This window comes from Mixophyes fleayi, chromosome 12, assembly GCF_038048845.1.
Source record: "Mixophyes fleayi isolate aMixFle1 chromosome 12, aMixFle1.hap1, whole genome shotgun sequence".
NCBI lineage: Eukaryota > Metazoa > Chordata > Amphibia > Anura > Limnodynastidae > Mixophyes > Mixophyes fleayi.
The window spans coordinates 59,058,969-59,203,147 of record NC_134413.1 but is presented as its reverse complement, the minus strand read 5'-3'; the positions used below and the strand labels follow the sequence as shown (position 1 = coordinate 59,203,147).

The window sequence follows — 144,179 nt, the reverse complement described above, 5'->3', positions numbered from 1 at the left end:
CAAAAGCAGACATTGCCACTTATGGTGCAACATTTTTCTAAAAGCCATACATATTGAGACATTTTGTCTTCAGTGTGTACATTTCATGTCCTACAATGTGATAGACAAAGACATTGTGCAATTAAAGTTTGACATCAGACACACCCTGAGAGTTGACACATTTGCACAGACAGACACAAACATTAACAGACATTAAATAAGGAAACTCATCATGTACCTAGTGGAGCGTCCTCTCCTATTTGGGGTGGGCTATAGCCAGTGTCTATGTCACCCACCCCAATGATCTCCACCAGAGCAATTGCTGCCCTTGCACGCTCCTCTAGGGGTGTTAACGCTATATCCATGGGAGGACCCCAACCAGTCCCTTGGGCATGTTTGTGGGCCTGCACTAGCTTTGCCTTCAGGTGCCCTTTATATTCTGCCCATCTGTGAAAAAGACAAAGATTATGCCGTGAAATAGCAGCTTACAAAAAAAAAAAAAAAACATTCACTGTGTACTTTTGCTATTCACATCAAATTTAAAAACAAATACACTGTAAAATGTGTGGCCCTTTTCCAGCGTGGATAATGTGGAAAACTGAACATGGTAATGTGACCAAGGCCCATGCTGATTTTCAATTTCAACTAAGGCCCTGATAAAGAAATGCTTTATAGACACAAGGTGGTTGAAGCTCACAGTTGTCTAACTACTACTATGTCACAGTCTACATATATATATATATATATATAAATATATATAAAATCCATAGACAAAAAACCTTACGGTTTAACATGTCCGATTACACCATCTAAAACATAAAAAAAACTATTGAAACTCTTTCACTCAAACTCCAAAAAGTAATGAAATTACGACGATTAAGGCAGAAGCCTTAATGGACGTGTTCCTTGAGCAATACAGACATGGTATGTCATCACATCCTGCGGTTAGCTGCAGATTCAGCACTATCATGTAGTGAGCTTGCTGTCACTCACAAAATGGTGGATCTGCTAATTCACAGATTTGTGTGTTCACTGGAAAACACACATACAGTACTATTACATTTTCTTAGTTTAGCTTTATCGTAGTTTAGGGCCTGGGTGTCTTAGAAAGAGACATTAAAGCAACTTCATAAAAAATTAGAACTACAAAATCCCTACAGAGCATTTCTCCCTCCAAGACTGTGCCTGCTTATTAGAGATACCTACAGAACATAGTTCATCACCAAACAGTATCTGCTCCCGAAAGATCCCTGCAGAGCATTCCTCCACCCAAAACACTTCCTGCAGCTGACAGACCCCTGCAGAACATCCTTACACTCAACATACTACCCCCTCCTGACAGATCCCTACAGAGCATTCCTCCCACCAACATTGTACCTTCTCCAAGCAGATGCCTACAGAATATCCCTCCTCCTGAAACACAATACTTGCTCCTGACACACCTCTGCAGAGCATTTCTCCCTCCAAGACTGTGCCTGCTCCGAAAAGATATCTGCAGAACATAGCTCATCACTAAACATTATCTGCTCCCGAAAGATCCTGCAGAGCATTCCTCCACCCAAAACACTTCCCGTAGCTGACAGACCCCTGCAGAACATCCTTACACTCAACATACTACCCCCTCCTGACAGATCCCTGCAGAGCATTCCTCCCACCAACACTGTACCTGCTCCCAGCAGATCTCTACAGAATATCCCTCCTCCTGAAACACAATACTTGCTCCTGACATATAGGGATGAGCGGGCTCGGATTGTAGAAATCAGAACACCCCCGAACAGTGCAGATCCGAGCCCGATCCGAGCACTGTTCGGGTATTCCCGCCGATCGCAAAACTCAAAATGAGGCAAAACCTCATAATCCCGCCGTCGGATCTCGCGAGACCTGGATTCATATTAGTCCCCGCTTGCCGCCGCCATCTTCACTCGGGCATTGATCAGGGAAGAGGGAGGGTGTGTTAGTGGTGTCCTATGTCCTGCTCATTCCAGTGGTTCTGTCCTGGTCAGCCCAGTGGTGGTGTCCTGTGCTCTGTCCTGCTGAGTCCAGTGGTGCTGTCCTGTGCTCTGTCCTGCTCAGTCCAGTGGTGGTGTCCTGTGCTCTGTCCTGCTCAGTCCAGTGGTGGTGTCCTGTGCTCTGTCCTGCTCAGTCCAGTGGTGGTGTCCTGTGCTCTGTCCTGCTCAGTCCAGTGGTGCTGTCCTGTGCTCTGTCCTGCTCAGTCCAGTGGTGGTGCTGCCATAATTCCAGTGGTGCTGTCCTGTGTCCAGTCCAGTGGTACTGCTTTATAAGTTCACTGATCCTGGAGTATAAGTCCAGTGGTACTGCTATATAACAAAGTTCACTGATCCTGCAGTATAAGTCCAGTGGTACTGCTATATAACAAAGTTCACTGATCCTGCAGTATAAGTCCAGTGGTACTGCTATATAACAAAGTTCACTGATCCTGCAGTATAAGTCCATTGGTACTGCTATATAACAAAGTTCACTGATCCTGCAGTATAAGTCCAGTGGTACAGCTATATTACTCTAGTCCAGTGGTACTGTCCTGTGCCGTTTATAATTTTTAAAGCCTTTGCCGGGTGTGTGTGGTTTAGGGGTACGCTCTCTTGTGCTGCATATAATGGAGTACAAAAATTTGGAGGATAAAGTAGGGAAAGATCAAGAACCACTTCCTCCTAATGCTGAAGCTGCTGCCACTAGTCATGACATACACAATGAAATGCCATTAACGTCGTCTGCCAAGGCCGATGCCCAATGTCATAGTAGAGGGCATCTAAAATCCAAAAAGCCAAAGGTCACTAAAATGATCAAAAAAAATAAATTAAAATCATCTGAGGAGAAACGTAAACTTGCCAATATACCATTTACGACACGGAGTGGCAAGGAACGGCTTAGGCCCTGGTCCGTGTTCATGACTAGTGGTTCAGCTTCACCCAACGATCTAAGCCCTCCTCTTCCCCCCTCTAAAAAATTTAAGAGAGTCAAGCTGTCATCAAAAAAACAGCAAACAACTCTGCCTTCTAAAGAGATAGCATCACAAATCCCCAAGGCGAGTCCAAGGGTGTTGGTGGTTGCGAAGCCTGACCTTCCCATCACTGTACGGGAAGAGGTGGCTCATTCCACCATTTGCAGCACGCCCTCTGCATATGCTGGAAGGATCACCCACAGTGCAGTTACAGATTTGGATAATAAAGGTGTCAATGTTGTACACCAGGAGGAGGATATTGATGTAGCTGGCGCTGAGAAGGAACTTGACAAGGAGGATGCTGATGTAGTTTTCTTAAATGAGGCACCAGGGGGGGAAACAGTTGTTGTCCATGGGATGAAAAAGCCCATCGTCATGCCTGGCCAGAAGACCAATAAATCCACCTCTTCGGTCTGGAATTATTTCTATCCCAATCCGGACAACAAATGTATTGCCATATGTACCTTATGTAAAGCTGCAATAAGCAGGGGTAAGGATCTTGGCCACCTAGGGACATCCTCCCTTATACGTCACCTGAAGAACCTTCATAATTCAGTGTTTAGTTCAGGAACTGTGGCTAGGACCGTCAGCAGTCCAGGGACACCTAAATCCCTTTGTGCCATTGTATCCACACCAGCAACATCCTCCTCGTCAATTTCCTCCTCGATCTGGATGGGAGATGGTCCTGCAGGCCATGTCACCGGCATGACTGAGTCCTCTTCAATCCGGGATTCTTCCGGAAGATCCTGCAGCGGTACGCCTACTACTGACGCTGCTGCTGTTGCTGCTTGGAGTTGGTCATCTTCACAGAGGGGAAGTCGTAAGACCGCTACGTCTTTCACTAAGCAATTGACCGTACAACATTCGTTTGCCATGACCACGAAGTACGACAGCAGTCATTCTATAGCAAAGCGGATAACTGCAGCCTTGACAGCTATGTTGGTGTTAGACGTGCGTCCGGTGTCCGCCATCAGTGGAGTGGGATTTAGAAGGTTGATGGAGGTATTGTGTCCCCGGTACCAAATCCCGTCTAGATTCCACTTCACTAGGCAGGCGATACCCGGGATGTACAGAGAAGTACGAAAAAGTGTCCTCAGTGCTCTGAAAAATGCGGTTGTACCCACTGTCCACTTAACCACGGACATGTGGACAAGTGGTTCAGGGCAAACTAAGGACTATATGACTGTGACAGCCCCCTGGGTAGATACATCGCCTTCCGCAGCAGCATCTCCGAAACGCCTGCTCGTTCCAAGGCAGGCAACGTTGTGTATCATCGGTTTCAGTAAGAGGCACAACGCAGACAACCTCTTAGAGAAACTGAGGGAAATCATCTCGCAGTGGCTTACCCCACTTACACTCTCCTGGGGATTTGTGGTGTCGGACAACGCCAGTAACATTGTGCGGGCATTACATATGGGCAATTTCTAGCACGTGTCATGTTTTGCCCACACAATAAATTAGGGGGTGCAGCATTATCTTAAAAGTGACAGGGGTGTGCAGGATATGCTTGCGGTGGCCCGCAAAATTGCTGGACACTTTCGCCATTCTGCCACTGTCTACCGAAGACTGGAGGACCATCAAAAAAGCCTGAACCTGCCCTGCCATCACCTCAAACAAGAGGTTGTGACGCGCTGGAACGCCACCCTCTATATGCTGCAGAGAATGGAGGAGCAGCAAAAGTCCATTCAAGCCTACACAGCCACCTACGACATAGGCAAAGGAGTGGGGATGCGCCTGAGTCAAGCGCAGTGGAGACTGATTTCCGTGTTGTGCAAGGTTCTCCAGCTGTTTGAACTTGCCACACGAGAAGTCAGTTCCGACACTGCCAGCTTGAGTCAGGTGATTCCCCTGATCAGTCTGTTGCAGAAGCAGCTGGAGAAAGTGAGGGAGGAGCTGGTAAAGCATTGCGATTCCACAAAAGCATGTAGCTCTTGTGGATGAAGCCCTTCATACGCTTTGCCAGGATCCAAGGGTGGTCACTCTTTTAAAGTCAGAGAAATATATTCTGGCCACCGTGCTCGATCCTCGGTTTAAAGCGTATGTTGTGTCTCTGTTTCCGGCGGACACAAGTCTACAGCGGTGCAAAGACCTGCTGATCAGGAGATTGTCATCTGAAGAGGACCGTGACATGGCAACAGCTCCTCCTTCAATTTCTTCCACATCTGTGGCTGCGAGGAAACAGCTGAGATTTCTTAAACGACCCGCTGGCGGGGATGCAGAGAACATCTGGTCCGGACTGAAGGACCTGCCAACGATTGCTGACATGTCTACTGTCGCTGCATTGGATGCTGTCACCATTGAAAAAATGGTGGAGGATTACTTTGCTGACACCATCCAAGTAGACATGTCAGACAGTCCTTACTTGTACTGGCAGGAAAAAAAGGCAGTTTGGAAGCCCCTGTACAAACTGACTCTATTTTACCTGAGTTGTCTCCCCTCCAGTGTGTACTCCGAAAGAGTTTTTGGTGCAGCGGGGAACCTGGTCAGTGAGTGGCGAAGGAGGTTGGTTCCGCAAAATGTAGAGAAGATGATGTTCATCAAAATGAATTATCAATTCTTCAATCAAGACCAGCAATGGCCTCCAGAGACTACAGAGGGACCTGTGATTGTGGAGTCCAGCGGGGACGAATTGATAATGTGTGAGGTTGAGGAAGTACACAATGAAGGGGGCGAGGAATCACAGGATGAGGATGAGGATGACATCTTGCCTCAGTAGAGCCAGTTTACTTTGTACAGGGAGAGATGAATTGCTTTTTTTGTGTGGGGGCCCAAACAAACCAATCATTTCAGCCACAGTAGTTTGGTAGGCCCTGTCGCTGAAATGATTGGTTTGTTAAAGTGTGCATGTCCTTTTTCCGCAACATAAGGGTGGGTGAGAGGGCCCAAGGACAATTCCATCTTGCACCTCTTTTTTTTCTTTGCCAGCTCGTTTTGTGGGGGTCCAAACGAACCAATCATTTCAGCCACAGTTTTGTAGGCCCTGTCACTTAAAATGTTTGATTTGTTAAAGTGCGCATGTCCTATTTCACCAACATAAGGGTAGGTGGGAGGGCCCAAGGACAATTCCATCTTGCACCTCTTTTTTGGGCATTATGTGCTCTTTGGGGCCTAGTTTTTCAACCTGCCATCCTGTCTGCCACTGCAGTGCCACTCCTAGATGGGCCACGTGTTTGTGCCGCTCACTTGTGTCGCTTATCTTTGTCATCCAGCTACCTCGGTGCAACCTTTTGGCCTAAAAACAATATTGTGAAGTGTGAGGTGTTCAGAATAGACTGGAAATGAGTGAAAATGAATGTTATTGAGGTTAATAATAGCGTAGGAGTGAAGAGTTGTAAAGAAAATGAGGGCCGCAATCTTCAGCCGCTGGGAGTTCAGAGCGCTGACCGAGGGCATGGATAACGTGTCCTCGGGCCGCTATATCTCGAACGAGGTCATACCAGAGGATCCGCAGACACCTCCACCTGCGATATCTTAAATCCTGCAGCATCATCAAGCTCCAGCGGCGCTGGAGCGATCGCCGCAGGCGTCAGCCCCAGTTGCTGCATGAACTGCGTCAGGAGATTATAAGAAGTGAGTTCTCTATTAATCTGCAAAAACACGTGTACACATATATCTTTGCTATATGTTTGAAAATATGTTCACCCTAATCACCTGACATGGCCTACCAGTACATATCAATGTGCCAGCACACTATAAAGGTCATTCCTCTTCCAATGCACCCAACCTGCTTTGGCTCCTGTCTCCTACATTTGTCTGCTGACCATTTACTTCCCTAAATGTTTTTGGGATACACTTCTGAACATTAAGGGAGGTTTTTAGAATCAGCCTTTCAAATTCTCTTGACCCCAGTGCTGTAAGTTGCTGAACTAACCTTCAAAACAGATTGGAGTGGCAGATGTTTTGTTATTAATGTCCAAACATTTAAATGGCATGTTTTAAAACCCAAACTCCTTAGCGTTTATTGGAAATATTTGTAGGTCCCATAAGGTGCAAACAGATTACCTACTGTACTATATATAGCTAATCAAACCTTAATTAACTGGCTATTTACAATGTGAGTTAATCCCAACAAAGGCTGATGTCAAAAATATACTCATCAGCCAAAGTATTTGATATCCCTCCACTAATTCAGTGGACCTGTAAAGAGAGAACTAATTCACATCATTACCAGCCCCATGGCAGTTTGCTGACTAAAATTCCCTAACATTTCAACACAGACTACTGGTAATTTGTTTACAATCCAAATTAGCCACCTATTAGTATGTTTGGGTAGTGTGGTAGTCAACACATGCAGAGCCGGATTTACACCTCATGAGGCCTCATGTGTCATGTGATGCGGCCGCCTTCCGGGGAGCGGGCGCCCCTAACAGCCGTGATTCTGAGCGGCCCGGGGAGGCGATGCCCCCCGGCCCCCCGGCCCAGCCCGCCCCTGCACTGCGGCCCTTCATTACTGTCCCTCTCATCACACTGTGCCCTCCTTTATCATTACACTGCATCACACTGCGACCCCTCATTACTGTCCCTCTCATCACACTGTGCCCTCCTTTATCATTACACTGCATCACACTGCGGCCCCTCATTACTGTCCCTCTCATCACACTGTGCCCTACTTTATCATTACACTGCATCACACTGCGGCCCTTCATTACTGTTCCTCTCATCACACTGTGCCCTCCTTTATCATTACACTGCATCACACTATGGTCCCAGCAGTTAAAGAATAATGTCTATGGACCCCATATTTTGTCAAAGGATCTAGCAGAATTTTGAATTATACTGGTCATATACTCCATACGATGAATATTAAGCTGAGTGCTCTAAGTGGAAGTTTAGAAGTGGCGGTATGAAAAATGTAATGGGAATGTAAACAAGTGAATGGAAATTTATTATTTTACAATGAAAACAGTATAAGAAGTAGCGGTATGGCCTACTACCATGTACACCCCACTTTCACCACTGCTTACCTTTCAATTCACACAAATTGTACTTTATCTTTAACTAAACTTAGGTATTAATCATAATTAAACATGTCAAGAAACTGCAGTTCATGGTTAGCAAGCCCAGTAATAAAAAAACAGCAGTCTCCTCTCACTACCACGTCACAGACCGTCCACCACTACAGTTACTGACTGCAGCCCTCTACCTACAGAAACATGAAAAAGTGCTGGAATGCAATAATCATGTTAATATATCAGTCTTCTGCATGAATCCCATAGTGCAACATTTAAAGCAGTCAGACCTCCTCATAATATAAATCCCACCAGATTCAGGATAGTTGGCAGACTTCCCTGCTCTCTCCTACCTGTTCTCATCACTTTCATGGCTTGTGGCTGCTGGTGTCTTTAGATCAGCTGCTGCTTGTCTGGATCCTGGAATGTTGGAGGCCCTATTTGGAAAAAAAATATGGGTACACGAAATATTGTAAACTCCAACTAGCCCAAGTGTTAAATCAATATAGCACCCACACTTTATAAGTACACCTCCCTCCAACCAAAACATTAAATTAATAGCATACACATTTAATAAATAGACCTATTTCCCTCCAACCAGCTCGAACATTAAATTAATAGTGTTACCATTTAAAAAATAAACCTATTTCCCTGCCACAAACAGCACCTCATACACACACATAATATAAATACACTGGCCCCTCACACACACATAATATACATACACTGGCCCCTCACACACACATATTATATTAATATAAAGGGTGCCTCTTTTCATTTTGAGGTAAGAGAGGTGTCAGGATTGAGGCAATGGGTAATGTGAGGGAATAGATAATGAGCACGTGTCATGGAGAATATCAAAGAAAAGCTGGTGAGTGTTGGTAGGGTATTGTTGGCTGAGGAGGGGCCATGTGGGGAACAGACTTCTAACTCACAGGCCCCCCCTCTGCCCAGCACCTTCACACATGCCCCCTCTCTTTCCAGCACCTTTAGCCACACATGCCCCCCTTGTACCCTGCAGCTTCCATCACACATGCCCCCCCTGTGCCAGAGCAGCTTCCATCACACATGCCCCCCCTGTGCCAGAGCAGCTTCCATCACACATGCCCCCCCTGTGCCAGAGCAGCTTTCATCACACATGCCCCCCCTGTGTCCTGCAGCTTCCATCACACATGCCACCCCTATGCCCTGCAGCTTCCATCACACATGCCCCCCGTGCCAGAGCAGCTTCCATCGCACATGCCCCCCCTGTGCCCTGCAGCTTCCATCACACATGCCCCCCCTGTGCCAGAGCAGCTTCCATCACACATGCCCCCCCTGTGCCAGAGCAGCTTCCATCACACATGCCCCCCCTGTGCCAGAGCAGCTTTCATCACACATGCCCCCCCTGTGTCCTGCAGCTTCCATCACACATGCCCCCCTGTGCCCTGCAGCTTCCATCACACAAGCCCCCCCTGTGCCCTGCAGCTTCCATCACACATGCCCCCCCTGTGCCAGAGCAGCTTCCATCAAACATGCCCCCCGTGCCAGAGCAGCTTCCATCACACATGCCCCCCCTGTGCCAGAGCAACTTCCATCATACATGCCTCCCCTGTGCCAGAGAAACTTCCATCATACATGCCCCCCCCCTGTGCCCTAAAGCTTCCAACACACACACACACACACACACACACACAATCTCCCCTTCTTGTTCTTACCTTTTTTTACAGGAACCGAAAGAAATGATGGAAGTTCCTGCAGGACTGCCATAGACTTCCAGCAGCCCGCCTAACACAGTGTACCATGTGACCGCTGCAATCACATGACCCTGTGATGTCATATTGACATGCCAAGGTACCTAGGCTGAAGGGGATTTAGCCACTACAGCCTCTACCCCTAGCTCTAACACCAGCCCCTCCCCCGATTGCCGGCACCACCCCCCTACCTTGTCCTTCCTTGTCCCCCCCATCTGGGCCCCCAGAGAGCCGTTAGGCCCTAGGCAGGTGCCTAGGTTGCCTAGCGGTAAAACCGGCCCTGAACACATGCAATAAACTACAGACTGCTGATTCCCTCAGCATTACACTATACCTTAACAACGTTAATCTTATCACTATACATTCTTATCTACAAATAAAGACACCGACAACTTTGTAGTGGCAAATAACGTAAACTTTTTATTTATTTATTGTTTTATTTATTTGTTTACTACTATTAACCTATGAAAGGGTGGCGGCGAGAGCAATACAATCAGCTAACAACTAATAGCGAAACCGAACAGTGTATGGCCCACAGGCACTAACCACTGGTCCCAGGCACCACAGTCCTTTACGATCGGCCGGTGCTAAATCAGGCGTCATCGTGACCACTCCCCTCTGGGCTCCCCAAGACGTACGCGCACAGTGCAGGTCAAGGGGTCCTCGCACAGAGGTACCAAGAGCCAGGGTGCTTCGAAAGGAGCAGTGACGTGCGGCCCATTAGCGATAGCACCGTATGAATTAGTCGCTGATTGTAAAAGCTCTCCTGCCACGCTGGAGTCCTTTAATGGACGCCCAGCCCGCCACCCAAAACCCTCACTAACTTGCCTACTCTCCAAAAGAGCTGCTCTACAAAAAGCCAATTACCCTCTTCAGACAGGTGAACCCCATCGTTCCTATATAGGTGTCTATGTTAAGATCTTATCAATGGGTGATCGACCACTATTCCCCCAATTTCCAATATTATTTTCCTAGTTGCTCTGTTTAACTCGGAAACAATGGCTTTTATTTTATTGAAAGCTATCTCTGGACGCCAGTTAATTCGGGGTATTATATTGGACCAGCATACTGATATTGAAGGTCATCTATTTTTAATACTTCTGAGATCCTCTCGGATGGCAATAATTAAGTCCAAAGACTTTCCTATGCCCACATAATTTCCCCCCAAATGTATTACCAACACATCTGGTGGGCCTGCTTTAGCAATCTCACCAGTCAAAAGTGGCATCAAACCTTGCCATCTCAAACCTCTTACACCAATCCACCGAATATCCACAGGCCTACCAAAGGCTTCTTTATTGTTGGTATATTTAAGTCTGGACGCCCAGAACACGAATGAATGCCCAACAAACCATATTTTTAGACTCCGAGTTGAACCACCTGTAACACAGATAATAGGAGTCATCACCAACAGGTTGCTCACATACACCTCCTCCGATACACCTTGCTCCATTCTTGATATGCATATCACAGCTCCATGAATCGTAGAACAGTTAGATAATTTCTAAGTGACTTCAGGTGACTTTAATTAATTTTACTTTACTTTACAAATATTAAACAAGGGGGTAGTGTTAACCCAGATGAAGGTAAAAACCATAACCCCGGAGAAACACCACTAATCAGGCCTTAGTCGGAGGAAAAAATGGCAAAATCCCTTCATGCCCCCGTATAAAAACAACGGCGAGCAGCAAGACCCAAGGTTAACATGGGAGGGGAATGACCTACTGCGTACTGACTATTTGTTCGGTCTAATATACGTTTTGTACGCATCTGATCTCCAACAACCCAAAGCTTTAATGGCGCTAACTGAAGAGCCCTCCTCAGCAGCAACTCCAATTCTGAAGGAGTGAGTACCAAAGCGCGACGGGTCTAAACCAGCGTGCACTAACGCACGTTTAAATATGGCTGTGAACTGAAACTTCGACAGTGGAGATTTGTCGGCATGAACCAACCTGGGCTCAGCCCCACGTGGTCTAATTTCTCTCGAACTTATTGCACCAGGACACAGGACAGATCTCACTATCCTCCTGAGCAGAGATGGAAATCCACTGACCACGAGCCGATTGATCCGTTTTGGATCTAAGGATTTGACAAGAAAGCATGTTAACATCCAAAAACATATGCCTGGCCGACAAAGCATTCCCCAAGTCATGCTTAGATTGCGCCACTAACTCACTCACCCTGAATGCGCCAAAGTGTCAGACGCCGTCCCTGCGCCTCCTCCTCGAGCAGGGATGGACGTCTGTCTTTGGAGCGCCCCATTGCCAGGCAATGGGAACGCGTCTTCTGGCGACGTGGTGCGCAGGCGCGCCCGTCGCCATAGCAACGGGACGCGTTTTCAAGTTCCTGTCGGCGGTCAGAACAGCTGACCGCCGATCCTCTGCCCACCAATGAGGAATCATCACTTCCTATTTAAAGTCTGCTCTGACACCATTAGGGTGCCAGAGCAACAGGTTTATCTAGTCTCCAGCGTTCCAGTATAGTGTTATCTTGTCTCCCGTGTTTGACCCGGCTTCCTGACCTCTCTTTCGGATTCTCCCTTTGTTCCATCCTGATATTCTGGTTTGACCTCGGCCTGCTGACCCTTCTCTGTCTCCTGATTCGGTACCTCATCTGCCCTGTTGGTTCCTGACTCTGCCTGTTTGACTACGTTTTCTCTATATCTCGCAAGTAGCTACCTGGGAGGGGCGCGACCTGCACGTCGTTGCCGCTAAGTCCAAACTTCCTTGCGGGGGTCCCTGGTGAACACTAGCGGCGTGTTAGACTCCGTGCCTCCTGGTGTAGTAGTGCCAATACTTGCAGGTACTAAGGTCATGTCTGTGACACAAAGAAAGCCAGCGAGAAAGCTGAACTAAACAGCAGCACTTCATAAGCATTATCGGCTATGTATGCCAGCGCAGACATAATTTTTCTTAGAATACTCTTATCAACAGGCCTCCTCACATCCTCCTTCCCTGGTTGAAGCTTTGACCACCCTTTCAGAGCTTTGGATATTAAAAACCCCTTTGTAAAATCCGTCCACCCATGAAGTTTAGCCATAAATGAAATGCCCGCCAGCATGGCTGCCATTAAATTTTTAGTAATTCCTTCCTGATATTTATCCCAATTGAAATCCAGCATGTCAGCGCTCTGACCTGAGTCGCACCGACCGCGCGACTGTATAAACCGCCGCCACTGCAGCCACGCAGCCCGATATACCCTCCTGGTGGAAGGAGCCAGCGACGTTTCTGCCAGCCTTAAATGCCTGTTCGACCACCTGCCAAACCAAAGAGGGACATGGCGTACCCTTAATGTCAGCCTGTGGAGCCAATTCTCTAAAGCGTCCCCACTGCCCTCGAGATAAAGCATCAGCAACCTCGTTCTCAGCACCAGGGACATGTCTCGCCTTGAATGTAATGTCATGTTCCAAACAGCGCAGAACTAAGTGTCTTAACAATTCTATGGCCGGAATAGAAGACGTGCTCTGTTTGTTAATGCACTGTACTACACCAAGGTTGTCACACCAGAATATTACCTGCTGCCCCTTTAACACCGACGCCCATAGTTCTACCGCCACTACTATGGGGAACAATTCCAGCACCAGCAGGTTGCTTAGCAACCCTTTAGAGCGCCATGACTCCGGCCATCGATCCGCGCACCACCTACCCTTAAAATAGGCTCCAAAACCCACGGACCCCGAAGCGTCCGTTACTAGTTCAAGCTGGTTATTGGCAACTGGTGGAGCTGGCCAAATACGAATGCCATTAAAGTTCTCTAAGAACTTCAACCACATACGCAAATCTCCCTTCACCTCCTTAGACAGGGCAATCCGTGCGTGTGGCCGCAACATTCCTGCTGTAGCTAACTGCATCTTTCTACAGAACACTTTTCCCATTGGAATAATTCTGCACGAAAAATTAAAGGAGCCTAACAATGACTGGGCCTGGCGCAGCGAAATAGACCTAGAAGCTAAGGTAAGTCCAATAGCTCTCACCAGCTTCGTAACCTTTTCCTGGGGCAATCTACAACACCCTTCCACCGTGTCAATCTCGATTCCCAAGAATGACAAACAATGGAAGGAACCTTCTGTCTTGTCATGTGCCACAGGCACTCCCAAGACAGAAAATAAGCCTGAGCCGAAAACAGAATGTCTGCACATTCTGATGAATCAGCCTTTCCTATGATCAGGAAGTCGTCCAAATAGTGAGCTATCCCCACGTGACCCTTCCTGCCTGTATACACCAGTGCAGGAAGGAACTGAACGCTTCAAAATAGGCACAGGACACTGTGCAACCCATCGGCAGACACTTGTCTACGTAGTAACCGTCTGGCAGACGAAAACTCATGAACCTAAATGACTCCGGATGCAAGGGAAGCAAGAGAAAAGCAGATTCAATATCCAGCTTTGCCAACAATGCCCCTGTCCCGAAGGTCCTAACTAGGTCTAAGGCTTCCTCAAATGACTGGTAACTCACGGAGCTGTCCTCTATGGCTATGGCATCGTTAACCGATCGCCGTGGGGATGTGACAGGTGCTGTATAAGCCTAAACTTCCCCGCTGCTTTTTTGGGTACTACTCCCACTGGGGATATCACCAAATCTTGCATTGGCGGGGATCGAAAAGGGCCTGCCATGCGACCCAAATCCACTTCTTTCCTAACTTTCTCGGCTAAAATCTCAGAATAAACATAGGCTGACTGCAAATTCTTTTTTGCTACAGCCCTGACCGTACCAAATATGGGAAGGGGAAAACCGTAAGTAAAACCTGAACCCAAAAACTCCGCGAGTTTCCTGTCCGTAAACCAGCGAAGCCACCTGCCCAGCTGCTGCGTCTGGACCGGCGAAACTGCCTTATTGATTGGGCAGTGGCTCCACCCTGCCTCTACCTGCCCCTGGCACGGTTCTCATGCAATCTCTGGCTGGATGAGGTCCCCTACATTTGGCACATGAGTGCCGGTACCTACATGCATTCCCTCGGGCGCATGTGCCACTGTTAAAGGCGGGCACTGTTTCTATTTTGCGCTGGGGGAGAGCTACGTCTCCCCTGCATCCGAAGCCTCTGTGACCTGACCTCCTGCCCCTCACTTTCTTTAGGTCGCATCATCTCCATCTACGTCCTTGCAGTCAAAAGGGATTATGTAATTCCCTTTGACCTTCTCCCGGAAGCTCTCATCATACCTACGCCAGATGGACCCCCCATCTTTTTTATAAATTCCCGTAATTAAATGTAGGTATCGCCACACGTCCACCGATGCCTCCGGCCTAGTTTCCAGGGGATACCGAGGCAAAGACACTAAACGCTGTTACCCAATTTGGGAATGACTTATATGCCTCTTCACCTATCCCCCCTTTTTCCCTTACCTTTGCCAAATCCTTCTTTCCTACCTTCGTAATGCTAAAAACATCCACATACGCGCCTCTCCTAATCCTCTCCCTCGAGCTCTTCCTAATTCCTGCCGTCAGCGCTGTGTAAGAACAATGTACAACTGGCCCTCTGCCTGCATTATCACTGTCAGCTGCACTCGCTATCTTTCTGCGGCTCTTTGACCCACTAAAATGATCGTTCAATATTTTCAGTAACTTACGAGAACCGCTTTCACGGTCTGTTGAAGAACCACTGCTAGCATATGAGGACACTGCACTACTTGAACATGTATCAGACAAACTTTGGTGACCCTCACCTTGCGATCGTCCTCCCGGACTTGCCGCTCCTTCCCTGCTAGACGCCTCATGACCCGATGGTGCCATCCTCGTATCCGATAGACCACGTCTCTGTGATGTCCTCGGGGCTTTAGACAAAACACCAACCTCCTCTCCTCTGGTCCTCTGTTGTACTGGGAGACAAGGAACATTAGTATGCGCTTCACCCCTCCTGAGTCCCGCATCCGCGTGCTCAGGTGAACCAGTTCTAGAAGCCTGTCCCACATTGTCCCTTTGCCCCTCATTGCCTGTGTGAGCATGCCTGTGTTGATGACCATAGTTCCTCGAATGGGGATACCCCTGTGGTACCGACTCACCTGCCGGCCTATACTGATGTGCCCACCCTACATCTTGCGGGTAACCTGAGCCTTCATGAAGGCAACACGTATGCATTGCACCTTGACCACCCCACCTGCTCTGCTGGTGGCTCCTTTTCCATCCACCTCTTTCCCTGCTCTGCCCTCCGAAATCCTCCGGAGGGAAAGGGAAGGCTACATCCGCATACGCTGCATGCCCTGATTGTGGATGAAATGCTGGCCATCCCCTGCCCCGTCCTTGCTCTAATACCGGGGGATGGTAAGCTCGCTGATAACCCCCTGCTGTGCCCAGAGCGTGTACATCACTCTCTTCATAAGCACAAAACCCACTTCTATTCCGTTCATAGCCAGCTTACCTATTCAAGAAATCACAAAACTGCTGGCTATCATCCACAAGATGGCGCTCCTCACCTCCCAGATACTCACTGTCCTGACTATCTGAGTCATGGCAAGCATCCATGCCGTACTCCTGCCTTGCCTCCTCCTGATACCCAAAGTCTCTCCCCTGCGGGCTGGGGGTGGAATGCAGACCCCTCACACCACGCTTGTCCTTCCCGTAGCCTGCGCGATCCCGAAATTGTGGGACATATGGGTCCCCCCCTCCACCCCTAATGCTCCCCGTCCTGGCCCTAACTTGCTGCCCCGCGGACCCAGGAGACTCAGACCTGGCCCCCACTAGGCTATCGCCGCCTGCTGGGATGACCAACCTAGAAGGGGAAGGAGTCTCTCTCCTAGGCCGAGCGCACCTGACTTTGCCCCTAGAGCTTTTTACCGCATGCTTCTGTCCCATGGATCTGCTTGGTACCCGCCCGCGCAAGCGCACAGCCCGCCCGGGCGGGATAGATGACCCCACTGCTGCCTCCGGCTGTCCCCGCTTAACAGCCTCCTGCTTACTAACTGGGCCCTCTACTCCCACGGTTTCACGCTCACTAGCGGGGCCCTGCTCCAAAGACCCCTCCGCTTGGTTGGCGGCCGCCATTACCCGGGGGCTGAGGGGAACATAACTTTCAGCGGGGAGTTCAGCAAGGTCGCTGAAACGTACCGGGGGACCCGCACTACGCCTAGGGCGAGACATATTCCCAGCAAAGATGGAGATTAAAGCACACACAGAGGTAAATTAAAGTACAATTCACACCCTAATACTAAGCAATACAGTCAGAGAGTAAAACTATCTGAAAGATAATCAACTGTTGCAGACTAATGAAAGCACACAGATATAAAAATTAAGCTAACAAACTTCAGATAAACCAAATATGTTTCACTCAGCCTGACAGTGATCCGATCAGCAGAAATCCAGATGAAAGAGGAAGTAGCTCTGCCTAGCCAGTGGTATATAACAAAAGTCTCCTCCTACCTTCCCCCTAACATCCGGGAACCAAACACCTCCCACATTTAACCCTGTAATGTCTGTGCCTGCTTCGTGACAAGCAGCTGTGTTTATCTGCATTCAGCTTAAGGGCTTCATTTTTAATTATGGAGCAAACATGCAAACTCCACACAGAAGAAAGCTAGAATCAGGGCCCTGATTCATTAAGGATCTTAAATGAAGAGGTATCTTATTTCAGTCTCCTGGACAAAACCATGATACAATGCAAGGAGTGCAAACTAGTTTTCTGTTTTGCACATAAGTTAAATGCTGACTGTTTTTTCATGTAGCACACAAATACTTGATAGCTTATTTGTACACTGAAACTTAAAGTTGATATTTGTGTGCTGCATGAAAAAACAGTCAGCATTTAACTTATGTGCAAAACAGAAAACTAGTTTGCTAGACTCAAACTCCTGACCCCAGTGCTATGAGAGGAAAGTGCTCACCACTAGGCCACTGAGAAATACCACATCCCTATACCAATAATAAACATTTGTGACAGGTCATGTGAAATGCTTTGTGTTCATCGTGTTTAGCTCCTTGCTTTGGTAGTAGCTAATATTTCATACTTGCCGACTTTCTTCAGCTCCCTTCCGGGAGCCAGCCAGTGGAGGGGGGTGGGACGGCCAAAATCGCGTCATTTTCATCGGGAAACGCAGCGTTTGGGATCTAATTCTGCCCACTTCACTAGGAAGTGGGGCACTGCCTAGTGAAGTGGGCAGAATTCGGGAGATTGCCACACTCGCCTGGGAGTCCGGGAGACTCTCGCAAAATGCGGGAGTCTCCCTGACATTCCGGGAGAGTTGGCAAGTATGTAATATTTATGTCTGCTGGCAATGCTAAGTTTATTAAACATGTATGATCAGCTGATTGTCATAATACTATTGGTTTATTAAGCTGGTGACTGTGTTAACAATAGCCTTTTTTTTTTGTCTTGTTTCCAACAGTCTGGGCACGTTGGGAACGGCGGCGTCGGTCGGTGAGGGAGGCAGAGGAGGATGCGGAGGAGGATGCGGAGGAGGACCAGCTGGAGCAAGTGGCAGTCCAGGCGGAGGACGAGGCCGAAGCCTCCCCAGAGATGGAGGGGGAGGAGCAGGGGGAAGGCCAGGATGAAGCGGAGGAGGACTCCCAGCCTGCCGCCCAATCCTCCCCCTCCGCCTCTGGGGCGGCTGAGTGGTCTTCTGAGGAGCAGAAGCCAGACCCAGAGGTCCACCAGGACCAGGAGGGGGAAAGGCAGCTGCTGATGTCTCAAGCGGTTGAGGCATTAGGAGATAGTAAGTCTTTTCAAGACAAGGTTTTTGGATTTTGATACCACTGCAATGTGTAGAAATTTTGTGACTAATCCCTGCTGGAACACATGTTGATTAAAAGGTGACATTTATCACACAGGTTGCAATGATAATGGACATCCAAATGTGAGTTTGTGTAAACAAGAAAAGAACAGCCACAGCCATCTTAACACATGGTCACACAGGGCAGGGGCAACACGTACAGACGGTCCCGTTTGACTTGTCAACTTCTCAGTATATAGTGTTATAGATTTTCCACGAAATTATCAAACAAGTCTCTTGCAATAAAGCGAGTTAACGTTTGGATTGAACACTTGATTATTCCTTAAATTTTTCGAAATTATTTAGTACTGTACCACCTCTGTCTTTATGATTAAACAAATGATTTTGCATTTAGATTTGAACATATTTGCTTAGCAAAATAAAGGGACATGTTAGATTTGCCAAACGTTTATAGATTAATGTCTGCTCTTCAGCAAACGTTTTATTTGGCAAACACTGAATTTGTGGGAGTTTGCAATAAGTATGAGCTAAATTTTCGGACATAGTAACATAGTTGATGAGGTTGAAAAAAGACACCAGTCCATTAAGTTCAACCTATTTTGGATCTCCTGCGATCCTGCACTTATATTTGAAATTAATCCAGAGTAAGCAACCGCCAATCTGTTTCAATTGTGAAAATCCCCCCAGACTCAATATTGCAGTCCTATTTTTACCCTATGTCCAATACTATCCTTCATTTTAAATTAACAGTCGTATCCCTGGATACACCTTTCTGCTAAAAATTTGTCTAACCCTTTCTTAAACATATCTATTGAATCTGCCATCAAAACCTTCCCTGGCAATGAATTCCATATCCTGACTGCCCTTACTGTAAAGAACCCCTTCCTTTGCTGGTTGTGAAATTTCCTCTCCTCTAACCTTAGGGGATGACCACGTGTCCTGTGTATGGTCCTTGGGGTAAAAAGTTCCCATGAAAGCTCTCTGTATTGACCCCTAATGTATTTGTACATAGTAATCATATCTCCCCTTAGACACCTCTTTTCTAAAGTAAACATGCCTAAACTGGCTAACCTTTCCTCATAACTTAATGACTCCATAATGACTCCATACCCATTATCAATTTTGTCGCCCTTCTCTGAACCCTTTCTAGTTCCAAATTATCTTTTTTATAGAGTGGTGCCCAGAACTGTACTGCATATTCAAGATGAGGTCTTATCAACGATTTATACAGTGGCAAAATTACACTGTCTTCCCTTGCATCTATGCCCCTTTTTATGCATGCCAATACTTTGTTTGCCCTTGCAGCTGCTGCTTGACATTGAGCACTATTGCTAAGTCTACTGTCTACGAGCACTCCCAAATCCTTTTCCATTATAGATTCTCCTAAATTAATTCCATTTAATTTATAGATTGCGTTCTTGTTTTTGAACCATGAATGCAAAACCTTACATTTATCTGTGTTAAACCTCATATTCCATTTGGCCGCCCAATCCTCTAGTTTATTTAAGTCCCTCTGTAGAGAAGCTACATCTTGCTCTGATTTTATTACCTTACAGAGTTTAGTGTCATCTGCAAAAATAGAAACTTTACTCTCTAAACCATCACCAAGGTCATTAATAAATATATTAAAAAGAAGTGGTCCCAGCACGGAACCTTGAGGTACTCCACTTAAGACTTTTGACCAATTAGAAAATGTTCCATTTATCACAACTCTCTGTTCCCTATTCTCCAACCAGTTTTCGATCCAAGTACAAATTTTGATTCCTAACATTTTCAACAATTTGCTGTGAGTTATTGTGTAGGTAGGGCCTCAGTGTAGTGTTTTTACCTGGGCACTAAAATGCTGTTAAGACCACGCTGTCCACGGCCCACTCCCAGGGGCACACCAGAATATAGTACATCTCTAAAAATGCGACACCAAAGCTTTATCAACGTCTAATGTGCATCCAAATGGTTTTTTAGCCAGAGGCCAAACATTTTAAAGTAATGTAACAGTACACATCTCTAGTAATTCCTGTTTGTTTGGCAAAATAGGTTTACATGTATTTAATTTTTTTTTCCTGGTTTCTTTTAGCACACATGGAGAATGCTGACAGTTGGCCTCCTCTCCCCCCCCCCACCAACATTGTCGGAAATGAGAGCAGAAATATCAGCATTTATTAAAAAAATTAAGGACCTGCAAAAAGAGCAGGATCAATGTATTGCAGAGTCTGTAGCAAAAATGGACTACTGGGGGTAAATGTATCAAAGTGCGAGTTTGCCAGCATGTTTAAATCGCGGCAAATCGCAGGGGTTTACCCGAGAGTTTTAAAAAAAAAAACTGGAAATGTATCAAGCTGCGATTTTGACACTCATGTTCAAAATCGCTGGTCATCTCTGGCGATTTTGAGCGATGTAAACACTCCCGAGTTTAGCTAACGCTCCTGTGTTTGGCAAACTCTCCTGTGCTGTAACAGTGAGTTGTAAACACATCACTGTTACACTGGCCCTGTCATACAGCTGCCGGAGCTCCGGCAGCTGTTAAAATGTTAAAGAACAGATAAAAGTTGAAAAAAAAAAAAAGCGTGAGGTCCCCCCACTATTCATGCTTAACCCTAGTGCTGCCTGACTAGTGCTGGTCCCGTGAAAATGGGGGAAAAATTTTGCGTGGGGTCCCCCTGATTTTCACTTTACCAGCACTAAGCAAACCAGCCAGGGTTGGCGGCACTATAGCAGGGGGACGCGCGGCAGGGGTCCCCCTGCCATAATGACTAACCAACCCTAGACTGTTCAGCGCTGGTCTGGATTCCCTAGGGAGTGGGGTCCGCTGAAAAAAACGAGCTGGCCCCCCCCCTAGAAAGAACCAGCCCAGTGCTGATAGCACTAGGGCTCTTCCTACTACCCCTGGGCTGTGGGTTGTAGGGTAATACGGCGATGAAGTATAAAAAAAACAAAAGGACACCATTTTTTTTTGTGGAACTACAAGTCCCAGTCAGCCAGGTTGCCCTAAAAACTGTGGCCATGCTGTTGCTTGTATAACTACAGGATCCGCCCCTGGATCCGCCACTGGTATGCTTGGTATTTGAACTCATGGCTGCTGAGTCCAAAGTGCTAACCACTGAGCTACCTGTGAGATTGGTATTTTGTCAGTAATTTGTGTGAATAATGAAGAGTACTTTTAAGTGTCAGTTGCCTGTGTAACACGCATGCTGTATTGTTGATGTTCTTTGTGTGTTTTCAAATCTCAGGTTGGGCTAGTGGGTAGCAGTCCCACTTTCCCTAAAGTCATTCATAAGTTCTAATCCATACAGAAACCCTTTATCTGTGTGGAAGTTGTATACACTTGTGTGTGTGTGTGTGTGTGTGTGTGTGTCCTTTATGGAAGAGTATGCTATGCATTTTCCTGAAAACCCAGATGTATTAATAGTACAACATACATTTTTATCGACTCATTATGTATGTGCTTTTAATGTAGCCATATCCATGCATTTTGCGTACTATACGGCGATTTGAAATCCAAAACACAGAAAGGCCATGTGTGTTTTAGTTAAAAGTGTGTATTACACTAATTAATAGCAAACGATAAACCTCGTTCAGAGTGTACCACATCATTGTTATTTGCCACTGATTAATCAATACAGAGCTATCCCGTTAACATAAGCCACATGCATTGTTTTGTTACGTGTAAACACTATTCGGCCCTCCCACATTGGCCGTATACATTGCTTAGCTTCCCGTCAATCGCTTAAGATCCGTCGCTTGTGATTGTACCATGTTTAAAGATCCGCAGGTGGGTGTGTTTTATAGCGTTTGCGGTGCTTATTTCCGTCACTTAAGTGTAGAGGACCACAGGAGGGTGTGTTTTTGCAGTTTAAGGTACTTATTTCACTAGCGTAAGTGTGTGCGTCACTCAAAGTATGCACCGCATTTACGGTTGCGTTTCCGTACCTTGATGAATCGGGCCCAATATGTAGTATTCTAAAACCGAATCTGTTTATTGTAACTTAGCCATATTATTATTAAGATATAAGGAGCAATATATAGAAAAAATAAAGGCTTTGGAAAGCTTCACCACACCTTCACCACAAGCAGAATTGAGGTAACTCAGCGAAAGTGAAATAAACTGTCTTGATTTAACTTTTGCAAGCAATGTGCAGACCTGCCTTTGTCAGATATTGTTATGGTACTAGAAAGATCGCATATAATAAGGCAAGAAAATTGATTTCACTATAGCTATGTCACCCTAGCTTGGATTCCTGTTGATGGCCCAGTGTTAGAGCACCCAAGAATACAAGGATCCACCACCTACTACATCCTGGGTTGTCTCACCTTTCGTACAGCACTAGTTACGGCCCTGTATTATGATGCCGCCAAGGCCTTTGATTCTGTGGAATGGGCATATCTGTGGGAAGGTATTAAGACTTTAGTGTTGGGTCCAAATTCATTCAGTGGTAAAGTTGTTATTCTCTGGTCCTTCTAGATATGTGTAAATAGATATGCCCCTCTAGACCCTTTAACCTGGGTATGGCACTCAACAGGGGTGCCCACTGTCCCTTGCTTTGTAAACCTATGCACCCAAATATATGAGGGCTTTCGGCAGGTGAAAAATGGATATTATTTCCGTTTATACTGATGACAAACTGCTCTTTTTTTAGTTAATTTACTACAAGTTGTTGATGGTCTTGGAACTTTTTATGATCTCAAAACAAACCGTTGTAATATACAGTCATGGCCAAAAGTTTTGAGAATGACACATATATTATTTTTCACAAAGTCTGCTGCCTCAGTTTTTATGATGGTAATTTGCATATACTCCAGAATGTCATGTGAAGAGTGACTAGATGAATTGCAATTAAATTCAAAGTCCCTCTTTGCGATGACAATGAACTTTATCCTAAAAGCAACATTTTCACTGCACTTCAGCCATGCCACAAAAGGACCAGCCGACATCAGGTCAGTGATTTTCTCGTTAACACAGATGAGAGTGTTGACGAGGACAAGGCTCGAGATCACTTTGTCATGCTGATTGAGTTAGAATAACAGACATTAAGCTTTAAAAAAAGGGTGGTGCTTGAAATCATTGTTCTTCCTCTGTCAACCATGGTTACCTGCAAGGAAACATTTGTAGTCGTCATTGCTTTGCACAAAAAAGGGCTCCACAGTCAAGGATATTGCTGCTAGTAATATTGCATATAAATCAACCATTTATCGGATCATCAAGAACTTCAAGGAGAGAGATTTAATAGTTGTGAAGAAGGCTTCAAGGCGCCCAAGAACGTCCAGCAAGCGCCAGGACCGTCTTCTAAAGTTGATTCAGCTGCGGGATCGGGGCACCACCAGTAAAGAGCTTGCTCAGCAATGGTAGCAGGCTGGTGTGAGTGCATCTGCACGCACAGTGAGGCAAAGACTTTTGGACAATAGCCTGGTGTCAAGAAGGCCAGCACAGAAGCCACTTCACTCCAGGAAAAACATCAGAGACAGACTGATATTTTGCAAAATGTACAGGGATTGGACCGCTGAGGACTGGGGTAAAGTCATTTTCTCTGATGAATGCCCTTTCAGATTGTATGGGGCATCTGGAAAAACGCTTGCCGGAGAAGGAAAGGTGAGCGCTACCATCAGTGCTGTGTCATGCCAACAGTAAAGCATCCTAAGACCATTCATGTGTGGAGTTGCTTCTCTGCCAAGGGAGTTGGCTCACTCACAATTTTGCCTAAGAACACAGCCATGAATAAAGAATGGTATCAAAACATTCTCCAAGAGCAACTTCTACCAACCATCCAAGAACAGTTTGGTGACGAACAATGCCTTTTCCAGCATGATGGAACACCTTGCCATAAGGAAAATGTGATAACTAAGTGGCTTGGGGATCAAAATATCAAAATTTTGGGTCCATGGCCAGGAAACTCCCCAGACCTTAATCCCATTGAAAACTTGTGGTCAATCCTCAAGAGGCCTGTGAACAAACAAAAACCCAAAAATTCTGACAAACTCTAAGCATTGATTAGGCAAGAATGGGCAGTCGTCAGTCAGTATGTGGCCCAGAAATTTATTGACAGCATGCCAGGGCGAATTGCAGAGGTCTTCAAAAAGAAGGGTGAACATTGCAAATATTGACTCTTTGCATAAACTTAATGTAATTGTCAATAAAAGCAATGGACACCTATGGAATACTTGCAATTTTACTTCAGTATACCATAGGAACATCTAACAAAAGGTCTAAAAACACTGAAGCAGCAAACATTTTTGCAGATGACACTAAACTCTGTAAGGTAATAAAATCAGAGCAAGATATAGCTTCTCTACAGAGAGACTTAAATAAACTGGAGGATTGGGCGGCCAAATGGAATATGAGGTTTAACATAGATAAATGTAACATTATGCATTTAGGGATCAAAAACAAGAGCGCAATCTATAAATTAAATGGAATTAATTTAGGAGAATCTATAATGGAAAAGGATTTGGGAGTGCTCGTAGACAGTAGACTTAGAAATAGTGCTCAATGTCAAGCAGCAGCTGCAAGGGCAAATAAAGTATTGGCATGCATAAAAAGGGGCATACATGCAAGGGAAGACAGTGTCATTTTGCCACTGTATAAATCGTTGGTAAGACCTCATCTTGAATATGCAGTACAGTTATGGGCGCCACTCTATAAAAAAGATAATTTGGAACTAGAAAGGGTTCAGAGAAGGGCAACAAAATTGATAAAAGGTATGAAGTAGAGATGGGCGGGCTCATTTCCCCGAGATTCAAACCCACCCGAACTTCGCCTAATTGAGTCCTGCCCGTTCGGAATCGAAATCGAGGCAAAACGTCATCATGAAGTAGTCGGATCTCGGAGCTCGGTTCTCGCGATATTTGAAAAGCATAAATACCAGCCTACACAGCAATCCTTAGCCATTTGACAGAGGGAGAGAGCAGGGTTAGGTCACAGGCTGTATTAGAGCAGGGACAGAGAAATAATTGTACACCTTATTCTTTGTATTATTATTTCAATTCTAATCTATTCAAATGTTGTCTGGGTTTGGATAAAAATATTTCCAAACAGAAAAGGTGCTTTTTTTTATCTTATGCCCTGGAATGATAATGCGCTTATCATGGGCATTAGCTGGTTGTAACACTGGTGGCTGCCTTAGTTCAACACAATAATCATCCTCCTCCTAATGCACTACCATGTTGGGCATTCTGTTTTGTAATGGCCATTTTAGTACGTATATCAGTACCAGCAGTTGCGGGACCTCTACTAGCAAAAACTGGGCATAGTCTGAGCCTTGTCTTGCCACTGCGGGTGGTGTATGGAATGTTAGCTATTTTTCTATTTTTGGACAAATCACATTCTTCAGAAACTTTTCTCTTACTCCTACTCCTTACATCAAGAATTGATGTTTTATTTTAAATTGAATTTGACAAATAGTATTTGGATTTTGAGGATGCTTTCGTCAACTTTCTTACCGCATTAACTTTTTTACTAGTAGAGTTCGCAACAGTAAAAGTACTACTACTGCCAGTACTGGTACTGGGATGTTCAACCAACTCCTCGCAATGGTACTTGTGATTTAACCCAAGAAATATAATTCTTATATTCCCTTACATCCACAGGACCAATATTCGTATCAAAAAAGACTACACACAAAATATAGTTTCATTTAAAGTGTGTTGTATTATGTTATAAAACAGTAAGCAGTGTAACAATATTTTATAAAAATTATAGATTTTGGTGCCATATATTACACTAATTGCTTGTAATATAAATATATACATAATTGTGTGTGTGTGTGTGTGTAAGTGTATGTGTGTGAATGTTGTCAGACGCCGTCCCCGCGCCTCCACGCTAAGCAGGGACGGACGTCTGACTCCCTCTGAGCGTCCCGTTGCTAGGCAACGGAGACGCGTCTTTCGGCAGCGTGGTGCGCATGCGCGCCCGTCGCCATGACAACGGGACGCGCTGCTGAAGCTTCCTGTCGGCGGCCAGGTGTCTGACCGCCGAATCACTGCCCACCAATTAGAGAGAAGGACTTCCTATATATATCCTGCTCTGACATCACTAGGATGCCAGAGCAACTAGTTATCTAGCCTCCAGCGTTCCAGCTATACCTTATTATATCCTATCTATTGATTCCTGTTACTGACCCGGCTTCCTGACCTCGCCTTTGGATTTTCCCTGTGTTCTGTTTTGTTACTTCGGTTTGACCTTGGCCTGCTGACTATCCTCTGCCTCCTGATTTGGTACCTTATCTGCCCGCTTGGTTCTGACTCGGCCTGTACGTCTACGGATTTGCCCTTACCTCGCAAGTAGCTATCTGGGAGGACCGCGACCTGCACGTCGCTCGCTGCGAAGTCCAAACTCCCTTGCGGGGGTCCCTGGTGAATACCGGCGGCGTGTTAGACTCCGCGCCTCCTTGTGTAGCTGAGCCAATACTTGCAGGTACTAAAGTCACCTCCGTGACAGTTTGCTCTGGCCATGTCGACCGAGTTGTCTAATGAACCTTTAGCACGTGACCTACTACACCATTTGGCTCATAGAGTTGAGAAACAAGAGGCTGAGCAAGCACAGTTGCTTCATTGCATTCAAGGAGTCGCCTCACGTCTCGAGACCCTCCAGACCTCTATGACCGCAGCTCAGAATGTTCCCATGACTACCTCAGCGGCTGCAGCGACCTCCTCCTCTCCTGCCGTGGCATCCACTGCTGTTTTGAGACTTTCCCCGCCGGAGAAGTTTGACGGAGAGCCTAAGAGATGCAGGGGATTCCTGAATCAGTGTCTTATACACTTCGAGTGTAATCCAGCATCGTTCCCCTCAGAACGCATCAAAGTGGCTTTCATCATTTCTCTATTATCCGAACAGGCACTCGCCTGGGCTTCTCCCTTGTGGGAGCGAAATGACGCACTGCTTTCTAACGCCTCTACCTTTATTGAGACCTTCCGTAAGGTCTTCGATGAGCCAGGTCGCATATCCTCAGCTGCCTCCAGTCTCCTTAACCTCCACCAAGGATCCATGACAGTCGGTCAGTACGCCATACAGTTCCGCACCTTGTCCTCTGAACTCAGTTGGAACAACGAAGCCTTAGTAGCGGCATTCTGGCAAGGGCTGTCAGATCGAGTTAAGGACGAGTTAACATCTCGGGAGCTTCCTACTGATCTGGATTCATTAATCACCCTATGCAACCGCATTGATCTACGCTTTTGAGAACGTACACAGGAACGTTCCGCCTCCAGACGGACCACTACTCGCCTAGCTCCCATGTTCCAAAATCCGATACTTCAGGAGGAACCGATGCAAATTGGCCGATCTCGGCTTTCCGCTGAGGAATGTCAGCGACATTTCAAACAGAATCTGTGCTTATATTGCGGGGATCCTGGTCATACCATATCCTCTTGTACTAAAAGACCGGGAAACGCCCCCTCCTAGTCGGTGGCAGGGAGGCCGACTTAGGAGTTGGAGTTACTACTCCCTACACTACTGCTAGCACAGATTGCCTCATGCCCATCTCCTTGGATTCAGCTGTCGGCCCCTTTGAGACCCTAGCCTTTGTGGATTCCGGCTCTGCCGGAAATTTTATATCTGCCACTCTGGCCTCGCAACTCCAATTAAATACACTAAAATTGCCTCAGCCATTATTTCTCACCGCAGTGGATGGGAATCGGATCTCCAACGGGTCAGTTTCCCACATCTGTTCTCCTATTCGGCTGACGGTAGGGGTGCTACATTCTGAACTCATCAAGTTTTTGGTTCTTCCTCGTTCTGTCAACACTGTCATTCTAGGATTACCTTGGCTCAAGCTTCACTCACCCCAATTTGATTGGAATCGTGCTATGGTTACCTCTTGGGGCCCACAATGTTTCAAGTCCTGCATGTCTGGTCTAAAACCTGGCCACTCCACTCTTCCTTGTCGACGGACATCTCCTCAGACTGAATTACCATCTTCATATAACTCCTACCGAGATGTGTTCTGCAAAACTGCGGCCGAGGCCCTACCTCCTCATCGGGCCTGGGATTGCTCCATTGAACTTTTTCCTGATAAACCGCTTCCCAAGGGCAGAATATATCCATTATCTCTTCCAGAGAATGCTGCTATGTCTACCTATATATCTGAAAATCTCCAGCGTGGATTTATCAGGAAGTCTACCTCTCCCACAGGCCCGGGATTCTTATTTGTTAAAAAGAAAGACGGGACTTTACGGCCTTGCATCGATTACCGGCGATTGAATGCCATCACTGTTAAAAACAGATACCCGTTGCCACTCATCTCGCAACTGTTTGATAGGATCTCTGGATCTAAGATCTTTACTAAACTAGATCTGAGAGGAGCATATAACCTCATTCGTATACGCTCTGGTGACGAGTGGAAGACTGCCTTTTGCACTAAAGAGGGTCACTTTGAATATCTTGTGATGCCCTTTGGATTGTGCAACGCCCCTGCTGTGTTTCAGTCTTTTATTAATGAGATTTTTCAAGACTTTCTCTACGTCTCTGTAGTAGCCTATCTAGACGACATTTTAATCTGCTCTCCAGATTTGGCCAACCATCGTGCTCATGTAGGAGAGGTTCTATCCCGGTTAAGAACAAATAAGTTATACTGCAAACTCGAGAAGTGTGTTTTTGAGGTATCAAAAATCCCTTTCCTGGGTTACATTGTATCTGGAGTCGGTCTGCAGATGGATCCTGTGAAATTATCTGCTATCCTCGAATGGCCCAGACCGTTGGGACTAAAGGCAATTCAGAGATTCGTTGGATTCGCCAACTACTATCGACAGTTCATACCTCACTTTTCTTCCATCATTGCACCCATTACCCATCTGACCAGAAAAACAGCGAATCCTCAAGTTTGGTCTCCAGAAGCTATTACCGCCTTTGAACTCCTCAAGAAAGCTTTCTCTTCTGCTTTAGTGCTTGCTCAACCTGATCAGAACAAACCATTTCAAGTCGAAGTTGATGCTTCCTCGGTTGGTGTCGGGGCAGTCTTGTCGCAAGAATCTATTTCTGGGAAACTAATACCCTGCGGGTTCTTCTCTAGGAGATTTTCCCCTTCTGAGTCTAATTACGGCATCGGAGATAAAGAGTTATTAGCCGTAAAGTCTGCACTCGAAGAATGGCGTCATCTCCTGGAGGGCGCTCTCTACCCGGTCACTGTACTTACCAATCACAAGAATCTCATCTACCTTCGGGAGGCTTGGTGCCTGAATCCCCGTCAAGCCAGATGGTCCTCATTCTTTGCCCGGTTTAATCTCAGACTCACTTACCGTGCTGGTTCACTAAATTCCAAGGCTGATGATCTGTCCCGTTCCTTCGATACCTCTGATACTCCTCACTCGGTAGAACCCCCACCGGTCTTAGAACCTTCTTGCATTGTGGCAATCACTCGGACACCGCCTGTCGGTTGCTCCTTTCTGGAACCACACCTACGCCTGAAGGCGCTCCGTTGGGCACATACCTCTAAGTTTGCTGGACATGCCGGATCAGAGAAAACTCTTTCATTACTCTCTCGACAATACTGGTGGCCCACCATCCGTACTGACGTCCGGGAGTTCGTAGCCTCATGCACTACTTGTGCTCAGAATAAAGTACCTAGACAACCTCCCGCTGGATTGTTACAACCTCTTCCAATTCCTGATCTCAATGGATTTCATCACCGATTTACCACCCAGCAATGGCTACAACACCATCTGGGTCACTGTGGACAGTTTTTCTAAAATGGCCCATTTCATTCCACTAAAGGGCCTTCCAACTGCAACTAAACTAGCACAAATCTTTATTAAAGAGATCTTCCGCCTCCACGGTTGTCCTCTGGAAATAATCTCTGACCGTGGCGTCCAGTTTATTTCTCGCTTCTGGAGAGCCTTAGGTATCAGTCTTAAATTCTCCTCTGGGTACCACCCACAGACCAACGGTCAGACGGAGCGAGTAAATCAAGATTTAGAATTGTTTCTTCGTTGCTTTTCTTCACACAACCAATCCAATTGGAGTCTTCTGCTGCCTTGGGCCGAATTTGCCCACAACAACCATAATCATTCTTTTTCTGGATATTCTCCATTCTTCACTGTATATGGAACCCATCCCATTCTTCCCTTGTTTTCTTTCCCACCTCCCACGGTCCCTGCCGCCCACGCTATGACTCAAGATATGGCTAAACTATGGGTTTCCACCAAGCAGAACCTTCTCAAATCTGGGCGTCATTATAAATCTTCCGCTGATAATCATAGAAGAGTCGTACCAGTCCTCCAGGTTGGGGACAAAGTCTGGTTGTCCACTAGGAATCTGAGACTATGGGTTCACTCCATGAAACTGACACCTCGCTTCATTGGACCCTTCTCAGTTACTCAAATCATTAATCCAGTTACGGTTAGACTCCAACTTCCTCTGGCGCTGAAGATCCATAACACCTTCCATATTTCCCTCCTTAAACCTCTGGTACTCAACAAGTTTTCCCACGTCACCCCTGTTCCTCATGCTATTCCAACCACTATGGGGGACGAATATGAGGTTAGTCAAATCCTGGAGGAACGTAAATTTCGAGGACGTTTACAGTACCTAGTACATTGGAAAGGCTTTGGTCCAGAGGAGAGGTCTTGGGTTTTTAAAGAAGATTTGCATGCCCCAGGATTATTATCCGCCTTTCTTAAACGGCGCTCTTTACCAGATGTGTCTTCCAATTGTGAGGAGGGGGGTACTGTCAGACGCCGTCCCCGCGCCTCCACGCTAAGCAGGAACGGACGTCTGACTCCCTCTGAGCGTCCCGTTGCTAGGCAACGGAGACGCGTCTTCCGGCGGCGTGGTGCGCATGCGCGCCCATTGCCATGACAACGGGACGCGCTGCTGAAGCTTCCTGTCGGCGGCCAGCTGTCTGACCGCCGAATCACTGCCCACCAATGAGAGAGAAGGACTTCCTATATATATCCTGCTCTGACATCACTAGGATGCCAGAGCAACTAGTTATCTAGCCTCCAGCGTTCCAGCTATACCTTATTATATCCTATCTATTGATTCCTGTTACTGACCCGGCTTCCTGACCTCGCCTTTGGATTTTCCCTGTGTCCTGTTTTGTTACTTCGGTTTGACCTTGGCCTGCTGACTATCCTCTGCCTCCTGATTTGGTACCTTATCTGCCCGCTTGGTTCTGGCTCGGCCTGTACGTCTACGGATTTGCCCTTACCTTGCAAGTAGCTATCTGGGAGGGCCGCGACCTGCACGTCGCTCGCTGCGAAGTCCAAACTCCCTTGCGGGGGTCCCTGGTGAATACCGGCGGCGTGTTAGACTCCGCGCCTCCTTGTGTAGCTGAGCCAATACTTGCAGGTACTAAAGTCACCTCCGTGACAAATGTTTTGTGTGTGTTGCAGGGGGAGGAGGGGGAAGACCCATCTGACCTGGGGGGAGGGAAACCAAACACACACACTCCATTCATCTATTATTCAAAGTTCAACAGCCATTTTAACAGATGGTATTTCAACCACATACTAGATCCATCTCCTCTACTTTCCCTTTAAACCAACAGTCTAACAAAATTTTATATTTAACAATCTGACCACTTCCTGTATAATCCAATCACTTTCTATGCATCTATATCCTCAGCAGCATAGAAGACTTTCCAATACCATCTACACGGTTTCTTCAGTTTCCCATGAAACAAAAACTATGCACAACCATTTGCATACAATTACAATAACTATTTCCAAACAAAACTCCATTACAGCATTAAACCAACACAGAACCACAGAACTATGTATAACACCAATGCTCCCATGACCAAAACCTAACCAACACAAGCTACAAAACACTTCCAATCACATTTACCATTTGTATAAATGATCATTCATTCTCATATACTCTACACATATTCGACCATCTTCCATTCAACAACACATTACAACATTTATGTTTCCAGTCTCACACTCACCTTTCATTTATTCCATTCAAACTCCATCATTCCTACTAGTCAGGGCCTTTGTAGGCCATGAGGTTATTCACTTCCCTGTATGTTCATGTTCATGTCACTGAATGACCCTTTACAAATTGACAAGTATTGAAAAATAGAAAACAAGTTTATAATATATAGTTTTTGGGAGGGGTTCTGCTGCAGTGATGCTCACAAGCAAAAAAACATTTTTTTCCAAGTTAATTCAGATGTCACTGCACCACTCAAGATTAATTTAACTGAAAAAACTTAAAATTTGAAAAGAAATAAATCTATTTGTTTTTTGAGCTCCGCAGCTAATAGTCATACAGCAAAAGCACACTGTTTTTCTACACTAAATATACTATTTTGTTCAGAATGATAGCTAACTCAGCCTATATACAAGTACTATATATATATATATATATATATATATATATATATATATATATATATATAGAGTGTATTGACATTAAAACCAATTGATCAGCAAACTATTCTAGCTGACTGATCTCTACAGAACTGCTTTACAATAATCACGACTATTGTATTATTTCCTCTGTCCCTCTTTCACCCTGAACGCTATTTTCAGAGCAGAGCACTGCAGCTAACATTCTCCCTGCACACTGTCTGTTCTAAAATGACTCATGAGAAAATGAGGGAGAGCTATATATAGGTGATATCCATCCAAAACTCTCTCAAGTTTTTCATATTTTCCTGGAAATTATGTGTTGCCTAGTTTTGAGATCCAAATTTGACGCGTAAAACCGAGTCATACCTCAGTTTCACTCGGAAACCCCAACTTTTGGATCTGTCGGATTTCCCCAAATCCGAACCGTTTATGTTTATAGTATATTACCCAACACCCCCTGCACAAGGGTTGTTAGGGAAGGGCACTAGTGCTCTCACAACGTGCTCTTTTTTTCTGAGGGTGGTGCATATTTTTTGAGGGCCTAATTCCACTAGGGAATTCAGCCCCATGCAGAAAAGGCTATGGCTGATTGACATTATGACAGGGGGACCCCATGCTGCAGGCTTCTGTTATCAGGTCTCCAGCCCAACATATCACAGCCTAGTGCTGGCAGACCCAACGCTGTTTGTCCCCCTCCCCCTTCAATTTTGCCGCCACTAGTGTAGACTATGAGTGTTGGTGCTCGCAAAACTTTTACGGGTGAGGATGCTGTTTTTTTATTTGTTTTTTAAAACAATGTAATAGTCCGTGCTGATGACCAACTTCATGAGCACGTATATTTGCACCGGCCTACAGGCATACACAACATATACACCTACTGTGATGAAACAAGTTTGATATCACCTTAACCAACCCGTCCCTCGTTTCTCACAAAATGTGGAGCATGACTACATGTACTTTTTATAGCTCCATTAATGTTCCCTAGCTCACCAGAGTGCAAAAGCAGTATCAAATTACATGTGGATAAGGGGACATTGTAGCCATGACTATATAGATGTCTTTTTCACTATATGTTACTCATTGTAAAAATATGTATTGTTTATTGTATATTGATATTGCAGTGATGCTGTTATACATTGTTCTTAAATTGAAGTCAGGTGGGTTATGGGTAAGGATCAGGTGGGGTCCAGAATACATGTGAGGGGGCTCTCCCCCCCTCCTTCCTTTACAGTAAGTCCTGATCAACTAGAAGCTAGGTCTCGATGAAAACGCTTGTAAGGGGTTAATTTCAGGAGGGACCGAGTGCTATCCTAGATCTGAAGGTGGGGAAGGCCAATTATTATCCATTGTCTTCCACAGGACTGGTCCAGACATTGTGGCAGTGACACAGCAGCGGAGCAACTGTTGAAGGCCAGTTCAGCTCCCAAGCCAACTCCCTGGTCCAGCACCCACCAATGTTTAAGAAAGAGAGACCCAGGGGTTATCCCGGGGATGGAAAAACATTGGAGAAATTTGACCCTGGATATAAGGAGCCACTCCAGGGGGGAAGGTGGTGTTCTTGCTGTCAATTAATTCCTGGAAGGTGTGGGACTGACTGGGGTTGAGTTTCTGTTCTCTACCAGCAGACCTCGTGATCATCGCTGTCCTGTGTCCTGGAAAGCAGGCTGCTTCTACATCTTGGGACTTGGGACTCACCTCACTCCATCAGGAGATACTCGTCAGGTTCTGGGTAAATTGGTGCGCTCACAGGAGTGGGGAGATTGATACTCAGAGCCCCACCAAGGTGGTAGAGAGTTGGCCAAGCAGGCAGAAAAAGCAAGATACCAAGGTTCCCTGGCCCCCCCTGCTAACAGACTCTTTGGCCTGTGGAACTTTAAAGTGAGTTGTATCTTGTGGCTTGCATTTTGGTAAGAGCTCCAACGTTGGAGTCTAGCCTTCTGCTGGACTGAGCATCCTGCTGGTACATATGCAGCTCAGAGAACTCCACAGGTCCTGGAATCTGAAATTCAGGACATCCAGGTGACTGTAACTCCTTAAACTAGTGGGGTAAGGGACAGATAAAGTGGTAAACCAGCCTGGCATTTATTCACTCTTTCTATACAGTATTCTAGTGATTGTTATTACAATAAATATAATGTTATATTTTTCTAACTGCATTTGCCTGAGTGACTTTAGGAACCCTAGAAGGTATTGGCTATGCTTCCTTGGCACAGTAAGCCAGCGTGAAGTGGGTAGAACAGGGCCAGATAAACCCAGTATCTTCACACCTTCTATAAGGTATCTGCATCTCCTTACTGTACTTGGCTTGCATTTGTACGCCTCTTCACTCCCTCATTTCAGCTCTCTAGTTGTAAGTAGAGATGCTCAGGCTCGGTTCCCCGAGAACCAAACACACCCGAACTTAGCAGATCCGAGTCGAGCCGGCTCGGTACTTTCACGCGCCTCTTGGAATTGGAATTGAAAACGAGGCAAAACTACATCGTTACGTCGCTGGATCTCGCAAGTTTTGGATTCTATAAGTACCGCCCTCCACGGCAATCCAGCGCCATTTCACAGAGGGACACAGAAGGGGTAGCACAGTTCTTTGCAATCTAGAGCAGTTGGGCAGCGTAATAGGTAGAAAAGAAAGAGAATGGGTAGCAGTGTTCTTCAAAGTCTCCAGTGACATTCAGGAGATCTCCATTGCTCCATTGCTAATTGTCATTGCTGAAATAGAATTAATAGGTCTGGCAGGCTTGGTCTTCTAAATCTGTAGTCACATTGTACTGTCTTATATAGGTAACACACAAAGAGGAGAGCTCCATTGCTAATTGTCATAGCTGAAATACAAATAGGGCTGGCAGTTTTGGTGTGAATCTGCAGTCACATTGTACTGTGTTATATAGGTAACAGACAAAGAGGAGAGCTTCATTGCTCCATTGTCATTGCTGAAATAAAAGTAATAGGGCTGGCAGTCTGTTACGATTTAGATGCCTTAGTCAGTATTTGCACAGGCTTACCTAGGGCGCGGAGTCTAACGGCCTTCCGGTCTTCACCAAGAACCACCGCAAGGTAGTGTGGTCTTTGCTGCCGAAGAACCGCAGGTCGCGGCCCCAAGGTTAGCCTACTGACGTAAGGGAGAAGGTTCTAAGTGATGGATAGTCAGACAGGCAATATGACAAGTGATGTAAGTACAGGCACTAACCGTGAATTCCAGGGTTTGAAGGTCTGGAGCAGTAAGCGGTAGATGCACGGAGTTAATGCGTGCGTAGCAGGAGATGAGTCCAGGAACTCAGCCGGTTCGGTACACAGGAGATATCAGGTATACGGTGCCAGAGGGAAATCCAGAGAGTAGTTGATAACACAGCCGAGTCGGTACACAGGAGATATCAGGTATACGGTGCCAGGGGGAAATCCAGAGAGTAGTTGATAACACAGCCGGGTTGGTACACAGGGAAGACAGTCCAATACGTGGTGCCAGGAATAAGCCAAAGAATAGTCAGGTCACAGCCAGGTTGGTACACAGGAGTAGGAGGAATAAAGGAATATACAGGGAGCAGGTTCACAGGAGTCAGGAACACAGGAACTGTAAGTCAGGAACAGGAAACACATTGCTCTGACACAGGCAGCGTGTCAGAGCAGAGAAGATATAGTATTTGAATTCCCCGCCCAGGAGTCACATGACTAGCTGCAGGAAGAACCCGGAAGTGCGGGGACGCCATCAGGAGAAGCGCTGCACAGAGCGGATACAGCTGCTAGAACCACGCTGACAGCGCAGCGGAACGGGGATCAGGTAAGTTCATAACAGTACCCCCCCTTCAGGGGTGGCCTCCGGACAACCTATAAGGCTTTTGAGGGAACTTGATATGGCATTTCCTCAACAAACTCGGAGCATGAAGATCTTGTGCAGTAATCCAAGAACGCTCTTCAGGACCGTAGCCTTTCCAGTCAACCAGGAACTGCAAGGAACCTCTGGAAATCCGAGAATCTAGAATCTCCTTCACCTCAAATTCCTGATCTAGCGCAGAAATAGCAGCAGGAGGTTTTTTTGAAGAGAAAAATTTGTTAATAACCAGTGGTTTGAGAAGGGAAATGTGGAACACATTGGGAATCCTCAAGGTAGGAGGTAACTTTAATCTAAAGGCCACCGGATTAATGACCTCTATGATCTTGAAAGGACCAATAAATCGGGGAGCGAATTTCCTAGAGGGGACCAACAAGCGAAGATTCTTCGTAGACAACCATACTTTGTCACCAGGAGTAAGTAGTGGAGATGGTCTTCTTCTTTTGTCAAATGCTCTTTTACTGATGGCAGAGGTGTGAAGCAATTTGCGTTTAATAAGATCCCACCTAGCCGAGAAGTCCGATAGAAGGGAATCAACTGCAGGAACTCCAGAAGCGGTTAAATCTTTGAAGGGTGGAACTTTAGGATGAAACCCCTGAAGAGCAAAAAAGGGAGAAGTGGAGGTAGAATCATGTGAATTATTATTGTGAGCGAATTCTGCCCAAGGTAATAAATCGACCCAATCATCATGTTTAGCTGAAATGAAACATCTAAGGAATTTCTCCAATTATTGATTCGTCCTTTCAGTGAGACCATTACTTTGAGGATGATATGCAGAAGAGAAATTTAACTTGATTCCACAAAGACGAGAAAAAGCCCTCCAAAATCTTGCCACGAACTGAGTTCCCCGATCAGAAACAATAACACCTGGACAGCCATGTAGGCGGAAAATCTCTTTAATGAAGAGTTGAGCCAGAACAGGAGCAGAAGGGAGACCTTTTAATGCCACAAAATGAGCGGCCCGGGAAAGGCGATCAGTGACCACCCACACTACTGAGAACCCTCTGGAGGAGGGTAAATCTGTGATAAAATCCATGGAAAGATGACTCCAAGGTCGATCCGGAATTGGTAGAGGTTGCAGCAGACCGTATGGAGCTTGACGAGGGACTTTGTTCTGAGCACAAGTGGAACACGCCGTCACAAACTGTCGAACGTCTGAGTGGATAGATGGCCACCAATAACCAAGTGAGATAAATTCCAAGGTTTTTTTTATACCGGCATGACCAGAAAAATGGGAGGCATGAGCCCATTTAAGGAGTTTTGATTGGAGATGTGGAGGAACCAAAGTTTTCCCATGAGGAATAATAAAGTGAGTGGGAGTAGTAGCCAAAATACATTCTGGATCTAGGATGGGTCTAGAACCCTCTTCATCTGTATCCATGGAGTCAAAGGAACGAGAGAGAGCATCAGCCTTCTTGTTCTTGGACTCTGGTCTGAAGGCAATGATCATATCGAAGCGGGAGAAAAACAGGGACCATCTGGCCTGACGAGGATTGAGGCAAGATGCAGTTTGTAAATACAGTAAGTTCTTGTGATCTGTAAAAATGGTAACAGGAAACCTGGCTCCTTCCAAAGGGTGTCTCCAAGCTTCCAGGGCCAATTTGATAGCGAGAAGCTCTCTATCTCCAATACCATAGTTTTTTTTCGGTAGGCGAAAATTTGCGAGAAAAGAAACCACAGGGAGAAAATTTTCCAGTAGAATTTTTCTGAGACAAGATAGCTCCCACTCCAGTAGAGGATGCGTCCACCTCAAGGAAAAAAGGGAAGGAAGGATCTGGTTGCTGAAGAATGGGAGCCGAGATGAAAGCTTCTTTAAGGTACTTGAAGGCTTCCACGGCCTCCTGAGGCCAAGTTTTAGCGTTGGCGGACTTTTTGGTCAAGGAGGTGATAGGTGCAATCACGGAAGAAAACCCCTTGATAAAGTGGCGGTAGTAGTTAGAGAACCCCACAAAACGCTGGATGGCTTTGAGACCTACTGGTTGGGGCCAACCAGAAATTGCCTTTAACTTCTCGGGGTCCATTCGTAATCCGGAGCCAGAAACCACATGACCAAGGAAAGGAAGACACGTTTTTTCAAAGACACATTTGTCCAATTTACAATATAGATGATGTGAGCGAAGGCGTTGAAGAACTAAGGAGACATGATGGCGATGAGTAACCATATCAGGAGAAAAAATCAGGATATCATCCAGATAAATCACCACAAATCGATACAGGAAGTCTTGGAAAATTTCATTGATGAAGCTTTGAAAAACGGCAGGGGCGTTGCAAAGCCCAAATGGCATGACTAAGTATTCGAAGTGCCCATCATGCGTATTAAACGCTGTTTTCCATTCATCACCTTGTTTGATACGGATTAGGTTGTAAGCCCCTTTCAAGTCAAGTTTAGAAAATATAGAAGCTCCCTTGACCCTATCAAAGAGTTCAGAGATCAATGGCAAGGGATACCTGTTCTTCTTAGTCATGGCGTTGAGACCACGATAGTCTATACAAGGACGCAGTCCACCGTCTTTTTTTTTTTACAAAAAAGAAACCGGCTCCTGCTGGTGATGAGGAATTCCGGATAAAACCCCTGTTCAAATGCTCTTTTATATATAGGGACATAGCATCAGATTCAGGTAAAGATAAAGGAAATACACGTCCTCTGGGTGGTATCTTGTCCGGCATCAATTCAATGGCGCAATCCCAAGGTCTGTGTGGGGGTAACTTGGAAGCCTCCTTTTCACAAAAGACATCAGAAAATGAACAATATTGAGGAGGAATACCGGAGGATGTGGAAGAACCGGCCATAGCGGGTTTATGAATCCTGGGAAGACATCTGGAATGACATCCTGGACCCCATGCAAGAATCTCAGGCTTCTGCCAATCCAGAGTGGGAGAGTGAAGTCTGAGCCAAGGAAGGCCTAGAATCACAGGGTTGATGGCCTTTGGAATGACTAGAAAGGAGATTTCTTCAGTGTGTAAGGCTCTGATGCGTAGAGAAAGGTTGACAGGTCCGTTGTTAATGGATCCTCCAATAATACGGCTGCCGTCTATAGCTGTAATTGCGACAGGTTTATCCATATGATTGCGTGGGTAACGACAACCTCTCTACGATGTCAGCTCGTAGAAAATTCCCCGCTGCTCCGGAGTCAATGAGTGCTGGAAAAGACAGTTGTTTATCAATATATCGCAGAAGGACTTGAATAGAAAAACTAGAATCCACAGAAGAGGGAATAGACCTACCTAACTTAGCCTCTCCAACGTCAGTTAGGTCCGGTCGTTTCCCAGACGCCTCCCACACTGGCTTAAAACATGACCGGGTTCTCCGCAATAGAGGCACAAACGGTTCTTGAATCGCCTCTCTCTTTCCTCCTGGGATAAACGTGCCCTTCCTAACTGCATAGGCTCTTCCTCAGGAGTAATTGGGCTTTGAAATCGGGGTGTCAAGCGGAATGTAGATCGGCGGGAACTTTCTCTCTCTTGAGTGCGTTCTCGGAACCGGATATCAATCTGGTTACAGAGGGAAATCAATTCGTCCAGAGTAGTGGGTAACTCCCGGGCTGCTAACTCGTCCTTAATACGATCTGACAAGCCTTGCCAAAACGTGGCCACCAAAGCTTCATTGTTCCATCGTAGCTCAGCCGCCATAGTGCGAAATTGGAGAGCGTACTGGCCCAGAGTAAGAGTACCTTGACGTAGACGAGAAGTCCAGAAGCAGCACTGGAGACACGTCCAGGTTCATCAAAGATGCGTCTGAAGGTTTCCAAACAGATGGCACTATTATGAAGACTAGGGTCATCATGTTTCCAAAGGGGAGAAGCCCAAGCAAGCGCTTGACCAGACAATAAGGAGATTATATAAGCAACTTTAGTTTTCTCTGTAGGAAAGTTCCCGGGCTGTAGTTCAAATTGAATAGCACATTGGTTCAAGAACCCTCGGCATTCCTTGGGGTCCCCATTGAACTTAGGTGGGTTAGGTATGCGGAGTTGAGAGGGTGCTGGAGCAGATACAGCAGGGCTGCTCTGGGCAGGGGCAGGCTGTGGAGCCGGAACAGGCGGAGGAGTTGGAGCTGCCACCTGAGCTGCTTGAAGCGTATCCAACCTGTTAGAGAGAGTCTGCAGAATCTGTAGTAATTGTTCTTGATTCTTCCCCTGGTCTTCAACCTGGGCCGCTAGGTGATCCAGTAATACCCTAGCGGTGGGGTTCCCTGACGCATCCATCAGTTAGATAGCGGGGTCAGAGCAATCTGTTACGATTTAGATGCCTTAGTCAGTATTTGCACAGGCTTACCTAGGGCGCGGAGTCTAACGGCCTTCCGGTCTTCACTAAGAACCACCGCAAGGTAGTGTGGTCTTTGCTGCCGGAGAACCGCAGGTCGCGGCCCCCAGGTTAGCCTACTGACGTAAGGGAGAAGGTTCTAAGTGATGGATAGTCAGACAGGCAATATGACAAGTGATGTAAGTACAGGCACTAACCGTGAATTCCAGGGTTTGAAGGTCTGGAGCAGTAAGCGGTAGATGCACGGAGTTAATGCGTGCGTAGCAGGAGATGAGTCCAGGAACTCAGCCGGTTCGGTACACAGGAGATATCAGGTATACGGTGCCAGAGGGAAATCCAGAGAGTAGTTGATAACACAGCCGGGTCGGTACACAGGAGATATCAGGTATACGGTGCCAGGGGGAAATCCAGAGAGTAGTTGATAACACAGCCGGGTCGGTACACAGGGAGGACAGTCCAATACGTGGTGCCAGGAATAAGCCAAAGAATAGTCAGGTCACAGCCAGGTTGGTACACAGGGGTAGGAGGAATAAAGGAATATACAGGGAGCAGGTTCACAGGAGACAGGAACTGTTAGCCAGGAACAGGAAACACATTGCTCTGACACAGGCAGCGTGTCAGAGCAGAGAAGATATAGTATTTGAATTCCCCGCCCAGGAGTCACATGACTAGCTGCAGGAAGAACCCGGAAGTGCGGGGACGCCATCAGGAGAAGCGCTGCACAGAGCGGATACAGCTGCTAGAACCACGCTGACAGCGCAGCGGAATGGGGATCAGGTAAGTTCATAACACAGTCTTGGTGTGAATCTGCAGTCACATTGTACTGTGTAATATAGGTAACACACAAAGAGGAGAGCTCCATTGCTAATTGACATGGCTGAAATAGAAATACTAGGGCTGGCGGGCTTGGTCTTCTAAATTTGCAGTCAAATTGTATGGTGTTATATAGGTTACACACAAAGAGGAGAGCTCCATTGCTCCTTTGTTAATTGTCATTGCTGAAATAGAAATACTAAGGCTGGCAGGCTTGGTCTTCTGAATTTGCAGTGAAATTGTACGGTGTTTTACAGGCTACACACAAAGAGGAGAGTTCAATAGCTCCATTGCTAATTGTCATTGCTGAAATTGAAATACTAGGGCTGACAGGCTTGGCCTTCTGAATTTGCAGTCAAATTGTGCGGTGTTATATAGGTAACGCACAAAGAGGAGAGCTCCATTGTTAATTGTCGTTGCTGAAATTGAAATACTGTGGCTGGCAGGCTTGGTCTTCTGAATTTGCAGTCAAATTGTACGGTGTTATATAGGTTACACACAAAGAGGAGAGCTCCATTGCTCCATTGCTAATTGTCATTGTTGAAATTGAAATACCAGGGTTGGCAGGCTTGGTCTTCTGAATTTCCAGTCAAATTGTACAGTGTTATCAAACTGGATTCACAGCATACACAGAAGAGCAGGAGCACCAAGCAGCCACTGGCACCAGTCATGATGATAGTAATCCCTCTACGTCATCTGGTAAAGCCTATGTTAAAGTGCATAGTATTTGTAAGTCAGGGAAACAAAAATATAAAAAAACACCATTCACCTTGGTAAAGAAATAAAGACCTGTAATCCAGGCAAAGTTATCTGCAGAATAAAATAAAAATTCCGATTTAAAGCGGCACTGCCTTGTAAAGGGAAGTTTCCCTTTACAAGGCAGCGCCGCTTTAAATTTAAGCTGCGAAGACGCCGATCTCCCGCGAGTTGAGAAAACTGGGGTATGATACATTTACCCCCTGGTCTTGTCTACTGTAAAAGAATTGACCAGAATTAGTGACACCACTGCTGTAACTCCACCTGATCCTACTATCTACTATCAACATCCAAAGAATGGTGGAGGATTATTTTGAATTGTTTTGAACGATATAAAGACAACAGTTTTATTAACAAAGAACAACGTTGCTTGCAGAAGTAATGTAAGCATGGATGTCTAAATAGACGTGTATATGTATTACCTTACATTTTGCTGCTGTTTCAACAATATTGCACAAAGTCTTTGTAATCTGCACTTTACGTCAATGGTACCTACCTATTATAATTTTTTGCGAATTGGGGCTGATTCGAAGCTCAGTGATGAACTTTCTTTTTGCTGTGAATTACAATGGCTCTTTTTAGTGCATTGTCTGGCACCCTGGAATGGTCTGGGTCTGATAAAAGCACGCATCCTAGGGGGGGGGGGGGGGGGGGTTCAGCGCTCCTCGCCATGTATTAGCTGTAGAATTACCACAGTTGTCCAAGGAACGGGTGGAGCGATCAAATGAACCATAACTGATTTAATGATCCAAGGAAAATTCCATCTTGCACCACTTTTCTTTAAGGGCACTGCTGTGTGGCAATGTTTCCTAGATGTGCTAGGAACTGCCATGTGTTTGAATCATTGCTGTGTCAATTAGCATCCAGCCGGGTCGCTGCAGTCTTTGTTTGGAAGTGTATGAAAATAATATTGTGACCTGTGAGGTGGTCAAAATTGACTGCTAATGACTTAAAATTAGTGTTATTGAGGTTAATAATAATGTAGGGGGGGGGGAGCAAAAATATGTGATTTTAGCAATAAAAAATTAGGGATTTTGAAAAAAATCGGGATCCAAAACCAAAACACGCAAGGGCAGTTTTGCCAAAATATCCCCAAATCGGGATCCAAAACCGAAACACAAAGTTGATCCAGATACAAAACCAAAATCAAAACCAGAACTTGGGGGTCAGTGAACATCTCTAGTTGTAAGGAGGTGCAAGTATGAGATGCAAACAACTGTGCATTTCTGTGTGTTCTATCTGTGGCATACGCAGTGCAAATCTGCCCAACATATATGCTATGCAAATTAGTTTAAATTCAACCCAGCACATAATAAGTATCTGTGTGTATGCACTACAATTATGCACAGTCATGGTTATACGCATAGACTTTAAATAGGATTACTAATTATGGATACTGTTATGTAGTGCAGAATCATGTTGTTTACCTGCGCTGCTGTCTCTTTTTAGGGGTGAGACAAAATAAGAACACCTACACCAAGGACACATTGCATGAATTCCAAAACAATGAACTCTCATAATCAATGAAATAATGTATTCTAAAATATTAAAGTTGAAAGGGAATTAAAGTTGAAAGGGATAAAGGCAAGTTGTGCACTTTTGCTGTACTATATTTAGTAATCTTATTCCAAGCATCTAAACACACAATTACTAGTCTTGGTTAATCTACCTGCTCTTAAATAATAAGAGTAGTGTGACATTTTTTTAAATCATTATTTTATATCCTTGTCTGACTAATCCTGAACATATATTATCATAATTATTATCTAAAGTTAACATGTAAATGTAATGATGTTTAGGCTGGAAAAGTGGGTTTTAGCAAATATAAAGTAGATTAATATTCCGCTGCACCTCTGTTTAGACCATTTTCACATAACACGTAGGCTAAGTTCCGTTAGTTTGCCCTCGCAATATAATAAATATTTCTCTCGCAACACCAAAAAATCGGAACGCTTTCTGATCCCAGACGCCAATATTACGCTAACTGGGCGTGAGCCAGGCAGTGCCTCACACACCTCCGAAAGGCACCCTTCTGATTGGCAGGCTGCTAGCGGTCACCGTGACGTTCAGAGTGGGATGTTCCTAGAATGTCAAGTAGACTGATCCGCGATGTTGATGTAAACAGAATGAACTGGGCAACAAAGGAGAGAACAGAAAAAAAATCATCACCTGCCATCGAGAATAACCTGTCGCCTCCCTGTTGAATATATAAGATGTCATTGCGAACGCGATTTTTAAAGCTTTTAAAGAAAAAGGTTACCATTATCAACCTGCAGAAGAAATCCACCCACTCGGTATCTGTTATTGGAGCTCCATTCTCCAAGGGTCAGGTAAGCAAAAAATGCGGATGATTTGATTAAGGTTTTATGGCGTGTAAGATGTAAAACCTGTTATTTGTAAATGTGTTAATGTTATTGGGCCTAATTAATCTTCCAAGCAATGTGAACGCAACTTGCCCTTAAAAAAAAAATGCACATAACTTTCACGCATGTACGCCATTATTCAAATACAAGCGGATCTCAAAAAACGTTTCCATGTGAATCTGGGCAAGTACTATCTGGCAATACTTGCCATATGTTAATAGACAGAACACAGTGCAGGATAGGCACATGTATATGTGCAATTTAAAGTCCTATCAGAATGCATAAAAAAAAATAGAAAATACATTTACATCTCTTATTTCTATACTCAATAATAAAAGTGTATTATTTATTTATTTTTACATTTTTTTTTTACATGAAATACATAAATCAGGATGTTCTTAATGTGTAGTGCACATAAAATGCATTTTTATAGTTTCTTTTACTTGCAAACACATGTTCTGGCACTCATACGTGTAGTCATCACTATCAGTCGACACTTACACCTGCCTTGGAGCTGGTACAAGTGGTACAGCTAAAAAATACATACATGCATAAATCTTGGGGTTTTTAAGCTTTATTTTGTTTGTACTCAGGGACAACCTCAGGATTTTCTAGTGGGTACTGACACCACCTAAACACGTCAATAGATCTATTACACCACTACGCAAGTCATTTTTCAGTTATTGTTCTCTAGTTAAGTATATTGTTGTTAATATAATGGATGTGAAATACTTTTACAAAGTTGTAATCAGTCATCAGTGAACAATCATATTGATAGGTTAGAATAATAGTTCAGAACTATTGAGAATGAGATACATTAATATTGAGTTGGAATGACACCTTTATTTCTTAACTGAAATGGTAAGTAATATTTATTTATTCCTGAGTAATATTTATTTTGCCTATTAAACTATTTCCTTAAATAATTCAAAATATTGGATAAATGTAAGAGGTACTTTTACAGTGAGAGTCTACATCGGCAGAGAATGCAGCCTTTGCAATTTGGTTTTTACTTGCTAGGCAGTTTGGGATACAGCAGTCAACAGAAAATAGCCGAGCCCCTAGATGTAAGATTGCCTAGTGTATGATTCTCTTAAAATTGAGCTTCCAGCATGTTCCATTTCACCCAGAAGACAATGGTCCAGTGCAAGTTTTACCAATATGTGAGCTGAATTGCTATAAGCAAATTTCGAGTGGAATCACAACTAACCTGTACCCAATAAACAAATAAAACAAACATATTCAAATATTAACTGAGTTATATCACCAAATAGTCATTGGAGTGCATAAGAAATATATATAGACACACACATACATATATATATATACACACATATATCTATATATCTATCTATCTATATATACACACACACATATATATATATATATATATAGATAGATAGATAGATGTATATATGTATATATATATATATATATATATATATATATATATATATATATATATATATATATGTATAAACAAAAACAGACATAGGTCCTCTGCACTCACCATGTACAGACTGGGGTGCAAGAGGGGGTTGCCCACATTGTATAGACAAGAAAACAGGGACACTCTGCACTCTCCAAACACACAACCAATGCTATATCAAGTACTGTTCTATATTAAAAACAGGGAATGTTAGTTCCACATATTGCAATATATGTTTAAGCTGACCAACTCACGCCAAAGTCTTCCCATTCTGGTCAGTCCTAACATGATCACTTTGACGTGAGTTGGTCAGCTTAAACATATATTGCAATATGTGGAACTAACATTCCCTGTTTTTAATATAGAACAGTACTTGATATAGCATTGGTTGTGTGTTTGGAGAGTGCAGAGTGTCCCTGTTTTCGTATATATATATATATATATATATATATATATATAAAGTACAGGATATGGCGCAATCAGGTGCGTTAACAGGGGTATATAGCCCAAGTTCAGTGGAATAATAATATAGTTCAAGACAGTTCAATAGTTCAATTGTCCTGGACGATCCTTAAGGACCACAGGTATAAGTCCAGTTGGTAAGCATTAAAAGACAGAAAAAAACAGGTATGAGATCAGTGCGTTAGTGATAGCCCATCACCTAGAGGAATACACACCATAAGGAATAAAGGTTGCTTATCTTCAGGAGGTAGTATCCTGCTAGGGACGAAACGCATAGAGGATATTCTATTCACCCCTGGGTCACATCTGGATCCATTAGTAATTCTTGTGCGGAGACTGTGGGAGGTTCCTGTTGTACCCGAGGACATGGTATATCTGTTACCTTAATTACAGACAAGCTTATGTTATAACTACTCAATGTGAGTGTGCATTTTATATGTTACTTTCTATTAAATGCTGATTTCTTTGAAATACTACACCATATAGTGCATTATTATTTTTTCCCTATCCACTTTGTGGAGGAGAGTTATGGTGTTTACAGTATGCTGCTGTTGTATGGCTGGTGAGCAGGCATGCAGTTTTGCTGACTATACTACCTCCTTGGAGAGAATGCTGATTATATATCATTGAGAGAACAGCCATGTATTAGCTGTGTTCCAGTCTCTGGACAAGATATATGCAGATAAGCAACCTTTATTCCTTATGGTGTGTATTCCTCTAGGTGATGGGCTATCACTAACACACTGATCTCATACCTGTTTTTTTCTGTCTTTTAATGCTTACCAACTGGACTTATACCTGTGGTCCTTAAGGATCGTCCAGGACAATTGAACTATTGAACTGTCTTGAACTATATTATTATTCCACTGAACTTGGGCTATATACCCCTGTTAACGCACCTGATTGCGCCATATCCTGTACTTTATACACTTTACTATCTTGGACTTACCAACCATTTCTAAGGAAGGCTGCCTCCATACGTGGAAGAGGTGTTTACGTGGACTTGTATTTATATACCTATACAATACTGTTGTGAGCGCCATTGTTTATTACATTTTTGCCAATGACCTCTGTGACTGGATCACTATTAAATAACTTTTGGTAAAAATGTATTTAAAGCGAATAGTGCAGGGCACTTATTTATGTAATTGCATTTGCACTTATTTTTTTATATTGTTTATATTGTGAGATAGGTAATCGTTATTTCTGAGACCAGGGGAAGAAATTCGTCTCTTGTCTAACCTTGCTATAGGAAATGCCTATTTCTGATGTATATATCTGATACAATGAGCCTGTGTTTACAAAGCCTCTTGTGTATTGTGATGTGGGAAACCAGCTTGTTTTGGTTTTTGTTGTTCTGCGGAAATGTGTATTCGGCGACTGTCTGAAGTATTCATGCCAGTCAGACCTTTTGACTTGCTAGTGAGTCTCCTGTCTCTGAAATAAGATCCAGGAAATTCACAGCAAGGTTTTTAAGAATTTCATAGCTAAGTATAAATATTAGTGGCTTTGCAATGTATGTAAATCAATGTTTTGGTAAACGGGGTTACATCCTGATTCTAAAAATAGCCTATGTCAGAACTGTATAAAAGATGAGCTGTGTGAGCATGTAATGTATCATTCTTCTGACTTCATCTGACCTGATCACTCTGGTACCTTCAACTAGGGTGAGAGAAAATAAACATCTTGCTTAAAAGACCTGCTTGGAAACATCTTCAATATCGCTGTATTCCTGTGATCTACAGATTAGACCCAAATCGAATCCGTTCTCCAGCTGTGTCTGAGGTTTGGACCCAAGCTTTTCCAGTACCACCGCTCTGCCTGCTACCTGCAGCCCTGGTCAGTGTGATAGGCCAGGGGATGATTCATCCACAGCAACCCTGTTGTATATTGAGAGGTCAGGAGTACCAGCCGAGGTACACCCGCAACGAGGTATGCTAGCAGCGTCAGTGACCCAGAAGTAACCAGTTACTAGATGCCGGTAAGGAGTCCAGTGGTGACAGCATTATAAGCCCCTCCTACTGCTGCAAGAGGGCACATTTGGGATAACAGAAGGGAACGGTGGCAAAGTAAGCCCAGACGGTTCCCAGCAACAACAGACAGGGTGGCATAGGTGGTCCACCCTGTCACAGATTTCTGGTGCCAAGCGGTGGGATAACCGCAGGCGGCTTTTTGTGAACCAATCAGGAGATCCTAGTTATTCAGGAGATGAATAACTGCAGCCAGGAGAGCGCACAGGATGTCTGATTACACCAACGTGTCCAGGGCGGATCTCGAGATCCTGTGCGGTGCCAAGGGCATTGACATCAGCCATTGGCCAAACAGGGCGGAGATGAGAGAGGCGCTGAGGGAATGGCACCGACAGCATGGTACCCCAGACGGCCAGACAGCAGAGAATCTTAATCAACAGCCTGCAGAGACCTCTACCCAGCAGACTTCACCCGCACAACCAGCCCCTCTTTCCTATGATGAGCGCAGGGCTGCCGGGCTAAAGATCCAGCTGGCGGCCTTAGAGGACAACGCATCTGCAGCTGAGTGGGCACAGGTCTTCGGGGCATGACGCCAAGAGGGAAGGGCACCAGCCTTGCAGCCCAGGGGGGAGGCGCCCCCTAGAGGATCAGGACTGTTATCTTTACCTTGCCCTAAATTTGAGGACTGTGTTGGGAATATTGATGAGCACCTGCAGGTATTTGAAAGGACCTGCAGGCTACATGCTGTACCCAGAGAGGAATGGGCTAAGATTCTGGTGCCCACACTGCAAGGACGTGCAGTGGAGGCCTAACGTGCCCACAGAGGACTGTGCGAACTATGATGTAGTGAAAAGGGCACTCCTTAAACGGTACACTATTACCCCAGAGACCAATCATCTGAAGTTCCAGGACTTTACAAAGGACTTCCACGCCACTCATGAGAAGTTTGCCAACCTGCTTCGGGAGTTTGCCAGAAAGTGGGTGCGCGGGGCAGGTGCCCAGACCGTGGATGAGGTAATAGACTCGATGTGCCAAGTGCATTTTCACTGACGGTGCGCACCGGAGTGAAATAATGGGTGCTGCACCAGAAGCCAGGCACCCTGGAAACAGCCGCACAGCTAGCGGATGAATATGTGGCAGTGAGGCCACACTGACAGAAGCGCCAGGCTAAAAGCCAACCCCAAAGGACTGTACAATTACTCACCCCCAAAAGCAAGTGCCTAACCCTTCGGGTACCATTCGCCAGCCACCGCCCCATCCTGTCCCTGGGAGTTTTCAGAGACCAACGGAGAGCAGGTTGGAGAAAAAGTGCTACAGCTGCGGGAAAATCGGTCATTTAAGGATGGACTGTCCCACAGCCCCAGCATCCCAGACTCGTGCCCCTAATCCGAGTCCTGGGGCCCGGCTAACTTGCTTAACTGGCGAAGGTGAGCCTGTAGAAACTGTTTCCACCCCTGCCAGCCCAGTTGAGTTTGGCGTGTATGAAGGTGTCTCAGCGGAGAGAGTCACCTGTGTGTTTAAAAGACCCCCTAAAAATATGTGGAGGAACCTGCAGCCGGTCCAAGTGGGACACCTGCAGGGTGAAGGACTGAGAGACTCGGGGGCCTCAATTACTGTTGTGAGTCCCCATCTTATTGATCCTGCTGCAGTATTGCAGAATCGCACTGCCAAAGTTACTGTGGCAGATGGACTTGAAAAAGAAGTGCCTGTAGCAAGGTTGTATCTGGACTGGGGAGATGGCCAGGAGTTGCGTTATGGATTGCCTCCCAACTGATGTGATTTTGGGCAACAATGTTGGGGGTGGAATTGTGACCGCATTTCTGAACTCTCTTACCCGGATCCAAGCTGCTAAGCTACAGTCTTCAGGATCTACACCTGCACAACCCAGCCGAGAGGAAAAGACCACAGCTGCTAGACAACAGTCATCATCTGCAACCACCGTTTCAGCCAGCCCAGAGGAAAAGACCACATCTGCTATTTCTTCAGGAAACAGCCAGACCTTTGACTCCGGAAAGACTACGTCCCCTACCTACGCAGAGGATGTTGTCTCTTGCCAACCTGATCTTGTGGGGGTGCCCGGGGATGCTCCTGTCCCTAGCAGTATGCCAGCTCCAGCGGTGAGTACAGCTGACCACAGTGATCCCCCTTTGACTGACCCCACTTTGACTGGCCCTAGTCACCCTAGCATAGACCCCCCTGCAGCGTATCCTGACTTAGAAGATAGTGAGGGCCGCAGGGAAGAGTTCAAGGCAGCGTGGCTCTCTGATCCCTCACTGGAAGACATGAGGCGCCAGGCTGGCAGCAGCCTTCCAGCGAGGGAGGTAGGGAGTGTGACATGGCGTAAAGGGTTGTTGTACCATGTAGCTAGGAAGATAGATGGGGATAGACCAGTCCGGGAACAAGTTCAACTGATGGTACCACATGGCTTTCGTGCGCAACTAATGTCAGTTGCCCATGAAATCCCTATGGCGGGACACCAAGGCAGAGTCCGAACACTGAAGCGCTTGACACATAACTTCTTCTGGCCTGGAATGTCGGATGACGTCTGGGCCTACTGTAAGTCCTGTGATGTGTGTCAGCGTCTTGGGCGCCCCAGTGCTCGCGCTCCCCTCAGTCCTTGCCAATAATTGGGGAACCTTTTCAGCGAGTGGCTGTGGACATAGTAGGTCCTCTGCCTGTGCCCAATAGATCGGGGAAGAGATACATCCTCACCGTGGTGGACTCTACTACCCGGTATCCAGAGGCTTTAGCTCTGTCCTCCATAACTGCGGAAAAGGTAGCAGACGCGCTGCTAGGAGTATTCAGCAGAGTAGGGTTCCCTAGTAAGATTCTAACCGATCAAGGGACACAGTTCATGAGTGAATTGGTCCAGTAACTCTGGGCAAAGTGTGGAGTGCGGCAACTCCGTATTGCCCCCTACCATCCCCAGACTAACGGACTGTGCGAGCGGTTCAATGGCACTCTGATGCACATGCTAGGGGCATTTGTAACTTCAGAGGGGGGGACTGGGAACGCTACCTGCCGCACCTCCTGTTTGCTTATCGGGAGGTGCCGCAGGAGTATACCGGTTTCTCCCCCTTTGAACTACCATATGGCCGCAGAGTCCGTGGGCCTCTTGACCTGTTCCGGGAGTCTTGGGAAGGGGAGCTACCCACCCAGAATGTATCTGTGGTGGAGTATGTGTTGAAGCTCAGAGATCGGTTAGAGAATCTCATGGGGCTAGCGCAGGCTAACCTAGCAGAAGCACAGGCGAAACAGAAGACTTGGTATGATCTGGGCGCGCGTGCCAGAGTGTTTGAAGTAGGGCAGAAGGTCCTTGTTCTGATGCCCACGTGCCAGAACAAGCTCCAGGCTGCCTGGGCTGAACTGTACATGGTCTCAAAACGCCTGAGTGACATCACTTACATGGTCTCATTTGATAGCAATGGTAGGAGGCAGCGGACCTACCACATAAATATGTTGAAGGCATACCACGAGCATGTGGAGTCGGTAGCAGCGGTTTGCTGCTTACCAACTGAGGAACCAGGAAGTGACCCACTACCTGACCTCCTCGCGGATGCCAGAGAGGAAGATGGTGTAGAGGAAGTAGGCTGGAATGAGCAGTTGAGTGCCCACAAGAGGAAGCAGCTTCAAGCAGTGCTGTGGCCCTTTGCGACTCAGTTCAGTAGGAAGCCCGGTCAGACTTCCTTGGTGATGCACCATGTGGACACTGATGAGCATAGGCCAGTTAGGCAACCCGCTTATCGGGTCTCACCAGAGGCCAAGGAAAGTATATACAAGGAGGTACAAGAAATGCTTGCGCTAGGGGTGATCCAGCCTCATTCTGGATTCAGCAGCTGTGGTGGAAGGAGGTGGATACTTGTGCTGTGAGTTGCAGAGCGATACCTGGGGTGCAGCCCAAGAATGATGCAGGATCCTGGGAAAGAGGAGGAGAGGAGTCCCCAGGCTCCAGGGCCTAATCCGGGCCCAGAGACCAGGAAGCAAGTCTGTGGGGAAAAAAATGGAGGCGAGTCCCCAGGCTTTGGGGCCTAGCCCAGGCCCAGAGACCAGGAAGCAATTCTGTGGGGAAAAAATGGAGGCGAGTCCCCAGGCTTTGGGGCCTAGCCCAGGCCCAGTTCCAGATCAGCCTGCCTGCTTTACAAATTTGGCATTGGAAATTAAGCAGATGGATGTTACCCAGTCTGAAAAAGCAAAAGACCTCTGCAGCCAGTTACAAAGTCCTATCGAAGGCCCAGATGACCAGTACATTCTGAGGATTTGGAACCTGTTTCCCTGAGGATAATATCAGGTGAATTGCTGAATGATGACAGCAAAAAGAAAGAAAATCTTAGAAAGGACAAATTGATTAAGGATGTTGTTTGTGATCCCCAGAAGCAGTATCATGATATAGACAGTGGTTTGGAAACCACAGAATTCCCTCTAGGACAAGAAAAAGCAACTCCAGATTGTGTAGGAGAAAGTTATTCCACACAGCAAAGGGTTAATGCTTTATCCGAATCAGAGGAGAGTGAAATAGAAGGTGGAGATATCAGTGAACAAGTTCAATGTCTGGACACTGAAATTACAAAGCTGAAAAAGCTAGTTATAACAAAAAAAAGGAAAAGGAACAGTGCATACAGCAGAGACCGTTTACCTTTCACAAAGGAAATAAAAGCATTGGAGATAGAGTTAAAAATGAAACGTGATTGCCTGACTGCATTACAGGAGAAGTTGCAGAAAGCTGACTCTTCAAGTGATAAAGAAGAATTGTCTGTGCAACTACCAGCAAATCTGCCTACTGATGCCTGTATGGACACTGCAACAGATTCCCTATATGACTGCATTCGGGCCTTGGAAAATGACCAGCTGATGAAGGAGCCGCGGGAGTCTGGTAAGAAGGCGGGGGGGCTACGAGTTCGGCGGCAGGTGATTCTGTCGGACTGGCGCCCTCTTCCCCAGCCTCAGCTCTTAATATTTTGGGGCATCCGGACTACGGCACCCTGATGGCAGAGGTCATGGCTCAGGCGGATGGGACAATGCCGAGTAATAATCCGGCAGTAGTGGACATTGTAGGAGGTCAGAGTACACCTGTATTGTGTAATAATTCAGTGGACCCGGAAGTTGTGAGCGGTTGCCAGGCAACCACTTCCAATATTGGAGAAACTGTACTTCCGGTTGCTAGGGACAACAGCATATGTGATCCTTTGCTGAAACTGTCTGGTGAGCGTGGAAAAGTTAAATTGTTGAATAGGGATACTTTGTCTCCTGTCCAAATGCAAATTGTGGAATCTATTTATGGGCCGCTTGCTGTTACTGAGGGTTCTAGGGCAGCGCTGGTTGTCATGGAAACAGTGGTTAAAACTAATCCTGGTATATTAGCCCCAGTAGTTGCGAGTGTGGGAGGAAAGCAGGAAACGAACAAAAGTATTTCTATTGTGCCTAAAATGAATGTGCAAGATATAGGTATGTCCCCTGCAACACTGGGATCAGGGGAGGTAGCAGCAGCAATTACAGTCCCAGTGCCCGGTACAGCATCATATACTGATGGAGTGGATATCCAGTCTGTGTCATCTACTGTGTCAGGGATAGAAAAGGGAACATCAGCAGCCACTGATAAAACACCTGGTGTTATATCATATGCTGGTGTAGTGTCTGGTCAGTCTGTGTCATCTGCTGCATTAGGGGTAAGACTGGGGACATCAATAGCCTCAGGCCAAACATTAGGCAGGACATCATACGCTGGCATATTAGCTGGTCAGTCTAGGAGTAGCACGGATCCCTTCCGGCAGGATTCTGGTGTTGGACAGCCTGTTAAAAGGCGTAATATAGTGCAATTAAAATTTATTAATAAGGAGGTTCCTCAACCTAGTAGGCCAGAATTTTTGAGTGCATTATTTTCAGCTTTCGGTTTCTCTGCTCCAGACCTCTTTGCCTGCATTCATCCCTCGGGGTCTCCTGACTTTGACGTCAGTTTTATGACTTACCATGGCCTCCAGGCCTTTTGGTCCAGATGGGCAACGCTAAAGGACAAGTCTCCGTGGGTGAATTTCAGGGCACATGCCATCACAAGGCAGGAGAGGGTTAAACTTACAGTTTTGGTACGTAATGAGTCCCTGCCAGCAGCTGACTTAACTTTTTGGCTAAAAAGGTATGTGGACCTTATAACTCCTTTGGTGAAAGTTCCAGACCCGAGCCAGCATGTTTGGGGTGGAGGATGGTCTACCACAGTTAGGCTTAGATGCACGGAGGCTGGCCCTGTCCATGTTCCATCGGCTGCCTTTATTGGCCGTGATCGTATACAGGTATTCTATCCTGGCCAGCCGAGGATGTGCCACCGCTGTGGTGACTTCCGTCACCTCAGCATGAACTGTCCGGTGACTAAGTGTGGGCATTGTGGAGGCCTGGGACATGAGACGCGGCAATGTAAGATCATTAGATGTAATCTCTGTGGTGAAATAGGGCACCCCTTTAGCCGTTGTCCCCAGGCTTTCCACAATGAGGGTGAAATTCCGGATGGTGAACTGGCTCGGGTTGCAGAATTAGTAGAGGCAGAGACAAAAACTTCTATTGTTCAACTGGCACCTGATTCTGCTCCGATGAAACCTGTTCCTGCACCGAGGAGAGTACGATCAGTGACTGTGGTGGAGAAAGCAGTAGAGGAGCCATTTATAGTCCCAAAGAAGAAGGGTAAGAAAGGGGGAGGAGGGAGCTTGGAAAAAGGGGAATTGATTGTGGAAAATAAATTCCTTGTTCTTTCAAGCGATGAGGAAGCGGAAGGGGATGTGGTGAGGCAGGTGGATGGGAGTTTGGTACTTAGACCTAAGGTAATGAAAAGAAAAAGCAAGCTCAAGTTAACAACCCAATGTGAACCAAGTATCATATACAAAAAACCAAAGGTCAAAAGTAGAAATAAAAAAGTGGATTCTCTGGTGGGTAAAGATTTCTTGAAGCCATCTGCAAGTTTTAAGGTAAATCCACTAAGTGTAGAAGAGTTAGCCTCTCAGTGTTCTTCCCCCCTGCCCCCTTCTCAGGTCTTCTTTGGTGGCCCCAGTTACTACCTCTCCCCCTGAGAAAATTGAATTCCCGGCCCTAACTTCTTCCCTGTTAGCCAACCCCCCTTCAGTCCCTATAGATCCAGGTCCTTCGGATCCTTTAGTCCCTATCTCCTTAGGTAATTTAGGGGTAAACAGAGCGATATCTTATGTTTTTGAGTCTTCAGGAGAGGAGGATGTAGAAATTTCCCTCTCTGACAGTGAGAATGTCCCTTCGGGTGTAAGTGTAAAGAGATGGGGTTCATCAGAAGAGGACTCCACCAAACGGGCAAAGAAGAAGTAGTCTGGGTCCTACTTGTATAACTCAGAAGGATGGCTTCCCAGCCCATAAGGTTTTCCACCATTAATGTGGCATCCATTTTGTCCGAACGAGCTCCTTACATGGCCTTTGATTTTTTCAGCACGGTTGAGGCTGATTTTTTATTTTTGCAAGAGACCAGAATAGGTCGGCTTGCTGACCTACATAAAGCTAAGAGAGAGTGGAGGCGTGGGCCTTCATACTGGGCTCTTGCGGCCGAGCCGTACGGTGGGGGTGGCGGTCCTTTTTGCCGACATGATAACTGTCCAACGAGTTATAGAGCTCCAAGTAGGTAGATGTATGATTTTGGATGTCAACCTGAGAGGACACGACCTAAGGTTGATCAACATCTATGGTCCTCAAACCAAATGGGAAAGGAAGTGTCTTTTCAGGGAGATAAAGCCATATCTTTTTTCGACCCGGCAGATAGTCTTTGGTGGTGACTTTAACACTATTATTAGGACCAAAGACAGGGAAGGTTCAAGGGCTTCTCTGGGCTATGATTCCATTTTTCTAGTTAGTATGACGAGGCAGGCGGGTCTGGTGGATGTGCATGTTCGCCATTTCCCAGACCTCACGGGTTTCACTTATTATAGAGGTAGCTGGAGGTCTAGGATAGATAGGTTTTTTGTTAAGGAGAGCTCGAAAACTTTGGCTCCAGAGCTAAAGCTGGTAGAGTTCTCTGATCACGTTTACCTTAGTGTATCCTTGAATGCCTCAGAGAATCTTCGGAAAGGTAGGGGCCTTTGGCGCCTGAACTCTAAGCTGCTAGAGGAAGAGGAGATAAGACAGTCCTTTAGAGACTTCTTTGAATCCCAAGAGATGCTTTTGGAGGCAGGTTGGAGTAGGTCAGAGTGGTGGAAGATATTTAAAAAGAGGACCCGGGTTTCTTCCGTGACCTGGTAGCTAGAAACAACTTGCTAAGAGAAAATACCTATTCAGCATTAAGAAGGAAACTTGGATTCCTGATCTCTGAAAAGGGAGATGGTGGGGAAATCTCCCGAGTGAAGGCTCAGATGAGAGAGGTGCAATATGACCGGTTTGCTTCCTTGGCTCTGGAGAGGGATTACGGGAAGTACCACTCGCCCGACCCTTACCTTAACTGCAGGAAATCGGTAGATATGAAAGATGTGTGGGGCCTGTACGATGCTGGGGGTGTCCTCAGAGAAAACAGGGAGGGCATCCTTGGTGTTGTGCAGTCTTTCTACTCTGATCTCTTATCTGATTAATTAAAAACATGAGTTAAAGTAAAATAAGCAGAAGTATAGAATACAAATAAAAAAGTTAAAATGAATGAAAGGGGTTGTACTATTGTGGTAGTAGGTTGCATTTGGAATGATGTTTTCACTGTTTCCACTATGTTCTTTTTCAGGTGGGCGCACAAAACTAGACACAGATTGATTCTTTTAAAGGTAGTTCTAATGACTGGAAAGGGGACATGCACCTTATTTGTGCCTGACAGAGAAATTGACAATCTTGTGTAAATAAATATACAATACAGGTTCTCAATTTTGTGGTTCATAAATTAGCCATTTTGGAACAAAAAAGCTGCAAGGTTTTGTGTGAACTATGCTCAGCCTAAACCATAGCTGCATGAATGATAGGGTGGTTGACCTTGGAATTCACATGGGCTAAACCTTGTGGTTTATAAATAATTGTTAATAATAAACATATATATGCTTGTCATTGATCTGTAGACTTCATTTTATTTCAGAAATGGCGAGGTGTAGAACATGGACCAGCTGCAATTAGAAGTGCCGGCCTCATTGAAAGGTTGTCCAATATAGGTAAGTAACTGCTTTGCAACCATGGTTCAAATTTAGTTGTAGTCTTATAGAATCTTGAACAGTACACTGATATATAGAGATGTTCACTGACCACCGTGTTTTGGTTTTGGTTTTGGATCTGTATTAACTCTGTGTTTTGGTTTTCGTTTTGGCAAAACTGCCTGTGGCTGGATCACTTATAAATAACCTATTGTAATAATATATTTAAATTATTAGCACAGTGTGCCAATTTATATTGTTGCAAATGTACTGATTCTTGATACGGTGTATTAGAAATGTACTTATTTTATTATATCGTCTGGCACTTTGTATATGAAATGTACTATTTATAAATTTATTATTTATACAAAATCTATTGTATTTATTTCTGAGGCATGTGCCAGGGGAGAAAATGTGTATTATTTGGCTGTATGAGTGTAGGCCACTGAGATGAAAAGGTCTAATGTTAATTAGACCTTTTCATCTCAGTGGCCTACACTACAAATTCCACGAGGAAGGCCTTTACCAGCAATTACATCAAAGTACAGAGACTTCTGTAATGGTGGATTCCAGCGGGGACAAATTAACATTGTGGGAGGATGATGTACACACTGATGAGGGTGAGGATAATGACAGTGTAGATTGCAGGTGGTGGGATCTAGCTGAGAGAAGGGAGCTAGCTGATTGTGTACTGCTTGTTATTTTGGGTAGAATGGCATGTTGGCAATTTTATGTTTTTCCACAGTAAACTTTCTCTTTATTAGAAAAAAAGAAATATATATCCCCCTTGGCGCTAGATATGGCTGTGGTTATGGGGTACCAATGCTTGTGGTCTGCGTCCTCAAATTTATAAAATATATGAACAAAAAATTGCAATGGTAACCTAGACCACCAATAAATTACTTGTGCACTGCGGAGAGTATTAATAATAGTATTTATTAAAAACCATATATAACCTCACATAAAATTATGAATCTAATAAACAAAAACACAATAAATACAATAAATAAGATACCACTTATGTTATAAAATATAATAATACTACAGCTGATATTTCAATAGGTGCACATAAATAGTTAATTTAACTTGTCTGTGGATTAAAACAAATAGCGGGCCATATATTGAGGGAAACCTAATGTTGGTATATAATTGGAATAATAGAACAATCAGTCCTGTTCAATCCTGCGGGGATAAATATTGATGAAGATATGGAGTCCTGGACTGGTAACCCAAATTCTTGATAGGGCTGAGAAAAGAAAATAGAACAGGGGGATGGCAATCCATACAATGCAAAGTGAAATAAAGTCTTCTACCAGATTCCTGGAAAGGCTAAGTGCCGTCAGACTTGAACCTTCGTAGAGATTCTTATGATGTAAAGTGAAATAAAGTCTCTTACCAGATTCCTGGAAAGGCTATGTGCCGTCGGACTTGAACTTTAGAGATTCCTAGAAACTCATATTCAGAGTTGTTACCAAAAATTTTCCCCAGATACAATTGAACTTGAATCCCGTTCCCAGTCATACACAGGCTCTGTATACATGTCCGTGTGTCTGATCCCCAGAGTGTAGAGGCTGATTCCGATGTAACTTGATATAATTCCACGTAAAATTTTTGAAAAACGTCTCTCCTGATTATCCAGATAAAGTAGCAAAATGCCGATAGCTAGTTGATTAAAAGTACAAGTGGTATCAAAGCAAATAAAGATATAAAAATCCCGGACTGACGCGTTTCATTGCCAGCAGGCAATTTTATCAGAGATCTCTTTATTAGAGAGGTGTTTTTTTTCGTTACCAATGTAAAAGCTTGTTTTTTGGTTTTCAGTTTCCCTGACTTAAACCCACTATGCGAGTGTTGGCTAACCTTTGACACTCCAGGTGTTGTGAAACTACAAGTGTCTTAGGTTGTAGGGATGATGTATCTAAACTCACCATGGGCTAGTCCTGGGAGCATAGGAAATATAACTACTTTTAAAAGGAGGTACCCAGTCCTGGAATAGGTGGTTTAGAGTGGAGAGAAAAGAAGAGCGTACAGAGGTTGTTGTGCTGGAGATCCCACGCATTGGAGTTTTTGGCTTTTCCTGGATTAGTGCTCACTCACGCTTCCTCAGCACATTACCCCTGGAGTCTGTCTGATTGTTTTGTGGGCCTGCTGGTGCCTGCTGTTGACCCAAAAGGCCAGGACTAAAGGATCCAGAAGAAGTGACAACTTGTGTTTAACCTGCCTGACATTTGTTTAAAGAGCATGTTATTTTGGTGTACTACTTTTAATACTGCATAATAATAAAAGTACCATTGTACTTGATCATTGCTTTGTCTGAGTTACTGATGAACCCCTAGAAGGTATTGGTTATACTTCCCAAATATAATAAGGCACCCCTGGGTGGCCAGCCAGTGCAAAGTGGGTAACTGGGACAGATAAACCCTTTATCTTCACAGAAGTGCATGGGGGATATAAAGGTTATAAGTACAAATATGGGGCAAGAGGGTAAAAGAAAATGGGAAAGATAAGGTAGAGAAGACATGAGACAAAGCAGCAAATGGTACATATAGGAGACAAAGGAAGCAAACCAGAGGCAATGGAACAAACAGCACATGGGAGAGAAAAAAGGGCCACACCTGCTCAAGAGAGCAGAAAAACACAAAGGAAAGGAATACATTTGTAACACAAAGGGGAGCACAAAAAAACCTGAAAGTATAATTAGGGGCTGATTTGAAGCTAGTCGGCTAGGAGACAAACTGATAGACATTAAGTAAGGTGGCAGATGGCACATCAAAGAGATGAGGAGTACATGCAGTAAGAGACATGGAGACATACTACCCATGGGAGAGACAAGTAATACAGATATGAATCAAAGGGGCAAATGACACATTCATAACATAGGAGCAGTCATGGGATACATGAGGGAGAGGAAAATATAAAGTGGACAACATTTGAGAAAGTGAAGAAAACATGAGACATTGATCAGAAAAGTGAGAACAGATATGAGGCCTGTTGTAGACAAGTAGAGGCAACCTGTGTCAGGAACTTGGCATGAATCAAGGCAGGGTAGACGTACAACAAATGAGAAAAACAATGGGAAAGTTTAGACAAGAGAAAACTGGGGTAGGTATAAGGGATGGGAGGGAAATCGGATGAGGAAAAGAAAGGAACATATTGACAAAGGTAGATGGAAAAGATGGAAAATGCACACCATTCAAGGGAAAGGCATGTTTTGTGTGTGATTGGATTTATTGAGATGTGAAGAATTTATCAAAGGGTGGGGCTGTAGACTCTGACCTGACTTCAAACATAGATGGCACATTGTCACAAAATGAACAGACAGCTGGACAACCTCTTAGTAGCCTTAGAATTGCTAGTAAAAACATCATCAGCAGACTTCTGTGACATATTCTGGCTGCCAATACTGGGTGCAGGAAGTGGTTTAAAATTGCGTCACTCTATTCATAGTCAACATATCAATGCACAAAGCAATTAAACTGATTGTTACAAATTGCTTATGTAGAATCAGGCACTTTAGTGAAGAGATAGCGCCTGATTCATTACGGAAAGTAAAGCAAAAAAAATGAGTAACTTGGAACCATGGCAAAACCATGCTCTATTGGAGGGGAGCTAAATTTAAAATGTGAGGACAGATTTATAATTGGGATAGAGCATGTCCTAGATCAATTTTTAATGTCAGTGTAAAAATAAAGCTATCGTATATTTGCGTCCTACATGAAAAAACAGCCAGTATTTTCCTTATGTGCAAAATAATAAACTCATTTGCACCCCTTGCATGGTTTTGCTAAGATTCATAGTTACTCATTTTTTTTGCTTTCCTTTCCTTAATGAAATCAGGCCTATAATCTTTAGTTGAAGCGAGGCAGAGACCTGGATCAGGTTTCCTTTGCAACTCTGCTACTAAAAGAACCAGTGTAAACTGGATCTAATAGCAGGTGGCATGTCTTTTACTATTAGCTTCTGGTTACATTGAATATATTAGTGCAGGTTAATGGGGGAGAGTGGAACATAATAGTTGCAATGACCTTGCATACTGAGCACTGGCCACTGACAAGGAGGGACAGTAGCTGCCTGTGAAGCTGCTGGCTGCTGCTCCTCCATATTATTTATTAATAATTGTCAGGACAGTATTATCTTTAGTGCATATGACAATTCATTTTATTATCATTATTATTATATTGTGTACAAATATGATATTGTGACTTTTGCATTTGCTGCTAACACTGTAAAGCCACATCTCTGCTCTAATGTTATGCTTATGTAGACACACTTCTACGCCTGATGTTTGCACAAAAACTAATATTTTTTAGATTATCACATCTTGAGATACATACAACTTAACATACACATTGAAGTATCATCATCAACAACAACATTTAATTATATAGCACCAGCAAATTCCGTAGCGCTTTACAATTGCTTTTTTTGAATCATACATTTTATGCCTATGCTCGGAAAGCAAATGTATCCAACTCAAGATGAGGCCCTTGGTGAGATAGGTGTTATTAAGGATGGTGGGAATGGGGAGCCCAGGTTCAAAATGTTCTCCGGGGGCCCAGGAACTTTCTAATATGTATGTGGTTTGTTTAAGGTGTTAATGATCTCAATTGTGAAATTGATTTTGTTTTACAGGATGTAATGTATATGATGTTGGAGATCTAAATTTTGCACAAGTTCCTAATGACAAACTGTACAATAACACTGTTAAATACCCTCGTACAGTTGGGCTTGCTTGTCAAGTGCTGGCTGATGAAGTTAACAGAGTGGTTGGAGCTGGTCACACATGTATAACCCTTGGAGGAGATCACAGGTGAGTCTTTTTTATATAAATAGTGAACCTATCATTCTGTCTATTAAAACTAGAATTCGATGGGGGTAAATTTATCAAGCTGCGGGTTTAAAAAGTGGAGATGTTGCCTATAGCAACCAATCACATTCTAGCTGTCATTTTGTATAATGTACTAAATAAATGATAACGAAAAACTGATTGGTTGCTATAGGCAACATCTCCACTTTTTAAACCCACAGCTTGATACATTATATAAATAAAAAAGAGACATAGGGGACCATGTAAGTCCCATCTCACTTCCCATGTGTCCTGTTGGGGTATCGGGGTTCACCGATACTTCTATCAATCACCTTCAATGTTAGTCAGATCTTCCTTTATTTTCAGTCGACTGGTGAACAGAAAAGTACTCAACACCTGTATGATATAATGCTGAGCAGCTTTTATTCTGTTCCAATTTGAGACCACTTCAGCGTCTATTTTTATACATGTAAGTCTAGGGGTATAGATGCTGAACAACCAATTATAAGACAGTAAATTATGAAAGAAAGTCAATCAACAATTATATATATATATTGCCGTTTTCCAACAAAGTTCAAACATATCTTTCTTCTTTATGCGTTATCTCTTTCCAGGTTTTCTGCCAATATTCTTGTGCTGCTCTGTGAAGAACGTTTCGCTTTGCTGCGCGTCCTTGGTCTGTTTCTGTTCATGGGAACATACTGCTATGTAGTTTCACAACCTTGAATAATTTGTCTTTTAAACTGAACATAATATCTGCTAATGTCTCTTAAGGTTATAGCACAACATATTCGTTTCTAAAGCTTAATATATGAATGATATTAAATCAATAATCATACAATTTCACTCTAACAGTCCCATGGCTGCTAAATGCTTGGGAAAGACTTGCCTTTAAAAGCTGTGCAGGTAAGACTTTAGCCCAGATAAAAAAGCATAGCATTTGATCATGTCAGCACTGGCCAGAATGGGAAGACTTTGGTGTGAGATGGTCAGCTTAACATACAGTTTATTGCAATGTCTTTTGTCTTCATAAAATTTAGTTTTGTGTTGTACAGTGGACTTTACTTAAGTGTAGACCAGAAATATTTAGATTTCTGTTTTCAAATATTTAATAGAAATGTTGGTACTTGTGTACTTTGCGGAGTTATTACCTTATCATATAGAACATTCAGTGATGTCTGCTACTACTTCCAATTCTTTAGTTGTTGATTCTTCGGTTGTTTTATTCATCCAAAAACTGGAAATATCTTCTAAAAATACTTTGTACGACTCGAGGAAATTTCTGTTCGTCCCTCTTCTTTTTTTGTTTCCCCACTTAGCAGCAGATCCCCACATCCTTTCAATCTTCTGTGTATTTGCTAGCGTTTCGGGATCCACAAAGTTGAAGGTGTGATTCACGCTTTGATGCTGGAAACCAATGTTACCGATATCCGTATAAGCTCGGCAACAATCCGATATGATGATAGTGCCAGGTCTGATCCATTCTCTAATAATGGGGAGGAGAGTAGATGCTAAACGGTTTTGGACGAGGACAACAAAATATTCGTTGCTTTCTCGGCAATGAGTCCGTAAAGTACACAAGTGCCAAAATGTTTCACAATAGATTAGAAAGAAGAAATATAAACTCCTCGAAATGTTCTTTATTTTGAGCCTGTAAAGAGCAATTAGGAAGATTTAAGGTAAACACATTTTACTTCTTCGGCAGAGAACAGCATATCTTGGTGCACTTTAAACATGCAAAATTGCTATTTGTTACAAACTCTCAATGTCCCTCAAATTCATGATTAATTTGAGGCATAAAAGGAGGCTAAACTGATCAGTGTTGTAGGTAGAAAACAAAAAACTTTAATGATTGAAAACTTCTAGAGAGAGGACACAAATCATGCACCTTGATGTGTGCAGGGCAGACCTTCTTGGCTTATGGGTGCAAATGTTTTGCACTGTGCATAAGGTACTTTGTAAATAAGATCCCTTGTCGTGAATATTTATGATAATTCAAGTGGCTGCTATTGTGTCTTGCTAAGTCTTGTAAACAAATAATATGCAGAATACTCTTCATGGATTATACAACAAATAACCATAGATAGAACAGGCACATGTCTTATTGAACATATGTGAAAAACACAAGATATTATACAAACATGCTGTATGACTACAATACACTGTACATACAGTATAAAACATACATACAGATACTACAAGGGATAAACACTGGATTTTTGAAAGGAGGGAATCCAAATGTGCATTTAAAACTATAAATACAGTGTTCTTCATTATACTGGTCAGCTTCATACTGTAACCCCAAATCACACAGGTATTTTCTATTAACAGTGCATTCAAAATCTTGGTTTAAGGCCACTAAATATGATGCGCCAACCATCCCTCTCCCCAATGCACTTTCTTCACTCTGTTGGTCTCATTTAAATAATCATATCACATAAAACAAAATATGAGGTATGTGTATAAGTAAGTGCACACTCAACAAGGACTGTCCAACTCAGTCCCATAAAATTGGTGCATTCACACAAAAAGTAGCATTTATACTGCACCATTGCAATTTCATAAATTACCATTTCTCACCCTTATGCCTCAATATTATTACTATCACTACCTTTTTCCTACAGTTTCCTAATTGTGTAATCCAATGTGTATGGGAGTGTTGTTTAATGTAATCATAGGTGTATCGTAGGTGGAATTGCACCGTCTTGCAGTTTACTAAACATTTGTCAAAAAAAATTAAAATATTTAGCTAAGTAATTCAAATTTGTACATTGCATTAGCAGACCAATACTTAGCAAACATGGCTGTCTCATATATGGGGTAAAGGAAACTAAGCCTTAGAATTTATCTTGTTTTACTAACTCTGGGTCTCAGTGGCCCAAACATAGGACTAAAATGACAGTTGCAAAATGGCAGGCAAAAGTGTGCACTTTGAGTTGCATGCATCTTAAGATACATGCAACTCACAATACTGTGTAAGTATGCAGCCAAATCAAGATATGATCTAAGCAGTTATTAATACGGCTGGAGTAGAGATACTGCAGACATCTTTAACTTGATGAATAATAAAACGTGCTTCCTCAACTAAGACAATTAACCAGCACCAGGGCTATAGCCTGGGTTGGTTATAGCTAATGGAGAGGGACATAGAGAATGGGGTTCTATGCCAGCCTTGAATAGTCACACTATAAAATGCTTAATGGCTGATATCCCTTACTTCACTTAACCTCTTCTATACCTTTAACTACTTATAATAATTGACACAAGACCTGAGTGTGGCAAATTAAATAACTTTATTTAAATATGGTGGTGGAGAAAGAGCAGTGAGTACGACTTCCACCAGGCAACCAGGAAGTTTTAGCAGCAACCAAGGGACAACCGCCAAAAAATGGGGACTCTCACCCCGGTCGCACATATGTACCTCCGGGACGTCTGTCCTGGGCACTACTGAAACTGCAACCCCTCTGGGTTAAAGGAACACACCCTCAAGTCTAGAGAGGCGGGTTCAGTTTGCCTACTACCGTACTGTGCACCCGACCACTGGGCGTCGACTGCACTGCGTTTTCCAGCAACTCTCCATACACTATTTTCCTCCAGCATGTCCATGAATACCTGGTATTGTACATCGTTCCTGAACAGCCTGCTTCTGACCACAGGCACCATGAACGCCAGAGTGTGTGTTTTTTCTCCGCCCATCATTTTTATAGACTATCTCCCCTTTCCTGTGACATGAGATGGGCGTACTCCCTCCAGTTAAACTTTTGTCCCAGTGGACTAACTAAACCCTAGTGACACAGCCTACAGATTTTATTATCCTTCTTGCTTAATTCAGCCTTCAGTTCTTATAACAGGGAAACTCTTCTTTTTTTAATCCGTTACACGAATGAAAGAAAAGTGATTATTATGTGAATAGTCAATCAAAGAAGTGTTCACAATGTCCAGCCAATCAGAGGCAATCCACTTTTATTAGCTATTCATGTAATATCTACTTTTCATTCATTTGTTTTGTGACTCAGAGCAAGTCCATGTTACTTATTAGGTTTTTTTTTTAAAAAAAATTCATAATGGACTTATGACTGGAGAACCACATGTTGTGGGTCTCCCTGTTATAGTATGACCAGCCCAGTCTGGCATAGCCTGGTGATTAATTGTTAGGGGAGGGGGGCGTACTGTTTTCCTTTTTTTTTGTTCACATGCTGATATTCATCTTCAGCACATATCTTTACACCAGTCCCATGGAAACTGCAAAAGATATGACTCCTAAGTAGCTTACGTAGAGTTGCAACATACTCTAAATAGACAGTATCTAAAGGATGTAAGTTAAAGTTACATGTGCACGTTACCACTGTGAATAACTTATATTTACCCATGCATGTGCAGTAAACAAACGTGGATTTTTGCGGCATGGAGTTGGACTTACATCCAACTCTAGATCCTTACTTCCTTATTCCATCCTCACTCTCGACTACTATCTGACTGTTCCAAATATGCTGTAACCTGTCTTACTTTTGCCTTTCAGTTTGGCACTTGGTTCCATTAGTGGTCATGCCCAGCATTGTTCAGATCTGTGTGTAATTTGGGTGGATGCACATGCAGATATTAACACTCCGCTGACAACTTCATCAGGAAATCTCCATGGCCAGCCAGTGTCATTTCTTCTGAGGGAACTGCGGGACAAGGTACAGCAGCTCCAATGCTTTATTGTTTATCTATTACTTTTTAGCTTAATAACAAGGCACAGCGATACTTTGATTATGTCAGACTAAAATATTGTACAACCATTTGTGGTTTTCCTACAGTTAATGGAGTTTAACGTTTTGTCTTCTGTATGTTCCACACTCTGTTCAGAGTCATCAATATATTTTAATGCTTAATACACTTTTGTATTGAAAATTTTGTAAAGTAGCTCTTAACCTTCCCTTTCTTGGACTCTATCATTTGCATTGTTAGGGTCCACATTCTATGGGGCCCACACAAAGGAGGAGTCAATACTAGAGTAGTCTGCAATTTGCATAGATCCACATCTTTTTCTCATCAAACCACTTAAGACAGGTGACATTCACGATACTACCACTAAAGGCAGAAAGTCAGACTGACATTGGACTTGTATTGAAGTTAATTAGAGCACTGACTCCCTGTAATTCAGGCAAGTGGAAGGAGTTACGAATCACCCTACGAGTTAAGTTACTAGAACCTGTTGCTGAAAGCTTCACCTTTAGCAACCCCTTTTCCTATAGAACCAGATATGTTTGCCGGTACTCGGTTGTCACCAGGACTTAATCTCGAGTAGTGGTAACTTAACTCAGCTAGGAGGGCACCACAGAGGACTAAGCAGTAGGATATTGAGCTGAGATATCTATGGCAACCGGGATACAGGATGCACCTCGACCAGATTTAGCAGGTATACTGAGTTTGCAACCGGATGCAGTACCAACCTCCACCAGCCTGATTGGCTCATCTTCCCTCTGCCGACAGGACCTGCGGAAGAAGGAAAATACTTACCAACACTGGATCGCAGGAACGGTAAGTAAGTCTCCTCTTCTTTCTTCACCCTCTTCACGGGCACAGCATCCGGATACGCGGGGCACATCCCTACATTTCCCCCACCTTTTTCCATTGTGGTCCCCACAACTGACGTCTTCCTCTCTACGTCCGTCTTCAAGGGTCGCTTACTGGGGGCACGTTAGCCTCCGCACCGTCTACTAGAGCTGCGACAACATTAGCAGGTACTTTTGTATCAGAGTTGTGACAATAGACAAGGGCCACACTATGAGTCTGAAGAAGGATTCCGGCCCCCCCACTTGCTGCCTTCCAAGCTAAGAGGCAGTGGGAGTGGGGCTCCACCTCTGAGGCACCCCAAGGGATTACACTGGCACTGAAATTAAGACTTCATGAGAAACTTGAGAATGAGAGTCAATTCAATTATTAATATATTATGGCATTATTATGTGTTCAAAAAGGAGCCATATCATACTTATTGTCACGCCTGAGGATCTGTCCATACCCAGACTGGGTTGTGTCTCTGGAGTTAGGTTGGTGAGTATGTAGACAAAGCTAGCTGGCCTGATTATGTTCCTTTGCATTAGGTGAAAGTACAGGAACAGATGGTGATAAACTAGCATAGAAGACCGGACAGGAGCTGAATTGCTGAACCCGGGATTGATTTGGAATGCTGGAACTGGAATGCTGGATGACGGAACCGGAATCAGAATGCTGGATGACGGAACCGCAATGCTGGAACCGGTATAATGCTAGAACCGGAAGTATTCTGGAGCTGGAATGTAACCGGAATGCAGACTGCACTGTCTGAGGTGGAACAAATAGGAAAGACTGCAGACTCCTGGGAACCAGGTTGGCGTTTGGAAAACAACATTGCACTGGCAACAGGTAAGGGCTCCAGGAAGTCCTTTTATAGTAGTTGTTGATTCCTGATTGGAGACTGTGATCAGCTGGGCAGAAGCAGCACTCAGAGTTGCTGAGCTGGATCAGGTGACTATATCCAAGATGGCAGCTCCCAGGAACTGGTTTTGGAGGGAAACCTGAAGATGAGGCTGCTATCCCCTGATTGGCTGAGAAGAATTATGTGACCAAATCCAAGATGGCTGCACCCATACCCTGATTCTAGAGGGATCTCTGGAGTGGAGACAGAATGGGCAGCATCTTGCAGAGAGATCTGAAACCAGCGAAGCCTGAGGACCACAGTACAGCTTGGAAAGACAGCAGAGATAGTAAGGACCCAAAAGCCTGACACTTATATTAGATGTGATGAAATCTTACATTACAGTTAGTCTGTATGACTAATTAAAGAAAGTTTAGTACTTATAGTATTTCAAAAAAATAGTGGTTATTACCAAATGTCTCTTTAGAATGTCTTAGAGTGTCAGTTTACAATACAATTGTTACATATGTATATGTATATGCAGTTGTAACTATAATGAATGTGTACTACATCCTTACACCCTTACTGTACTTGGCCTGTGTTTGAATGACCATTCCCTCCCTCAGACCAGTCGTAATGAGGTGCAATTTTCATATGCATACAAATGTGCATTCGCACATGTGAAACCCCTCTGGTCTGGTGTTGTGCAGTCACTTACTTGGGGTAACCTGTTGTTCCATGGTACCCCACTCGCTGTCACCCACATCTTCTGCTCCAGTTATGGGGTGGGTCTGGCATCCACAACTAGTGGGTCCGCTGAATTCTCAGGTGTTTACATACGTGTATGGTAAGGAGTAGCCACAGTGGCGGTGCAGTGCAAACTGAAAAAATGTTGGGCATCAAGCCTTCTCAGTTTAAAAGCAGAAACTATAAACTGTATTTAACTCCAACTTCTTCTCCAACACATAAGCATAACGGTTGCAGTAATTTTCATTCCACAAGGATAACTCCTCCAGCACATACTTAGATATACTAAATAACTAAATGATTAAAACAATACTGGCAGTTCACATACCCGGTGTTGTGGGTGAAGTTGTTACACACCAAACAGCCATGAATACAAGCACTCCATCTTCTACACCAGGGACTCTCCTCTACATCATTAGCCATGCTGCCTTCAAGCTGCTAAACCCCCCACCACTTTCCTCAGGGTATGGAGATACTTTCTAAGGGTGCTTTCCTACTGCTGCTGTACAGTAATCCCAAATAACCAGTGACCTTCCATCATAATCCTTTTGGTGTTGACAACTATTATTAAGGAAACACTTCCAGATTGCTCTAGACATTCAATTTGCTTACCGTGGCTCACCACTCATACACTCATCTTATTGGGGCTCCCCTCCCTTTATGCCACCATATATTCCCTATCCTTAGAGACACTTCCCTCTTAACAATAATTGAGCTCCTGGTGGGCCTCTTCTGGGGTGCCCTTGATAGTGGAGATCCCCATCTGTCTCAGTCCCTCTTAGTCCCCCTCCTCACCTGGACTTCTTAATATGGGTCTCTCCTGATGGGGACTCTCTTCCCTACACTATTATTATGGCCCATGCAGCTCTGCCATGAACGCGGGGGAGAACCTGGGATATTATTCTCACATTATTCTCTGTCCCAGTCCCAAGTTGACCACTTTCTTTTAATCTCGGGAAACCTAAGTCTTTTTAAAGAGTCAGAACCCCACGTAATTCCTATACCTGGCGCTAGGCATTTTCACACCATGCAAAGACTCTGCTCCTCCAGTGGCGCCGCTGTCTGTGTCACCAGCTCTCGTGAGGCCACTGCTCTGCCCTTCTGGTGACCTCGCCTGCTGTCACTGAGAGGCGAGCTTTTCTATAGCATTGCCACAGTAGTTACACACATATGCATACATTCTCTTTCTCGTGCATATTTTATGCTACGCACACAGGTTTCAAGTACCACTTGTATCAGCCCCTAAGGGTTAAAAAGGATATTTGGTCCCTTCCTTCCTGTTACCTTGGACCATAACCCTGTATTAGTATCCAGTACCCGTTAAGTCCACACCCTTAAGCTGTGTTGTCATGAAGGACAAATGTAAAGAAGAAAAGAATGCCATAGACTACCCTACTTTTATGTAGTTGGAATATGATGTTGACCCTCTGTCTACAGAAGATTTGTTATTGCTTTGCCAACACCATGAGAAAAGGGGGATTTATGATGGCCTGCTGATGTTAGGATAATCATGATCTATCTGGTGATGAAAGATGATTGTCTGGGCCTCCTGATACCATATTGATGTTTTAGCTTGTCCTCCAAATTGGGTTCCAGTGCATTTGAGCGCTACCCCAATGTACATACATATCTGTCAGTTGCAGGAAGTCAGATCAGATGCCCCTCACAGTGGTCCTAAGGTTATTTCTTGAAACAAAGGAGAAGATTCCCTCTGTTTGCTGGACTGTCCCATTTCCTTTGATCTGTTTGTGTCTACAGGAAAAAAAAGTGTTCAAATAAAACACCAAATGGAGTCACCGTGCTTCGTTAATAAAAGTGTATAATGCAGTGACAGAGGGAACAGTGTTATGAAGGTGGGTCCTCTTCTCCAAATATATAACAACAAAAAACATATACACTCCCAGGCGCAAAGATAAATTAGTACCGTGCAATAAACATTAAAATCAATATATTTAATCAAATTGCCCACAGGGGGCTAAAGTATCCAGGTCCGGACCTAAGAATATATAATGTATAATCTACATAAATTCCTACAGTAAACACTACCATTGGTATAATCCAAAAAAAATAAAAACTATCTGCAAGAGAAAATTATATATATATATATACATGAAATTGATGATGGCTAAACAGAAGGAGAATCAAGGTAAAATAGAGACCAAGAAACAGGCAGTTCCAAAAAAGAGAGAGCCGATGTCTTAATAAAACAATGTCCCAAACAGTAAAATGTGTAATCCTAAAAATGGCTTTGACTCACGGTTTAGAAGAAATATAATATGTCCACCCACTCGTAGATGGGATCATGGGTAATAAAACAAGTGTCCGAAAGAAGTAGCCAATCTCCCTAGTGGGGAGATGTCTAAGTAGAACCGAGAGACATTCACAGGTGCTGTCCGGAAACTGCGCATACGCATACGGATAGTATTGGGTTGTCAGCTATGTCTCCTGATTATGCTGGAACAAAAATAAACAAAATAAAAAAAACGGCCGGTTTAACTATTAGAACAACCAAAAGACGAATGTCCAAAAGCTGAAAAATGTATTAATGATGTATTCACCCTACGCGTTTCACCCGATAGGGCTTCTCTTCAGGGATGTCTTGTACATGTAGTGCAAGTAGCTGAGCAATCCTTCTAAAGTGCCTTTTATAGGGAACTAATTCCTCTGATTGATTGCAGACATGCAGTGCCCTCTATGAACACTAGATGTAAGCCATAATTAAATGTCCTAGGTATATGGAGCCATTTTGTAGTGGATATAGACAGAAAAAAACATCAAATTATAGCAGAAATAGTATCCCAAGAAATTGAATGTGATATGTCTCTACCTTCTAGATTGGCAAAGGGTAGGTGAATGGAAAGATATAAATAAAAATAAATATGAAAATAAATATAAAAATAAATATAAAAGTAGAACAAAAATTAAACATAAAAATTAAATTATTTGGCCTACAGCACCTGGTATTCCCAGGTGGTCTCCCATCCAAGTACTAACCAGGCCCGCCCCTGCTTAGATTCCAAGATCGGACGAGTTTGGGCTTGTTTAGGGTGGTATGGCTGTAGGTATAAACAAAAATAAAAATTAAATTAAATAAAAAAAGAAAGAAAGAAAAAAAAAAGATGAAAATGAGAACATTAAACCCCAAACATTTATAAGAACGTGTTAAGATCAAAGTCAACATTCAGGCCATTAGGCACAAGGGTCATCAAATTAAATATCCATTTTGTTTCTTCTCGCTATATTTTTCTTATATAATCCCCCCCCCCACCAAGATTTAGATACCCTACTAATTCCCAAAATTTTTTAACTTGGAGGGATCGTGATCATGTGATTTCAAAAAGTGTTCAGGGACATTTTGGGTGTCTAACTTATTTTTAATATTTCTGAGGTGTTCTGTTATTCTCAGACCCAATTTTCGAATAGTTCTGCCCACATATTGTTTACCACAGGGGCATTCCAAAAGGTAAATAACCCCTGTGCTATCACAAGTGATTTTTTTTCTTTTATATTATAGGTAACACCCATAATATTCAACTTGAATTGTTTTATCGGTTTTGTGCCTTTATGTTCAGTGGTCTTACAAGCAATACATCTATTGCAAAAATAGAATCCCTCATCATTTTCTTTTAACCATGAATTTTGTTTAATGGCTACATGGGGGGTATGGTACTTTTTACCAACTGTCTTTTTAAATTGCCTGCCCTTTTATAAATAAAACTCGGTTTTGAAGGTAAGATGTTTTTCAATTTTTCATCCTCTAAAAGGATATTCCAATGTTTTTTTTAATAATTTTCTCTATTTTGATGGAATCACTATTGAACCGAGTGATGAATGAAAGCATTGGACCTTCCTTCCCTATTGAATCCTTATCTGATTTTTTTCTTTTCGATGCTCTTAAAGAAGCTATCTCTTTCCATATTTCTCACTTGCATACAAGCTTTATCCACAAGGTCTCTATCATAATCCCTATCAATGAATCTCTTGGCCAAAATAGATGCCTGATGGTCATATTGTTCTAAATCTGTACAATTCCGCCTGAGCCTTATAAATTGTCCCCTAGGGATGTTGTTCAACCAATTCTTATAGTGATTACTGGATCTCGGAATATATGAATTGCAGTCAACGGGCCTCAAAAATGTTTTGGTCTTTAATTGACAACCACTCACGTATATATATCCAAGTCCAAGAACTCCACTCTTTCCGTACTAATGTGAGACGTAAATCCAATGTTTTATGAATTAACATTAAAATAGGACATGAATTCACTGAGTTCCTCCCTATCTCCCTTCCAGATACAGATGACATCATCTATGTATCTTCGCCAAGTGTGAATCTTATCAAGGAAGGGATTATTGGTCCAGATGTGGAGTTTTTCCCAATATGCCATGAACAGGTTTGCGTAACTGGGCGCAAATTTTGCGCCCATTGCAGTCCTGCGAGCGTGTTCATAGTAAACACCTCCGGACCAAAATGAATTATGTTCCCAAACAAACATAATGCTATCCAGAAGGAACTGAATTTGATCTTCTGGTAAATTGGATTCTTTATCCAAAATGGCTTTAACATGTCCACAACCAGCCTTGTGATCTATAATCGTGTAAAGTGATGTTACATCACACGTAACCAGATGGAGACACTTCTCCCACTTGATATCTTGCAGGAGTTTTAGGACATGTCCAGTGTCCCTGAAGTAGCTCTTCTGCCTGGTTACAATAGGTTGCAGATAGTAATCAATATATTCTGTAAGGTTACTGGTTAGAGAGCCAATTCCAGAGGCAATGGGTCTTCCTGGAGGGTGAGTGGAGTTTTTGTGGAGTTTAGGCAAGAGATAGATTACTGGTAGCTTTGGGTTCTTTGTTAATAGGTAATCAAATTAATTTTTATTCAGTATCCCTTTATCCCATGCCTTTCTAAGATGTTTTTCCAACTCGTGTTGGTATTGCTTGGTTGGATCTCCCTTAAGAGTGTTGTAAGTGGAGACATCAGTTAACTGTTTTATCAGCTCGGTTTCATATTCTATTTTATCCAGGATGGCTATACCACCCCCTTGGTCTGCAGGTTTTATGATGAGATTTCCTTCTAATTCTTTAATAGCCTTTCTTTCGGAAGCTGTAAAATTTGAATATTTGGCCATTCTTTCAACTGGAATTTTCTCCAGATCTCTTTCCACCAGTTTTTGAAAAGTGGTAATATAGGGCCCTTTGATGTAGCTGGGATAAAATGTGGATTTGGATTTCAAATCCAAGTGCACAAAGTTGAAATTAGTTTCCTCCTCTACCTTTTTTGTTGGCCTAGTGTTAGGAGGATATGAAAAGAACTTTTTCAAAGTGACCTTTCTAATAAATTTATGGAGATCGATGAATGTATCAAATTATTCATCTGTTTCTTTGGGGCAAATTTGAGACCCTTACTTAAAATCTCATTTTGTGGGGCAGAGAGCTTTATCTTACTAAGATTGAAAATACCCTCTCCTTTTTCATTTATCTAATTTGTTTGGGTCTGGCCCCTAGATTTATGTCCTCCTCTATTCCCTCTATATTTAAAGGGCTTCTTCGTCTCTTTTGGCCCTGTGTTGCGGATAATTCTTTCACCAATTCCTTGCTCCAGGGAGATGGAGTCCCCTCGGCCAGATCTAAAAAAATATCCATGTTCTTATCAGCTTCCAAATGCTTTGGGGAGGGTGGACTCCTCCTCCTCATGGTTGATTCCATAGCATTAGTCAACTTGTCCATATAGTTTTGTTTAATAGGGTCATTCAGAACCGAATAGCTACCTTTCCTATATTCCTCTCTGGCAACTTCCACACAGCTCTTTCCCAGAGGCTGGGATGTAAAACTAATGTTTTGTGGATCCAAGGGTTTATAGACTCTATTGTCTTTGTCTTTTTTGGGGGCAGAATTGATGAGTGGTGATCTAAGATGGGATCTAGATCTATAAGGGTGATGATTACTAAAATGATTCCGAGAATGTCTAGATAGAATAGAAGTAAGTGTTGGTCCGGAGTTGAATGGAGTTATGGAATCATAATACCTTCTACGGATTCCCTGTTTCTGATTCCTAAAATCTAAACTATAGTCTTTTACATCCCTAAGGAATTTATTTTGTTTTCACAATTTCGTCCTCAACTGTCCTCAACTTATAAACAGTCAAATTCTCGAGTTTATCAAAATCATCTAAGTGTTTTAAGGGACTCAACTTTTCTTCAATTAATAGGATTTCTTCTTCAGTCTTCCTCAGGGATACTTCCCTATCCTCGATGATTAGTTTCATGAGTGAAATGGAACACTGATCCAGAACTTTGTTCCATTTTTTTATGAATTCATCATTATCCATATTGAAGGTGGGATTCTTAATGATTCTTAGACTCCTTGGTACAATCTCATTTTCCACATATTTAGATAGAGTTGTGGTTTCCCACCATTGTTTAATTTTTTGAGAAAATGTCCCCTAGTCTTAGGAGTCTTTCCTTCCTCTGTATATGTAGCATTTTATTTACTACAGAGAAATGTACGATGCTGCAGTGATCCCGAGGACCAAAATATGTAAAATAGAACACCAAATGGAATCACCACGCTTCGTTAATAAAAGTGTATAATAACAGTGATTCATTAAAATGCTTATTAAATAATTTAGAGAATTGAGTACAGGCCTTATAAATTTTAGCATCAACTAAAAGATATAAGGGTATATTTATGGGAGAAAAGCCTATTACTAGTGTGACCAGATTGACTTACTTCGCCACCCGGTCTGTTGGGGGAGGAAGATGATGGAGGGATTTGCTTCCTACACAGTTTATCTGGGTTTCTCTATCACCATCAGTAGCCGACTGTTACTGACCACTCCTACTGGTGTCATCCTGCCACCAGACACTCACCGTTTGCGAAAAAAACTGTGCAGTAGTTGTAGGAGAATTCGGCTGCCATCACTAGGCTTTTTCAATGGCACCTAGAACTGCTTACTTCTGGGTAGCTGGTATAGCTGCTTCTGTGCCTCTCTGCAGTGGGCTGACTGGTACCTCATGATCGCTTACTATGGATCAGAACTGCTTGGTAGTGGGCAGAACATTGACACAGAGACGCTGGATTTAATACAGTACAGCCGGGAGCAGATTAGCCAGTAAGCTCTTATTTGTTGTTTACAGGATACAGCAGGTAATAGTCTCAGGCAGAATTTTAAAACAGTGATGCTTTATTTATCAATAGTCCTGACAAGGACAGTTACTTGCTATTTTGAGGTACTAGCGTTCTCCAGAAGCTCAGATAGTATACTAACATAATATAGTCAAACAGGGCTATTTTTATACAGATTCTGACACACATGTTGGCAGGGAATAACCCAGCCCCCTGATCCTAGATGACACCACAAGATCTGAATTATTACATCCGATATTTACCCTAAGGATGTAATATACTCTAGACCAGGAGATGACGCAATTTTAAACAAAATTTACTGAATTACTTGTTGATACATTATTCAGACAGGTTCTAACACACAGGATGAAAACTATACAGGATGGAAAGGTAATGACCCCCCCCCCCCCTCCTGTTCATTCAAGCTAAAAGAGGTCTTGGTCATTGAGATAAAAAGACTTAGGCCTAGATTTACTAAGCTGCGGGTTTGAAAAAGTGGGGATGTTGCCTATAGCAACCAATCAGATTCTAGCTATCATTTTGTAGAAGGTACTAAATAAATGAAAGCTAGAATCTGATTGGTTGCTATAGGCAACATCCCCACTTTTTCAAACCCGCAGCTTAGTAAATCTAGCCCTTAATCCTCATGCGATTAGCCTGCCTTTAGAAATTACAAAACAGATTTCCTCCAAGGTATGGTTACTGCATCAGAAATCAATACATTTCCAATACAGAAATACAACACAATATCAAAAATCAGTACATTTACAATGATATACAGCAGTGCACCACGTCACTAATTGAAATACATTTTTGCAATAAGTTATTTATAAGTGAACTAGCCACAGCTAGCAAAAAGGCTCATTATTGCTTAGCCCTATACATCAAAGAGGTTACCTCAGGTGGTAGGTGTTGCTGACTTTTGCCAGCAAAGACTTCCCCATGCCTATTCAGTGAGTATTGTGGCATTAACCATAATAAATAATTTGTATTTAAAGCACTTTTCTTATTTGTAACAAATTGAACTGATAACCTAGATTTGTGCTTCAATTACGCATGCACAGAACAAAGTCTTTAAGATTTTTATTTCTTACAGGCATACAAATACAATCTGCAGAAATTGTAGTGAAATCTCTTTGTTATTGTTAATGATCTCTGTGTGAAGACTTCCCCAATTAGATTATTGTGTTACTCTGTCTTTTATTTACTCAAAAATAAAATTTCACAATTGATGGATACTCGTTCAGAGTCTTCCACATGCTGTAGCTGGTAAGTGTAACTCTTACAGTTCTAGGCCAGTATCACTGGGATAGCTTAGTAATGCTCAGTTGCCTTGCAAGTACATTTTTCATAAATGCTGGCAATAAATGTTTGTGTTCCACCTCGATAAAAAACTACACTTCACCACCCATAAAAATTATACTTATCACAAAGGAAATGAAGAACACTAAATAAGCCTTTTAATGTTTAATTATAAAACGTTATAAAATAATGAAACATGCAAATGGTTACAAAATAATAAATGAATAAATGTTATTTACACACTAGAAAAGTAGGTGTTATCTGTCCCTGATAATATCATAATATGGAAGCAGACCACCATGTTTAGAGCAGTTTAAAACAAATGTCTTGTCTAATTAAGAAAACAAGGACCCTGTTACATTAAAAGGTAAGTAATATGATAACTTATAACCCAAAGTTTCGTAGATAAATAATATAGAAAAAGAATATGTTTATCTAGGATTAAAAGAAAATCAAAATTCCTCCTGTACTGCTGGTTTAGGGGATGGGCATTGTATTCAGACTAAATGGGTGGGAGCCTTCCCCCACCACATCACACCACCACATCATCTGGTCAGTCGTTTGTGGATTTGAATTATAGAGCTGGAAAGCAGGATAATTATTGATCATTCTAGGTAATGATAGATGCACTACGAAAGATATGTAAGAAGATAAGTCCACAAAGTTGGTCATATCTTTAAAATAGCTAACTTTTCCAACATGCACTATAAGATGATACTGCATTTTTCCTAACACATTATCCCTGTTAGAGGGACTCCAAACACCCCATGTAGATTGTTTCCCCATGAGTGTATTTTTCGTAACAGTTTGTTTGTGGAATCCAAACACAATACAATTATAAATATATACATGGTCCCACTCATTCACCCTCCAGCTATGAACCAATGGACAGCAGCACCAAGTGGCTGCCCAGAGTGAAAAATGGAGGAAAGAGTGAAAGTGTGCTGTTCTTTTCTCCATATTTGTCTTGATACATAGATCAATATTTTTGTTCTAATGACATGTAAATCATAATTTCACAGGATTATTTCAACAATTATGAAGTATTGACAGGTTCCTTTCCAGGATTAACCATCAGGTTGCTAAAGCCCAACAGGCATAATTTACATGTTTTTAAATTTCATTCTTTATTCTAAATCTATGCATGTGATTCTACATGTTGCCTTTAACGTATAAATTCCAACCAAAGTTTTTGTTTTGAAGGTGCCTTTGATTCCTGGTTTATCTTGGATAAAACCATGTATTTCTACATCTGATATTGTGTACATTGGCTTGCGAGACCTTGATCCAGCTGAACAGTGAGTTGAAATTTTTTTTCTAGTCTGTCTATCTACAGTTTGTGTGTGGGTAATATTAATTGACATTTATAGAGTTAATTTTCCTTTTAGATAACAATATATGTAGATAAATGCTTCATGAGACGAAACAGCTTGTATAAGTCCCCACACATAATTTTTTAACTATGTTCCTTGTGTGCATAAATATTTATAGTTATAATTTAAAATATTCATATAAAATGTATGTATAAAATAGAAAATGGAGGTCTAGTGGAGTACAGGAGGGCCTGGCAGTATCAGCACCTATAGTCCCAAGTCCAGGGACTGGAGAGCGGCATCTCCAGTGGCCTGCCCAGAATCTCTGGAAGGTCACTAATGAACCATGAACGTGCATTGCATTTTGGAGGACCAAGCATTGTTAGACTACCTTGTTTCCAGTTCCTGACTTCAAAGACATGAGCAGCAGTGCCAATTCAATAGCTCCAGAAAGGTTCTGACTAAACAGGAAAGAGTGCTGCCTCCTAGGAGTCACTGGAGTCTAAGCTCTCCAGCTGCAGGTGGTTCCAGGCTGCACCCTCGGAATCTGTCTCCAGCAAAATTTGGCTCGGAGTTGACCCTAGGGATAGTAAGTATGGGTGGGACATCTAAAAATTAGATCTCTCAGCCCAGACCAAGTGGCCAGTGCCTGCACGTGGACAGGCTTACCTTCTTGTATAAGTATGGGGCTCAGCCTGGTTTTGTCAAGGGGACTGGGGCTAGGTTGCAAATATCAAGACCTGTCTGTAGAACTGTACGAAAATGGGCTACAAGCTAGTTCAATTGGGCTACATTTAAGGCGTACATTATAAATATACACTGGTTCTATATTGCTCATCTTATTTTAGAACAAAGAACAAAACATAGTCTATTTCAGTTTTTCGTGGTTTTATTTCATAGTTAATGTCAGAATATGCTTGTTAGAAGATGTATTTGTTGCAGAAAAAACAGTGTGCCCTGCCTTTACCGCACCATCTAAGTACTGCAGGCACTAGGAATAACCTAGGCTGGTCATGGCAATATCTGGGGAACAAACAACATGTGGTCACCCTGAAAATGCTGCTACCAGTAGTAGGCTATGACAAGTTTGGCTGGTGAATACCAACACCCTGGAAAATCCCTTTATTTAAATAAACACTCACCAAGTCACACCCTCTGTAATCCCTTTATTACTCATCTAGATCTAGGTGAGGGGTCCTCCTCTGTCTTCAAGGCTTGCAATTCAAAGATGCATCCCCGTTGTCATGTTTGTACACGAACGATGAGTGAGATCCTGCTATCTCAGCTGGTATCGGCTCAGCTGGTATTGGCTAGACTCCCCCAGAGGCGCGGAGTCTAACAGAATGGAAGGTATTCACCAGGGATCCCCGCAAAGGGATTTGGGCTTCAGCGGCTTCCACCCTGCAGGTCGCGGCCCTCTAGGATAGTTCCCAGTGAGACATATTAGAGAAGTGGTTTGGTAGCGTTCAGAGAAATACAGTTCTAATAGCAGATGATGATGATCATAGTAATTACCACTAAAGAGTGGAACATGTATGCAATTTCAATGGAATGGAGAATGAGCAGCATAGGATGAACTACGGCTATACCACTGGGAAGTGGGATGGATCAGCGGGTTTCAACGGTACATGCTGAATAGATAGCGGAAGTTGATCACAGCAAATGCCACAGAGGAGTGGAACATATATGCCAAATTCAGAGGAGTACAGACTAGGCAGCAGACGATGAACCACGGCTGTTATCACTGGGGAGTTAAAACGATCAGAGGAGGTCAGCAGTGCATGCAGAATAGACAGCGGGCGTTGATCACAGCATAGACCACTAAAGAGTGGAACATCTATGCAGCGTTCAATGGAGTACCAGGTATACAGCAGACGATGAGCCACAGCTATTACCACATGGATGTGGAACGAATTAGCGGAGATCAGCGATGAAGGCAGAGTAGATAGTAGAAGATGATCACAGCGATACCACTAATGAGTGTAACAGGTGAGTAGAGATCAGCGGTATCCAGGGATGCAGCAGATGGTGAGCCACAGCTATTAACACAGGGATGTGGAACGGATCAGCGGAGGTCAGCGGTGCATGCAGAGTAGGTAACGGGCGTTGGTCACAGCGATTACCACTAACGAGTGGAACAAGTGAGCAGATATCAGCGATATCCAGGTATGCAGCAGACGGTGAGCAACAGCTATTACCACAGGGATGTGGAACGGATCAGCAGAGGTCAGCGTTGCATGCAGAGTAGGTAGCAGGGGTAGATACAACGGAGAGCAGGAAGCTGATACAGGCCAGGTGACTCGAAGAACCAGCAGTGAATTGGTGATGGGAGGAGCCTTATAAAGGAGGACTGACCAATGACTAGACAGGCCAAACACAGGTGAAGCAAGCAAAGGTGCAAACTGTTGCTGACAGCCTGCACAATGAGGAGAATTAATGTGAGAGTCAGTGTACTGAGGCTCGGGTGGAGATACCCGGAAAGCGGTGTGTGACACCCATCCTGAACAAGCTAGGGCTGGTTGACAATATGGCAGGAGGACCCCCTGCTAACATGTCACCAGCCCTGCCAAATTTATGACTGCCATCTGTACCGCATTATGATATGCTTATTGCGTATTATACGCTTTATACACTATATAGACAAAAGTATTAGGACGCTTGACCATTACACCAACAGGGACTGTAATGACATTGTATTCAAATACATATACTGGAATATGGAGTTGCTCCCCCTTTTGCAACGATAACAGCCTCCACTCTTCTTGGAAGGCTTTCCACAAGATGTTGGAGTGTTTCTGTGGGAGTTTGTGCCCATTCATTCTGTAGAGCATTTATGAGGTTAGGCACTGATGTTGGACGAGAAGGCCTGGCTCGCAATCTCAGTTCTCTATGTGGGCGAGTCGAGTTCTTTCTCACCGAACTCATCAAACCATGTTTTTGTAGTCCTTGCTTTATGCACTGGGGCACAGTCATGTTGGAATAGAAAAGGGCCTTCCCTAAACTGTTGCCACAGAGTTGGAAGCATAGCATTGTTCAAAATGACTTGGTATGCTGAAGCATTAAGATTGCCCTTCACTGGAGATAAGGGGCCTAGCCCAAACACTGACAAAGAGCCCCATACCATTATCCCTCCTCCACCAAACTTCACAGTTGGCATAATGCAGTCAGGCAGGTAATGTTCTCCTGGCATCTCCCAAACCCAGACTCGGCCCATCTGACTGCCAAACAGAGAAGCGTGATTCGTCACTCCACAGAACACGTTTCCGCTGCTTCACAGTCCAGTGTCGGTGTGCTTTAAATCTCTCCATCCAACGCTTGGAATTGGTCTAGGCTTGCATGCAGCTGCTCGGCCTTGGAAACCCATCCCATTAAGCTTCTGGCGCACTGGATTTGTGCTTACATTAATGCCAGCTATGGAATCAGCAGAGCGTTGGCGACGTTTGTGCACCATGCGCCTTAGCAGTTGTTGACCCCACTCTGATTTTACGCGGTCTTCCACTTTGTGGCTGAGTTGTTGTTGTTCCTAAACGCTTCCACTTTCTAATAATATCACTTACAGTTGACCGTAGAGTATCCAGCAGGGATGAAATTTCACAAACCATCTTATTGCAAAGGTGGCATCCTATCACAGTACCACGCTTGAATATACTGAGCTCTTCAGAATGACCCATTTTGTATCACAAATGTTTGCAAATGGAGACTGCATGGCTAGGTGCTTTATTTTATACACCTCTAGCAACGGGTCTGATTGAAACACCTCTATTCAATAATTAACAGGTGTGGCCTAATACTTTTGTCCATATAGTGTATGTATCTTCATGCAGTAGACACTTTTAACGTAGTATGTTGAATTGCATGTATCTTTAAATACATACAGCTCTGCATATACTAATAAATACATCTGTTTTTGGACGCAGTTTACGTCTTCATTTTTTATGTAAAGTGCGTCCAACTGTACTTCAGTTCTACATTATTTATATGTGTCTGTATATTATTATATTTGCATATCTATATATATATATATATATATATATATATATATATATATATATGTGTAGTTGAGGTATCGGTGTGAGAATTTATGACTCTAAGGTGGTTTCTCTGAGTCCTAATTGATCCAATTTGCTCTATGTGGAGAGGATGGGTATGATCATTATGATAATTTCTATATATATATATATATATATATATATATATATATATATGTGTGTTTTGATATGTATTGTTCTCTCTAATAGTGCTTTGTTTTTTGCTCTATATGAATTATAAGTATTTGGTATTTCCTTGTATATAAGATATTTGTATGTTTCCAATTGAATCAACCATATCTATGTATCCCACTACAAGTATGGTATAGGTACAAAGTGCCCGTTATGAACCAGCTGTAGACTGAGTAATTATATCAAGGATACTTAAAGAGGCATTGGAGCACAACAGAGCACTTCCTCTGAAGAAATCACCAGGCAGGTGATGAAACGCGTCAGGTGATTTGGATGTTCACTGGATGTTCACTGAGCCACTGGATAGCACTAATCCATGACCCAGCTCATATCCCCAGTGGATTTTTGGAGGTTGCCTTTTTTTGAGCCATATCATCGCTATACAATTGGTGCCACGATTGTGCTAGCTGCTATTTTACTACTTACACGGATTGCCGTCTTCACCTACATATCTATTACGGAGGTCCCGGAGTTCGTTCTGGGTATGAGGTGCATGCGCATACAGACCACAATACGGGACTGAGTATCGGACCAGGTCTGTATTGCGCTTTCTACTTTAGCAGTTTAGCGACTTTGATTTCCATTCAGGAGTGGCGGTTTTCTCATTGTGGCATTTATGGCATATTCTCCTCCATACTACATGTGTTAGAAGCATTGAAGTGGGGTTCACCATCATCGCGGTGACGTATACTTTCCACCATCAGTGTGGCCACACTTATTTTGAAGCTCCACTTCATGATCTTCAACGGGGTCATTGGACACTAGTATCTATTTGATGTGGGACATTTAGCTGGTTCTCTTTAGGAGTGATCGATTCCATGGTTCATCAGCCTTATTGATGGTTAACACAGTCGGTTCATCTGATTTTTTACATGTCAAGTTGTTATCCACTGGCCAGTGTTGTCTATTTTATGGTTCATTTTTAATAAAGTGTTTATATACATTTATTACCCACAGATGGTTGCATATTGATTGTGTTTATCAGTCATCAGCGCTGTTTTCTGTTGTGTTGTATATTTTTTACATTTGAGATCTCATTGATCTCTTCAGCTGCAGATACTGATTTACACCTGATCTCCATTTTTAAATCATCTCTCCGTGCGCCAGGTTTTTTTTGTTGTTTTTTCAGAAAATGTATGTGCTTTCTTTGTAATTATACCTGCACTTGTTTGATAACATTCTATAAATACACAAAAGTCTTGTGATATAGATATAAGCCTAATATCAGTTTTTTTGACATATATAACATACATCACAGTTTAATCCCCTTTTGCAAATTATTATTAATTAATTTGCTGTTGCCACAGAACATCGGTGACCACAGAATTAATTAGCTTGTTTTTGTGAAACTGGGTCGAGTAAATAGCCCCCAAACAGCCTAATGCAAGGTAGAGTACAATATAATAAAAAACAAAGCCTCTTCTTAAAAAAATTAAAGCATAGTGGTCAGGATACCAGATCTTTAGAGTCTAAATAAAGTAACCTGGGCACCTTAGCATTCTTGTATCACACAGGCAAGCAGTATAATATACAATAGTATCTTTATTACAGAATGAAATACAAATAAAACAATAGCAACTTGCAGTTTTGAAAGTAGTCCTGATGCAATTACTCTAGCAACTCCAACAATGGTACACCAGTACACTGAGAGTGCTATAACTCTGGCCAAGCGCTTTCTATATTCACAAATATTGGGTATTGTAGATTGTCTGGCCAAGCTGTATTTTGTACCTGGCCCAGCTGTTGCTGAAAATTGTTTTGATGAGGCAGTTGCTGGAGTAACACTGCCTTCATGTTCTCCATAGCTTCCTAACTTCACTCCTCAGCCAAGATGATGTTTGTAGCAAAGCCTGGTCAAGCTGTCAGTTGTATGTGATTTCACTGCAGCGTTCTCTGGCCAAGTTGCTATTCCTGCCTCCGAATCTTGAGGGTCCAAGTCGCTCGACCAATATGCTCTCTACCAGGATTGTAGGGATCTGAATCCAGGTCTCCATATTCCAGTAAACTCATGAGGCAGACAGATCCACAAGCTTCTCCCGATGGCGTGCAGGATCACCGGGACAAAGTCTCAAACACAATTTGTGTTTTAGACACAGAATCTCGAGCAATTGCAGGGATGAAGCTGGTAAGAAACAGAACTTCATCACCAAGGGGTATATTTACTAAACTGCGGGTTTGAAAAAGTGGAGATGTTGCCTATAGCAACCAATCAGATTCTAGATATCATTTTGTAGAATGTACTAAATAAATGATAGCTAGAATCTGATTGGTAGGCAACATCACCAATTTTTCAAACCCGCAGTTTAGCAAATCTAGCCCCAAGTCCTTTCTAATTTATGAACACTCCAGATACCCCTTTCAGGCTTCTTTTAAGCAGTACAAAATTCCCAAGAGAGGGACTTCCCCTTGCAAGGTTATCCCAGGTTCTCAAAATAGGTGATTGGCCAGAGTAGTCTTTAGAGGTGGATTTGGGAGTGGATGGAGAGCAATATCACGTTGGTCTCCCCTCTCCTGGGTTGGTGTCTGGTGTAGTCGAGGGAAGAACAATGGTAACTTAATCCCGTTTGGTTTGGATAATGAATTTAGCTTCCCTGTTTTAACGCCTGAAGATGGATTTGTTTAATTTAATTCAGTCAAGAGGCCCTTTGGATTGCATATGATGAAAACTGAGGAGGAGGCTTTGTGGGTCTAATATAGTTTTATTTTGTTATTTGGGACTCTTTCAGGTGATATGTTTAACATAAATGCACAATGCCCAAAAATGTACAGTGTATACAGCTGTATGCAATTAACTAAAAAGAAATTAACAAAACTACTGCACATTTTACTGCAATTATCAGATGTTTATCAAACTTTATACATTTTTGAACATTTTAATGAGCACATGCGGGTAGAATTAGCAAACCTTCTGAAAAGAAAAAGTTTAGATGTTGCCTATAGCAATGAAACAGATTCTACCTATCATTTTCTAGAATATACTACATAGTATTTATTTGCTGCATTTTAGAGATCGAAAAATAGACAATTGTGAATGTGACATGCAAAAAATTTGGGAAGCCCTCCAGCTGATTTATTAATACTTTTTTGAGACCTCAGAACTTTGACTCATCAGGCCTTAAATTAAGCCAGGTGAAGACAATTCCAGAGATGAATAAGTATTCTTACTCTTTTAACTTCTGAGCATGTTGGGCCTCCTCTCAACACACATTGGCTCCACTAAGCAGCACAGTTCACTGAGAACTTTTAAATATATCTAATTTACTGATACAAAGCAAGGAGTCTACAGAAAAAGACACCTAAAATTTAATTGTTGGAAACATCATTGAAAAAATTAAGGGAAACTGTTGAATTCAGAAAATCATCATCATTATAGTTTATTTCCAAGGTGACACAAAAGCTGTGCAGAGCCATACATTCAGAATTACAAATCTAAATGTCCATAAAACAATACAAGTAAAGAAGAGGTGTACAAAAGGAGATGCAGACGTGAGACGAAGGGTAACAAAGGCTCTGATTACATTCTGAAAGATCCATAAAATGTCCTTATAGAACTGCACATAAACTAGTCAGTCAGATATTAAAAGCAGAACCCACATATCATTGCAAAGGCATGGCAGAACATTTTAGCTGACACCAGAGCAATGGTCCACAGTACAGCCTTTCTTACCCAACAAATATTCTGCATGAAAATTTTGTCAGAAGGGAACACCTCCTACACATCACCACAAAAATCAATATGTAAAACAGCACTTTAAAAGATTGTTAGAGTTGGGACCTATATAGAATTGTTGTAAATGAGAAGTCCCTTTTAAAACATTTATAGCTGACCTTTACTGAAAACAAAAATATGAATAAGATAGTCATGCACTTGTAAATACACAAATGTTGGTGGTCCTTGTGGAGGTCTAAGAAATAGAAAGACAACTGTGTATTCCAACGACAAACAGTTGAAAAACTAGGCAATGTCTTTGTATAAGAAACAAAGTGGACTGATGAATCAAAAATCATACTTTTTGGTCACAATCACAAAAGATACATGTGGAGAAAAAGGGTTTGAAGAAACTAACACCTTGTCAACCATAAGCATGTGGTTGGATCTATCATGCTTTGAGGTAGCAGCACAGGAAATATTGTCTGAGCGAAGGGAAGAATTGATTCAAGTAATTCAGTTAGTAAAATCATTACTAAACCTCAGGAGCTATTTCTGAGCTAGAAGAGTTCTGCAAGGAAGAGTGGGAAAAAATCCTAAAGCAAGATTAGAAAGACTACAATAAAACTTTGGAGGCTGTGATTTCTGTCAAACGAGGTGTTACCACTTACTGAACGGCTTTACTTTTCTTGCTTACTGAAACTTTTGCACATGTCCCATTCACTTTTATTTTTTTAATCAATAAAAGTTAGTAAATAAAAAGTCAGTGTGCATTAAAATATGCAGATATATGCCATGTGTTAACATCTTTTCACTTAGAGATTCAGTGAACAATGGCAATTTGACTGGGGGTTCCCAAACATTTGCATACAACTGTAAATAATGTATGTACATTAAATGTATCAATGGTTCCCACTTAGGTTTTCTAACCAGCCAAATCCTACATTTATTATTTTAAATGTATGAAACTATGTTGCAAATCTGTATTTCAAATAATCAAGTTTTCTTTATTTATTTTTTTCATTTTGCTCTACTTTAAGTAGATTTTCATTTAAGTAACAATATTTTTTGCAACTACACCACATGCGCCTGGAGTATCATGTTCTGAATATGTTTTAATCATTTCAGGTTTATTCTGAAGAAATATGATATTGCATACTATTCAATGAGACAGATTGATTGCATTGGGATCCAGAAAGTTATGGAAAGATCATTCGATCAGCTATTGAAAAGGTATTGTTGTCAGAGAGTGAATGTGATTGGGTGTTGATGAATATATATAGGATAATGCACCCTAAACTGTCCAATCTAAGGATATTAGAAGTGAATGAAGTCTGAGGTGTCAGCTCATATTTCAGAATGAGGTAAATGTATGGAATGCTTAAAACTTAAGGTTTTCTATAATTAGAGGGCCATGCCTAAAATCTATTAAACTCATTTGAAAATATTTCTGGATAGCTGATTTTGAATATGAGTTCCCATAAAGTGTTTTTTTCATTATGCAACATCCCCTCTCTCCGGCTCTAAGAGGGGTGTTGCGAATATTTGTTTTTTTCATGTGTGTGTCTTCTTAATTACTTCTCTACCCAAATCTTTTTTCATGCTTGTGGGGATGTGAATAGTGGGCTTTTCCATCAGGAGACAATATGACACAAGGAGCATGATGAGAACGCATACATAGACTCGTAGTTTTCTGTAAATGCCACCTATGTACATTCAGTGTCGGACTGGGGCATGAAGGGCCCACCGGGGGACTGCAATGCTAGGGGCCCACCAGAGGGGGTGTGGCCAGCCATCATAGAGGCGGGACCAGACACTAGAGGGGGAGTGGTCAGCCCACGAAGGACAGTTAGCACCATAGTGTAGTATATAAAGAATGCAGTGTGTGTATAAAGAGTACACAGTCCTGACCTGTCCCTTAGATTAGACAGTCACCAAAAATCGGGATTGTCCCACTAGACCAGGCTTGGCTAACCTGTGGCACTCCAGGTGTTGTGAAACTACAAGCCCCAGCATGCTTTGCCAATATATAGCAGCTTATTGCTGGAAGGGTATGCTGGGACTTGTAGTTTCACAACACCTGGAGTGCCACAGGTTAGCCAAGCCTGTACTAGTCTCAAAACATTTGACAGACTGTCCTACCTGTTCTTGTCACTTTTACCACCTGTGGCTGCTGGTTTCTTTAGTTGCGGCTTGTCTGTTTCCTGGAATTTTGGGGGCCCTATTTGGAAAAAATAATGGGTACATTGAGAAAATTCCAACCAGCCCATGTAACAGGGCCGTAGCCTTTATTGAACCATATGATGATACTAGGCGAAATATAGAGTTAAAAACAAAAAGTAAAGATAGAAAAAGACAGTTTAAAAATTAGATAAGCTCTTCAGCAATCGCTGCTAAATGACTAATAATTCCCAAATGTTTAATCAATAGTAGGTTGAAGAGAGCTAGTTAATTATAGTAAAGATTACATAAACATCATCATTGAATCACTCTTATAGTAGATTATGATGATTATGATTACATAAGGATGTGTATAGGAAACAGCTCTATCATGGTGGTTAGCATGACCAATCTACAACCACTCCTATTATCCCCTAGGGCTAGTAAGTAAAAGTAGATAAATGAGTCACAGAGGCTTATTAAGGCATCAATGATCAAACTCTATTATCATGTTATGCAGACTAATGCCAATAAGGTTTCCTATGAATCAAATAGCATATTGGTATAGCATAATCCAGTGCTGCAACAGTATGTTAATATATCTGCAAGTAGTTTCATACAGTATTTTATTAGTGGTATAGAGCGCTGAAGCTATGCCAAAGTGTTCTATCTGATTTTCATAAAAGATTGTACCTTAAAAGGAGCATCATAAAGATACATTTTCGTTTCTTGCAGATGCATTTCTGCTATGTCTAAATTGGTATAAGGCAATTAGAATTGTGCCAGAGTGCTCTGTCTAATGTGAACATGAATGAGGTCAGAGTACAGACAAATAGTGTATCGCTAAGTTTAGCTAGATAAATCATACAGCTAGCTCTGAACTGTCTCACGCTGGCAGAGGAGGTTACAACGGGGAGATAATCTCCTATGTACGTGAATGATGTCAAAGAACAGACTAGTGATATAGCGCTGAATATAGCTGGATGAATACTGCAATAAGCTCTGAACTGTGACACTGAATAGAGAGATAACAGTGGGGAGAAAATAGGAGACCCAAACACGGACCAGATTGCAGTCCCGGTGATTGCTTCCGTGTGTGAGGTCAGAAATGACGTCAGCTACCCGACGTACATTTCGCCCACTTGTTTTTACGAGGGATCAGACAGACCTCAAAATAGTGTTTTTATACTTACTGAATCACTGCGCGAACCAAAAAAGTCTCCCCGCCGCCGTCGCAGTGTTGGTCTGGAGTCATCTGTCACCTGTTCTGTAAGCTCCGCCCTAACAACAGAGGGGGTGGAGCTTAATGACGGCGGGGCCTACCGGTGGTTAGTCCGGCTGGCCGGCAGGCCAGTCCGAGGCTGCGTACATTTATTAAAAGGTAAGGGGGGCAGGTAATATTGGATAGGAACAGGAGAAGAAGGGGGTGGCAGCCATAAACAAATATGCATAGAACAATGCAAAGGAGCAAACAGTTACCATACAATGAAAGAATATATGGTTTCAATGTTGATCACTTGAACAGTAACATTAGTTAACACAGTAGCAATTTGACAGCATGGGTTCTCTTGCCACGTCAGTGGTCAAAGTGGAAATTTAGAAGTGGCAGTATGGAAACTTAGAAGTGGGCTTATGGAAAAAGTAAGTGAATTTGGTAGGTTTACAATGAAGTCAGCAGGAGAAGTGGCTGTATGGCATATCACTGTATACCAGCACACTTTGACCACTGCTCCTATAGCTAACTAGGCAAATTGCTAAACGCTATAACAGTGCTGTTACCATTGGGTACCATTAGTGCACATTAGTTGGTAGTTTGAATTACTTAGATTTGCAATGTATAGATGGAACAGTGTAAAGTCTCTAACAAAGACAGAGAAGATGAACAGTAGGTTAAATCTGTATAACTGGTAATAGACTTCCCCAGCTGTTTAAGTCTTTGACACCTGTGACAGGATAGACCGCCTATGCCACCCTATCTGCTGTTGCTGGGACCTTGCTGGGCTTACTTTGTCACCGTTCCCTTTCGTTATCGCAAATGCGCCCTCTTGCCGCAGTAGGAGGGGCTTACAAATGCTGCCACCACTGGACTCCTTACCGGAATCCAGTACCGGGTTTCTTCTGGGTAACTGACGCTGCTAATGTATCCCTTGCTGGTGTTCCTGGGCTGGTAATCCTGACCTCTTCCTATGGATCAGGGTTGCTGTGGATGGATCCCACCTGGGCCTATCACACTGGCCAGAGCTGCTGGCTAGCGGCAGAGCAGTGGTACTGGATGCTGGGTCCAAACTTCAGAAACAGCCAGGAACGGATTAGATTTTGGGTCTAATCTGTAGATCACAGGAATAGAGAAGTTTCCAAGCAGGTCTTTGAAGCAAGTGATGTTTATTTGCTCACACTGGTTGAAGGTACCAGGAGCAGGTCAGGTAAAGCAAGAAAAAGCAATTTTCAATACAAGACAGGGCTTTTTATACCAATTTGGACACAGCCTCAGTCTATTTTTAGAATGTTGATGCAATTTGTTTTCCCAAACATGGATTTACATGCAATGCAAACCTAACAATATTTACACTTCTCTGTTATGTGCTAAAACTTGCATTATCTGGGATCCAGTATGGCCAGACAGCGGCTCCATGCTTGATATACAGGCTAAACAGGTTTTTGTCACTTCACATAAGGACTTACTTAACATTTCCTGCTATCAGCAAACAGACTTCCTCTAGCAAAGATACAAATCCAAACAATGACACTTGCATACAAAACACATCACAATGTAACACGATAAGTGCATTTCAAATTATACATTGGTGCCTGCACCTCTGATTGAAATACATTTATACAATAAATTATTTCTACTTGATCCAGCCACAAATAAGTTATTTATCAGCAGTCCAGTCACAATACCCCTTGGTGGAATTATGGAGATGTACCTCAAGGGTGTAAACAGGTCTTTGAATGGCTCAGTTTTTCTAGGTATAATACACAGCTGAGTGAGTAAGTAGTGTTCCACTTATCTGTTATCACTGTAGTTGAAGCAGATGGGCTCAGAAGCAGCAAGCACAGACAAGACCTGCTGCTTGTCCTCTCTGTTCACCCACAATTCACCAAGGTTAGGAGACTCCCTCTCTGATCAGAGATTCACTTTGAATGCCCACTGTAGCAGAGCTCAACTGGAGATTCACTCTCTCTGGTCTCAGGCAAACATTCCTCAAATTCAGAGCAGTAAGGTTCTATGTGCTCTTGATTCTGCTACTGGTGATCTCTACCTTCTGGTTTTCTCACTTTGCATGCAGGGCTAAGCACTCTCCTCTCCCCTGTAGCCCTCTTGCAGGTGGGATTTGTCCGACCTCTCTCCACACTGTGTACTCTGTCTCCCATGATTATGGTCCCTTCTCTCTCCCAGGGCCCTCTTAACAACAACTTGGGCTCCCGGGCACAGCAGTGCTCCGGGGCCCCTATATATACATATATATATAAAAAAAAAATGATTATATGGGCCCTGCAGCACAGGGGGGCCCATCGGAGGCAGCAAAAAAAAACTGGAAAAAAAAAGACAATACTTGCCTTGCAGTCAGCTGGCCGATCCGGCTCTCTCCATGGTTTCCTCCTCCATCGCGCTCCGCAATGGATGTCAGGCGGGCGTGATGACGTCACGCCCGACATGCACTGCGAGCGCCGTACGGAGGAGGAGACCATGGAGGGAGCAGGATCGCCAGCTGACTGCAAGGTAAGTATTGTCTTTTTTTTTCCAGGTTTTTTTTTTTTTGCTGCCTCCGACGGGCCCCCCTGGGCTGCAGGGCCCCCGGGCACCTGCCCATTGTGCCCAATGGAAAAGACGGCCCTGCTCTCTCACACTCAGAGGCTCTCTTTGGACACTTCTCTCTGCACCCATTTCGCCAGCAGTGCCTCATTGGCTCCCAATTCCGGTGGCAATTCCTCCTCTGAGCTTGTGGGTGGGCACCTGGCTCCTCCTTCTATCTCCCTTTGTGTGGGCTCCCTACTTCCTCTTTCTTATACCTGGTGCTCTCACACCAGTTCTCTGGCGTGCTCCTCTCGATCACTCTGTGAGATCCGTCGTCAGACTCCTGCGCTGTCATCCCCTGGCCACAGAGGATGCTGGGAGATGTAATTCCTTTCTCCTGCTGCCAGAAATGACAACCGTGAAGCGGAGGTTACACTTGTACACTACTAACAAACACATAGGCATTCATGGACATATACAGTTACACACATTTACATTAGAGATGGGCGGGCTCGGTTCCCCGAGATCTGAATCCTACCGAATTAAGGGTATCCGAGTACCAAGCCGAGCACGCTCGGTACTCTCCCGCCCATTTGGATTCGAAATCGAGGCAAAACGTCATTGTGACGTATTCGTTTTTCTGAGCTCGGTTCTCGCGAGATTTAAAAAGCATAAATACCAGCCTCCACAGCAATCCATCGCCATTTGACAGAGGGAGAAAGCAGGGTTAGGTCACACTGGCTATATCAGCGCAGGGACAGTGATTGATTGTTTTCAATACTATTGTAATCAGTTGTTACAGCAGTAAGAGGAGAAGAGAGGAGGGTTTTTGTTCAGTTTCTGGCACTCCAAGTGCTGTTGGGGTGTCCCCCATTCTTTGCAGAAATTTATCTGGCTGTCAAAAAAGTCCTATTTTGCAGCAGTGCCAAAAAAATATATTTAGCACTCCCATTTGTTTTTGGGGTGTCCCCCATTCTTTTGCAGAAATTTATCTGGTTGTCAAAAAAGTTCTATTTTGCAGCAGTGCCAAAATAATATATGTAGCACTTCCATTTACTTTTGGGGTGTCCCCCATTCTTTGCAGAAATTTATCTGGCTGTCAGAAAAGTCCTATTTTGCAGAAGTGCCAAAAAAATATATTTAGCACTCCCATTTGTTTTTGGGGTGTCCCCCATTGTTTTGCAGAAATTTATCTGGATGTCAAAAAAGTCGTATTTTGTAGCAGTGTCAAAATAATATATTTAGCACTCCCATTTGCTATTGGGGTGTCCCCCATTCTTTTGCAGACATTTTTCTGCCTGTCCAAAAAGTCCTATTTGGCAGCAGTGTCAAAAAAATATATTTAGCACTCCCAATTGCTGTTGGGGTGTCCCCCATTCTTTTGCAGACATTTTTCTGCCTGTCCAAAAAGTCCTATTTGGCAGCAGTGTCAAAAACAATTTGTAGCACTACAAGTGTTTTGTGCTCAGAATGGATTCAAAGCAGTCCACATATGAGCAAAATGAGCAACCAGGTTCTGTCACCAGTCCTTATGGTAGTGTTCCCAGTACGTCATCTGGGAAAGGCGATGTCAAACTACACCGTCTTTTGAAATCAGGCAAAAAAACACACACCAAAATTTTTTTTACCGTGTTGAAGCGAAAAAGAAGTGTAACTGAGGAAGTTAACTGTCGATAAAAAAAAAATTGACAACATGCCATTCTACACACGCAGTGGCAAAGAGAGAATGAGGCCTTCGCCTTTCTCTATTAGTGGCAGATCCAAAAATGTTACCGAGCCTACAAGTGGTGCACAACTACTGTTAGCCGCGCTGTAAGATAACAGTAAGGCATTAGAGGATAATGTTTGCTTCTGTTAGTGTACCCATAAAGAAGGGCCCTTTCAGCAGTTCTGCTGATGTTAGCCTGAACAGTCCGAGTGTAGCCGGTGATACACAAATTGAGGATGCCACTTTAGAATTAGAAGAGGATGAGGGGGAGATTTGTGTGAGCGACGAGGGCGCTAATGAGGATGTTGATTAGGATGAGGTTGTTTGTGTAAGTCCTGCACAAGTGGCTGCAGTTCTGGCACGTGACAAGAAAAAGGCCATTGTCATGCCTGGGCATCAAAACAAAAAAAATCCACTTCTTATGTGTGGAATTATTTCTACCCCAATCCAGACAACAACTGTATAGCCATTTGTAGTGTGTGTCAAGCCACAGTCAGTCGAGGGAGGGACCTTAGCCATCTTGGAACCTCGTCTATGTTACGCCATTTTACGACAGTTCATGCCAAAGTGTTGGGAAAAGCTGAAAGTTCTTCCAAAAACAATACAAGCACTCCATCATCAGCTAGGACCCTCCGGTCACCAACATCCCGACGGTTACAAAATACACCCACCACACCATCCTCATCAATATCCTCAATAGCGTTCGGAATTAGTCCTGCATCCCACTTATTAAGGCTGGATGACTCCTGCACTATTATTGATTCCTCTGAAGAAAGCGTTAGTCCCACTGCTGCTGCTGTTGCTGGGGGTGAATCGTCAGCCCAGAGTAAGGCCAATAAAAAGACCAGTCCTATATTTCAACAATTAACTGTGAAACAATCATTTGCTAGGGGAAGCAAATATGACAGCAGTCACCAAGCGAATGACAGACGCCATGGCTGCCATGTTAGTGTTAGATCTGCGGCCAATATCCACAATAAACGCAGCTGGTTCACAGTTAATTGAGGTTTTGTGTCCGCGTTGCAGAATTCCATCGCGACACCATTTTTTTCGTAAAGCTATTCCACAACTATACCAAAACGTGTGTACAAATGTAGAGATTGCTCTGAAAAATGCCATTCTGCCCACTGTATACTTAACCACAGACTATATGACTGTGACAACCCACTGGGTTGGTCATTCACGTTCACCAGCAGGAACAGCAGCAGCATTTACACCACTACGTAACATTTGTCACAGGCAGGCCACTTTTTGTATCACTGGCTTCACTAACAGGCATACAGCTGACAATTTGTTACGCAAACTAAGAGATGTGATTGATACATGGCTTATACCACTTGGACTCTCCCCAGGATATGTCATTTCTGATAACGCCAACAATATAGTGCGAGCATTACAGCTGGGTGAATTTTAGCACATTCCCTGTTTTGCTCACACCATCAACTTGGTGGTGCAGAGCTTCCTACGAAATAACCGGGAGGTGCAGGAGATGCTTTCGGTGGCCTGTAAAATTTCAGGCCATTTCAGGCATTCTGCCACAGCATGTAGGAGATTGCAGCAACTCCAAGAGCAGTTTAACTTGCCCTGCCACCAACTTAAGCAAGAGGTGGTAACTAGGTGGAATTCCACCCTGTACATGCTTCAGAGGATGGAGGAACAGCGCAAAGCCATCCAAGCGTATTGCACAAGCCATGACATTGGGAAAGGAAGGGGATGTATTTCAGTCTTGCACAGTGGGGAATCCTTTCAGTGCTGTGCAAGGTGCTGAAACCATTTGAAGTTGTGACGTGTGAAGTGAGTTCAGACTCTGCTTTGAGCCAAGTCATTCCTTTAATTAGACTATTGGAAAAGCAGCTTGAGAAACTGAAGGAGGAGATGAAATCAAGCAATTCAGCAAAGTATGTTGGCCTTGTCGATCAAGTACTTAATTTGCTTCTCAATGATCCTCGAGTTATTAAGATCTTGAACTCAGATCAGTACGTTTTGGCCACTGTGCTTGATCCAAGGTTTAAGACCTACATTGAGTCTTTACTTGTAAATGAGCGAGATGTGAACTTTTGCAAGGAGCTATTGCTCAGCAAGTTGGCCGCTGAACTGGGCCTCGGCTTGACGATGTGTCCTCCTTCACTTTCTCAAGCTGCTGCTGCTGCTGCGCGTAAAAAAAATTAATTTCCCAAAAAGACGCAGGGGGCAGACCAGAACAATTTAACATCTGGGTTGGTTTGAAGGATTTCTCCAAAAAATGTGTCACCTTGCCCATAACTCCCTCCAATACGAGTATAAACATGCAAAGGATGGTGGAGGATTATTTTCAAGAGGTAATTGATATGGAAATGTCAGGCAGTCCCTTTTCCTTACTGGGAGGAAAAGCAGGCCTGTCACTCACCGGACTGTGAGTGCTTCTTCCCGGACATTTAGGAACCGTGGCCGTCCTCCATCCTGAGGGACTGCGCATGCGCAGCCCTTTCCAAACCTTCAGTGTATGTTCCTTTAACTTAATTGGCAGATCAGGCAACCTCCCTATATTAAGCACCTGTGGTCAACACCACGTTGCCTGATCTTGGAGTCTCATTCCCCATGAGTCTCTGAAGGTGTTCCTGTGTTTCCTTGTTTATTCAGCCCTGCTGATTCCTGTGGTTTCCAAACCACTTCTACCTCTGTGGTTTCCAAACCACTTCTGCTACTGTGGTTCCCATACCACTTCTACCATCTACTGTATCATCGTGACTGTGAGCTGATTCCTATCCGCTGCCTCCGTGCACTACAGTCTTCTAATCACTTCAACTCTACCATGTATCATTGGGACTGTTAGCTGATGCCTATCCGCTGCCTCCGTGCATTACAGGCTTCAACCACATCCACTCACCTGTTCATGATTGTGACTGCCAGCTGATTCCTATCCGCTGCCTCGGTGCACTACAGGCTTCAACCTGCAACTCGTCTGTGTTTCATCATCGTGACTGTTTGGCTGATTCCTATCCGCTGCCTCCGTGCACTACAGTCTTCAACCTGCAACTCGTCTGTGTTTCATCATCGTGACTGCTAGCTGATTCCTATCCGCTGCCTCTGTGCGCTTCAGTCTTCAGTCCTTGTCTACTCTACCGTGTTTCCTCGAGTCTGCTGCCACTATTGCTACCCGCTACTCTCCGTGATCATCTGTTCCAGTTCAACTCTGCTCCGGTGTCCCATCGTTACTGCACCTGCTGGTTGCTATTGGTTACCTCCGTGTTCCCGCAGAGACCCGCTGCTGTTACTTCTCAGCGCTACTCATCCATCTACTGCTGATCCGCTCTCCACGCCTTCCTGTGTTCCCTGCTGGTCTACCTACCTGTGCGCTGCACCTGCTAGACCCCTGCTTCACCCATCCAGGGACTTGTATCCTGCTGGCCTCCTGCCCTTCAGGTATCTCTGCACTCCTGTCTGACTGCCTTCTCCTGAACCACGGTATGCATACTTCCCATTGACTGTGCTGTGTATTGCATACCTTGCTGGACTGTGTTGATTCTCCTCTGGAGTGTACTATCCGCTGAGTCTATTGCCATCATTGACTGTGTTGGTTCTCCTCTGGAGTGTACTATCTGCTGACTCTACTGCCATCATTGACTGTGTTATCTCATGCTGGATTACTTCAAGAGACTTTCTATATTGGCAGTGTTGTTCAGTCATTTATACATTTATATTGTGCATATTACTGTGGATCAAAGTCAAGGTGCCCGTGTATATATTGTATTGCAGTCTCTCCCCGTGCACCTCCTCACATATATATTCAGTAGTACAACTTGCTAACGCAGACCACTGACTCCCCGGATACCTCCACTTGGATTCCATTCCTTCACTCAGACAGCGGTACAACTTGCTATCCACAGACCGCTGACTCTCATCACCTCCTCGTTTCTGTTGGACATTCCTCCTCACTATAGCAGTGGTACAACTTGCTACCGCAGACCACTGACTACCTTCACGTGTCCTTTGTCCATACAGTTTCTCGTGTATTACTACCTCCATATTGCCAGTGCTGCTAGTCATAGACTTTCCTGAGCATCTCATCATCTGCTATTTCCTGTTCCGTGATCACCCTGCTACCAGAGTACCATATTACCACCTATACTGCTCTGGTAAGCCTATCACCTGGTGATCCCTGGGTAAAGACTCCTAGTGCCCGTGACAGTAAGATCAGGCCATGACAGACCCAGATACGGAACCTACTGCTAAAGAGATGCTGCAGCATCTGGTCAGCCGTGTGGAGCAACAGGATGCTCGCCAACAGCTGTTACTTCAATGTTACCAATCGTTAACCTCCCAAGGAACATCTGGACAGACTGTTACAGCTAGTATTGAAGCTCCTGTGCTTTCCTCCGTTTCCCCAGTGCCATCCCAGGTGTCTACAGCTCCTACGCTTCACCTGCCTACTCCGTCAAAATATGACGGGGACCCCAAAACTTGTAGAGGTTTCCTTAACCAATGTTCAGTCCATTTTGAACTCCAACCTCAAAATTTTTCTACCCATCGTTCCAGAGTGGCCTATCTTATCTCATTGTTTTCTGGACAAGCCCTGGCTTGGGCCTCCCCTCTGTGGGAAAGAAACGATCCAATTCTACAAGATAGTGCCAAATTCATTTCCACGTTCCGAAGTGTGTTCGATGAACCAGGTCGTGTGACCTCCGCTGCTTCCAGCATTCTTCGTTTGCGACAAGGTTCCCATACAGTAGGACAGTATGTCATTCAATTTAGGATCTTAGCCTCTGAACTTCAGTGGAACACTGAAGCATTAGTTGCCGCCTTCTGGCAGGGGCTCTCCGATAAAATTAAAGATGCACTGACTACCCAAGAGCTTCCTTCGTCACTAGAAGATTTGATCTCTCTTTGCCATCGTGTAGACATGAGATTTCGTGAAAGAGAATCTGAGAAAACAACTTCTGCTAAAGCACCTCTTCGTTTAAACCCTCAATTTCGTCCAGTTTCACCTTCTGTGATTCCCATGGAGATAGGACGTTCCAAATTATCTTTAGAAGAGAGGAAACGAAGAGTAAAGAATAGACTCTGTATCTATTGTGCTGATTCCACACATATGCTCAGTTCTTGCCCTAAGAAATCGGGAAATGCCAGGCCCTAACTAGTTCTGGAGAGGTGAAGTTAGGGTCCCTGGAGTCCTCTCCATTGTCTATGAAATCTAAAGTCTGCGCTTTCGATGTTACGATTTCCTTTGCTACCAAATCCTTTGAGTCACAGGCATTGATTGATTCCGGAGCAGCAGGAAATTTCATTTCTAAATCACTAGTGAATCAATGGTCCCTACCAGTGATCACTTTAAAAACACCCATTACTGTGACGGCTATAGATGGATCACGTCTCATCAATGGTCTCATCACCCAGAGTACGTCTCCAGTAACCCTTCAGATTGGTGTACTACACCATGAAGAAATTTCGTTTTTAATTCTTCCTGTTACGACAAGTCCGATTGTCTTAGGCCTTCCATGGCTTCAATGTCACTCTCCCCAGATTGACTGGCGCACCCCTCAAGTTACGTCTTGGGGGCCTGAATGTCACCATCGTTGTCTCTCTCAAGTTATTCCTCTTAAAGTACAGCAATCTTCCATCTCATCTTCCTCCCCGGGACTCCCTCCTCAGTATGCTTCATTTGCCGATGTGTTTGATAAAGCTCAGTCTGAACGTCTTCCTCCTCATCGTTCTTGGGATTGTCCGATCGACCTTCTACCTGGCAAGACTCCTCCCAGGGGTCGGGTCTATCCTCTCTCGTTACCTGAAACTCAAGCCACATCTGAGTACATACAGGAGAATCTCCAGCGTGGGTTCATTCGACCTTCCACCTCTCCCGCTGGAGCTGGGTTCTTCTTCGTCAAAAAGAAGGATGGATCATTACGCCCTTGTATAGATTTTCGTGGACTCAACGCCATTACTATCAAGAATCGGTATCCCATTCCGCTGATCACTGAGCTATTTGATCGCATCAAGGGAGCTCGGATATTTACTAAGTTGGATCTTCGTGGTGCCTACAATTTAATTAGAATCCGTTCCGGTGACGAATGGAAGACCGCGTTTAACACCAGAGATGGGCATTACGAATATTTAGTAATGCCCTTCGGGCTGTGTAATGCCCCCGCGGTTTTCCAGGGTTTCATCAATGAGATCTTTCGGGACTTATTATATGTATGTGTCGTTGTCTACCTGGACGACATATTGATCTTCTCACAGGACCTGCCTTCTCATCACCAACATGTGGCAGAGGTCCTCTCCAGACTACGGAAAAACTCATTGTTCTGTAAATTGGAAAAATGTTCATTCGAGTTACCCCAGATTCCATTCTTGGGGTATATAGTTTCCGGAGTTGGCCTGAAGATGGATCCAGACAAAGTAAATGCTGTACTACATTGGCCTCAGCCAACTACTCTTCGTGCCATCCAGCGTTTTTTAGGTTTTGCCAATTACTATAGACGCTTCATTCAAGACTTCTCATCCATTGCATCTCCCATTGTGGCCTTAACTCGGAAAGGGGCTAATACTAAGCAATGGTCATCTGAGGCTCTCCAAGCCTTTCAAATCCTCAAAGAGTCCTTCTCGTCTGCTCCCATTCTGCGACAACCTGATGTGACACTCCCCTTCTTCCTAGAAGTAGATGCCTCTAATGTGGGCTTAGGAGCTATTCTCTCCCAACGCTCGGAGCAACAAAAATTACATCCTTGTGCCTTCTACTCTCGGGGTCTTCTGCCCGCAGAGAAAAACTATACTATCGGGGACAAGGAGTTGCTGGCCATCAAAGCTGCATTAGAGGAATGGAGATACTTGTTGGAAGGAGCTCGCCATCCGGTGACGATCTTCACGGATCATAAGAACTTGTCATATTTGCAATCTGCTCAATGCTTGAACCCTCGTCAAGCAAGATGGTCTCTTTTCTTTTCCCGTTTTGAATTAATTATAACCTTCAAACCAGCTGCTAAGAACAAGAAAGCTGACGCTCTATCTCGAGCTTTTGTGACGTCCTCTGATGTAGAAGAGGTTCCCAACCATGCTATTCTAGACCCCAAATGTATTTCTCTGGCTGCTTCATCCACCAAAATGCTACCATTTGGGAAGACCCTCGTGCCTCCTACTCTGAGGAGGAAAATCCTTTCGTGGTTCCATGCCTCTCGTTTTTCTGGACACGCCGGTGAACATAAGACCTTTGAGATTCTCTCTCGTAGTTACTGGTGGCCTTCAATGAGGAGAGACGTCAAAGAGTTTATTGCTTCCTGTGATTTATGTTCTCAGTTCAAATCCTCCCGCAGAACTCCAGCAGGGTTGCTGCGACCACTACCCATTCCGTCCAAGCCTTGGACCCATATTAGTATGGATTTCGTTACTGATTTGCCACCAAGTAAGAATCACAATACTATTTGGGTAGTGGTAGACAGATTTTCGAAGATGGCTCATTTCGTCCCTCTGTCCGGTTTACCTTCCTCGTCTACTCTGGCTGAACATTTCATTAAAGAAATCTTCCGCATCCATGGATGTCCGTCTGAGATTGTGTCAGATAGAGGAGTACAATTCGTTTCCAGATTCTGGCGGGCCCTTTGTAAAACCTTGGGCATACGATTAGCACTCTCATCGTCTTACCATCCGCAATCTAACGGACAAACGGAACGAGTCAATCAAGATCTTGAGACTTTTATTAGGATGTTCTCTTCAGCCAACCAAGACAACTGGGTAGAATTGCTCCCTTGGGCTGAATTCGCCCATAACAACATGTACCATGAGTCATCATCCAAAACTCCATTCTTTGTGGTCTACGGTCACCATCCGTCTTTTCCGGAATTTCCTGCCCTCCCGCCCACCCAAGTTCCTGCTGTGGAGACTGCTTGTCAGACCTTCAAAAATATCTGGTCTCAGGTCAAAACCTGTTTAAAGAAGACATCTAACAAATATAAGTCTTTCGCAGATAAGAAGAGGCGGGCTATTCCACCACTAAAAATTGGAGATCGTGTCTGGTTATCTACCAAAAATATTCGTTTGAAGGTTCCATCTATGAAATTCGCCCCTCGTTTTATTGGTCCATATAGGATCATTCAAGTTATCAATCCAGTATGTGTTAAACTTCTTCTTCCTAAGAATCTTCGGATCTCCAATGCCTTCCATGTGTCCTTGCTCAAACCTCTCATCATCAACCGTTTCTCGACTCCTTCCTCAGCACCGCAGCCAGTTCAAGTTCATCAGGAGGAGGATTTCGAGATTACTGAGGTATTGGATGCAAAAATTTCGCGAGGAGTCCTCCGCTTCCTCGTTCATTGGAAGGGCTTTGGTCCTGAAGAGCGTTCATGGATCAAAGCTGAAGATCTTAATGCTCCTGCCCTTCTGAAGAAGTTTTATTCCAAAAATCCGGACAAGCCCGGTTCCAGGCGTTCTGTGCCCACCTTTAAAAGGGGGGGTACTGTCACTCACCGGACTGTGAGTGCTTCTTCCCGGACATTTAGGAACCGTGGCCGTCCTCCATCCTGAGGGACTGCGCATGCGCAGCCCTTTCCAAACCTTCAGTGTATGTTCCTTTAACTTAATTGGCAGATCAGGCAACCTCCCTATATTAAGCACCTGTGGTCAACACCACGTTGCCTGATCTTGGAGTCTCATTCCCCATGAGTCTCTGAAGGTGTTCCTGTGTTTCCTTGTTTATTCAGCCCTGCTGATTCCTGTGGTTTCCAAACCACTTCTACCTCTGTGGTTTCCAAACCACTTCTGCTACTGTGGTTCCCATACCACTTCTACCATCTACTGTATCATCGTGACTGTGAGCTGATTCCTATCCGCTGCCTCCGTGCACTACAGTCTTCTAATCACTTCAACTCTACCATGTATCATTGGGACTGTTAGCTGATGCCTATCCGCTGCCTCCGTGCATTACAGGCTTCAACCACATCCACTCACCTGTTCATGATTGTGACTGCCAGCTGATTCCTATCCGCTGCCTCCGTGCACTACAGGCTTCAACCTGCAACTCGTCTGTGTTTCATCATCGTGACTGTTTGGCTGATTCCTATCCGCTGCCTCCGTGCACTACAGTCTTCAACCTGCAACTCGTCTGTGTTTCATCATCGTGACTGCTAGCTGATTCCTATCCGCTGCCTCTGTGCGCTTCAGTCTTCAGTCCTTGTCTACTCTACCGTGTTTCCTCGAGTCTGCTGCCACTATTGCTACCCGCTACTCTCCGTGATCATCTGTTCCAGTTCAACTCTGCTCCGGTGTCCCATCGTTACTGCACCTGCTGGTTGCTATTGGTTACCTCCGTGTTCCCGCAGAGACCCGCTGCTGTTACTTCTCAGCGCTACTCATCCATCTACTGCTGATCCGCTCTCCACGCCTTCCTGTGTTCCCTGCTGGTCTACCTACCTGTGCGCTGCACCTGCTAGACCCCTGCTTCACCCATCCAGGGACTTGTATCCTGCTGGCCTCCTGCCCTTCAGGTATCTCTGCACTCCTGTCTGACTGCCTTCTCCTGAACCACGGTATGCATACTTCCCATTGACTGTGCTGTGTATTGCATACCTTGCTGGACTGTGTTGATTCTCCTCTGGAGTGTACTATCCGCTGAGTCTATTGCCATCATTGACTGTGTTGGTTCTCCTCTGGAGTGTACTATCTGCTGACTCTACTGCCATCATTGACTGTGTTATCTCATGCTGGATTACTTCAAGAGACTTTCTATATTGGCAGTGTTGTTCAGTCATTTATACATTTATATTGTGCATATTACTGTGGATCAAAGTCAAGGTGCCCGTGTATATATTGTATTGCAGTCTCTCCCCGTGCACCTCCTCACATATATATTCAGTAGTACAACTTGCTAACGCAGACCACTGACTCCCCGGATACCTCCACTTGGATTCCATTCCTTCACTCAGACAGCGGTACAACTTGCTATCCACAGACCGCTGACTCTCATCACCTCCTCGTTTCTGTTGGACATTCCTCCTCACTATAGCAGTGGTACAACTTGCTACCGCAGACCACTGACTACCTTCACGTGTCCTTTGTCCATACAGTTTCTCGTGTATTACTACCTCCATATTGCCAGTGCTGCTAGTCATAGACTTTCCTGAGCATCTCATCATCTGCTATTTCCTGTTCCGTGATCACCCTGCTACCAGAGTACCATATTACCACCTATACTGCTCTGGTAAGCCTATCACCTGGTGATCCCTGGGTAAAGACTCCTAGTGCCCGTGACAAGGCCATTTGGAAATCCATGTACAAACTTGCTTTGCAATACCTAAGCTGCCCACCCTCCAGTGTGTACTCAAAAATGTGGAGAAAATGATGTTTATAAAAATGAACTACATCTTCCACGAGGAAGGCCTTCACCATCCAAGACATCCAAGCACTGACTGTTCTCTAATGGCGGATTCAAGCGGCGATGAATTAATAGTCTGTGATGATGACGTACACACTGATGAGGGTGAGGATGAAGCTCCAGATGATGACGATAATATCTTTTTAAAACTTTCTATTTAAGTCTAGGGTGCAATCTACCCCCAAAGAGGAAAGGGACTTGGGGCATTTCCATATCACGTACCGTCTTGAAAGGCTGATGTTTTGACAATTTCTCATTATGGGTAGGGTGTCATACACAGACTGACCCCAAACTGCCTTTGTTTATTTCAATTAAAATTGTACAGTCTATAACGGCTGATTTTTATTTTTTTTTTTCTACAAGTGGAGGGGGGCCTATAGAGACAGAAACCAAACTGCCTTTGTCCATTTCTTTACATATTTAACTATAAGTGTAGGGTGTAATATACACCCAAAGACGATGGCTGCATTGCCAATATGCATAGATGGAGAGGAAGACAATCTGGTTTGTGTGTAGAATTAATGAAGGCCTACCTACCAGGAATTAAACTGTTTTTTTGATAATTTATTAGCTTTACATTACTTATCCAAGAAACAGGTGGAGCACTAAATTTGGTTATTTTATGCCCAAAAACATTGATTTTCCAACAAAATAGCAAAACAAAACCAAAACCAAAACACGCAATGGCGGTTTTGCAAAACCAAAACCAAAACACGACGGTAATCCAGATCCAAAAACAAAACCTAAACACAGGGGTCAGTGAGCATCTCTAATTTACATACACATTTTATATATTTATAACCAATGTATCTACACATACAGTGGTTATAAAAACTATTCACCTCTTTGTCATTTCTACATTTAATTTTCTTACATCATAGCAGTGATCAACACAAAAATAACATAATGTAAAATAAATAAAAAAACAACTCTAAAGCTTTTTCTTATTTAATTACAAATAAAAAAATAAAGTGTTTTCAGTTGGCTTCAAAATAACACCAAGAGCATAAACAAATGGTACAACTGCGAATTTGACTAGACCAAGTCATCCCTTAAAATTAAGCTCTGAGAAGGGCATATGTCAGCAAATCCTATAAATCAGAGACATAGGGGCATATTCAATTGTACCGTTCCTGCGGCGCGTAAAAACTACTACCGTTATTACGGTAGTAGTTAGCTGGATTTCAGCTCAGGGAGCTGCGAGCTGAAATCCAGCGAGAAAATTACCATATTAACAGTCTTTCCGCGCATTATTACCGTAATAACAGTAATCAGGACCGCGAGGTTGTCTGCGTTTCCACCGACAATTGAATATGCCAAAAATACTTTGATAGAGTTCCAGTTTCCTATGGCAGAGATGGGAGAAACTGTCCATGGAAGTAAGAACAAAAAAAAATGTTGAAGCAAAACACTGCACATCATCCAAAAAATCTATCTCTGTTGGTGGAGTATAATACTATAGGAAAGTTTCTCTGTTTTCAGGACAGGAAACATTGTCAAAACAGAGGGAAAATTGGATATAATGCAAGATATAGACAATTTCCTGCATCAGTGACTCCCCGTATACAACAGAGGTCACATTGAAGTGGCTTAAATACGAAAAATTCATCACCCGGAGGGGCCCAGTTAAGTCCCAGACCTTATTCACAATGATATCTGTGGAATGATTTGAAATTTGTTTTTTACCAATAGTCCACAATCTACCTTATAAAGCTGAAGCAATCAAAGAAGAATGTGAAAATTGCAGTGTTCATATGGGCACTTGTGCAAATAGACTTTTAGCTGTAATTGCACCTAAAGGGGAGTGAATACTTATGTAATCTATTAATGTATGTTTTATTTGTAATTAATTAATACAAATCTTTAAAATTACAGATTATTTGTATTGATCAGAGGTAAGAATTCCCAAATGAATTCTAGGTTCCATGACATAAGAAAATAAAATGTGAAAAATTGCCAAATTGTGTGAATACTTTTTTTTATAGCCACATACATTCTTAAATACCTGGGACAAAGTTACCTTTTCCAATCCCATTGAATGTTACATTTATCCCAATTCTGGCCACATATTTACTACTGATTTAGGACATTATAAAGGTTTAGATAGGTGTCAGCTTGATTATTGAAAGGAAAGCAATACACTATCTGCTTCATTTGGGTTGGGAATGAGCATTACTATTTTCTATTGGGACACGCTGGTAAGCTAAACAACAACTTGTGTCATGGGACATCACCTAATGTAGAGATAAGCTTAGCAAGAGCAAGTGATGGTCAGCAGTTCAGTTCAATGGTAACGCTGAGTAAGCAGCAGCACACTTACTTACTTATCACATTGCCACCTCTCATACAGCTCACATCATGCCCTGCCAAACATTCCCCTACTGCACTGATCTCTCCTCATAAAAATAAACTCCAGCACATTTATTCAGTGTTTTGATGTTCTCATTGCTAATGAAATATCTGAACAGCTTGTCAAGCACTTACCTAGAATGTGGCGTAATCTGTTGATCAAGTGGCAGGACTTTCATAGTAACTCTTGTTATCCACATAAATGTTTACATAAAGGGCTCACCGTGTATGTTCCCACAAACTTCATATCAACCTTAAACTTTAAACATTTGCATGCAAATAAAGACACGGAGACCTGTGTAAGTTATTAAAAAATTGGCAGGAATTTTATTGTAAGGATTTTATATTAACTAACCTATGGTGGCGGAGAAAGGGCACTGCGGAACAGCTCACGAGCTGATCACACAAGATTACTTAGTGGACTGGCGCAAACCGCCGTAAGTCCGCAAAACCATGGGGAACAAATCCCTACATACATAGCGCTGAGTTGGCGTCAAAGTGACTGCCCCTTACAACTCACGCTGCCCTCCCTCACCGAGCCAGACAGGGACCCTCCTCACTGAAGGACCAAAAGGAGTTACTGTTGCTTCAAAGGGGGCAGTGACCTACGACCAAGTACCTGTGTGCCCACTAATCAGCCGCTGAACGCAGTGCCTTCCTACCCCACCTTAAAAAACCCTGACTAAATTGAGGGATGGGTGGGTGGGATCTCGTGCTGCAAGTGAGGTAAAGCAGGAAGTACAGCCTGCTATATTCTATCAAGGTCCCTCCCACGTGAGCCACCATTGGTCGGTCCCCACCCCATGTTAAACCACACCAGGTAACCATTTCGCTTGTTACAAACCCTGTCGCCCTTTAAGTGCGTTCATCCTAAAAGCCTCACTTGTCATAAAGGGCTCACCGTGTATGTTCCCACAAACTTCATATCAACCTTAAACTTTAAACATTTGCATGCAAATGAAGACACGGAGACCTGTGTAAGTTATTAAAATAATGGCAGGAATTTTATTGTAAGGATTTTATATTAACTAACCTATGGTGGCGGAGAAAGGGCACTGCGGAACAGCTCACGAGCTGATCACACAAGATTACTTAGTGGACTGGCGCAAACCGCCGTAAGTCCGCAAAACCACGGGGAACAAATCCCTACATACATAGCGCTGAGTTGGCGTCAGAGTGACTGCCCCTTACAACTCACGCTGCCCTCCCTCACCAAGCCGGACAGGGACCCTCCTCACCGAAGGACCAAAAGGAGTTACTGTTGCTTCAAAGGGGGCAGTGACCTACGACCAACTACCTGTGCGCCCACTAATCAGCCGCTGAACGCAGTGCCTTCCTACCCCGCTGCGCCCTACAGATGCTGCAGCCCGCCACTAACTAACCGAAACACGCCTCCACTCCCCCGTAAATCCTATCTATGAAGAACCCCATACCCTCTTCATTAAGGTGAACGCCGTCCCGTCTAAAAAGATGTGGTGCCTCTACCCCTAAACCCGGGTGGTCTATGACTATACCCCCCAAGGACCGTACTACTTTCCGGATGGCGCTATTTAGCTTCCTAACCATAACCGTCATCTTTTTTAAAGGAATGGCTGTTCTCCATGCTAATCGGGGAATAAGTGCCGACCAACCAATAATGATGTCTGGCCACACCTCGTGTATTTGATGCAGGTCCTCTCTGATTTTAATGATGAGATCTAATGATTTCCCCTTTCCCAAATCGTTACCTCCTGCATGCACAACCAGAACGTCCGGTGGGCCTTGTTGTTTTATGAGCCTAACCAACCACGGAATAAGATCCTGCCAGCCTAAACCTCTTTTGCCCCACCATCTTATAACCGTGCCGCAATGATTCGGAATACTTTTAGACCTGGGGTGGCCAGCGGCCCAAAAAACAAACTAATGACCGATGATCCACACCATCTTAGTTATAACACCATCATCTGAAAGCAGAGAACCAGTGTTAACAACCATATCTTTAAATTGGGAAGACAGACAGGCTTGGTATAACAGGTATGAGAAGGATACGTGCTGTAAAAGGAAAAAACGGAACACAAGGAGGGTAAGGGAAGGTAGATACATACGGGGAGCAGACCACCCAGGCGAAGGTAAACAACACCCGGAAAAACCCCGGCTGCACACCTCTAATCTGGACTTACGCCCAGTTAAACCCGGGTGAAAATCCCTTTGCGCCCCCGCGTTAAAGCGGCGAGCGGAAAAGCCCAGGGTATCCCACCAAATGGAGGGGAAGATGGGATGGGTAAGGAAAGTGGGATGGGATGGTTTGGAGGCTCAGGAAAGAAAGTGTGAAAAAGAAAAACTGCGAAATCCAAAATATGATTAAACATTACAACAATCAATCAACAACCTTGTCAATTCTCACATAAGACTTGTAAGCCGTGGACTTCCATCGGCCCAGATTTTTTATGGCTTCGTTAGAAGATCCCGCCAAGGCGGCGGATGTAGCTGCCCCGATCCTAAATGAGTGTGTCCCGTATAAGGTACTGTTTAAATTAAGGGACTGCAAGCTCCGCTTTAAAATGGCTGCAAATTGATATTTAGTCAGAGGAATGCTATTACTGTGACACAGAAACAAATTGGCCTGAGGTCTGCTACTCATAAACTGTGACGCCAGCCTAACCGGACAAATATGACGTGGCTGCTGAGAGGCTAACTGAACCCACGAGCCCTTGCCGCTCTGATCAGTCTTTGATCTAACTATTTTGCAGGCTAAGGTCCCTTCGCCCAGACTGACATGCTCTGCTCTCAAACCGGACTCTTGATGCCCCCTGGACCTGGCTACCAGCTCCGAAATGCGAAAAGCCCCAAAGAAGGCCATGGAAAAAGCCAAACTAAATAAAAGCTTCTCATAGTCGTCTGAGGTAACCAAACCCACTTTTCATATCAATTCTTCCAGGATGTTAAGGGTAATTGGTAAACGAGCATCGCTATGAGAAGGACGGACTCTCCCCCAACCCTTCAAGGCCTTATTAATTAAGAAACCTTTTGTAACGTCCGGGTAATCCTGCAGCTTAGCCATAAATGATATCCCGGCCAGGGTAGATGCCATAGAGGTCTTTGACTCCCCTTCAGAGTATCTGTCCCACATAAAGGCTAGCATAGCATCTCTCTGACCTGCCTCGGATTGCTCTTTTTGCCTGCTAAAAAGCGACCACCGTCTCCATGCCGCCTGATAGGATCTCAGGGTGGAGGAAGCTACCGCTTGTTCCACGAACCCTCTTATGCCGGCTTGATGATCTGCCAAACACAAGGGGGACACGGGGTACCAACACAGTCTGCGTGAGGAGCCAGGCTGCGAAACCTGTCCCAGTGGAATCGAGACAACGCATCTGCTAGGCTATTCTGTACCCCCGGAACATGTCTAGCCCTGAACGAAATGTCATTCTGCAGACAGCGCAAAACTAGGTGCCGCAGGAGCAATATTGCCTGTTGGGCCGAGGCGCTCTGCTTGTTGATGGACTGGACCACCCCCATATTGTCGCACCAAAAAACTATGTGCCTACCCCACAAAACGGGTGCCCACAGTTCGATTGCCACCACAATCGGGAATAGCACAAGGACCAACAAGTTCCTGGTGATCCCATCCCTATGCCAATCATCGGGCCATCTATCCGCACACCAGTGTCCATCAAGATAAGCCCCGAAGCCAGATGCCCCAGCAGCGTCTGTGAACAAGTTGATTTTAACGTTTGTGACTGGAGGTGACGGCCAAATACGCTTGCCATAGCTTTGGATAGTCGTATGACTGCATGTGGTCTACTCCTACCTGCTGTGGCTCTTTGGAGCTTCCTACAGAAAACCCTCCCCATGGGGATTACCCGGCAGGCAAAGTTGAACCGCCCTAACAAGGACTGTATCAGCCTCAGGGAACTAGCGTTTGCCCCTAACACTTCTGTGATAGCCTCGTACATCTTTGTAACCTTGTCTGCTGGAAGCCTACAGATCCCTGCTAACATGTCAATCTCGATCCCGAGGAATGAGAGACACGTAGTTGGGCCCTCCGTCTTGTCCGCTGCAATGGGAACGCCTAACACCCTAAACAAAGCCTCCGTGGAAAAAAGCGTATATCGACAACCCGTGGTATCAGGCGGCCCGATAACCAAGAAGTCGTCAAGATAATGCGCAATCCACCGACACCCCGTTCCGGCCTGAATGCACCAATGCAAGAAACTGCTAAATTTCTCGAACAGTGCACATGAGATCGAACAACCCATGGGAAGACAGCGATCGATATAGTATTCACCACGATGCCGAAAACCCATGAATTGATACGACTCAGGGTGAAGGGGTAGCAATCTGAATTCGATATCCACTTTGGCCAACAAGGAGCCCCTGCCGCATTCCTGAACCAGCGCTAGGGCCGATTCGAATGACTGATAACTGACTGAACTGAGATTAACGTCAATTGCATCATTCACGGATTGACCAGCAGGATAAGACAAGTGCTGGATCAGACTAAACTTTCCTACTGCTTTTTTGGGAACTACCTCTATCGGGGACAAAATCAGATTGGGAATAGGAGGGAGTCGGAACGGGCCAATCATGCGACCCAAACCAACCTCCTTCCCTATTTTTTAGTCTAATACTTCCGGGAAAGCGAGCGCCGATTTCAGATTAACCGGAGCTGCCGTGGAAACGCTACCCTGAACTGGGAGTTTAAAGCCGAAATGGAAGCCATCGTGGAGAAGGGCCGCAGTATCCCTATCATCAAATCACACTAGCCACTTATCCAGCTCGGCCAAATCAATTGGCGATGGCCCCTTGACTCGGCAGAGCTGAGCCAGAGCCTCTTCCCCGTCCCCCACTTCCGCGAGCCTTTGCGCATTCGGCGGTTGGGTGATGGCCGCTGCAGGATGTGCAAATGTGTCTGAATCTGCAGGCTGAACCCCTTTGACAAGCCCCTGCGTTGAAATCATAACACCTTCCTTTTGGGGGGAGGACATTCTGCGCCCTCCCCGGCCCTTGAAACCGCCTAACTGTGCTACCCTCTGCGGCCTGATTGTTGGGCCTCATTAACTCTAACCACATGTCAATGTCTTTAGACCCCAGAGGAAGCCTCTCTCGCCCACTCATCCGCTTCCTGAAAAGCTCGTCATATGCCCTCCAAATTAACGGGCCGTCCTTTACGAACATCCCGCTAATAAGGTGCATATACCTCCACACCTCCGCTTGCTCGTTGGGACGGGTCTCAAGGTATATTGTGGCGAAAATGGAGAAGGCATTTACCCATCTAGAGAAGGATCTGTATTTCTCCTCCCCCATTCCCGACCTCTCACAGGCTGCCGCCAGCGCTTTCTTATCCTCACCGGTTAACGCGTACATATCCACGTACTTAACCCTTCTAATTCTATCCCGTACGCTAGGCCTTATGCCATGTGTGATTTCAAGGGATTCTACCTGCCCCAATTCGCTACGGACCGCTGGTTGGTCTGTGTCTCCTGATTGGGGTGTGTGCTTACTCTGTTTTCCTAACAATTCTGTTTCTAACAACTTAATTAATTTTCTGGGCCTATCACCCGAGCCAGAGGACCCACTGCTGGTAGATAGGACAGGTGAGCCCAACAAGTGTGATTTATGTGTGTTAACGGAAATGGACTCACCAACAGGAGCAGGATTCCCAGCACCGACAGATGTCTCCTCGAGTGTTGTTGATGCGACCTGTCCTCCAGACGTGTCCCGGACCACATCCTCCCTGGTCCCTGCCGTCCTCTGATCACGAGACTCGGAACCCGAACAATCGTTCCGACCAACCCTCGTCTCCGGATTCATAACCGTAGGCTCTAAAACGGAAAGGGGAACAGTCAGCTGAGATCTGCGCTAATAGTCCAAGCGCCGCCGCACTGTGTTAATGTCTCTATCTTCACCAAACAGGTTAGGAGCCGCTAAATGGGCAGGGCTAGGGAACGCTGAAAAATGAGCTCCCTACCTGAACCGCTGGCTGCCCCTGCAGCCATGTCATCCAGACTGGCTGCGCTGCTGATCCCGGCCGGGCGCGATGGAGCGCGCATGCGCGAACCGGCCGGGGGGGAGAGAAGAGGGGGCACCGCCGCGCCGGGCAGCGCGAAATGCCGAGGAATGCCCGGGAGAGGATACCAAGGGGGGCCGGGAACTATCGCCGCTTTGCGGCATGTCTGGCGTGCGGGAAAGAGATGGAAGGGAAGTAGCTGCGGAGGGAAAATGGCGGCGGGAGGGGGTGGGGGACCTGAGGCGCGCCGGGCGCGGGGCATTTCTACTGGGACGGGGCATTATGCTGGTGGCTGGTGTAAACTACGGGGAAACAGGGGGGTGACAGGCGGGAACGGTGAGAGGAGGTGGTGGAGGGAGGGAGGGGCAGGCCAAATGTGAGGCAAGGGAGAAGTGAGGGAGGAAGCTGGAGGCTGGAGTTAAAATATATAAAGGGGGGAACAACTGAAGGCAACTGATAAATGGACAGAAAGAACAAAGGTTATAAAACAATGAATAAAACCACAAAATGGTACTTATCCGTTTTCCTCGCTGCTGGGTCTCCTACTGGATCTCGTGCTGCAAGTGAGGTAAAGCAGGAAGTACAGCCTGCTATATTCTATCAAGGTCCCCCCCACGTGAGCCACCATTGGTCGGTCCCCACCCCATGTTAAACCACACCAGGTAACCATTCAGCTTGTTACAAACCCTGTCGCCCTTTAAGTGCATTCATCCTAAAAGCCTCACTTGTCATTCTCTCTATACTGTGCATGAATAACTAACGTGTCCTTATTACTAGCTGTGTCCTTAACCCCCTTAGAAACCTCCTGTAATAAGTTAAAAACAAAGTACTATTTTCTGAACTGCCATGAACATGTTTCAATATGTAGGATGCAGACTCCTCCATACATGGTGGCAGATTGTTAATGAGAGCATAGTATTCAAGAGACTTAACAACAAAATGTTTTACATGGTCCCTGGCCATTTAAGTATGTGCAGGCTGCAGAATTTCCTGAAATTAGGTAAAGCCCAGCCCTCAAATGTGAGACCCATATTAGGTCCAACTCAGTGGTCAAAGTATGCGGTATATATTGGTATACCATACTGCCACTGCTGTCATTTTATAGGCAAAAGAAAGAAAAGGAATTGTGTCATTCTCCAGAGTGCTGCGTTCAGTGCTCCCCCGCTGTGTGGCTGAGATCGACTGGCGGCATGTACATATTTTGGCACTGTACCATTGAGGCTCCTATACAGAAAACAGAAGCAGTAAGTGGAACTATGTGTTCTACATGCATTCCATTCACTCATGCTGAGTGAGCAACAAGTAAGAAGGGGAATCTAGGTGGTGAATGGATAGCGGCAGAGAGCTATTGTAAGTGGGAATGTCTGAATAGAGAACAGTGGAGAAGCAGAAAAATGAAACTAAATAAGTGAGAGGAAAGCTGCAGGGGGTTTGGTTAGTGGAATTGGAGTAGATGGTGCAGGGAGATAGGTGAGAGGGACAGAGGAGATGATAGTGCAGGAAGATAAGTAATAGGAACAGGGTAAAAGATGTTGCAGGGGAATATGTAAGAGGTAAAGTGTGAGGGAGACAGCTTAAGAATGAGAACATCAGGGATGCAGCCACACAAGTAGTAATGAAGGATGGGAATGCACAAACACAGATGGGGGTGGGGGGGGGGGGCTAATCAAGCTATCAAACTCCATTCACTTATATTTTCCATACCCGCACTTCAACCACTGGTCCAATTAGTAAAAATAAATAAATAAAATTACATCCATTCAGTACAAAAATGCTAATAAAAACTGTACAGGTTCAGTACTTTAGTATTTGTAGAGTAAATGTAGTATGTCACAGTGCCGCTATTGCAAATACTATATTATCTGTGCTAAATCTGACAAGTTACCATCACTGTAGGTTCAGTTAGTTCTTCACATCTCCTTTTTAACTTCATTAGGGTGCTTTAACACTGTAATGGTTGCACAGCATTAAAGTTACAACAATAGCCTGGGTACCACATGCTAGTGTAATATCCAGCAACAGTGCATGTGAATAGTTTTAATTTGCTTAATTCCTCTTTCATTTTTAATAGGAGTCAGAGGGCCATTCATTTAAGCTTTGATATTGATGCTTTTGATCCATCCTTGGCACCAGCTACAGGAACTCCAGTCATTGGAGGGTTAACATACAGGGAAGGAATGTATATAACAGAGGAAATATATAACACGGGTGAGTATCATTTGACATGGTTTGACATGGTTTGACATGGTTGATCACAATAAGTTCTGGAGCATAGAAACAAAAGAAAAATAGCTGTGCTTCTATCTTTGTATCGGATATCAGTGATATCAGTGAGTGATAGTGTCAGTATTCATTGATATTACACAACAATTCATACCTATTTATATGTTTTCAATTATGGTATACTGAGTAATGTTTAAATTACGCCAGGTGGGTAACATGAAACAAATTGGCTATGTGCAGGGGCGCACGCAGGGGGGTTTCTGGGTCTCCAAAAACCCCTCCCCTCCGCTAACGAAGTGCCCTACATAGCGGCACTGTACTATATAGCAGCCGCGGCGCTGTCAAATATGCGTCCGCGGCGGTGCTGTATTGTATACAGCACCGCCGCGGACGTTTCTTTGACAGCGCCGCGGCTGCTGTATAGTACAGTGCTGCCGCAACGGAGCTGCTGCGCATGCACAGGTTTTTGTTTTTTTTTTGGAGGGGGGAACCCCCCCCCCCTAAAAATCCTACGTGCGCCCCTGATGAGTATTCATTAACTGTTCTGTGTAAGTTAAATGGCAGACTTTGAATATAGTTATTAGTTGGATAATATAACTTTGATGATAAAATGTTCATAGTTAATAGAAAAGCTATGCATACTGTTACAATTAGGTTAATATTCTAAAACTATGTTTGTAGCAGCCTTATGTCTTAATACAATTATTCAACAAAGCCTTGATCAACATTCTAATGTCTAGTCCGGCGGTTCCCAAAGTGTGCGCCGCGGCTCCCAGGGGTGCCGCGGCGCTGTCATTGGGGTGCCGCAAGCCAGCCATAGGAAAAAACAAAGAGCACATAAACTTACCAATCCGTGCGGCGCCGGGACCCAGCAGACTCCTCCCTCCCGCAGCTGTCACTGACGTCGATATTCAGTGACTGCTGCGGGAGAGAGGAGTCTGCTGGGTCCCGGCGCCGCGCGGATTGGTAAGTTTATGTGCTCTTTGTTTTTTCCTATGGCTGGCTCGCGGCAGAGGAGTGAGAGGGAGCGTGACAGCGGGGCAGGCAGAGGAGTGTGACAGCAGGGCAGACAGCGGGCAGACAGAGGGGCACAGTGGGGCAGACAGAGGGGCACAGCGGGGCAGACAGCGGGCAGACAGAGGGGCACAGCGGGGCAGACAGCGGGGCAGAGAAGTGTGACAGCGGGGCAGACAGAGGGGCAGATGAGTGTGACAGAGAGGCAGACAGCGGGGCAGAGGAGTGTGACAGAGGGGCAGACAGCGGGGCAGACAGAGGGGCAGAGGAGTGTGACAGAGGGGCAGACAGAGGGGCAGAGGAGTGTGACAGAGGGGCAGACAGCAGGGCAGAGAAGTGTGACAGAGGGGCAGACAGCGGGGCAGACAGAGGGGCAGAGGAGGGTGACAGCGGGGCAGAGGAGGGGGACATCGTGAGAGGGGCAGTGGAGGGGGGACATCGTGAGAGGGGCAGTGGAGGGGGGACATCGTGAGAGGGGTAGTGGAGGGGGACACAGCATGAGAGGGGCAGTGGAGGGGGACACAGCATGAGAGGGGCAGTGGAGGGGGACACAGGGTAAGAGGGGCAGTGGAGGGGGACACAGAGGGCAGAGGAGGGGACAGCGTGACAAAGGGCAGAGGAGGGGGGGACATCGTGAGAGAGGGCAGAGGAGGGGGGACATCGTGAGAGAGGGCAGAGGAGGGGGACATCGTGAGAGAGGGCAGAGGAGGGGGGGCAGCGTGACAGAGAGCAGAGGACGGGGGACATCGTGACAGAGGGCAGAGGGCGCAGTGTGAGAGAGGGCAGTGTGTCTGGATGCAGAGGGGGCAGTGTGTCTGGATGCAGAGGGGGCAGTGTGTCTGGATGCAGAGAATGCAGAGTGCCTGAGGGCAGAGTGTCTGGATGCAGAGGGGGCATTTTTGCATACAACTAAATAAGTATTTCCGTCCTGACCTAAATACTTATTACATTTCTTTGACCCGACTACTTCTGAAACAGGACTGCTCAATAATTATTTTGGAGGGGTGCCTTGAAAAAATTTGGAGACTCTAAGGGTGCCGCGAATTGCAAAAGTTTGGGAACCACTGGTCTAGTCAGCTGCCTGGCTATTGTTTGCACAGTATAAATAAACACAGGAGGTTCTGCTACCAGTGGTAGTCAGTTTAACCATGTTGTAAACACCGACAGTGTTTACAGCGACATAAGTAATCCAAATCATAACACACCAACATGTCACAAACTCAGACTTACGTATACACAGACACACCACAGTTCCGATATGAGGAGAGCCCGACACTTTAATATTACGTCACTTTGAACCGCGATTTGCATATTTTGAGCAGCAATGAAACGAACCCGGCATAGGATCATGTAATGTAAGCATAATTATTGTAAATACATACTACACACTCTGCTAGACCTGATACCAATTGAATAACAAACTCTCTGCCTCAGCGTAAACAATAACAAAATGTAGCAAAGAGGGTATTGTGTTGGGCTGTGTATAGAAAGGACTCACTGGGCTTCTGGACCCTGCTGTCCTGTCCCGAAGAACTCCTTGGGCCCTTCCGCGCTATAACTGAGTTGCGGCCTGCATCTCCTCCCCTAGCCCTGCGGCCTAGAGTGGGACCCACTCCTTGTGGCCCCTACATATCTGGCACCATCGCTAACTTCTGGGCCTGCCTGATCCCCGCGGGTGTTCCAAGTGCCAGATGGGACACCGTATTTAACGGGTGGCGACTCCCGCTCTGCCGGGACCGCCTCCTGCTCCTGTCGGCTTGACTGACCGCGGCCGGGGAGCCTTGAGTGTGCCTAGCGTGGGGAGCCTACCTGAACGTCCCCTCCTCATTTGTGGCCTGGTCCCCCTGACGTGGCCGCCTTCGCAGCAGGACATTGAACCCAATCAAGGCAACTACAATAATAATAGCCTGAACCCTGGCACCCTCTCTGCCTCTCCTGATGGGAACGATCACGTAAAGGATCTATACCGAGCTCTTACCTGCACTCGATCCCGGCATCACGGTTCTAGTGTCCCAGACATCTGGCCGTGTTCATCTGTGTGCCTGTTGCAGTGAGTATTGAAACACTTAACCTGCTCAGCATAAGTGCATCTGCACGATCTAGTTGCATCGATCTCACCACTTAATTTGCTGTTTGTGGCGGTGCTGCCAACTAGTGGACGTTTGTACTTATCACATCAGATAGCTCTCAAGTATATATTCCTATTAACCACACTGATCTTTTAATTGGGAACGAAAAACCTTTAAAAAATCTAAGAGTTGAGATTGTTGTAGGTCCGGTGAAATCTGAAGAAATCCCATGTGGAATATCGGAATCTAAGAGCCCAACTCTTTGTGTCCCAGATTGCTGTATCTTTTTCAGACCCTTCCTAATTGTATCCCACCCTATGTTTTTAAATTCCTTCATTCACAAGTTTCAAGATTTGTTTGTTCGGGTAGACGACCCCGAGTCCGTCTTAAGCTTCTTTGGAGGTCCCCGCGGGGAGGGGGCTTGGGGAGTCCTGACTTCCGAAGATACTATCTCTCCGCCCATCTCGCTCAATGTGTTTTATGGTCTGGTTTGATAGAAGTTAGAGTCTGGTCCAAAATAGAGGCCGAAGGTCCGGGGCTGCTCTCATTATCTTCTCTACTATGGCTCCCAAGAGCTCGTCGCCCCAAACGCTTATTACTCCATCCAGTTATTTCACATTCCTTATCCATTTGGGACTCGTCATCTCAAAAATTTGGCCTTTCGCCACACCCCCTCCCCGGTCATACCGTTATTTAACTCACCAGATTTTCTCCCAGGAATTTATCCTAGCTCATTTTGACCGTGGCACTCGCGGGGAGTCAGCTATCTCAATCATCTAACTTCCTCTGCTACTTTCCCTCAATTGTCTGATATTCAGACACGTTTTCACATTCCCTCTAAGCACTTTTGTCAGTTTCTGCAGTTACGCCATTTTCACAGTGTTGTCAAAGACCGCCTTTCACTCCGTCCCCTTACTACTTTTGAATCCCTCTTCTTGCGTCAATCAACAAAAGGTCTAATCTCCACACTCTATTATGAGCTTGCTCCTCCCGCCTCAAATTTCAGAGCCCCCCATGAACTAGCCTGGGAACAGGACCTTGGTGAGGAGATTTCAGAGGAGGAATGGTCCGAGATATATGAGTATGCTGCAACCAGCTCTATCTGTGTTAGAATTAAAGAGAATGTTTATAAGGTGCTATATGGCTGATACTTTGTTCCTTCGCGTCTCCATAGAATCCTCCCTGATTCATCAGATCGGTGTTGGCGGGGTGCTCCCACGACGGCACATTCCTCCATATATGGTGGTCATGCCCAAGGCTGTCAAGCTTCTGGGTTGAGATCAAAAGCTTGATTACTTCGAGTCTTCAGGTGGACATTCCCCTGGAACCTAAATTCTTCCTCCTCCCTGTGGGAGCTCCCTCGGCATCCCGACATTAGAATAAATTAATTAGGCACATTCTCTCACCAGCTACTTGCCAAAAAGCGGCAGACTGGCATCTGCAATCCCCTCCTTCCATGCAGTCCACGTCATCACGCCCGCCCGACATCCATTGCAGAGTGCGACGGAGGAGGAGACCAGGGAGGGAGCCGGATCGCCAGCTGACCTCAAGGTAAGTATTTTCTTCTTTTTTTTTTCAGGTTTTTTTTTTTGTGCTGCCTCCGACGGGCCCCCCTGGGCTGCAGGGCCCATATATATAGGCACTTTTTTTTTTTTTTATATATATATAGGGGCCCCGGTGCACTGCTTTGCCCGGGGGGGCCCAAAAGGTTGTTAAGAGGGCCCTGATTTCTCCCCACATACACTCTGGGGAAAGGGGTTTTAAACAATATTTTTAGCTATTGGTTTACAGTTGTTTATTATATTCTGTAAATACTCTTGTATCAGTTCTCTCTTCTGGCTTCTGTCATCTCAAAGCATCCTAAGGGGCCAGGGATATCTAGGGAGTTCTGGCTCTAACACCTTAGTATCCTGACAAACCGTTAGTGGTAATTTACACCATGGCATTGATTCATCAAGGCAAACATACTGAGCGCAATATGCGTTTGTTTTAAAATGCACGTAATTTGTCTCTGCGCACTGCTGAATTCAACAAGGTACGGATCTCAAGATACATTGCTAGATGAATTCAGTAGCAAAGACATTTACGCCACTTAAAAGCTGGTGTGGCGTACTACTGTGTCTGTCAGAGTAAGTATTTTGGACCGCTAGGTACTTCACGGACACACGTACATTTTAGTATGCTATGCATTTGTATTACCACTACGCCACCATGCTGCCCAATAGTAAAGTTGGGATGAACCCATCCTGTTTGCCCCTCAGGAGATGATGAGAGCATGGATGATAGTTTTGGTGGCGACAGGCTTTGGCAAGGGATTGAATGTGGGGGGCAAAAGAGAGAGAGGAGTCAAGAGTGACTCCTAGGCAGCGGAGTTGGGTGACAGAGGAGATAGTGGAGTTGTTAACAACGATAGAGAGGTCATGGTGGGAAGGGAGTCTAGGTGGGGGAAAGATAATGAGTTCAGTTTTGGAGATGTTAATTTTAAGAAAGCGTGAGGACATCCAGGAGGAGATGGCTGAGAGGCAGTCAGTTACACGAGAGAGGAGGGAGGAGGAAAGATCAGGAGAAGAGATGTAGAGTTGAATATCATCAGCATATAGGTGATACTGAAGACCGAATGAGGAGATGAGAGCCCCAAGGGAGGAAGTATAGAGCAAAAAGAGTAAAGGGCCAAGAACAGAGCCCTGAGGGACTCCCAACAGGGAGAGGGGAGGGGGTGGAGGAAGAACCAGACGTGGATACAGAGAAGGAGCGGTTAGCAAGGTATGAGGTGAACCAGGCATGGACAGAGCCAGAGAGGCAGAGAGAGAGAAGAGTTTACAGCAGGAAGGGGTGGTCTACGGTGTCGAAGGCCACGGAGAGGTCGAGGAGGATGAGTATGGAGTAGTGACCCTTGGATTTGGCTGATAGGAGATCATTGGTAACTTTAGCCAGGGCTGTTTCGGTGGAGTGGAGGGGACGGTAGCCGGATTGGAGAGGGTCAATTAGGAAGAGAGAGAGGTGTCTGGTGTGTGCTCTTGCACTACAGAACTCGCACATGTGCAAAGATTAGCAAGTTGTCACTGAAGTTCCTGCCAAATGAACCCTGATAGTCACCACCTCAAGCTCTCCTTTTGCAGCCATTCTATCAACAGGTATAAACCATAAAGGCATGTCATCATTTTTATACATTACACTGGCTATGCTGGAATTATATTTGCTTAATTAACACATGAGCCACACTTGTGTGGAAACCATTGCTTTAACTATGCTTGATGTCCCTAATTTACCCACTATAGTACCTGTATGTTGTGACCATGTATAGAATCATACCACATATTGAAACAAAGCAACTATAAACCACTTCTGTTTACGCCATAGCAGTCTTTGTGAGTGAACTGTAGTGTGCATTAGTTGACTCACATGTGCCACCTGAACATATTCCTGTAATCTAACATTTATCTTTTCACTTAATTTCTCTTTAAATAGTATATTAAAAATGTAATAGAAATAAAATATTTTTGCATTTCCATTTGTAAAATATATTGCCATGCAATTCTGCTATAAATATTTGTGAAGAAGCCACTATGGTTTAGATTGTAAAAAAATATTGAATTATCTTATAATAGCTGCATTTATTTATGTCTGTGCATTATGTATAAATTATCTCTTTCAGGAATGTTGTCAGCACTTGATCTAGTAGAAGTTAACCCAATTCTTGGAGCTACCTCTGATGAAGTGAAGGCAACCACCAGCCTAGCAGTAGATGTAATTGCTTCATGTTTTGGCCAGACAAGAGAATGTGCTCACAGAACTATAGATGAGCTTCCAACACCTGCTACAGCATTTGAATCAGATAATGAAGAGCAAGTACGGCTTTAGAGGATGAACTCACCTCCTACTGTGCATTCCAAGTCTGTAGAAGCACAGCACTTAAAGTTAATGTATTAAATTGAGAAAGGCTAATTGCAGACGCAAGTCAATACATTTGGACATATCTAGATAATATGAACAACAAAGGAATATATACAAATAATAACCATGTTTAGTTGCTACGGCACACTTACATATAATTTGTTGTATTTCTTCCCTAAATTTTATGCATTTTGCCGGTTATGAATCTTGCACACTTTCTGTAATCTATCATGCATTATATTTTCGCATAGCAAATTTGAAGGGAAAGTATTAAGTAGGTCAGTGTGTCATCATGATTTAACATTAATGAACAATTTATCATAAAAGTCATTTGTTCCTGAAATATTTAAGATGGCCACAAAACCTGTGCAATATTTGCAGAAATATTGGGCAATTGGGTCAACATTGCAGTGCATGGGGCCCCAAAATAAACCTGATTTAAGAACAATCGTATCATAGTAAACGCGGTCAGAAGATCACTACCCTCCCGTGTGTAGTTGTTTTTCGAACATGCCATAATTCATTCTATCAATCGGTCCACGTGAGCTAATAACTTGGGAATGACTGGACAGGAAACACTCCCACCTTGCCTTTAAAAGGAAGTGTCCTCAGGTGCTCTGTAATTTCTCTTCACTACACACCCTGTCAGCTCTGCTGTTAGCTGTGTAAAATACAGTCAAAGCATGTAAGTAAAATCACACTTTATACTTTGTTGCACATGTCTTACACCTGTATATCTCTGAACATAGGTGCACTGTTGTACGTGTGTGTAACCTGGTCTGCAGCATTTACCTGCAGACTGACAGCTGAATAACTGATTCCTCTCTTAGAGGCCAGTGGTATATAGACTTTTTAAAGGCACATTGCTCAAACCCTATTGGATTCCAGCAATTTCACTTATCAGAGCTGAGTCTAAAATATTTAACTTTTTACTGGGGTACCATGTGGAATTTACAGCTTGATACATTGAACATTTTGTAAAAAAACAACATTGCAATTTGACCTTAGGTGGTTTTAATTCAGGCGGTTTGATGTGCAGTTCTGTCTGTGCTATATTGCACGATTTGCAAACCACATAAACAATGAGTTGTTTGATAAAACAGCCCTTTGACTAATCTCAACCCAGATGTTCATCTTAGACAAACTTCAAATTAGCTTTTAACATTAGAATAATATATCTCTTACCTGTTGTTTGGACTTTCAATTTTTTTTTAATAAAAACTTCTTTTGTTTGCACTGGTTTGAACACTGCAACATTTTGGACTCCTCACTTATTTGTTTGGCATCATACTTGTGTATTGAGTACTTTAAAATAATTTAATTATTTTCATTCAACTCTTGTTTAACAGTATGAAACACGGTAAGTGTATATACAAACCATAAAAGAACCTTTAAAATCAATGGGCGTCACAGACGCGTTTGTGACCAGGCTCCAGGTGCCCATACTACTCTATATTTGCATTATATATAGGGCTTTAGAGCGCTGTAATTCTGTTTGGTTTTTTTGTGATAGTTGTAAGTATGATACAAGTTAAAGTAAAACAAAAGCACCCTCTGCACATTTGGTTTCACTTATTATATAATTATACTTACATTTTGTAAAATAAATTTTAGGGAAATTAGTTAAATAAGAACACAATAATTTTGATCCTTTTTAGTGAGGACGTATGATGAATGAATAAATATATATATATATATATATATATATATATATATATATATAATGCTTTAGTCAAACCTCACTAGGGATAATGACTTTTTGGACATATAGCACCCCAGTCATATATATTGAGGATGTACAACATCTCCTACTGTGCTAATAATGAAGATTCACTGATGTTAGATGATCACCAGTATAATATCATGTTTCAGTAATTTGGGATCTTTACAATAAAAGTGGTCTGATAGAAAAAGTTCCAAGATAGTGCCTCAATTTTTTCATTTATTAATTAAGAAGGAGAATAATCTAAATCTGTAAAGAAATCACTCGTTAATACTATAAGATACATCATTGTTAAGCATGGCACAATAGTGTCTACATCAAATCCTTATCTGTTAAATATGCTAAGAAATGTGCAAGTTTGGTACTATTTCTATAAATACCACAGAGAAAGAGCAGAGATATAGTGTAAACACCACCAGAATATGCACATTCAAATAAAAAAATAAATTAAATATAAGGAAAATAAAAATAATAGAATTTTTTTTATTTTTTTTATAAAATGCAATTGAATAATAAAACACGAAAGAAAAATGTTGCGTATATTAGTGCAAGTGTATTGTTTCTAATAAAATTCAGTGACCACTGTGCCCTTATATTAAGGTTGAATCTAATAAACGGCATTCCGCCATGTTAAATTTAAGAGAGGGGAGCAAGGTGTTTGAGGGGCTACATTTTAAAAAGCATTATAGCTAATAAATTGAATTTTGGCATGCAAATGGAGAACTGTCAATAGGTGACGCATGCCAAATTTCAGGAAAGAAAAAAAAAAGACAAATTGGGGATAATCTAAATTTAAGAATCTCAACTTTTTTTTTACCACTTCCTGTTTTGCAAAAAGCCACTGTTTTTCTGTTTTTTTTGGGAGAGTGTAACTGTTAGAAAGCCATTAGGGCTGAGGAGTGCCTTTGAGGGGTGACAACTTTGAGAAAGGTATAGTTTTTGTACAATTTGGTAAAATATGCCCATTTTAAAGATTTTTATAACATTGCACACATCAAATAGAGGTGTGTGTAGAGGTGCTGGGTGTACTCTGAGTGGCTTCACTTGCAAGCACAAATATGGCTGACCTCTCTTGCTAAGAAATTTCCTTCTGTGAGCAGGAGAAATTAGCCATATTTGTTGGGTACAGGGGGACAGGTTGGTGTTTTGGGACTGGGGGGCACCCTGTAGTATTATTAGCCCTGGCTCCACGCATTAGTAAGTTTAACAGTCCGAGCGGCGCCGGAGCAGCTGTTACAACAATAATTTTCAATTTCCCGCCCCTCAGTGAGGTCAGTTAATTTATTCACTGCACTGAGCTGGGGCAGGGAATTCAAAAGTGCTCTGAGGTTCATGCGGTGATCACTGAGGGGAATAGGAGCGGGACAGGGGGGTGAGGGAATATCTGGATAATGTTTTAAACAATATGGAAAAACAAGAGTTCCTTCTTTAGCTATATGCATAGCCTGGCTACAATAAGAATGTATGCAATGTCCTGGACTACAGCACCCACTTGGGGGATTAAAATGACATGTTCATGTTCAGTAAAAGGGGCAGAGTGGACTTCCCCACTATACGATGGAGCAGCAGGGGGTTCAGGGACAGATGGTGCCTGCAGCGCTGGCAGAGAAGCCGCCTTATTCCTAGGTGGCTCCGATTATGCTACTGCTGGAAGACAGCCCCGATAAGTGGCTGTCACTGAGCAGCATCTATGAGGCCATAGACAGACGGTTCTCGTACTATTTCAGGCTGGAGGGGAAGGGCTGTATATGCCACTAACTCGGTCTCAACCAGTGCATCATTCGCAACGCATACAAATCTTATAGCACTCAATACCAGACTAAGTCAACAAAAACAAATATAAAAACAAAAGCAAAAACAAAACAGCAAACAAATCGAATCAACAGAAAAAATGTGCAATAACAGTTAAATCAATATGCATGTCCATGGATATATATGAGGTGGTTAACCACCTTGATGAATGTTCAAATCATATGTTCACAATTAGTCACAAAATGAGCATACTGAGATGATATGAAAAAGGACAAAGACATATGGACCAATTATCACAGAGGGGAGCACTTACAGTTGAAGCTATGGCATTGTTCCTATTACCAGCCTAAAAAATATGCTCCATTCCCTCTTGTGCTTTCGTTATTCCCAGTGGGGTGCTGAGTGGAGGACCACGTACAGCAGACGCGACCCTCCTCCAATTGATGTAAGAACTTGAGTGGTAAAAGTATTCTTCCGCGGGTGATTCCTCTCCGGCCGAAAAGATTATCCCATAAAGAAGCCAAGGGGAGTGGTTATTATAGAACAACTTTATTGAACAATAAACACGGTAGTACTCACATATGAATGCAGGGCATGGCAACATCAAATGGAGAACAAGCGCAAACAAGTGTGCAAAGAAGATAGGGTTCAACAATGTTACTCAACGTGTTTCGTTCCCACACAGAAGTTTAACAAGTGTAAATATATATACAAGTATAATCATCCTTACATAGGTGACTATAATGTCCCTATTGGCTTACTACAACTGACTGTGATAGGTATAGATCAGGGCCGGATTTACCGCTAGGCAACCTAGGCACCTGCCTAGGGCCTAGCGGTTCTCAGGGGTACACAGTGTTAGGCGGGCTGCTGGAACTCTATGGTATTCAGAAATGCTGTAGCTCCTGCATACTGTCTGTTCCTGGAGACACAAGAGGTAGAAAAAGGTAAGAGGAAGGGGTACTGTGACGGAGAGCTAGTGTGTGTGAGATTGAAGCTGCAATGTGAGAGTGGGGGCATGTGTGAAGGTGCTGGGCAGAGAGGGGGCATGTGTGAAGGTGCTGGGCAGAGAGGGCACATGTGTGAAGGTGCTGGACAGAAAGGGGACATGTGTGAAGGTGCTGGGCAGAGAGGGGGCTTGTGTGAAGGTGCTGGGCACAGAGGAGGCATGTGTGAAGGTGCTGGGCACAGAGGAGGCATGTGTGAAGGTGCTGGCCAGAGAGGGGGCATGTGTAAAGGTGCTGGCCAGAGAGGGGCCATGTGTGAAGGTGCTGGGCAGAAAGGAGGCATGTGTGAAGGTGTTGGGCAGACCCACAATTTATAAAACCTATGACGGCTTCCCTATTGGCCAGGCAATCCTGGCGCCTAATACAAAAGGCACTTCCTCCAAACACTCAGTGCCTGTTCCTCAGTTGCCTTTGGGTACCAAGGAAGTGGCTACTCTGTATCCTGTTTACTCATCTGCAAAGCTGACACTCTACTCACGTACCTGCTACTATATTCGTCTGCAAAGCTGACACTCTACTCAAGTACCCGCTACTCTATGTTACTTGTCTGCAAAGCTGACATTCTACTCAAGTACCTGCTACTTTCTTCATCTGCAAAGCTGACACTCTACTCAAGTACCCGCTACTCTACGTTACTCGTCTGCAAAGCTGACACTCTATCAAGTACCTGCTATTTTACACGTCTGCAAAGCTGACACTCCAATCAGGTACCTACTATACGTTACTTGTCTGCAAAGCTGACACTCCAATCAAGTTCCTTCTACTCTACTGTCCCTTTGTCTCCTGACTTCCCAAGAGGGTCTCGCTCATTACTCTGGCAGGGGCCGCGACCTGTGAGCAGACGCAGCTACGACCATACTGCTTTGCGGCGGTTCCTGGTGAACACCGTCTGCTCGTTAGACTCCACGCCCTGTTGGCGTAGTGTTAAACTGTACAGATCCTAGGATTCGCATCGTAAAGACCTGCTATCGCTTGAGACCGTGACAGTAGGAACAGGCCAAACTTTTCTTTACCATGACGGATCCCAACGTGGAACCCTCGGCGAAAAACATGTTACAGCATTTGCTTAGCCGAGTGGAGCAACAGGACGCGATTCAGCGGCAGCTTTTACAAGGATTTCAAAGCCTCGCTGTTGATTAGTTTCAAATACCTCCAGTTGTCCAGATGGCAAGCCCTCCAGAACCTGTCGCACCTCCTCCCTTAAATTCTACTTTGCGCCTTCCAACTCCCTCTACGTTCGACGGGGACCACAAATTATGCCGGGGTTTCCTGAATCAATGCTCAATACAGTTTGAACTCCAGCCACAGAACTTTCCCACTCAGCGGTCCAAGGTGGCTTATCTCATATCACTCCTATCAGGCCAGGCTTTAGCCTGGGCTTCACCTCTTTGGGAACGTGATGATCCTCTCCTGACGGATAGTGCTGCTTTCATAGCAGCATTTCGTAGAATATTCGATGAACCTGGAAGAGTCACTTCAGTAGCATCTAGCATCCTTCGCCTTCGTCAAGGTTCCCGCTCGGTGGCCCAATACGTCATCCAATTTCAAACACTGTCATCTGATCTGCGCAGGAACAATGATACTTTAGTGGCTACCTTTTGGCAGGGTCTATCCGATAAATTCAAAGATGCCTTAGGTTCACAGGAATTACCCTCTACACTTGAGGCTATGATTTCGCTTTGCAACAGGGTGGATCTTTATTTCCGTGAGAGGTCTTCTGAGAAGGATGCTTTCTGGCGTACCCCGACTAGACTGGCACCTCACTTTTCCCATCCGGTGGCGGTGGACAAAATTGGGCGCCCATGCAAATTGGGCACTCCCGTCTGACCCCAGAGGAACGTGACAGGAGACTCAAGAACAAACTGTGCCTATACTGCACTGATCCAGGACATCTCTTGAACTCCTGCTCCAAGAGGCCGGGAAATGCCAGACCCTAACCTGCTACGGAGAGGTCAGATTAGGGCTTTCCAAAACCTCTCCCTCCATTAAAACTCCCAGTAGCTGTTCCTTTCCTATTACCCTCTTCGGGCCCTTCGGTCAAATTCTTACCTCTGCCCTCCTGGACTCAGGAGCAGCTGGGAATTTTATTTCCTTTTCTTTGGTTTCACAGGCTTCCTTACCAACAGTGCCTTTGGAGATTCCTGTTTCCATCACAGCCATAGACGGGTCCCGAATTGCTAATGGTACTGTGGAACTTCGTACTAAACCAATCATCTTGCAAGTTGGAGCACTTCATTGTGAAGAAATCACTTTCCATGTGCTTCCCTCTACCACGACTCCCATCATCTTGAGACTACCCTGGCTCCAGCAGCACTCCCCTCAGATAAATTGGTCTACTTCTCAACTTCTCTCTTGTGGCCCTGTGTGCTTCCAGAAGTGTCTTACTCAAGTGCGACGTCTCCGAGCCATTTCTACTTCACCTAATCCACGACTCTACCCGAGCAATATCATTCCTTCCTGGATGTGTTTGATAAAGTTCACTCTGAACATCTGCCACCCCATCGCTCATGGGACTGTCCCATTGAACTCCTGCCTGGTAAGATCCCTCCTCGAGGTCGAGTATACCCACTATCATTACCTGAGACCTCCTCTATGTCAGAGTATGTTAAGGAGAACCTTCTACGCGATTTTATCAGACCTTCTTCATCCCCTGCCGGAGCAGGCTTTTTCTTCGTGAAAAAAAACCCCGGATCTTTGAGGCCATGCATTGACTATCGCAGATTGAATGCTATAACAATAAAAAAACATTATCCCATCCCACTCATCACTGAGCTCTTCGATCGGATCAAGGGGGCTCATGTCTTCACCAAACTAGACCTAAGAGGCGCCTATAATCTTATTCGGATCAGAGCCGGAGATGAGTGGAAGATGGCATTTAATACACGTGATGGTCATTACGAATATCTGGTAATGCCATTTGGCCTATGCAACGCTCCTGCTGTATTCCAAAGTTTCGTTAATGAGATATTCAGAGATTTGCTCTACGTTTGTGTCGTCGTATACTTAGACGATATTCTAATCTTCTTTCCTACCCTCACATCCCATCGTCTCCACTTGGCAGAAGTACTCTCCAGGCTACGCCAAAACCACTTGTTCTGTAAATTGGAGAAGTGCTCCTTTGAACTCGACCAAATACCATTCTTAGGTTACATCGTATCCGGATCTAAACTACAAATGGATCCAGACAAGGTGAAGGCAATCTTGGTATGGCCTCTTCCATTGGGCTTGAAACCTACCCAGCGATTCCTTGGCTTCGCCAATTATTACAGGTGCTTCATCTTGGGCTACTCCACCATTGTAGCACCCATTGTGGCCCTTACACGGAAGGGTTCCAACCCTAAATCCTGGCCATAAACCGCTGTCGAGGCCTTTGACTTCCTCAAAAAAGCATTTGCTTCAGCGCCTATTCTCAGGCAACCCGACTCCTCCCCATTCTTTCTAGAGGTCGATGCTTCTAACGTGGGCATTGGGGCGGTGCTCTCTCAAAAATGTCCTCAGGGTCAATTCCACCCTTGTGCCTTCTATTCAAGGAAGTTCCTTCCAGCGGAGAAGAATTATGCCATAGGGGAGAAGGAGTTGCTGGCAATCAAAGTGGCCCTGACAGAATGCCGGTATCTTCTTGAAGGGGCAAGACACCCGGTTACAATCTTCACCGACCATAAAAATCTTCTATACCTCCAAACCGCACAATGCTTAATCCCCAGACAAGCACGCTGGTTCTTTTCCCGCTTTGAGCTCCATATTACCTTCAAATAGGAATAAAAGGGCTGACGCTCTCTCCTGTGCGTTCCCTACGCACGTGCTCTCTGAGGATGAACCATCTTATCCTATCCTGGACCCTAAATGTCTGGTGTCTGCTACGCAGCTCAAGTCTCCTGTTCCTCCTTCTGGGAAAACCTTTGTATCTCCTAAACTCTGCCACAAGCTCTTGAAACACTTCCATTCCACTATTTTCTCTGGTCACTCGGGCATCCGCAAAACCACAGAATTAGTGTCCAGAAATTATTGGTGGCCCAGTCTACACTCTGATGTCAAGGACTTTGTCTCTTCCTGTAGTACCTGTACACAAAGCAAGTCTTCATATCAACTTTCTGCCGGCCAACTGCTCCCTCTGCCGCTTCCTCAGGAACCCTGGACCCATATCAGTATGGACTTCATAACCGATCTTCCACCAAGCAAAAACTGTATAGTCATATGGGTCGTGGTCGATCGCTTTTCTAAAATGGCCCACTTCATCCCACTTCCTGGTCTGCCCTCCTCTCCCATCTTAGCATCTCACTTTGTGAAGAAGATATTCCGGCTGCACGGCTGCCCTCTCGAAATAGTCTCGGACCGAGGCGTTCAATTTGTTTCCAAATTCTGGAGGTCCCTCTGCTAACTTTTGGGAATCAAATTTAACCTATCCTCTGCCTACCACCCACAATCCAACGGGCAGACTGAATGGGTGAACCAGGATTTAGAGACTTATCTCAGAATGTTCTCCTCTGCTAACCAGGACAATTGGGTTGATCTCCTACCGTGGGCTGAATTCTCTCACAACAATGCCTTCCATGAATCCACTTCTAAGTCTCCCTTTCTGGTGGTCTATGGGCACCACCCTTCTCTCCCTAAATTCACACCTCTCCCACCCACCCAGGTGCCTGCTGCAAACCTACTGTACCGCAACTTTCTCTCCATATGGGCTCAAGTAAGATCATGTCTCAAAAAGTCCTCTAGACGATATAAATTGGCTGCGGATAAGAGACGTTGAGTACTTCCCATCTTTAAAGTGGGAGATCGGGTGTGGATCTCCACCAAAAATATACGCCTCAAAGTCCCTTGCATGAAGCTGGGTCCGTGGATTATTGGTCCATATGCCATCTCTCAAATCATCAATCCAGTTTGCTTCAGGTTACGCTTACAACCTTCTCTCCGTATTGTTAATTCTTTCCATGTCTCTCTATTGAAACCACTGAAGATCAATTGATTCTCTTCAACGTCCTCTTCTATCGTCCCTACAGTACATCAAGAGGAGGAGTTTGAACTTAAACAAATTCTAGATTCCAAGTATTTTAAAGACGGCCTAAAATACCTGGTAGACTGGAAGGGCTTCGGTCCTGAGGAGTGCTCCTGGGTTCGTGCTTCCGATGTTCACGCTCCTCGTCTGTTGGAGAAATTTCATAAAGAATTTCCTACAAAACCCTGCAATAGACGTGCGGTGTCCGTCTTTAAAGGGGACATCATTGCAAAAACCACTAACCCTATTGGATCGGGTAAATGCACATGGTAATAATAAATAAACCCTAATCAGTCTTATGTTGTCCTATAAAGACAACACAAGCTCAATGCCAAGGGCAGAAAGGCAGCCTGTGTGCGTTAGACCCAGTCTCATTTTTTACATGCAGCAAGTTATCTGATGCTGGGATCCTGCAGATGGGCAGCGCACTACTCATACCTGCTCATCCATGTATGCAGCAGATAAACTGCTTGTACTGGATGCCAAAAGAAAGCTCCTGACATAATGTGAATTGTGGACACTTATGCTACGCATAAAGTGAATTGGGGGCATGACTGTTGAATTATATAAACTGGGGGCACTTATGTGTGTCATAATATGAACCGGAGGCATTACTGTGGAATAATATGAACAGTGGGCACAACTATGTGGTATGTTATGAATTGTGGGTACAACTATTTGGCATAACATTAACTAGGACTCTACTATGAGTGTAACGGTCCAGAAACTGAATATGAGCCCAGTGGCACTAAGGAAGGCAAGCTGCAGGAAGATTGAATAATAAAGAATGGTCCAACGTAGCCAGGTTCGGTACACAGCAAGTCTATAAGTATAGAGTTCAGGAAAAAGAATAGTCGAGGACAAGCCGAGGTCAGTTCACGAGTAGTAATAGCTGACAACAGGATGCAGCAACAGGAACACTAGGGGCCTGATTCATTAAGGATCTTAAATGAAGAGGATCCTTATTTCAGTCTCCTCGACAAAACCATGTTACAATGCAAGGGGTGCAAATGGGTGTTCTGTTTTGCACATAAGTTAAATATTTTTTCATGTAACACACATATCAACTTTAAATTTCAGTGTACAAATAAGCTATCAAGTATTTGTGTGTTACATGAAAAAACAGTCAGTATTTAACTAATGTGCAAAACAGAACACTCATTTGCACCCCTTGCATTGTAACATGGTTTTGTCCAGGAGACTGAAATAAGGATCCTCTTCATTTAAGATCCTTAATGAATCAGGCCCTAGATCACTGGTAGGAGCACAATCATCTGGAAAGAGAAACAGGAAGAAGCCAGGTTTTTATAGAAAAGCAAGGTAAGAAGTCAGAACATGTTGGAACATCAGGAGAGCATTGAAACTGGGCTAGAACACAGAATGAAGGGTAGGAGCTATCCAACAGCCAGAAAAGCTCAGTCAGCAGAGCAGCAGACCACAGAAACGGAGGCCCTGGGTTCGAATTCTGACAATAAGCATTATATGATTTGCAGGCACAAATAGGCATAATCTGAATTGGGAGCACTACTCTGTGGCATAATATGAATTTAGGGTACTTTTATGTGGCATAATGTGAATTGGGGGAACAACTATGAGGCATAATGTGAATTGGTGGCACAACTATGAGGCATAATAAGAACTAGGGGCTCTACTATGTCATGATATCAATTGTGAGCACAACTGTGGCATATGAATTTCGGGCACAACTATGTTGCATAATATGAACTGAGGGCTCTACTATGTGGCATAAAATGAACTGGCGGCACTACTGTGGCATAATATGAAATTAAGGTACTAATGTGTGGCATAATTTGAACATTTCTTTGTTGGTCCCCATACCATTATTATTATCTTGATATTAGTATCATAAAATAAAAAATTATTTAAATTATTTATATTCATCTTTCCCAGACTGTCACCTCTCTTCTGTCCATGCATGGGTCATTGAGACTAGGTTCAGCAGGGTCATTGAAAAAAAATACAAGTATAACGATGCTGAAGTATAAAAAAAAAATAATATCCCATTATAACAGGGCATTTCTTGGGTGTTAATGTCCAGGGTGGCAATGCCTGTAATACACACATGCATTTATGGCAATATACTGAGCTAATTAGTAGTCATATAAGATACATTTTGTATTTCCCACCACAACTTATCACCTCCTCATACCCAATATCAGTCTCAAATTTTCTTCCCAATTGTACATTTAATGGTTAGCTAAACAGTTTTATATTTTTTAATTAAAATAATATTGGCTCTTGATTGTAGCAGATACTCTATAGAGTACATGCAATACGATTGTTTCCAAAATTTTCACAAATCCATAAGCAGCTCAACATCAACATTTGGCCAAAAACATAAACCCTAATTTATCTATTTTTAATTATTTTGCAGAAGACTAACAGTAAATTTACTGAAACAAAAGGAATGGATCAGTTCCCTAAGAATATATAGCAAACTGGATATTTGAAAAAATATTCAGAATGGATATTTGTAATTACTTTGGTAAACAAGGTGTCAAGCAGTCACAACTCCTTGAACTTCAACTGAGTAAGGAAAATTAAACTATGGACATAGCTGAATGTGTACTAGACAGCGGTGATGACAGCAATTATAACAGCACAAGTTCCTACAGGTGTGAGGTGTGACAAGATGAGCCTTTGTCTGGAAATAGAAAGGAACAAGATGAAACACAAAGTGTGCCTGCAAAAAAATAAAATATTACTGTGAATTTACACCGAGTAATAAAAACATATCTAGTGTTAAAAAAAAATCCATACGTGGAAAATATTTTGCCTACTACACGGTCTGTAAAACTGATTTCAATATGAAGCATGGTGGTCTGAATGACTGTAAACACCATATCAAAGGTCAAAAACACCCAAAAATATCAGAAGCTCGTGAAATAAGCCAAAACATGGATACCTTCTTAAATACTTCACATGATGAAAATGCAGTAATTTGTGCGGAAACACTTTTTACTGGCTTTCTTATCGAGCATAATATCTCTATTTCGGCATCTGATCATGTAGGAAAATTGATGAGAGCTATGATGCCAAATTCAAGTGAGGCTGCCGTGCAAAAATATGGTTGTGGTCGAACTAAATGCTCTGCAATTATTAATCATGCTTTCGCTCCACACTGCACCCAACCGGTCATAGAAGCATTAAAGCATTTAAAATTTACTTTGGCACTAGATGGTGTAAATGAATTGAGAGAAGAAATGATTTCCTATTTTGGTGTCCTATTTTGACATTGATGAAAAAGTAAAGCCCAAGCTTTTTAGATCTTATCGTCGGCAACAACGCCACAAGCATTAATATTGTTAACACAGTTGAGGAGGTATTTCAAAGACATCTTATTCAATGGAAAAACTGCATTGGTGTGTGTTTGGATAAGACGACTTAGGTCTATAAAGACTTTAATCCTGGGTGATCTTATCAGCTCCTTCGCCCTCCATTACAACCTCTATGCTGATGACACCCAAATTTATCTGTCTTCTCCTGTCCTCTCCCCCTACATCCTTAATAAGGTGTCCTGCTGCCTCTCTCAGTGGCGCACGCAGGGGGAGTTGCTGGGTCTCCAGAAACCCCCCCCACCTCCGCTAAAAAGTGGCCTACATATCGGCACTGTAGTATACAGCAGTCGCTGTCTAAGAAGCGTCCGCGGCGGTGCCGTATTGTATACAGCACCGCCGCGGACACTTCTTTGACAGCGCCACGGCTGCTGTATACTACAGTGCAGCCGAAACGGAGCTGCCGCGCATGCGCGGCTGATCTCTAGGATTTTTTTTTCGGGGGTGGAGGAAACCCCCCCTGAAAAATCCTCTGTGCGCCCCTGTCTCTGTCATTTCTTTCTGGATGTCCCAACATTTCCTTAAACTCAATATGGCCAAATCTGAACTCATAATCTTCCCCCCTCTAGAGACTCCTCCCCTCCCGCCCTCTCAATCACCATTGGTTCTACCATCATCACCTCTTCACCCCTAGTTTGTTGTCTGGGGGTTCACTCTTGACTCTTCCTTCTCCTTCATCCCTCACATCCAATCCCTTACCCAATCCTACCGATTCCATCTCTGTAATATAGCTCAGATCAGACCTTTTCTTTTCACTGATGCCACCAAAACTCTCATCCACTCTCATTATCTCCCACCTGGACTACTGCAACCTCTTCTTTACTGGCCTCCCTCACACCCATCTAGCTCCTCCTCTAGCTCCACTTCAGTCCGTAATAAACGCCGCAGCCCGACTTATCTTTCTCTTTTGCTGGTACTCATCTGCTTCCCCCCTTTTTCAGAATCCTCTTCAATCTCCTCACCCTCTCCTACAAAGCCCTCTCTAACTCCACTGCTCCTTATCTCTCCAACGTTATCTCCACTCATACTTCTTCTCGCCCTCTACAGTCTTCCATCGACCGCTGCCTCACCACCCATCTGATCACTACCTCACACACCGCATTCAAAATTTCTCCCATGCTGCCCTCCCTCTTCTGGAACGATCTCCACCAGTCCAACAGGCATTCCCCCAGCCTGCCTAACTTCAAAAGCTCCCTCAAAACCCATTTGTTCAGATTAGCCAATTCATCTGACCCTGCCCTCCTACAACATCCTTCACTATCCTTTTACACCTACCAAACTTTACCAACCGCTTATTCATCCCCTGCTCCCTTTTACTCACGTTCATCTCTTCCCTTTGAGTTCTTGTCCCTTTACCATATCTTCCCTCTCTGTGGCTCTTGTAAGTCTCCCCTCACCCTTAGATTGTAAGCTCCTCCTGTTTACCTTGCCCCCTCCCCCCTTCTTTTCTCCTTTTCGTCCCTTGCTGCTGTCTCATCTCTTATTATTTTCCTTTGATTCTCCATGTTGGCGCTGATCCTGTTAGTGCACCAACACCTGTGGGCACAGGTTCAGCCTCCTTCCTACATTCCATCCTCCCACCCTTCCCACTCTATCTGTGCACTGGTAGTCACTTTGCCTGTGCACCCGCTCACTGCTGAGTTGTAATTTTCGTGCTTTTGTACATTTCTGTACTTTTTTGCACTTGTGTACTGCCTGTATGCCATGTACTGTTACCCTGTACTGTTGTCTCATGCTCTATGAACGGCGCTGCGGACCCTTTGGAATTCCTCATAAATAAACGATAATAATAATAATAATAATAATAATTCAAGGGAAGAATCCTTCAGTCTTTACAGAAGGTTGCCTGTGTCATCTGGTGCATCTAGCTGCAAGGAAAGGAAACAATGCCCTTTCATTTGATTTGATTTGATGCTTTCCTCTACAAACTGACCAGTTATTTCATTTTCAGTGCTAAAAGAGTTCAAACTCTAAAAGATATGAGTGAGTTTGTTGAAGTCGAGTAAAATACTGAAACATGGGGTAACCAGGTGGCACATTATGTATCCCTGCATTGAGAGGGTGCTTAAAATGTTTCAACTCTAAAATCACTTTTCTAATCTGAAGACTGAGAGACATACAAGAAGCAGAGCTCTCTGTGAAACGTTTGAGAATGCAACAACAAAGTTGTATATTTTGTTCCTTCACTCAGTGCTTTGTTCATTTAATGAAACCAATATTGTACTTCAGTATCATTCCCCTTGTATCCACAAATTGCACGAGTGCTTACTGGACATATACAGAATACGAAACTCCTAATCCGACTATGGATTATCAAAAGGAGTTTTGTGTCCTATTAGACTGGGCACTAGCTGAAGGGGTGTTAACTAAGGATATTTATAATTGTCTTTTTATACAACACCCTATTACACCGATTTTTTATTATTTGCCCAAAATTCACAAATCACTCACTACACCACCTGGGCGTCCTATAATTTCAGGTCTTGGGTCATTAACATCTTATTTGTCACATTATGTTTATTTTTTGCTTCAAGATTGTGTTACCTCCCAGAGATCTTATATTAGAGACACAATGCATATTTTGAATTTAATCCAAAATATTACTTGGCGTCCAGGTTTGGGTTATCTCACCCTGGACGTACAAGCATTATATACACATATTCCACACCAAAAGGGTATTCAAATTGTAATAGAAACATTGTTAAATAGAAAAGAGATCTCTGGGAGACACCTAGATTTCATTATAGAAGCGATTTAATTTATTCTTACTCACAATTATTTTTTGTTTGAATTCACTTTTTACTTACAGCAGGTGGGAACAGCCATGGGCACCAGGTTTTTATAGATGATTTATTTATTATTTGGGATGGGGGTCCTCACACTGCCTCTGAATTTGATTCTTTTTTAAATAGTAACACTTTTAATCTAACGTTTACACACCAATTCAGCTTCTCCTCAGTGAATTTTTTAGATATTACTGTATATACTCGAGTATAAGCCGAGTTTTCCAGCACATTTTTTGTGCTGGAAAAGCCCCCCCTCAGCTTATACTCGGGTGATGCTCCAGGACACCAATGCACGGCCGTAACGAGGATGGTGCCTGCCTCCATAGCTTCAGCCCCTAAGTTCCGCTTAAGGGCTGAAGAGAAAGAGAAAGAAAATATTAACTTACAAGTTTGGTGAGAAAAAATCAACTTTCAAGAGCTTGGTGCCTGTTGCCGTTAGTTCCGCAGTGGAACGCATGTGCGTTCCACCGACCGGAAGTTTGGCATTTGGAACTTCCGGTCGGTGGAACGCACATGCGTTCCACTGCGGAACTTAACGGCAACAGGCACCAAGCTCTTGAAAGTTGATTTTTTCTCACCAAACTTGTAAGTTAATATTTTCTTTCTCTTTCTCTTCAGCCCTTAAGTGGAACTTAAGGGCTTAAGCTATGGAGGCAGGCACCATCTCGTTACAAAATACAATTCTGTGCCCACAGTATACTATATCCAAAGTAAAAATATGGAATATATTTAATATACGGTAATTTGTGAAAATAATATCCTGTAGCACATATATCAATGTAAATATGCAATGAAATATCAAAGTACATATAAAAAATCAGTGCATTGATAGCAAATTAAAATATTGTACAATATTATAGCAACAGATATATACTGGTAGGTTAATTACCGGTAATGACCGTACTGTAACATGCGCATAAAAACCATAAATGCGTATGCAGACATATGGATAAAGTCCAGTTATCAATAACGGAGGCAATGTATAGATAAAAATAGAGCCAGGGTTTGAAATTCTCTATGTCTAAGCAGTACGAGAATAAGGAGATCTCCAACATGTATACTCGTTCTAATAAATAAGAAAACTGATTGATAAAACACAGCACAATCATGAATGTAGAAGTTGCTGCATGCCATCAGTAGAACAACTCGCTCATCGCTTGAGTGTTCAATAAATATATTATTAGTTGTAGTCCTTTTAGCTTCAGTATGGTGTCCGTGGAATTGTAATCGTGCATTGTGGTCCTGGTAGGTTGAATACAGTCACCATCAACGATTGGTGGTTGTATTATCGCAAAAAAGACACAATGAAATGTCTTGTGTTGTGTGTTAACACTTCATTCCCCCATATCCCTCTAGGATTTAACAAGGGGATGTGAAATGTCTTGTTGGTATTTTCCCCCATTAACTGTATATAATGGATTACCCGTATGTTGTTGTTATATCTGGAAGATGTAATTAGAAAAACACAACTCCATCATTTTACTATAATAACATTAGTACACGTGTCTCTTCTGCAAAAGTACGGTAATAAAAATTAACCTAGTAGTATGTTTTTGGAGTGTGGGAGGAAACCGGAGCACCTGGAGGAAACCCACGCAAACACAGGGAGAACATAGAAACTCCACTCATATAAGGCCATGGTTGGGAATTGAACTCATGACCCCAGTGCTGTAAGGCAGAAGTGCTAACCACTACACCACCGTGCCGCCCAGATATTCAACCCTGCATCATCACCCATCTTTCACAAACAAAGCAACCGAAAGTATGTGCGTCTTTAAGAATTTGGACTGTGCGCCAAAGCACTTAGCGGCGAGGGATGCTGATGAGAAGCCGAGATGCCCTCACTAATTGCAATGCACACATCCTGACAGGGGGGGTCACTGTTATCTAGAGCAGCATAACTGCTGGGTGCCGCTGCTTCTAATGAATGTGCTTCCACTGTAGTGGAAGCCTGGGGTCTCAGCTGAATGTATAAAAGTAAAGTAAAAAAAAAAAAGAAGATGAGCATAATAAAGTGCATAAAATACTAGATGTTTTTTTTTATCCTGTTAGAAATGGATCCCAGTACTTCTAATCCTGGACCAAAACAAAAACGCAGGTCATACGAAGCTGGCTTCAAACTTAAGGTTGTGTCAAGAGCAGAAGAGAGCAATAACAGTATTGCAAGTAGGGAATTTTGTGTTGACGAAAAACAAGTGAGGGAGTGGCGGAAAATGAAAGCTGACTTGGAAAAGATTCCAAAGGCAAAAAAGGCTCGACGTGGTTTAACGACTTCATATGAAGCTCTAGAGACTGAATTGCATAAATGGGTTATAGAGTGTCGTCAAAATGGTTACTGCGTGACACGTATGGGAATTCGCTTACGTGCCCTTCAATTGGCTAAAGATGACAAATTAAAAGCACCAGGCATTGAAAATTTTGTTGCGTCAGCAGGATGGTGTACCCGCTTTATGAATAGGTTTGCCTTATGTTTGCGGCAAAGAACAAAGATTTCACAGAAGTTGCCAAAAGACCTTGAAGAGAAAGTGATGTCATTCCATTCATTCATCATAAAACAAAGAAGGATCCATAACTTTGACCTGGGAGATATTGGGAATATGGATGAAACACCTATGACCTTTGATCTTCCTAGCAACAGAACTGTGGCAAGTTTGGGAGAAAAAACTATTTTACTCAGAACCACAGGAAATGAAAAAAACCATTTCACAGTCGTTCTGTCATGTTTGGCTAATGGAACTAAGCTGCGGCCTGTCATTATTTTTAAAAGAAAGACCTTGCCTAAAAAGGTCAAATTCCCACCACGAATTACAGTGCGTGCACATATTAAAGGCTGGATGGATGAAGACGGAACAAAAAAATGGCTGGAAGAAATTTGGAACGGACGTCCAGGAACAGCCTTAAAGAAAAAACCATCATTGCTAATTTGGGATATGTTCAGAGCCCACACATCTGATGACATAAAAAAATTGGCAAAGTCTTCTCAAGTTACTTTGGCCGTTATCCCAGGTGGGCTTACATCTGTATTGCAGCCCCTAGATGTGTGTTTAAACAAACCTTTCAAAGACCGTGTGCGAAAGATGTGGCATGAATGGATGTCATCTGGTCAAGCCCAACTGACAAAAGTTGAAATATTGAGGAAGCCCGACATAGGATTGGTAGCAAAGTGGGTTCGTGATGCATGGGAAGAGATTCCAGAGGACATGGTGCAACGCGCCTTCAAGAAATGTGGCATTAGTAATGCTATGGATGGCAGTGAAGACAGCGCTTTGTATGAGAACGACAGCAGTAATGGTGATGACTGCGAACTCTGTGATGACGACAATGTCTATGCTGATAGCCTCACACCAGATAGAGTTGAAGCTCTGTTTGGACATACAGATGATGAGGAGGAATCCAGTTTTGAAGGATTTTAACTCTTGTGTTTTAGCTTGGTTGCTGATTGAGCTAAGGTTTTTGTATTTTTAAAGTTATTGTTGATACCATATTGGTTTTGTTGACTCTTTTCCACTTACAGAGCTAGTTTACTGTTTTTCTTTGAAATAAATATTCAAAAACATTTAACCTACTGATGCCTCAATTAATGTAATTTTATTGGTATCTATTTTTATTTTTGAAATTTACCAGTAGCTGCTGCATTTCCCACCCTAGGCTTATGCTCGAGTCAATACGTTTTCCCAGTTTTTTGTGGTAAAATTAGGTGCCTCGGCTTATATTCGGGTTGACTTATACTCGAGTATATACGGTACCTTAACAATAGATAAAGAGAGTAATAGGATTGTGTCCTTCAACTTTAACAAACCAGTTGATTCAAATTCATATTTACATTATAGAAGTGGGCATTTTAAACCCTGGATATGCAATATTCCTAAGGGGCAACTATGCAGAATTAGACGCAACTGTACTTCTGAACTAGACTTCACTTTACAAGCTGAGAAAATGAAATTGAATTTTCTTGAAAGAGGTTACCCTCAATATCTTGTGGATGACGCTATAAGATTTGCGTCCAATTTAGAACGTAGTGATATGCCGGTCCCCAAAATAAATCTCAAAAATCTACTAACTCTAATAATTCTCTTTTATTCATCTCAAAATATAATAATAAGTCCAGTGTAATTAAGAAAATTGTGAGAAATAATTATAAAATATTACATCAAGATATTATTTTAAATAGTGTCTTAGAAAAAGAACCGAGGATAGTATACAAGAAAAACAGTAATCTTAAAAATGTATTAGCCCCAAGCTCTTTGAAAACATATCCTAAACAGAAAGTAAGCTGTTCTTGGTTACCATCTAAGCCGTTAGGTTGTTTTGGCTGTAATAGACAAGTTTGTTTGACTTGTGAACATATTGGTAAAGTTATTTCTAAGATCAAATCCAAGACAAATGGGTCAGAGCATCCTATATTACAGTTTATAAATTGCGAAAGCACATATGTGATCTACGTACTGGAGTGTCCCTGTGGACTCCAGTATGTGGGTAGAACTACTAGATAATTGAAAAGTCGCTTTAGAGTACACAAATTAAATATTAAAAAAGGTTATCAAAATCATAGCGTGTCAAGACATTTTGCAGATAAGCATAACTGTAATCCGAAAGGTCTGGTGGTGATTGGACTTGAGAAATTTGATCCAACTTTGAGAGGAGGCGATAGATACAAGAGATTGTGGAGAGGTGAGACCTCCTGGATATTTAAACTTCAGACCATGCACCCGGATGTTTTCAATGAAACCATGGAATTCAACGATTGGTATATCTGACCAAGCACAATCTGTTTTCTGTATATAACCTTAAAGGTTTTTGTTATTCTAAGATTCAGGTGTAATTCATAATTTAACCGAGATGTGATCTGATATAAGTCATACAGATATTGGATCTTTATGTAGATTTTTATTTGTGAATTTATGTTTATTTATTTATATGTTTTATTATGTTGAGAGGTTACCTAACCTTTATATGAATCATCGGATTTTTTTGTGAACCTGTTGCAATAGTTTCCTAATTGGGAATACTTGGTGGCGCATTTGTATGTATATATTTTAGCTCTTTATATGCATGCGTGTGCACCTATGTGTACATTCATGTATGATTGTGTACTTTGGTACACTAGATGCTATACACTAAACCAAAATAATCAAAATAATTAAATTAAAATAATTGAAAATAATATTTTTTTTATTATATATTTTTTGTATTTTTTATTATTATATAGACACTTATATTTTGTGTTCTATATATATATATATATATATATATATATATATATATACACATGTATATACAAATGTACTTTCATTGTGGGTCTCTTGTAGATCTGTGGACATCTAGCTGCATTTTATACGTGTGAATTGAATAGACATATAATGTTTAATATTTAAATGATTATTTATTAATATTTTTTACAATTTATTATTTATTCTTTATATATAGGTGTATATTCTTTATATTTATTTTTATGTTTATTTTTTTAATTTATTTATTCATTTTTTTATTTTTATATTTACTTTTATATTTATTTTTATTATATTTATTTTTATTTTTATTTAGACATTCTTTTGTTTATTTATTTATCGATTTATTTGTATATATTTACTTCATTATTGTGGATACGGGTTGCTCCTGTATATGAATTCAATAGAAATTGGAATACTATGACCAGTTAAACATGTGTTCGTAATCAATTATAATGGAGAGTCTCCTATATAAAAACAAGCCAGAGGAAGTCTTATCTATACTGCTTGAGAAAGTCTGCAGAGGCAGACGAAACGAGTTGCAAGGATTTCCTTATTGTCAAGTGCTTGATGTTTTTCTATTTCAACAGATCGTGAGGATTGTCATAGCTTCAGTGCACGGAGCTATTGCTTGAGAGGAACCATTTTCAATAGAACTGATGTTCTGTCCGGACGTTATAGTGGTGCGCACCATCTAAGGACACAGCTTGAATCTATCAGCCGCTGATGCGGTAAAGAAACAAGTGATATCGTTCATCGTTCTTCTCTCCCTGAAGTGT

General features: G+C 43.7%; 1 protein-coding gene and 1 non-coding gene across 2 annotated transcripts; one reads left to right on the top strand and one right to left on the bottom strand.

The window, feature by feature from the left end:
- Nucleotides 1-44,285: 44,285 nt before the first annotated feature.
- On the top strand, nucleotides 44,286-123,788 carry ARG2 (arginase 2). Its single transcript, XM_075193274.1, has 8 exons — nucleotides 44,286-44,538; nucleotides 57,476-57,548; nucleotides 62,160-62,337; nucleotides 66,854-67,013; nucleotides 79,096-79,190; nucleotides 88,203-88,307; nucleotides 115,424-115,560; nucleotides 122,314-123,788. The coding sequence occupies exons 1-8, from the start codon at nucleotides 44,422-44,424 to the stop codon at nucleotides 122,517-122,519; spliced, it is 1,071 nt and encodes a 356-aa protein (XP_075049375.1). The 5' UTR covers nucleotides 44,286-44,421; the 3' UTR covers nucleotides 122,520-123,788.
- Nucleotides 72,406-72,524, bottom strand: LOC142109452 (5S ribosomal RNA). Its single transcript, XR_012680381.1, has one exon. It is a non-coding gene; the product is annotated as a 5S ribosomal RNA (ribosomal RNA).
- Nucleotides 123,789-144,179: the final 20,391 nt, after the last annotated feature.

Bases quoted from the DNA above. Each gene is read 5' to 3' on its own strand.
- ARG2 (XM_075193274.1), top strand. From the start codon at position 44,422: ATGTCATTGCGAACGCGATTTTTAAAGCTTTTAAAGAAAAAGGTTACC. The intron at 44,539-57,475 runs GTAAGCAAAAAA...ATTTTATTTCAG, and splicing joins CTCCATTCTCCAAGGGTCAG to AAATGGCGAGGTGTAGAACA. The intron at 79,191-88,202 runs GTGAGTTGAAAT...TAATCATTTCAG, and splicing joins GACCTTGATCCAGCTGAACA to GTTTATTCTGAAGAAATATG.